General features: G+C 43.7%; 1 protein-coding gene across 2 annotated transcripts; it reads right to left on the bottom strand.

Moving 5' to 3' along the window:
• Positions 1-44,296: 44,296 nt before the first annotated feature.
• PRKCI (protein kinase C iota) lies at positions 44,297-141,361 on the bottom strand. Of its 2 annotated transcripts, XM_056565162.1 has the most exons (18): positions 141,259-141,361; positions 104,516-104,637; positions 98,695-98,784; positions 98,417-98,467; positions 96,203-96,288; positions 92,583-92,720; positions 92,344-92,395; positions 91,065-91,123; positions 83,966-84,142; positions 79,014-79,111; positions 77,912-77,998; positions 72,337-72,472; positions 57,429-57,516; positions 56,564-56,689; positions 55,690-55,769; positions 53,244-53,333; positions 51,561-51,676; positions 44,297-47,279 (listed from the first exon to the last, which is right to left on the bottom strand). In XM_056565162.1, exons 1-18 carry the CDS (start codon positions 141,336-141,338, stop codon positions 47,192-47,194), a joined length of 1,764 nt encoding a protein of 587 aa, XP_056421137.1. In that variant the 5' UTR covers positions 141,339-141,361; the 3' UTR covers positions 44,297-47,191. The 2 variants fall into 2 exon arrangements, with proteins under 2 accessions (XP_056421137.1, XP_056421138.1); XM_056565163.1 differs by lacking the exons at positions 104,516-104,637; positions 141,259-141,361 and adding an exon at positions 103,861-103,935 and having other exon boundaries at positions 44,298-47,279.
• Positions 141,362-144,179: the final 2,818 nt, after the last annotated feature.

The raw sequence follows: 144,179 nt of genomic DNA, 5'->3' as shown, positions 1-144,179 counted from the left end.
TTGATCTAGGTAGCTGGCACACAGTATTAGCCACATATTGTTTACTACTTAGGATTTGATTCACATTAATCATTGATTTTTTGGGATTTGATGGTATTTATAATGTGCACTGTGCACTTTACATGCTCATATTTTTTTGTAATGATTCAGCCTGACACATTAGCCTGGTATAATTCTATAATACTTAGGGAGTAACGGGCAGCTGACACTTATCTTTTCATATTTCATAGGGGATCCCTTTTTTGGGGCTATTATCCCTATCCATGGGGACAAGTGTTGAAGGACTCTATTGGATCCTCCACTGTTTTTGTATTTTTAAAAATGATTTTAAACGTTTGTGTATTATTACGTGTTCAATAAAATTTGGCTTATTTTATAAACCATATGGGTGTGGATAATTAAAGGGGTACTCCTCCCCTAGACATCTTATCCCTTGTCCAAAGGATAGGGGATAAGATGTCAGATCGCGGGGGTCCCACCGCTGAGGACCGCCGGGATCTCGGCTGCAGCACCCCGCTATCATTACTGCACAGAGTAAACTCGCTCTGTGCATAATGACGGGCGATACAGGGGGCGGAACATTGTGATGTCACTACCAGCCCCTTATGATGGCCGCCCCCGTAATGCAGGTCTATGGGAGGGGGCATGATGGCCGTCACACCCCCTCCCATAGACTTATTTGAGGGGGCAAGCAGTGACGTCACGAGGGGCGGAGCCGTGATGTCACAATGTTCCGTCCCCTCTATCGCCCGTCATTACACACAGAGCGAGTTTACTCTGTGCAATAATGAAAGCGGGGTGCTGCAGCAGAGATCCTGGGGGGTCCCCAGCGGCGGGACCCTGGCTATCTGACATCTTATCCTCTATCCTTTGGATTGGGGATAAGATGTCTAGGGGCAGAGTACCCCTTTAAAAGTTGCTAGCTTTTTCATGCTGGTGATCACGTGACCAAACTAGAATAATGAAATGCTTACATAAAGCTGTACTGGAATGAATGAGTGCTCCTTTAATGTAATGTTTTATAGTTGATACCTTTATTTTATGATTTGAATAATAATTTAGTTTACACAAACAATGTATTGGTATTTTTAATACGGTGAATATTCTAGCTTTGCCTCCATATTCCTAACCTCTGCCTGCTGCCTAGCCATAGATGATATGCTTCTCCGTACAATAATGCACCCTCATAACAATCAATATGAAGTCAACTGGAACCATACAAATCCTTTTAATCAATTGTTAATATAATTGTTCATTTGGCAAACCTGACAAGTCATGAAGTTCACTGTGACGCACAGCGATCCTAGCGGTTTAGAACTTCAGGTTATGATCAAGCGTGTATGAAATGATTGCGACTGCTGAGCTCATGGCTTGCTATGTCTGGCTTTGTTGAGTAATGTTAATACACATTAGATGACTTTCCTCAGATTATACTGGCAATAACATCATTTATCATACACTGCATATCCAGTAGAGTAATACGCTGTCTAGAGAGAATGTTTTATACATTTGCCAATTTCTAAGATATAATGATGAATAACGTCTCTCCAGGAAATAGCTATGACAGTAGATGTAAAGCAAGTGACTGAGGGCATTACCTGTAACACAGAACACCGTTGCGAGCTTGGGGACAGAATCTTTCCGATGCCTTAGATCCCCAAAGAATCCTTGGCCATCTGTTGTGCAAGTAACAGAGCATTTACATAGCTTGTTAGGATTCCCTGCACAAAAAACTACAGATAACAGGGCAACATAGTCTCATTATGTGCATGTCATTTTGGTGAAGCAGATTGGCCTTCCTTTGCATAATAAAATGATAGATAGGTTCCCAGTGACCCCTAAAATGTCCTGCACGACTCATAACGCATTTAATTAAAAATTACCAGACCCTGGAGCAATGATGCTATTAAACCTATGGAGGTGTGGCATAAAAATAGCTAATATGGTAATAATGGGGAGAGACACCGCAAATGTTATTTTATAATATACACTGCTCAAAAAAAATAAAGGGAACACTTAAACAACACAATGTAACTCCAAGTCAATCACACTTCTGTGAAATCAGACTGTCCACTCAGGAAGCAACACTGATTGACAATCAATTTCACATGCTGTTGTGCAAATGGAACAGACAATAGGTGGAAATTATAGGCAATTTGCAAGACACCCCCCAATAAAGGAGTGGTTCTGCAGGTGGTGACCACAGACCACTTTTCAGTTCCTATGCTTCCTGGCTGATGTTTTGGTCACTTTTAAATGCTGGTGGTGCTTTCACTCTGGTGGTAGCATGAGACGGAGTCTACAACCCACACAAGTGACTTAGGTTGTGCAGCTCATCCAGGATGGCACATCAATGTGAGCTGTGGCCAGGTTTGCTGTGTCTGTCAGCGTAGTGTCCAGAGCATGGAGGCACTACCAGGAGACAGGCCAGTACATCAGGAGATGTGGAGGAGGCCTTAGGAGGGCAACAACCCAGCAGCAGGACCGCTACCTCCGCTTTTGTGCAAGGAGGAGCACTGCCAGAGCCCTGCAAAATGACCTCCAGCAGGCCACAAATGTGCATGTGTCCACTCAAACGGTCAGAAACAGACTGCTTGAGGGTGGTATGAGGGTCCACAGGTAAGGGTTGTGCTTACAGCCCAACACCGTGCAGGACGTTTGGCATTTTGCCAGAGAACACCAAGATTGGCAAATTTACCACTGGCGCCCTGTGCTCTTCACAGATGACGGCAGGTTCACACTGAACACATGTTACAGACGTGACAGATTCTGGAGACGCCGTGGAGAATGTTCTGCTGCCTGCAACATCCTCCATCATGATCGGTTTGGCGGTGGGTCAGTAATGGTGTAGGGTGGCATTTCTTTAAGGGGCCGTACAGCCCTCCATGTGCTTGCCAGAGGTAGCCTTACTGCCATTAGGTACTGAAGTAAGACCCTTAGACCCCTTGTGAGACCATATGCTGGTGTGGTTGGCCCTGGGTTCCTCCTAATGCAAGACAATGCCAGACCTCATGTGGCTGGAGTGTGTCAGCAGTTCCTGCAAGAAGAAGGCATTGATGCTATGGACTGGCCCACCCGTTCCCCAGACCTGAATCCGATTGAGCACATTTGGGACATCATATATCGCTCCATCTACCAATGCCACGTTGCACCACAGACTGTCCAGGAGCATTCCCAGGCGTTGTAAGGCAGTCATACGGGCACGTGGAGGCCACACACACTATTGAGCTTGATTTTGACTTGTTTTAAGGACATTACATCAAAATTGGATCAGCCTGTAGTGTGGTTTTCCACTTAGATTTTGAGTGTGACTCCATATCCAGACCTCCATGGGTCGATAAATTTGATTACCATTGATAAATTTTTGTGTGATTTTGTTGTCAGCACATTCAACTATGTAAAGTATTTCATACGATTAGTTCATTCATTCAGATCTAGGATGTGTTATCTTAGTGTCCCCCTTATTTTTTTGAGCAGTGTATGTGTATGCATGAACTATTGTAAGAAGCATTCCACTTTTACATTGTCTGTTCCTGTCTAGATAGCTTAACAATGATGTGACTTTCATCACCAATTCCTGTATAACGCTTTATTATAGACATATCATGTAGTCATGCATGGGTTGTGCCAAAGCTGTTAACTATCTAAAGCTATGTTCCATCTGTGTCAAAGCCTATGTAAGGCACCTTCATTGCACATTCTGTCCTTAACACAGGAAGAATAGCGCTGCATGCATTGCTATTTTTCTTATCGAAACAACAGAAAATGCAACAGGACCCAAAATACCACATCATTGGGATTCATTTGTCTCTGTTGGTGTCCATTGTGTAAAATATAGGACACTGCGCAGTGAACACAAATGTGAACAATACCTTATAATTTATCATTCAGGAACCTGTTTATTGTGTGGTTTCTATTATTTGCCCTACTATTGGATATTCTGGTGTACATATGTAGTTAACAAACAAATTTTGAAAACATCGGTTCTCAGATGGCCATGTTTTAAACATTAAAACCTGGAAATTAATGGATAAAAGTAAAACTTGAGACAAGCTGTAAATTACACTCAGTACAAGTAATACAATGCATTTACATTGAAAAAAAATTTTCTTCACATTTTTTCAGGTTTCCTACCAAAGTTGGCTTAAAAAAAAAAAAAAAAAAAATCTACTAAGCAAATAGGTTCTTGGATAGGTTTTATGTTTGCAGGTGGGACCAAATTGGTGAACTGCGGGCACTTATTTATGATTTACTTTCCATCTTTTCTGCCACGCATGGACTTCTTCTACAGGTGTCAGATATGACATACGTCAGGATTCCTGATTCTTTTTATAAAACCAAATTGGTTTCCTGTAACAGAATAAGACTGGAGGAGCCTATTACATCTAGTGGTATTAAATCTACAGAAACATGGCCACTTCTGTAAATATGATGGACAGTTCTGCAGACACTAGACATTCATAGGAAAAAGATACATTATATCACTTTTTACTATTATTTCATAGATTTATCCTTTATCCAAGCTCAAAGGGTTCACATGGCTAGCTAGCAGACTTTGTGCATGCCACAACACTGAGCAGTCAGTGGGCAAGCAAGGGGTGATGCACTAAAGTGTAACTGTCGTCTACAAAAATTTTTTATATAATGTAGATAATACCATTATGTGTATATTTGTAATATACATTTGTTAAAAATTATGTATATATGTGTCCCTGCAGCTATTGCCTGTGTGTCTCTATGAAGAGTCCAAATACAGGAAGTTAGGGTGGACAAGCAGGGCTCTGTGCACTGAGGTCAAGCAGGGCTCTGTGCACTGAGGTCAAGCAGGGCTCTGTGCACTGAGGACAAGCAGGGCTCTGTACACTGAGGACAAGCAGGGCTCTGTACACTGAGGACAAGCAGGGCTCTGTACACAGAGGACAAGCAGGGCTCTGTACACTGAGGACAAGCAGGGCTCTGTGCACTGAGGACAGGCAGGGCTCTGTACACTGAGGACAGGCAGGGCTCCATACACTGAGGACAGGCAGGGCTCCGTATACTGAGGACAAGCAGGGCTCCGTACACTGAGGACAGGCAGGGCTCCATACATTGAGGACAAGCAGGGCTCTGTGCAGTGAGGACAAGCAGGGCTCTGTGCAAAGAGGACAAGTAGGGCTCTTTACACTAAGGACAAGCAGGGCTCTGTGCAAAGAGGACAAGTGGGGCTCTGTGCACTGAGGACAAGCAGGGCTCTGTACACTGAGGACAAGCAGGGCTCTGTACACTGAGGACAAGCAGGGCTCCGTACACTGAGGACAGGCAGGCCTCCGTACACTGAGGACAGACAGGGCTCCGTACACTGAGGACAAGCAGGGCTCCATACACTGAGGACAAGCAGGGCTCTGTGCAGTGAGGGCAAGCAGGGCTCTGTGCAAAGAGGACAAGTAGGGCTCTATACACTAAGGACAAGCAGGGCTCTGTGCAAAGAGGACAAGTAGGGCTCTGTGCAGTGAGGCTCTATGACATGCTATGGGCTCAGACATGAGGATGATTGACAAGCCATGAGCCTGCACAGAGCCCTGCTTGTCCACCCTCACTTCCTGTATTTGGACTCCTCACAGAGACACACATGTAATAGCTGCAGAGACAGCATTTTTTCACCCAAAAATATATACATTTTTTAACCAATGTATATTACTTTATTAAGTAAATATTATGTTATTATCTATATTATATAAAAAGTTTTTGTAGACGACAGGTACACTTTAAGTGCTTAAAAGCATGACAGACAGACAGCTCCTTAAGAAAAGCCACCAATCGCCAGCCAATTTTTAAGGTACCCATACAAATTAGATTCATGAAAAGTTAATGAAAACAGGCAATATTTACCTGAACAAGTGTTCCTGCCATTTATTATCTTTTTGTGGTACACTAAGTTACTTATAGTCTGGTTTAATGGTTAGACCTGGCACCTCATCCCCTTTTACAATTAATAGGATATCTGTAATGGTTTTTGACTAGATACTATTGAAGGTTGCCAAAAAAAAAAAAAAAAAAAAAAAAGATATGCCTGATAGTAGGTGAATGTGAGTCCCTGGCATGGAGGTTTACATATTGAGGAACCAAGGGTGGATGCCATTTTTCACCATCTTGGCTGCTCCCTTATGGGTAGTGAGAAAAAGATTAATGTGCCATGAAGATGTTGGCAGAGCATCATTATCTGTGGGGCAGTAGGTCTGAATCTTTGTTTTCCTTACACATGATATGCCCCTGATCAGAGGTTATTTTTCTAAGCTACAATTTTTATGCCATGCAGTTTTGTGCCTTACAAAATTATTTCAGAAAGAGATTTTCTTATAGCTGTTAGTGCATAGAAAGGGCTTAGGCTTATAAAGCTATACCTATGATCATCCCTTTACTATATAACGCTCACAGTAAAATATAAAACGTTAATTATTTTCTCTCCCCAGTGGTGTTTTCTGGCAGTTTTCAGAAATTTTCAATGGGCAGAGGTAAGGGGGGAAAAAATTCACTGCCAGTTTGGTGTCCTCCACTGCAGGTGCTGTGATAATATTGTATACATTTGCACATGACCCTGCAGCCAATCAATGGCCTTAGCAGCCACCAATACGCAGGAAGAGACCACTGTCATGTGCATAATGTCTACAGTATTATCAAAGCATCTACGGGGATACTGGAAGAGCATCACTACTGTCATGAGATTGAGGAGGATGATTGATCTTTTTCATTTACATTGGCAAATTATCATTATGATCATTCAGAAGATATCCAATGATGGTAATTGGCCTATGTATACAGTCGTAAGGCTGCTCTTAAATGTTCAGGTTTCCATCAAGTTTTGTTCACGTCTTTTGATACATTTTGAAACTAAAATCAGGAGTGCATTCAAGGAAAACAAGAGAAAGGTAGCGGGAGGCTACTGAAACATATTCTGCTTTTTCTGTACTACGGAAAAAACGACTACTTTTTGATTGGATACATTTGGTGGCTGCACTTATCTTTTAGCTATTGCTCTGGACCTGGTAACAGCAGCCTTATACCTGCCTGCACCCTCTGCTGAAAGACTACAATTCTGGATGTGCTGTTTTTATTGGAGTTTTCTCTTTCTATCTCTCTCATAAAATATCTATCTATCTATCTATCTATCTATCTATCTATCTACAAAAGTCCAAGGAATCACAGCACCAAACAGGCTCAGGATCTTGTGCAAAAGATGGAGTCTTATTTTGCCCATACAAAATTGCTATATCTATCTATCTATCTCATATCTATTTATCATCTCTATGATCTCCCATAGAAAATGCATGAACCACTCCATTCTGGAGATTGCAGGGGTCTCAGCAGTTGGACCTCCTGTGATCAGACAATTATCCCCTATCTGCAGGAGGACTATTCCATTAAAGTATATAGTATATAGATTTTGATAGTGCTGGCTTCAAACAACACACAAAAGGCACACAAGACAGTAAAACTGAATTATTGCAAAAGAAGTCTATTGCATGCACTATTTCTCCTGTTACTTTCTCCCATCACAAAATAACGTCCGTTATCAATAAGGGCTATGACGGGTTAAAACGGATAATGTCAAAATTTTGTAATGGCCGTATAACGGTCGATTTTAAGGGTTGTCATAACGGAACATTAAACGGATCTTTAAAAAGGAGGAATTTATAGTGTGAAAGGGGCCTTACACTACATAGTACTGCCAGGTAATGTCCTTCATGCTGATGGTGTGCTATAGATGCACAAATGGGGGCAGCATCCCCTCTTTTGTGTGTGTGTGCAGTTTATGGAAGGCATCAGAGCAGCTAGTCTCCACCCACTAGCAAAGAGATGATTGAAAATTAGTGTAGAAGAATGCATAGGGAAAACTGGGAAAAAAATGGCTGATACAATTTATATAATGGGCAGAAATAGTACTACTCCTCATATACATACCTGACATCTCAGTCTGAAAAGTCACCTGGAAGTTCTGCTATGCTTTACTGAGTAGCGATACACTTACTAGACTTTAGCTTGACTTCAAAATCATGTGGAAAGCACACAACTGCATACCCATGGTCCAATAGCTTTATTATAATCCATAAACCCTACATAGCAGGAAGAAAAGCAAAATAGACACTATAGAAGAGTGTTGTTTTTATAATACACATCCACTACGGTATAAAAGTAAAGATTTATTGAATGTAAATAATTAAAAAGATCATAATCATTATTGATCCATAAATAGTATTAGAGTTTACAATAGAGGTAAAATTAAAATTGTAATTTCTGTAGTACATTTGTATTATACCATTTGGCATTAAAATATTTAAAAACATTGCTCCACTGCTCCTCTCCCCGACGTTCTTTTGTTGCTCCTAGTTACAACACCCCCTAAGGGTCAAGTGTGCACTAACATTCTGCATCCCGATACAATGACTTTGTACCAGAGGCTGTTCGGAGATCTTCATCCCATTGTTCTTTACCTGAATATAAGGCTATGTTCACACAATGGAATGTCCGTGCTGAATTGAATTGATTTCAATGGGATTCTGCTATGCTGTTCACACAGCAGAATTTCCGGGCTGGAGACATCTGGCGCGGAAAGTCAAATTCCAGTGTTTGCAGAAAGAGACATGTCTATTCTTTCTGGGGACTCCACATGGAAATGCATTGCCATCTATGAGACAGCACATTTCCAAGCGGTCCTAGTGCTGGCATGGGTGCATATCTGCACAGAGATTTTCCCCTTGTCAACATAGCATTGAGGTTCCTAGGTTCTACACATACATAAATTTCATCCCTGACCTTGTCTGATCGTCTGCTTCTTGCCCTGACCCCCCCCCCCCCCCCCCCCCTCATGTAAAAAAAACTCTACCTGCACTGATTTCTGCCTGTTTAACCTTATAGATTGTCTGCTCCTTCGGTACAGTGTTAAAATTCGTCAGTTTTGCTTAAAGAGAACACTCTAAGTCTAGCAAACTTAGGGATCCATGTAGTCTATATCCCAAAATATGGGTTTAAGAATAATGCCAAAGGTTCGCTTAGTTTAGCCCAATACCAAATCCATAACAACCCAGTGGATTCATGCTTCAGGCAGGACTTTTGTAAGACACTAAGCCCATGTTCACACATCTGGAATTTTTGTGTGGAATTCCGCATTGAAATTACATCGTAGATTCTGAAGCTGCAGAGTCCCATTATATTCAATGGGATTCTGCTGTGCTGTGCACATGGTAGAATTTCCATGCCAGATATTTCTGGCAGGGGAATTCCGTTTTCTGTGTCCGCAGAAAGAATGAACCTGTTCATTCTTTCTGCGGACTCTGCATGGAATGCATAGCTGGCTATGAGACGGCACATTCCCGTTCTGTTTTACTATGCTGGTGCCCGCAGTCTCTGGAATGTCCACACGGAAAATCTCTGCAGACATTCCGGATGTGTGAACATAACCTAATCATTCTGAGAGACTGAGAAAGGGATAGATAGGTGAATGAGGAAGGCAATAAAATATGTATTAAGCAAAGAATCAGAAATACAAGAAAAATGTCACATTTGGGCAGGGAACAGTGAGGCCCTAACTCACCCACAGTCATTGTCCCTATCTATTGTCTATCTGCTCTAAGTGACAGATCGACAACCACAATAACAAACCCTCCCTGGGGCAGTGTTGTCAAAATAATAAAGTACAAAAACAGTAGTATAGGAAGTAGATGGAGGAAAAAAAAAACTTGTAGAATGGCGCTGCGGACCCCCAGGTAAGGATGCAAATGGACCAGGTAATGATACAAAGGTTTACAGCAGAACCGTTTATTCATACAGAAAAAAAAAAATGGGTTATGACGCATTTCGGGAGGTGCCCTCCCTTCCTTAGATCAGAATGCATGATAGTTGACAGATCTCTCTAAAAAAGGGTGCAAAAAAAAAAAAAAAAGGGGGCATGGCTAGTGACATCATAACATGCATCAACAGTAAGAGAGTTAGAAACAATAGGGTAAATCAAAAGATCATCTTAAAAAAAAGTATTCAGTGGAATGGTAAGCAGAATCAACGGTCCAAATCATTATATTTCCATGTCAGTTATAACTGGCTGAGCACAGGACCAGAAGCGCTCACCTGTCTGCAAACTACAGTAGCGAAGGCTTCGGAGGCGTCCCGGCACCCAATTGCCAGGGACGCGTTGCTACGTGCGGCGGTCATGTGACCATGCCGTAGCCAATCACAGAGCACCTAGAACGCTTAGTGCAGAGAGATCATTGTGGTTCTGACAGCCGCTGCAGTAAGAGCGCTGTGTGCCGCTGTACCACCATTGTATGGGTGCTATGTGTAGACATAAAGAGGGCTACTATATCACCACTGTGTAGGCTGGTAATTCAGACTGTGTACGGTATAGATATAAGGAAAGTAGAGTATAAATATCAATAAAAAAGGGATAAAAAGAGAGAAAAGGCCGATATAGAATAAAATAGAAGTAGAGGAGGTCCACAGGTATGCCACCACTTATAAAGGCAAAAATGCAAACATAAAAGGAAATAGAAGTAGTAAAGATCCACAGGTATGCCACCAAATATATATATGCTAATAAATACATAAATAAATTATACAGTAAAAGGGTCTATAATAATAAGCAAGCCATGCTAAAACAATTAAATAATAAATTAAATTAAGAATTAATCATAATAAATAAATAAATAAATGGATACAGAATAAATGTCAAGAGGGCTAATGGATCACAGGGAACACTTTATGAGTTTGTTTAGGCCCGATGGGACCAAAGTCTTTAATCTATAGATCCAATAGTTTTCATGTCTGCGAAGAGTATTAAAACGTTGAGGGTTATCTTTTGGTATACTTTTAATAGGGGTCACAGTAATGCAGTTAAAATCCTGGTTGTGATGTTGGGTCAGGGGCCTTGAGACGCTATGTAATAGAAAGCCATTTTCAGAGTTATTTCTATGTTTAGTGACTCTCTCTCGAAGGCACATGACTGTTCTACCCACATATTGGATCCAACAAGCACAGTCCAGAAGGTAGACTACATATTGCGTAGAGCAATTGAGGAAGGTATTAATTTGCAAGATTTCTCCCGTGCTTCTGGAGACAATGGATTTAGCACGATGGTTGATACTGGAGCAACATTTACAACCACATTTGGAGGCTCCAGCAACAGATAAAAATGTACCAGTGGAATGATTTTTGGTTTTAAGTCGTCTAGGAGCTATGATATTGCGGAGTGTTCTAGCCCTCCTAAAAAGTAATTCCGTGTCTAAAGGGAAGGGAGTCATGCAGAAAAGGGTCACTTAGAAGGATGAACCAATGCTTCTGTAAGATATCCTTGATGTGCTTGTATTCCCTGGTATATGTGGTGATAAAATTAGTAGTCCACCTTTGGTTAGTAATGTCAATGTTTTTCTTGGCTAAACACTCTTCCTGGGATAAAGTGCTAGCTCTCTTAAATTAAGCCTCCACAATGGTACTAGGATATTTTTTTGCCTCAAAACGCACTTTCAGAATATTACTCTGAGTTTTGAAGTCATGGTCAGAGGTACAATTACGCCTAATGCGCTTGAACTGTCTGTAAGGGACATTTGTCAGCCACTTCTTGTAATGTGAACTTTTAAAATCAAGATAGCTATTACTGTCGACTTTTTAAAAAAAAAAAAAGGTCTTAGTTTTCAATTTACCCAGGCCATTGTGGAAGACTATTACATCCAGGAACTCAGCATTATCCTCGTAAACATTCTGTGTAAAATGAAGACCCCATGTGTTATTATTAAGTAAAACCATAGACCCCTTCCAAATAATATATCATCAATAAAATGCTTATAGTATACACAGTTCTGAAACAGATGATGTGGATAGATGGTAATTTTCTCAAACAGGCCCACAAAGAGGTTAGCGAAATTCGGTGCTACCCGAGACCCCATTGCGGCGCCTGTATGCTGCTTGTAGATTTTATTCTGAAATTGGAAGTAATTATGGGTTAAAATAAAGCGCAGGCCTTCCAGAATGAATTTACACTGGACATCAGGTATCTCAGGATCATTGTTTAAAAAGTGAGCTACACCCTTGATACCTAGTTCATGATCAATAACATTATAAAGGGACGTAATGTCCATAGTTACTAAAAAAGTATTAATCCTTCCAATCCACATTTAAAATTGATGATATGAAATCAATGGTATCTTTGAGATATGAATCTAAATTAAAATCTTACTTGTGCAGTAGGAGGTCTAGGTACTGTGCTGGTGGGATCCAATATGTGGGTAGAACAGTTAGGTGCCTTCGAGAGAGAGTCACTAAACATAGAAATAACTCTGAAAATGGCTTTCTATTACATAGTGTCTCAAGACACCTGACCCAACATCACAACCAGGATTTTAACTGTCTTACTCTGACCACAATTGAAAGTATACCAAAAGATAACCCTCAACATTTTAATACTCTTCGCAGATGTGAAAACTATTGGATCTATAGATTACAGACTTTGGTCCCATCAGGCCTAAACGAACTCATAGAGTGTTCCTTGTGATCCATTAGCCCTCTTGACTTTAATTTACTTGTAATTATTCTGTATCCATTTATTTATTTATTATGATCATTAATTCTTCTTTTAATTAATTAATTAATTATTTAATGGTCTGCGCACGGCTTGCTATTATTAATATAGACACTTTTACTGTATACCGTATATACTGGAGTATAAGCCGAGTTTTTCAGCACGATTTTTCGTGCTGAAAACACCCCCCTCGGCTTATACTCGAGTGAACTCTCCACCCGCAGTGGTCTTCAACCTGCGGACCTCCAGAGGTTTCAAAACTACAACTCCCAGAAAGCCCGGGCAGCCATCGGCTGTCCGGGCTTGCTGGGAGTTGTAGTTTTGAAACCTCCGGAGGTCCGCAGGTTGAAGACCACTGCGGCCTTCGACATCATCCAGCCCCCTCTCACCCCCTTTAGTTCTGTACAGTACTCGCCTCCGCTTGGCGCTGGTCCGGTGCTGCAGGACTGTCCGGAGAGGAGGTCGTCCGGTGGGATAGTGGTTCCGGGCTGCTATCTTCACCGGGGAGGCCTCTTCTAAGCGCTTCGGGCCCGGCCCCAGTATAGTCACGTTGCCTTGACAACGACGCAGAGGTGCGTTCATTGCCAACGTACTTCTGCGTCATCGTCAAGGCAACGCCTCTATTCTGGGCCCGAAGCGCGGAGAAGAGGCGCCCCCCAGTGAAGATAGCAGCCCGGAACCACTATCCCACCGGACGACCTCCCCACCGGACAGTCCTGCAGCACCGGACCAGCACCGAGCGGAGGCGAGTACTGTACAGAACTAAAGGGGGTGAGAGGGGGCTGGATGATGTCGAAGGCCGATGGCTGCCTGGGCTTGCTGGGAGTTGTAGTTTTGAAGCCTCTGGAGGTCCGCAGGTTGAAGACCACTGAGGGCGGATGATGACAAGAGGATGATGAAGGGGGGGTGTGGGATGATGACAAGAGGATGATGAAGGGGGGGTGTGGGATGATGAAGGGGGGTGGGGATGATGACAAGGGGATGATGAAGGGGGGGTGTGGGATGATTACAAGGGGATGATGAAGGGGGGTGGGGATGATGACAAGGGGATGATGAAGGGGGGGGTGTGGGATGATGACAAGGGGATGATGATGATGTTAATGACGGGTCTGGATGATGACAGGGGGGGGGATGATGTATTTTCCACCCTAGGCTTATACTCGAGTCAATAACTTTTCCTGGGATTTTGGGTTGAAATTAGGGGTCTCGGCTTATACTCGGGTCGGCTTATACTCGAGTATATACAGTAATTTATTTATTTATGTTATTTATTTACTAGTATATATATATTTGGTGGCATACCTGTGGACCTTTACTACTTCTATTTCTTTTTATGTTGGCCTTTTTACCTCTATAAATGGTGGCATACCTGTGGACCTCCTCTACTTCTATTTTATTCTATGTTGGCCTTTTCTCTTTTTATCCCTTTTTAATTGATATTTATTCAACTTGATAAAATTGATATATATTTACACCACTTTCCTTATATCTATACCGTACACAGTCTGAAATATCAGCCTACACAGTGGTGATATAGTAGCCCTCTTTGTGTCTACACATAACGCCCATACAGTGGTGGTTCAGCGGCACACAGCGCACTTACTCCAGCGGCTGTGAGCGCCACAATGATCTCTCTGCACTAAGCGCACTGTTTACAACAGTAATTTCTAGGTGCTCTGTGATTGGCTACCGCGCGGTCATGTGACCGTCGCGCGTCCCTGGCAACAGGGTGCTGTAGTTTACAGACAGGCGAGCGCTTCCGGTCCTGCGCTCAGCCAGTTATTACTGACATGGAAATATAATGATTTGGACCATTGATTCTTCTTACCATTCCACTGAATACTTGTTTTTAAGATGATCTTTTGATTTGCCCTATGTTTGTATTAAAACTATTGTTTCTAACTCTCTTACTGTTGATGCATGTTATGATGTCACTAGCCACGCCCCCCCTTTTTTTGCAACCTTTTTTGCCTTTATTTATGTTGATCTGTCAACTTTTATGCATTTTGATCTGAGGAAGGGAGGGCACCTCCCGAAACGCGTCATCACCTGTTTTTTACTTTTCTATACGAATAAACTGTTGTGCTGAGAACCTTTGTACCATTACCTGGTCCATTTGCATCCTTACCTGGGAGAACGCAGCGCCATTCTACAAGGTTTTTTTTTCCTCCAGCTACTTCCTATCTTCATACCAGGATAGCAGTGTCACCTATTCCTGCAACCCAGAAGGCTGAGCAGCGAATCCGGATCCATAGTACCCCATTGTCACTGGGGCAAAAGGCGCATATTACATTTCTCTAAGGTGAGCGGTCATCTATATGGTTTCTGGGTCAGTCACTGGACCCGTCTGCTCCTGTTAGTAAGTGTAATACACGAGGCGCCGGTATAGGTCGTTCCTTTTTTTTTCCTGACAGAAAAACTGTAGGAAACGTGAAACAGCTTGAGGCACACAAACTAACAGAGATACACTATGACACATACACACGGTCAAATCAATGTCAGTCTAGCCGGGGTCGGTACCAAGAAATAGAGTACAGGAACGCAGAGCAAGAGAAGAGTCAAGAGAAAAGCCAAAGATCATTAAACAAGCAGCAGGTATCCAGTAAGCAGGGGGTGTCAGCTAAGGTATAACCTTTCACAGACAATGAACTGATCACTGCTCAAAGCTTATATAGGCAGGTTATCAGGGATACACCTTCCTGATTGGTAGCAGAGCTAAGAACCACACCCAGGCGACACAGGTGAGCCCCAAGCAGCTCCAGCCCAACAGGAGTCATTTAACTATTCGTGTTTGGCCAGAGACAGATGTTACAGAAAACATTTATCTCAGTGCCCTTAGCCTCTTATACCATCTTCCTCCCTTCCTAATTGTATTACAACCTATGACACCTTGATAACTTGTTCAGCCACAGGCTTCCTCCTGTAGGGAGCTGCATGTTAGTGACTGTAGTCACGTAACATTCTCTCAGGCAAGAAGCATTTAGTATTAATTGAGCTCTTTATCTGGAGCACAGCAGGCCGGCTCTTTTTTTCAGGGGCAAATCTGCCAGATGCTGTTTAGTTATACGAACATAGGGAGAAATGTGTCACTCAAAAATGATGAGGGGGAACAGAGCAGCCATGAGGACCGCCCCAATGACTACTTACCAGATTCCCTGCTGCTTGTAAATCTATGGACAACATGGAACAGCCTCCAATTGTGGGGGTTGCAAGTTAGGGACTGCACAAGGAGAAAAATGTGTGTTAGCATAGGGCATGCCTATAGGAAGCAATGGTCTATTCCATGTACTAATCATTATCTTTTTTGATAAATCCAAACACCAGAGGTGGCTGTAGACTTTGTGAGGCCTTAGACCAGTGTTTCCCAACCTTTTTCGGGTTGGGGCACACCTCGGAAATGTTTTTTTCTGCGGGGCACCCCTACTGTGGTTGTTGAGCAAAAAAAAAAAAAAAAAAGGAAAAAAATTGTAAAAGCCGCAATGCACTCTATATCTATTTATCAGTGGGAATGTAGTTTAAAGTGCTGCTTTATACAGCAACTCACAAATGACATCTTCTCTAATTTGCATCGTTGCCTTCTCTTCTCCATCTGGTCCGGGCCATCATCACAATTTCTTCCACACACAATTCTTCACCGTTAAACCTGCAAAACAAACCTATTAGGCTCCGCACTTTTTTTTACATGGGTGACAGAGGGGTGTAGAAGAATGTACATGGGTGACAGAGGGGTGTAGAGGAGTGTACAGAGGGGTGTAGAAAAGTGTACATGGGTGACAGATGGGTGTAGAGGAGTGTACATGGGTGACAGCGGTGTAGAGGAGTGTACATGGGTGACAGAGGGGTGTAGAAAAGTGTACATGGGTGACAGATGGGTGTACATGGGTAACAGAGGGGTATAGAGGAGTGTACATGGGTGACAGAGGGGTGTAGGGAGGTGTACAAAGGTGACAGATGGGTGTAGAAAAGTGAACATGGGTGACAGGGGCATAGGGGGTGACAGAGGGGTGACTAGGGGGTGGACATGGGAGACAAGGATGTGGTCAGAGGGGTGGACAATGGAGGGTGAACATGGGTGACAGGGATGGACAGGGGTGACAGAGGGTTGGATGGGGGGGGTGTACATGGATGACAGGAGGGTGGACATGGGTGACAGTGTAGACTACAGGGGTGACGGGGTGGGTGACGGGGATAATAGGAGGTTGGACATGTGTGAGAGGGGGGTGGACATGGGTGACGGGGGGTGGACATGGGTGACAGGGATGGACAGGGAGGTGGACAAGGTGGACATGGATGACAGGGGGGGGTGGACTTGAGTGACAGGGGGGGGTAGAGGGTGGACCTGGGTGACAGTGGTGGGGGGGTGGTTTGGACAGGGTTGAGAAGGGGTAACAGAGGGGTGGAAAGGGTATGGTACCTTAAGCAAGCCAGCCCGCACAGCTTGCAGTTCCATGGCAGGCACGGGAGTCCGGCGCAGATGCAGCTCGTTTCGCCCCAAGGCACCATTTTCGTCTCACTGCGCCGCAAGGGAGAGGGGGACGCAGTGTGCGCAGGCATCCCTTCCCCCCTGCGCTGTCAGTCATAAGCGCGCAGGCCATGGCGGGACATTTACAAAAACAAAATCACGGCAAAATCCTGCTGCACCACGGGCAGTGCCGAACGGCACCCACGTGTGCCGCGGCACTGCGGTTGGGAATCACTGCCTTAGACAAAACTTAAACATGAGGCCCACATCATTTTCTGAAGACCCATGGTAATCCAATCGGCTGTGAGATTGCTGTGCTGCTGTTGCCACAGCACAAATCTCAAGGAGCACATATAAGAACAGGGGCGTAACTAGTGTCCTATGGACCCCATGGCAAATCCTGTCCAGTACACAGAGACCACAATCACCAATATTACCAGTATAAAAGTAGGAATATTATCACCATACATATTACCATCATACTGTTACTGACCAAATCCTGTATACTGAGACCAATATTACCAATAATACCAGTATACAAGAAGGAATATTATCACCATACATATTATGATCATACTGTTAATGACCAAATCCTGTATCCTGAGACTAATATTACCAATAATTAGGGATGTACCAATACCATTTTTTTAAGACTGAGTACGAGTACCAATACTTTTTCTTAAAGGGGTTATCCAGGAAAAAACTATTTTTTATATATCAACTGGCTCCAGAAAGTTAAACAGATTTGTAAGTTACTTCTATTAAAAAAATCTTATTCCTTTCAGTACTTATGAGCTGATGAAGTTGAGTTGTTCTTTTCTGTCAAAGTGCTCTCTGTTGACACGTGTCTCGGGAACCGCCCAGTTTAGAAGCAAATCCCCATAGAAAACCTCTTCTACTTTGTGCAGTTCCCGAGACAAGCAGAGATGTCAGCAGAGAGCACTGTTGCCAGACAGAAAATAACAATTCAGCAGCTGATAATTATTGAAAGGATTAAGATTTTTTAATAGAAGTAATTTATAAATCTGTTTAACTTCTGGAGCCAGTTGATATTAAAAAAAAAAAAGTTTTTCCCTGGAATACCCCTTTAAGTACTTGCCGATACCAATTTCCGACACTTTTTTCAATGTCATGTGACTTTTTTTTTTTCCTTAAGGGTACGCTCACACGGGCGGATCCACAGCGTATTTTACGCTGCGGATCTGCCACTGAAGGACCGCTACGTGATACCTTTAGATGTGCCTGCTCTGAGCAGCAATACGCTGCTACGAGCAGATACACTGCAGGCACATTGCTTTAGTGTGTCTGCTCGTAGCGGCATATTGCCGTTCCAAGCAGGTACATGTAGCGGTCTTCAGCAGAAGATCCACAGCGTAAAATACGCTGTGGATCCACTTGTGTGAACGTACCTTTTTATTAAAAAATATATATATATTTTTTTCACTTTATTTAAACTTTTCTTTTTCAAAATGTGGAGAGATGAAATTATTTTTTATTGGGAAAGGGTTAATTCACATTTATTATTTTTAACAAATTTGTTTTCCACTTTTTTAGTACAATCTGTAGATTGCCATAGCATAGCAGTGATCAGTGTTATCGGCGCTCCTTTACTAATGCCTGCCATGGCTGGCAGTAGTAAAGGAGCGACGATTGGACGCACGGAGTAGGTTGAGGGACCTGCGGCTGTCCTCACAGCTGATCGGGACCGTGCGATTACACCGCGGTGATCCCGGCGTGACGCCCCCTGACGAAGCCACTTGGCGAAAACGCATTTGGGGTAGAAGGTAAGAGGCATTGCTCTCTAGGGTGCATGATCCCTTATTGGTGTATTATTCTGTGTTGTAATGTGTTTCTTGAGGTTTTCCCAGTGCTGAGCAATATTTATATGGTTATTACCCTGTTTTCATGCTCTTATTACAGTATTGGTGTCTATACCTCTGCAAATATCTGCTGCTATCTTGTGCACACCATAGGGCCCCTTACAAATTTTTAAGAAAGCATTATATATATTATCTTTTTAATGGATGCCTCTACCCTTTACTCTTCTGCCTGAGTTCTTCTTTGTTGTACCATTGTATATGTGTTCTTTCTAAATTCTTTTTTAAAATTATTGTTATTCAATAAAATTTGTATTGTTTTCTACATTATTGTTTTTTTGTCTGGTATGGTCTAATCTTTTGGTGTCGTTTGAGCCCCTGTAGCATAGTCAAATAAAAGAAAAATTCTGGAATACCCCTTTAAGTGCTATTATTGGTAAGTGGAAGTATCTAGGAGTAACAACAGCGCACACATGAAGTGGTAGAACATACAACCAACATAGCAGGGCTGGCAGTTTCTGATGTGTGTGTAGGGCTCGTCCACACTACATTCATTCAGCCAGGGAAATTCTGCTGGCTGATGACCACAATGTATGGCAGAAGACCATGCGGACATTGCCGTCTCTATAGACGGCAGTACAATATGGCGGAATGTCACCCAAAAAATGAACACATTCATTCTTTGAGTGGACATACTTTTCGCTAGCATAATTCCTCTGTGGTGATCCCGCAGTCCAAACAGAGAAGCAGGATCCCATTGAAAACAATGGGTCTCTGCTCCAAGCATAATTTCACAGTGGAATTTCACCGGCAGGATGTTCACAGTGTGGATGAACACCTAAAGTTCATTCACACAGCAGCATATCCATCTTAAAAATTCCGCTCGGAAATTCTAGGGCAGCAGCTTTCAGAATGGCATTCTACTCCACCATGCACACAGCATGATTTTCACAGTGGAAATTTCTGCTGTGAAATTTCAAATGCAGACTCCACAGAAAACATGTTGATTCTTTCAGCGCAATCCATTTGGCTATACATTGCTGTTAATGAAGATGGCACATATCTGAGTGGTCCTAATTCAATCTGTGTTTGCCACGCATGGTCCTGATTAAGTCTGCGCTTGCTGCACATGGTCCTGATTCAGTCAGCACCTGTTGAGCACATAATTTTCTAGGTGGATATTCTACTGCATGAATTTCCTATGTCCAGTTACATGGTACCTGTCATTAGTAATAAAAATTAATATTTTATAGAGTAGCCTATTTGATATGTTATAGAGTAGCCTATTTGAATTATTTTTCCAATATACTTAATATAATTTTGTAACTTTATGTGTTAAATTAGCCACTAAAAGTTTGGTCACCAGGGGTCCTCCTTCTGGTCCTGGCTGTAGTCCTGCTTAAAAATTGTCTCTGGCAGCAGCCTGGCAGAGATAAGGATCTGCAGGTGGGACCTCAGCTCTGCACAGTGTATAGGGTGCATAGAGTCATTTGAAGTAAGCTAGACTGTAAAGTCACGATGCCTTCAGTGCATAATGCTGAATATTGTGCTAAATATTTATGCTCCCTTTGCAAGCTGCTGGGCAGAGCTGAATACACAGTAGAGTTCAGTGCCCAGCACTGAGGGGGCGTGTGTGGTCTCAGCCAATCACAGCGCATCTCACACTGAACTGCTGAGCAGAGTGAGGGAGGAAGTCTTCCCCAGCAGTGCTTCAGATTATGTCAAATCTACTGGGGAACGCCCCTTTACAGTCTGTGGAGCTCACTGATACTGAGAAGAAGATACAGAACAATATTTAAAGTAGAAAACTAAACAATGATAAAAAAAATAATAAAGTCAGGTAGTGGTTTATCATGATGGGGGAGTGAATTGGTAGAATAAAAAAAATGATCAAGCTCATGACAGGCACTCTTTAACCCCTTAAGGACCTAGGGCGCACAGGTACACCCTGGCTCCCTGGGACTTAAGGACCATTCAGCAGGCATCCCGTGAAAATGCCTGGGGGGGGGGGGGGTCCTGAGCCACAAATCGCCGATCAATTCAGATTGAGGATTTGCGGCAATTTCGAGTCTCTGGTACCCGCTCGCCTTGAAAATAGGGATGATCCTGAAGGATAGGAGCGACGTGGCAGGGGTTCCACCTCCTCCTGTCCCCTGTGATTGGCCGGTCTGACTGGCGAATCGCAGGGCAGGTGCGGGGGGTGACAGTTCATTTCCCCTGCCCACCCCTGGAAGTCCGGGCAGATGCAGGGGAAGATGGTGGCAACGACTGCAGGGGCCAGCGTGGCGGGGGGACCGGTGGCAGTTACCTGATCACCGGAGGCAGGCAGCGGGGGACCAGTGCAGGCAAATGGATGCAGAGGTGGCGGTGTCAGATGCAGCAGTGAAGAGCACCGTAAAGTGATCTCCACTGCTGCTTCTAGGTGTTTAAAATCTAAAACTCCCAGCATGCCCAGACAGCCTTTGGCTGTCTGGGCATGCTGGGAGTTGTAGTTTTGCAACATCTGGAGGGCCGCAGTTTGGAGACCACTGTGCAGTGGTCTCCAAATGGTGCCCTTCTAGATGTTGCAAAACTACAACTCTCATCATTCCCAGACAGTCCAGGCATGCACGGAGTTGTTGTTCTGTAACATGTGGCCCTTCAGATGTTGCAGAACTACAGCTCCCAGCATGCCTGGACAGTCTTGGCATGCTGGGAGCTGTAGTTTTGCAACACTGGAGGGCTACAGTTTGGACACTACTATACAGTGGTGTCCAAACTGTAGCCCTTCAGATATTGCAAAACTACAATTCAAAGCATGCTGAGACTGTCCAGGGTACATTCACACGGGCGGGTTTACAGTTCCTCGCTGCAAGTTTGAGATGCAGCAAATATCCCGCTGCAACTCAAACTCCCAGCGGGAAACTCGCTGTAAACCCCCGTCCGTGTGAATGTACCCTAAAAACACTACACCAGAGTACACAACACAAAATAAAAAGTAAAACACTACATATACATATACCCCTACACAGTTTGTCACACAGTGATTTGCACAGGGGTGGCTGATCGTTACAGCGGTTCTGACATAAATGCAAAAAATAAAATAAAAAAAAAGACCCACATGTGACCCCATTTTGGAATGTAACAAGGTTATAGTGAGCCTTAACAACCCACAGGTGTTTGAATTTTTTTTTCCGTTAAAGTTGGACGTGAAAATTAAAAAAAAAAATGTTTTTCACTAAAATGTTGGTGTTATCCCAAATTTTTCATTTTCACAAGTAATAGGAGAAAAGCTTTGTAAAACGCACATGGCCCGCGACTTCTATTCCAAACCAATTCTCTCTCCAAAAGCTCAATAGCACTCCTTCTCTCCTGAGGATTGTAGTGCGCTCGCAGAGCACTTTACATCCACATATAGGGTATTTCCATACTCACAAGAAATGGGGTTGAAAATTTTTGGAGGATTTTTCTCCTATTAAACCTTGTGAAAATGAAAAATTTGGGGAAACACCAGCATTTTAGTGAAAAAAGTTTGCCATTTACACATCTGACTTTTAATGAAAAGTCATCAAACACCTGTGGGGTGTTCAGACTCACTGTACCCCTTGTTATATTGCTTGAGGGGTGTAGTTTCCAAAATAGTGTGCCATGTGGGGTGTTTTTTTTTTTTTTTTGCTGCTCTGGCATCATAGGGGATTCCTAAATGCAACATGCCCCCCAAAAACCATTTCAGAAAAATTTGCTTTCCAAAAGCCAAATGTGCCTCCTTTTCTTTTGAGCAATGTAGTGCGCCCGCAGCGCACTTGACCTCTACACATGGGGAAATCATAAGAAATTATGCAAGTATCGACGAAAGCAGGAGACGATACGGGCAATATAGGGTCTGACATATAGACAGAGGGGGATAGGATATTAGGAGCCGTACCAGGTATTATAGTAGGAGCTTAACCCCTTAACGACGCAGGACGTATATTTACGTCCTGCGCCGACTCCCGCGATATGAAGCGGGATCGCGCCGCGATCCCGCATCATATCGCGTCGGTCCCGGCGCTAATCAACGGCCGGGACCCGCGGCTAATACCACACATCGCCGATCGCGGCGATGTGCGGTATTAACCCTTTAGAAGCGGCGGTCAAAGCTGACCGCCGCTTCTAAAGTGAAAGTGAAAGTGACCCGGCTGCTCAGTCGGGCTGTTCGGGACCGCCGCGGTGAAATCGCGGCGTCCCGAACAGCTGACCGGACACCGGGAGGGCTCTTACCTGCCTCCCCGGTGTCCGATCGACGAATGACTGCTCCGTGCCTGAGATCCAGGCAGGAGCAGTCAAGCGCCGATAATGCTGATCACAGGCGTGTTAATGCACGCCAGTGATCAGCATAGGAGATCAGTGTGTGCAGTGTTATAGGTCCCTATGGGACCTATAACACTGCAAAAAAAATGTTAAAAAAAAGTGTTAATAAAGGTCATTTAACCCCTTCCCTAATAAAAGTTTGAATCACCCCCCTTTTCCCATAAAAAAAATAAAACAGTGTAAAAAAAATAAAAAATAAACATATGTGGTATCGCCGCGTGCGTAAATGTCCGAACTATAAAAATATATCATTAATTAAGCCGTACGGTCAATGGCGTACGCGCAAAAAAATTCCAAAGTCCAAAAAAGTGTATTTTGGTCACTTTTTATATCATTAAAAAATGAATAAAAAGTGATCAAAAAGTCCGATCAAAACAAAAATCATACCGATAAAAACTTCAGATCACGGCGCAAAAAATGAGTCCTCATACCACCCCATACGTGGAAAAATAAAAAAGTTATAGGGGTCAGAAGATGACATTTTTAAACGTATAAATTTTCCTGCATGTAGTTATGATTTTTTCCAGAAGTGCGACAAAATCAAACCTATATAAGTAGGGTATCATTTTAACCGTATGGACCTACAGAATAATCATAAGGTGTAATTTTTACCGAAATATGCACTGCGTAGAAACGAAAGCCCCCAAAAGTTACAAAATGGCGTTTTTTTTTCGATTTTGTCGCACAATGATTTTTTTTTCCGTTTCGCTGTGCATTTTTGGGTAAAATGACTAATGTCACTGCAAAGTAGAATTGGCGACGCAAAAAATAAGCCATAATATGGATTTTTAGGTGGAAAATTTAAAGGGTTATGATTTTTAAAAGGTAAGGAGGAAAAAACGAAAGTGCAAAAACGGAAAAACCCTGAGTCCTTAAGGGGTTAAAGAAAATAATAAAACCAATGATAATATTATTAAGAAAATAAAATGTGTATATATAAAAGAATAAAAAATGTAAATAATATAAATACAATAAAAATAAAGAGGGTGATGGGATATTGGGAGTCATACCAGGGATTTATAGTAAGAGCTCACAAAAATGATAATACCAATTATGATAATATGGATTAGTAAGAATATTAAAAAAAATTGAAAATAGAGTGATATATAGTATATATATATATATATATATATATATATATATATATATATATATAGTATAATTGTAATAAAAGTAATATAATTATAAATATTAATAATTAAAAGTAATGAGACAGGGCAGGGTATATGTTTGGTAAGATTGTTGGCTCCACAATTTCATTAAGACCACACGGGGAGACTGTACCTAGTTTATACATCCAGTATACTTCCCGTCAAAACAGTTTGAACAGGTCTCTGAGATGTGATCAATTGGGGTCACCCGGATGGGTTCCAGCTCCATAAGATGAATTATTGAACAGTGTCTAGAGAGACCATGCATTTGGAATTTATTCTTGATGTTCTGTCTGTGTTTGTTTGTCCTATAATGGAGGGGTTGGATTGTCCTACCTACATATATGATGCCTGACAGGTGAGTCTGTGTTTTACTTGAAATATCTCTTTGTTTGAGTATGACATGATTTTTTGAATGTTGTGTTTGATTTCCTTGCAGCATACACATCTGTTTTGTCCAAAATGCATGGACTCTCTAGACTTTTATAAACGTCCATGATTTTAGAATGGGATGTCCATCAAGCTTATGTACATGTATAAGTCAGGTGTCCAGATACTTTTGGCCACATAGTACATAATATTTACATTATGTTCCAAGTGTTGATGTGATGCAATATTTTAGATCTCATATTTGAATCCAGCACATCCTACTGTTCCACCAGTGGCTCTGTTTTAGCAACATTTCTGTCAAATGTGATACCATACATAAATCATCGTATTTATAGAAGGCTGGCACATAATTCTAGTAGCCAGTCACCTACAGGACAGAGGGTGCTGGTTTTGAATAAGGGTATCAATGAATAAACCACATCTTACAAAAAGAACTTATGTCAGATCATTGTGTGCCAGATTGCAAATCTTCCTAAAGACCTTCAGCTAGAGCTAGAGAAGAGCGGAATTGTACTGGTTGCAACCATTCGGAATTCCACATTTGCTAGACAAGCTAACCAAGAAATTGCTGAATACAAACTTAAAGGGGTATTCCGGGAATTTTTTTTATTTAACTATGCTACAGGGGCTGTAAAGTTAGTGTAGTTCATAATATAGTGTCTGTACCTGTGTGTGACGGTTTTCTCACAATTCTTATGTGATTTTCACCCCAATATTTATTTTTACCAGCATACAAAATGACTGCTGTCTCGGAATTTTTCCCAGCTTGCAATGTGGTCGAGACCTGACTCACTAGTCAGCTGTTGACAGGGAGCCTGTCTGCTTCAATGGGTGGAGGGATCAATCTGCAACTAATGCAACAGCTGTAGGCACCCTGATTGAAAACCACATGTCTACAGCTCATTTATGTTTCAATGGGTGGGGTAGCTGATGTGTGGGAAGGAGGAAAATGGAATCATGGGATTTGTAGGCAAACAAGAAAACTGAAAACAGGAAACACAAGTTCACAAAAAGCTAGCCACAGTATTATGGTAATCTCATGATATAGCCATTTAGCCCAAGACAAGCACAGATCCTTCCTAATCATGTCCATTACTGTCTGCCAGGTACGTACTAAAATCACCTTATGCTGGATAACCCCTTTAAAGGTAACTGTCAGTAAACTCCCCCCGCACTAACCAGAGGTACTGGCTGGTTGTGCAGGGGACGCTGATCAATATGCTGCCTACCATGCCCGGATCCGCCCTGCCGCTTGCCCATTATCTTCATTCATCTGGATATGCAAATGAGCTGCTAACTGGCACGGGCGGGGTTACAAGGCTCCTTCTGGCACTCTGACATCAGCGCCTCTCGTCCTCAGTGCCGCCCAGCTTATAAATATTAATGAATATTCCTAAGCCGGTAGGTACAGCAGACAAGCGGTGCTGACGTCAGTGCCAGAAGGAGCCTTGTAACCCCGCCCGTGCCAGTTAGCAGCTCATTTGCATATCCAGAAGAATGAAGAAAACTGGCGAATGGCGGGGCGGATCCGGGCATGATAGGCAGCAAATTGATCAGTGTCCCCCGCACTACCAGCCAGTACCTCTGGTTAGTGCGGGGGGGGAGTTTACTGAGAGTTTTCCTTTAAGAAGTTATGTAAGATGGCTAACCAGGGATTTCTCTCTTAAGGCATTTTTATTTAAAGTAAAAAGACTGTTTTCATAACAATGTTCCCATCTACTACAAGACATTTGGAAATGAATCAGTATTTACCAAAAGGAAAGCTCCAAATGAAGTATCAGAAGATCATGAGACATTGCGTAGTTTTCTACTACATTCATGAATGGTATTACGAATATATGCTAGTCTTTGTTTTATATGTGTAGGAAGCTGTCATTCTTTCAGCAAAACAGATTCTCAGACATATAAACATTTCAACCAAATTGTCAATTCCTCTGACGCCATGTTGATATGTAAAACAGTCTGTACAGCTTATCAATACATTTTACATTCACATTTATCAACAGAAATACACGAGACCTCATTATTGTCAGGCTATTCATTATAAATACTTTTTGGAAGGCATTTTTGTCATCATTGAAGACATTGTTACAAAAAAGAAAAATAACAACTTCTGTAGACTAAGCTCCATTTGTCTTGAATCAACCTTTCCATGCTATGAGATTTCCCATCCATTGTCACAGTGATACCAATTACTAAAGAAAACCTACTGCTGATGTGTTCTTCTCTCTACTAATGGGCATCACAGTGTGCAGTGACAAGGACATGTCTAAGCTCAGAAAACCAGGGTCAGAATGCCATGAAAACACCATATTTTATCCCCTTTGTCTTCACTGTTCTCAAACGTGAGATTGACATTGACCTGCTTTATTTTACCTTCTATCAAGAAACAAAACCCGAAAAATTGAAGGGGTGTAGCTGTACCAATACCATTTATACAATAGAGAATCTTTGTATTTATTATACTGCTAGCAATGCTGCAACCATAAAATTGTCACATACAGCCCTAGAAAATTGGTCTATTATACATGAATTCACATCAACATAAGGGTTTCTGTCTCCAAGAAGGTGCAATACTGAGGAATTGTTGAAGGATGGACTTCATGTATTTTGCACAGTGTTGTGTATGTTATTAAAGTCTACCTGTCATCAACAAAAACTTTTTATATAATGTAGGTAATACCATAATATGTATATTTGTAATATACATTGGTTACACAATGCAGAGCTGTAGCTAGCTCCTTTTGAGCCCAAGTCAAGCCCAGAATATTGCACCCCCCCCCCCCCCCCCAAAAAAAAAAACGAAAAAAAAAAAAACTGGATATAACTCAGGATCAGTACAGGATAAGTAATGTTATGTATGTACACAGTGACCTTACCAGCAGAATAGTGAGTACAGCCCTGGAGTATAATACAGGATATAACTCAGGATCAGTACAGGATAAGAAATGTAATGTATGTACACAGTGACCCCACCAGCAGAATAGTGAGTACAGCTCTGGAGTCTGGCCACTAGAGGGAGCATCTTCCTGTTTGAGCTTCCTGTGAGCGTTTGGTGTGCTCGACCTTGAGAGTGATCCACCTCTCTCCCAGGAGCGACCTTCCTTTCCCCAGAAGGAGGGTTCGTTTCCTGGTATGAGCGAGGAGCGGAGAACCCCAACACCTGCCCCCCGAAGTAGGTCCGCGGGGGGCAGGGGGAGCCAGCGACCAGTTGCAGAGGGACCAGCATCAGGAACTGCACCAGAGGTCTCTGGGTTAAGGCGCTCTGCCAGGAGATGCAGCGATGTATCTCCAGCACCTCCTGAGCCCATGGAGACGAAGAGTAGCCGCAAGGCTGCTCCAACAAAAGGTACTACAGGTACTATGGACTGTGATACTCCTCCTGGAGCAAAGCCAAATGCCCATGGAGGTGTGGAGGAGGATTGGGCAATGCCCAGGGCCCAGGAGCCTGGAACCACCTATGGATCCCGTGTTGCAGAGATACTTCAGGGATATAAAGAAGCAAGGAGCAGCTTGTATAGGCTCCAGGAGGAGGTACAGGAGGCAAAAGCCTTAATGGAAACTGCGTCAAAACACCAGAAGGCTGAGCTGTCAGCAAGGATTAAACAGCTTAAAACCAGCATCAGCAATCTAAAGAAAAGGAAAACTTTTATTTTGGAGAACAGCGGGCCATTTAAAGAAAAGCTTCAGAATGAAGATCGCTTTGCAGAAAAGGAGAGGGAGAAGCAAAGAAAGCTGAGGGGGCTTCAGCCACGGGTGGAGGAGGAAGGAGACGTTGCGGAGGCCGATAATGTTGAGCCAAATCCACCCGGGGGTCTGCAACATCTCACCCCATACAGTGGGCTCCCTGCAGGGCAAGTGGCAATGTCATCTGGCTGCGGCCCTGGCGGTTCGGGGGATGAGAGTAGCACCAGTCACCAGGGAGGGGCGCTGATGGCCCAGATCCAGCTCCTGGAGTCCCCAGGTCGCCTCCAGGACTTCACGTTTGGACATGAGTTACCAGAGGAGGCACCTGGGGGAAGGAAAAAGAAGAAGTCAAAGAAGACCAAGCTCCAGGAGCAGGTAACATTTGTATATACCCCCCTCCCTGAGCCCCCCGGACTGGCCGCAGGGTCAGCTCACTGTGTGAACCCCATTTCTCAGCCCAGCCTGAGTTCTGCTGTGGACTCAGTGCAGGAGAGTGGGGAGAGTATGGAGTCTAGTGTGGCGGTGAGCTCCATAGCTGTTTGCAGTAACAGTGGTGGAGCAGACAGTGTATCGGCTGTGAGGTCGGACAGTGATATTTGCCCAGCGATGGGCAGTAAAGGCTCTGGCACATTGGGTTGCTCCCTAACGGGAGGGGGGGGCGATTTTGTGCCAGAGTCGGCTGCGGGAGCTCCGGTGGCTCTGAGCGTTGGCACTGCTGTTCCTTTGGAGCAGCGGTGTCGTCGTGGAGGAGCTGCCGGGGCTAAGATGTCTTCGCCTCCCAGAAAGACTGGACTTAAACCCCTATTTTGTATTGGCGCCGCTGATCCAGATCAGCGGCGCCCAGGAGCAGGAAACTCCAGTACTGATGAGGCGGAGGGTACCAATAAAAACAGGGCTGGGGCCGCTAATAAGCAGGCTAGGCAGGCTTCCCGGTCCTTGTATAAGGGACCGGTGACCTGTCCTGTGGTGGTGGCTCCAGCTCTGGTACCCAGTGATGCTGATGGTACAAAATCTGCACCAGAACACACCGTGTCCAGCCAGTATGAGTGAGAAAGTTAATGTAAAAGTGAATGAAGGAGTGAATGTATCTGTTAATAATCTGTCTGGGGCTTTGAATGGTGGTTTGGGCTGTAGCACGGGTGGAGGTATGGGGGGCACATTAGCTAAAACATGTGACAATGGTTTGGGTATGGATTATGTGGAGGAGGGTGGTGAAGGGGCGCAGATTAGTGGTGGGGATGTAGGGCCTGGTCCAGTTGCACCCCCAGCGGTGGCAGCACCGGTACGCAGCTACGCAAATGTCACCGCTGGGGGGAGGGGGGCACCTTCCTCGTCCTCTGGCTCTGGGGAGAGCAGTTTGCAGCAGCGTCTCCTGGGGGCCTTAAGGAGAGGGGAGAGATCGATCAATGTAGAGGGTAGGGAGGTTGATCTATCCTTCTGGATAGAGAGACATGGTCTTTCAGCCTTCCGAGAGGAAAGAGGGGGGGATAATGTGTGGTCCCTCCCTACAGCCGGGCCAGGTGGTCTCCGTAGGAATGTGGTCCGGCTGAGATGGAGAGGCAGTGATACATGTCCTCCAAGATCTAAAGTTGTTGAGCTTCTGCTGAAGTTGGGCTTTAAGGCAGCTGACATCTACGCCTTAATACATCCTTATGGTACCCCTGAGTTTGATATCAGCTTTGTTCGGCCGGAGGGGCTTGAGCTCTTCTGGTCGAATTATGAGCTGATAAAGAACGAACCCGGCTGGCGAGACTTTGCCATTCAGGCGGTGTCTCGCCAAAATAATGTCAAGAAAGTGACCGTTTTAACCCGTAACGAATCACTCTCTTGTATTGACATCATGACGTGGCTAGGTCGGTATGGAGAGGTGGTGGAGGTCCCAAAAAAGAACAGGGATGAATATGGCATCTGGTCAGGGGCCTGGACGTTTATGGTCAAACTGAGGCGTTCAGGAAACACAGTTACCCATATACCATCTGCAACCTTCCTCGGAAGAGATCGTATCCAGATCTTCTACCAGGGTCAGCCGAAGCTCTGTCACAGATGTGGTGACCCCACACATTTTAGTGCCAATTGCACTGTGCAGAAGTGCACTCTGTGTGGGGAAATAGGTCATCTCGCTGCATCTTGTGCGGAGATTAGGTGTCACCTGTGTGGTGACTTAGGTCACCCATTCAGTCGCTGTCCTCGTTCCTTTGTCAACGCGGTTGTTGCCCCGGTGGGAGTAAGCCTTGAAGTGGATTCTGCTGGGGCGATGGCCGTCGGGGATGAAGGGGTGCAGGGGCCAGGGAAGAAAAGTAAGCAGAAGACGCCTGCCCAACTGAGGCGTCTCAAGAAGCGCCAAAGGGATAGGGAGATTCAGGACTCACAGGAGCATCAACCAACTGGGGTGACTCCTGATCCTGTCCCTGCGGCCAGTCTTACTGCTGAGGCCCTGGGGGATAGTGAACTGGATGAGGAGATTGGGAGGATCCACAAAGAGGGGGATGCCGTCTCCTCACTGTCCTCCCATGGTGAGAGCGCGGATGAGGACAGTGGGGGATGGGCAGAAACAAAGCGGGGTACTCGGAGGAATAAAAAAAGAGGAGATGTAATATCTTCTCCCACCCGCCAGATGCCAAAGGAAGGTACAACTGATCTCCCTCTGATTGGTCTCTCCAACCGGTTCCGAGCCCTCCGCGACATTTCCTCTTCGGAGGGGGAGGAGGCGGGGGGGGAGGTTCCGGATGTTGCGGTGGGGCTCACAGGAGACGCTGAGTCCTCTCTCCCTGGGGAATCTTTGTCTTCAGGGGGGGAGACTGGCCCAGAGTCAGGGGACGAGGAAAATGTATATAATGGGAAAATGGACACATCCATCTCACTAAAAAGGGGTAAACCATCATCTGATGAGGAGGGTGGTGGGGTGGATGGGAAGGATGGTGGGAAAAAGAAAGCTGTCTAACTCAATCACCCTCGATGGCGGCACCCTCTCCGTTGACTCTGGCATCCATTAATGTTGCCAGCATTAAGTCAGATACAGCTCGATTTGCGGCCTATGATTTTTTTGCCCATATTAATGCTGATATTTTATTTTTGCAGGAGACCAGGCTAACAGATATGTCATCTATCTACAAGGCTAAAAGAGAGTGGAGGAATGGGCCCTCCTACTGGTCTCTTGGGGCCGAGCCGTATAGCGGAGTGGCGGTCCTTTTTACTTCAGCGGTAGAATGCCGACGGGTTATCGAGTTAGAAATGGGGAGGTGCCTGATCTTAGATGTCCTCATGAAGGGACAAGAACTTCGCCTTATTAACATCTACGGCCCACAGTCTAAGTGGGACCGGAAGTGTCTCTTTATGAGGATCAAGCCCTATCTTTTTACAAGTCGGCAGGTGGTCTTTGGAGGGGACTTCAATGCTGTCACGAGGCCCCAAGATAGGGGAGGTTCCAGAGACAAGCTGACTTATGATAGCGTCGCCCTTAATAGCATAGCAAGTGAGGCTCGCCTGGTGGATGTCCACATCCGGTACACCCCAGGCCACGCGGGATTCACCTATCATAGGGGTAGTTGTAGGTCTAGGATAGACAGGTTTTATTTGAAGGAGGAAGCCGTCTCTTCAGCAGTATCTGTTGTTGAGGTGGAGTTCTCCGATCACTGTTTAATTTTGTTTTCTCTGAATGTCACAGAGACCCCCCGGATGGGCAGAGGCTATTGGAAGCTGAATTCGTCTCTCTTGGAAGAAGCGGAGATAAGACATTCCTTTGAGGATTTTCTTCAGAGCCAGGTACCATTGCTGGGCCTTTGTAGCAGTAAGTCAGAGTGGTGGGAGATCTTCAAGGAAAGGGTTGCGAGATTCTTCCGCCAGCTCTCGGGCCTCAGAAGCCTAAATAGGTACCGTTTGTACCAGGGCCTGAGGAAGAAACTTGAGAACCTTGTCTCGACTGGAGGTAGCCGAGAGGATATCTCCAGAGTGAAGTCCTTGCTGATGAAGTGCCAGTACGACAGACACGCATCTTTGGTTTTTGAGAGGGATTACGGGAAGTACCGCTCGCCCGACCCTTACAGAAACTGCAAGATGTCAGTGAATAGTAAAATAGTCTCAGGACTGATTGATAGTACGGGATCCTTGAAAAGGTCCAGATCAGGGATCCTGGAGGTCGTCAGATCCTTCTACTCGCACCTCTTGGGAAGGAAGGATCTAGATCGAGATAAGGTATCAGCTTTCTTGGCTGAAACCATCCCTGAACCAGGAGTAGACCCCTCTCTTGACGTTTTGACAGAGATGATCCGGGAAGAGGAAGTCAGGATGGCGATTGATGGGCTTGCCCTCAAGAAGTCACCCGGTCCGGATGGCTTAACATCTGAGTTCTACAAAACCTTTAAGGACACTTTGGTTCCCCTCTTGACTGCGGTTTTTAATGAGTGTCTATCCTCGGGCACTCTGCCAAAGACAATGAGGAGGTCAGCGCTGATCATCTTGTCAAAGGGTAAAGACCCGTCCCACATTGAGAATTGGCGTCCCATAGCTCTTCTCAATGCGGACAGAAAGATTCTGGCAAAAGTGCTGTTTAACCGGCTGGTGGAGTTTGCACCCCGGCTCCTTTCGGGGGCTCAGCATTGCTCTGTTCCGGGCCGCAGTACATTTAGTGCTGTGCTCGGTGTCCGGGAGGCTGTGGAGCAGGGTAGGGCTGGCCACTGGAAGGGGTACTTGCTGTCCTTGGATCAGGCAAAAGCGTTTGATCGGGTTAACCATGAGTACCTCTGGTCTGTTCTTCTGAGATATGGCCTGCCGGGGGGGTTTGTTGATTGGCTTAAGACCTTGTATGCAGGGGCAGAGAGTTTCCCGCTTGTGAATGGTTGGATTGGTCGCTCCTTTGAGGTTGGGTCTGGTGTCCGTCAGGGTTGTCCTTTAAGCCCTTTGCTGTACGTGTTTGCAATTGATCCTTTCCTTAGGAGGATTGATTGTGGACCGTTGGCGGGGGTGAGAATGGACCTGGCGGTGCCGGATTCGGCTCTGAGGGCGGTAGCATATGCTGATGATGTCACTGTGTTTGTCTCCTCACAAGAGGAGGTCAGATGGGTGATGTCAGAGGTGGACCGCTACTCGGAGGCATCCGGGTCCAAGATCAACCAGGATAAGTGTGAGAGTCTCTGGCTGGGAGGGGGAGATCCTAGTTTTGATCTCCCGGACGCCCTTCCAGAGCCCCAGGAATCTGCAAAAGTTCTCGGCATTGAATTTGGCCAAGGGGATTACCCCAAACAAAACTGGGACAGCAGGCTTAAGATCGCCGCTCAGAAGGTGGATCAGTGGAAGGGTTGGTCTTTGACCCTCCGGGAAAGGGTTAACCTGATCAAAACATTCCTGCTCCCTTTGTTGATATATCTGGGCAGTGTATGTATGTTGCCAGAACCTCTCTGGACCCGGGCCTACAGTGTGTTCTTCCAGATGTTATGGGGGAATAGACTGAACCTAGTGAAGAGGGAGGTTACTTACCGTACAAGGAGACTAGGGGGGTTGTGTATGGTCAACCCTGTGGTGTTCCTAGTGAATACCTTTCTTAAGACCAATATAGCAAACCTCTGGTCAGAGAGGGCTCCTCCGTGGGTATCCTCCTGTAGGGGATGGTTTCGGCCTTTCTTCCAGGAATGGGAGACAGGAGGGCAAGTGAAGGATCTTCGCACACCACACGGGCATCTCCCGGCTTACGCTACCCCGGTTCTGAAGGTTATTCGTCGGTGGGGTCTGGGGATGGGGGAGATTAGGACTCTGTCGAGGAAATTCCTTGACAAGAGGGTCCTGTCTTCTCATTTCCAGAGGCCATTGGCGCTCAAGGACTGCCCAAGTCGGGATCTGGAGGTGGGTTTAGAGCTTTTGAATTCTATCAGGATCCCCTTGAAGTTTTGGGACTTGACTTGGCGCTGCTTCCATGGGAAACTGTGTGTGAGGGACAATCTGAAGTGCAGGAGCTCTGATGACCGGGGATGTCCCCGCGAAGAGTGTGGAGGCATGCTGGAAAGCATGGAGCATTTTCTGCTTCATTGTCCCTTTAACACAGAGGTTTACACCAGGGTGGGCGCTTCCATTGGTTGGCCTCGGCTGGCCAGTCTCTCCTATGCGGAATGGGCCTATGGGGCATTCAGAAACCTTGGAGGCTGGGACCAGTGCACTTTATTCCTAGTCAGCTCAGTGGTCAGGTACTACACGTGGAACGCACGGTGTTTAGTGTCGACGCAGCGTAAAATCCTCCCTGTGGATGTGGTGGTTAGGAACATTCTCAGTGACCTGGTGAAGGTGCGTTCTCTGGAGTACGAGAGGCTGGGTGCTGGCAGGGCCTCTCGTCTATGGAGGGGCTCTGCCTTTAAAGTGCCTTAGCCTGTTGTCTCCCCCTGGTGGTGGGCTGATGCTGGCACATTAGTCTTTTTGTTTTGAGCAGTTGGTTTATGGTAATATAGGGCTTGCAGGCGCTGAACTTGAGCTTTAGGGGTTTGTTGTTTGGCTTATACTGTTATATGTATTTGTTATTGTATTTATTGTTGTAGTCTATTTGTATACTTATGTATTGTATATATTGTTAGTCTGTGTATATTTTATGTAATGTATATATTGTATATATTGTGTGATGCCACCTGGGGTTTGGGTTTAGTTTAGGTTGGGTGGTGGGTTAAAAAGGGGGGAGGGGGTTTGTATGGGACTTTTATATATACAGAAAATCCTGGACTGGTTCATGGACGTCTGGTAACATGTACTGGGGGCATGGGATGCGGGACCAGCTCAGGGCCCAAAAAAAAAAAAAAAAAAAAAAAAAAAAAAAAAAATGTGGTGTTATTTTGTTTGTGTTGGTTTTTATTATTTTGTATATATTATTATTGTTGTTGTTGTTATTCTTTTTGGTATATTACTGGTATTGGGTTTTTGGTATTGCAACTGGGCCAGGAAATTCACATTTAGTATTAGTGTATATAGTTTATTAGTATGGTATGGGTATTATGGGTATTATAGGAATCTGTCTTTTGTAAATATTGTATATATTTGTTTGTGTGCAGGAATGAGTGTGGGGTGGACCGGTGTTGTATTTTATGCTATGGTGATGGTTTTATGATCGTTATATTGATTATGTTCTGTCGGATATGATATGTTTATGTTTTGTAATTTTTTTATTGTTATGTTTGAAATTTTAATAAAAGATCTACAGAATATAACTCAGGATCAGTACAGGAAAAGTAATATAATGTATGTACACAGTGACCTCACCAGCAGAATAGTGAGTACAGCTCTGGAGTATAATACAGGATATAACTCAGGATCAGTAAAGGATAAGTAATGAAACGTGACCTTGCATTCCAATGGGTGGCACCCGTTGTGAAAAATCTGTCCATTGCAGTAAATGCAAGGTCACATTACATTACTTTCTGTGGAAGCAGCAGGTCACTCACCTAGTCTCCTAAGGAAAGAGAGTTAACGAATGTGATGCTCCCCAATTTCTCTTATATCCATGGCAGCTCTGGACTACAATGAAGTATAAGTTAGGATCAGTACATGATAAGTAATGCAATGCACCAGCAGAATAGCGAGTACAGCTCTGGAAGTATAATACAGAATGAGGATGTAGCAGGGAGGCATTAGAAGAATGCCCATACTACATTATAGAAAATAAAACTGTACTCATCTGTACGCACTTTATGGTGTAAAAATAAAATGAAAGCCTTTTTTCTATTTCTGGACCTCTGTGGCATTTTTGCTGTGACTACAAACCTTCTGTACTCACCTCCAGCTCTCCCGCTGTGCCCTGCTCCGGTCCCCAGGTGCAATCCTCTTCCTGAGCTGCAGCATGTTTTGGGCCCGGAATAACATCGTGGCCCAGTGTGTCATACTGCTGCTGAGCCAACCACTGACCAGAGTGACCGTAGCCTCAGCTAGCTAAGCAGCAGTATGACACACTGGGGCCTGATGTCACTCCGGGCCCATGCGTCACACTGCAGCTCAGGAAGAGGATTGCACCCGAGGAACAGAGCAGGGCACAGCGGGAGCACTGAAGAGGAGTACAGGTTATTTTTAATATACCTGTAGAATGGACATCCATCGAAAACGTCCTCTGAGCTGATCAGGTCCACCGTAGCAAAATTGCAGTGTCCTGATCAGTTCAGACAAGGAGCGAAGGGTCCCTACCTGCCTCCTGTTTATCCAATCAGCTCTTAAATGTAAATAAGCCCCTTCCCTAATAAAAGTTTTGATCACCCACTTTTTCCCATTTTTTAAATAGAACAATGTAAACAAAAATAAACAGATGTGGTGTCAAAGACAAAAATGGTAAAAACTAAAAATTACAGAACATGGCTCAAAACTAAACCCTCGTACATCCCTGTATATGGAAAAATAGAAAAGGACAATTTTGGGCATACTGATTTTCATACAAAAAGTTATAATTTTTCAAACACAGTAAAATAGAACTAAAACTATATAGATTGGGTATTGTAATCATATGGACCAATAGAATAAAGATAAGGTGTTCTATTTTTTTACTAAAAAGTGCACTGCGTAGAAAGGGAAGAACTCAAAACCTACAAATGACTTTTTTTTAAGTTCGCCCTTAAAAAAAAAAGGGGGGGGGGAGCACATCAGCGCCCCCTTTTACAGAGGCTGCAGCTGCTTGGGTGAAAAAATGCTGTCCCTTCAGCTATTGTCTGTGTGTCTCTGGGAGGAGTCCAAATACAGGAAGTGAGCGCGGGACAAGCAGGACTCTGTGCTGGCTCCTGGCTTGTCCATCATCCTGCTGTGTGAGCAAGGAGCGTGTCATAGAGCCTTAGTACACAGAGCCCTGCTTGTCCTCAGTGCACAGAGCCCGGCTTGTCCTCAGTGCACAGAGCCCGGCTTGTCCTCAGTGCACAGAGCCCTGATTGTCCTCAGTGCACAGAGCCCTGATTGTCCTCAGTGCACAGAGCCCTGATTGTCCTCAGTGCACAGAGCCCTGATTGTCCTCAGTGCACAGAGCCCTGATTGTCCTCAGTGCACAGAGCCCTGATTGTCCTCAGTGCACAGAGCCCTGATTGTCCTCAGTGCACAGAGCCCTGATTGTCCTCAGTGCACAGAGCCCTGATTGTCCTCAGTGCACAGAGCCCTGATTGTCCTCAGTGCACAGAGCCCTGATTGTCCTCAGTGCACAGAGCCCTGCTTGTCCTCAGTGCACAGAGCCCTGCTTGACCTGCACAGAGCCCTGCTTGTCCTCAGTGCACAGAGCCCTGCTTGTCCACAGTGCACAGAGCCCTGCTTGTCCTCAGTGCACAGAGCCCTGCTTGTCCTCAGTGCACAGAGCCCTGCTTGTCCTCAGTGCACAGAGCCCTGCTTGTCCTCAGTGCACAGAGCCCTGCTTGTCCTCAGTGCACAGAGCCCTGCTTGTCCTCAGTGCACAGAGCCCTGCTTGTCCTCAGTGCACAGAGCCCTGCTTGTCCTCAGTGCACAGAGCCCTGCTTGACCTGCAGAGCCCTGCTTGTCCTCAGTGCACAGAGCCCTGCTTGTCCTCAGTGCACACAGCCCTGCTTGTCCACAGTGCACAGAGCCCTGCTTGTCCTCAGTGCACAGAGCCCTGCTTGTCCTCAGTGCACAGAGCCCTGCTTGTCCTCAGTGCACAGAGAACTGCTTGTCCTCAGTGCACAGAGAACTGCTTGTCCTCAGTGCACAGAGAACTGCTTGTCCTCAGTGCACAGAGCCCTGCTTGTCCTCAGTGTACAGAGCCCTGCTAGTCCTCACTGCACAGAGTCCTGCTTGTCCTCAGTGCACAGAGTCCTGCTTGTCCTCACTGTACAGATCCTTGCTTGTCCACCCACACTTCCTGTTTGGTCTCCTCACAGGGACAAAAATATACAAAAATGTTAACCGATATAAATATACAATATAATATATACAATACCGATATAAGTATATAATATATACAAATATACATATAATGGTATTATCTACATTATATAAAAAGTTTTTGTTGACAACAGGTACACTTTAAATACAAAACATTAGCAAAGTATGTTATAGAGGCGCACTGCTGCAGTATGGGTGCAGCTGTGGCAGGTATCAGTGCATGGTAATGCATAACTTTTAATACTAAGAGAAAAGTTGAGAGAAACATAATATCTGGAATGGAACGTTTTTCTGCAATAATAGAGCAATTTATTAATGTGTATAAGCTCCATGTTTCTTCTCTTCAGTGTTCCCTAAACAAAATATTCCTCCCAGGAAAAAAAAGTGTATTGATAGAGCACAGTAATATGCAGAGGAACACTATACAACCAGCACAAGAATATTTCTGTTTGTTGTAAATGGGCCTAGATGACCTAGAGTGCCTTCAAGGACCAAGGTGTAGGAAGTCCATCTAAAAATCAATGTCGATGAATATTTACCTTTTTTTGCTCAATGCTTTGCTAACAGCTTGCTCTGCAGGAACAAACATTTCTCTTGCCACACAGCACCTCTATTACATTTGCCCTCTTATAATGAAGGCTTCAGTAAAATGAGTAAAACCATTTTGAGCTGACCACCCAAATCTATGCAAAAAGTGTTTTTTTATGGGGGTGGTCCATTCCAAGAAAAAAAAAAAAAAGTATGTGGGTTAAATTGTCTAATGAAGTCACACAAATGAATTCAAAATGATTAAAAAAAAATTAAAATCATGTCTTAAAATATTTTGAATTACCGTTGCCCAGCATAAGCCTGGCTCATAATCTTATTCCTGGCCCCAATCATGCTTCCCCAAATCCTTTCTTTTCCATAGCATTATTCCCATCTCATTCCTAGCTCACAGTATGACTCCCCTCTAATCCCTATCATTGTCCCCATCTCATTCCTTGTCCTTATCAGCCCCATGTCATACCTGGTCCCTCTCACTGCCCCCTATCTCATTCCTTGTTACATGGCTTTCCATCTGATCCCTTGTCCCCAGCATGGCTCCTCATCTCATTCCTGGTCCCCAGCATGGTTTCCATTTCAATTCCTTTTCTCTGGCTTGGCTCGTTGTCTCAGTCCTAGTCCAATGTGCAGCTAAAAATAAACAGAAAGCACTCCGTGGTATGATATGGTAGACAAAACGGTAAGAATCTCTTTAAGATTTAAGACAACTTTGGATATCAGCATGTGGGTGCAATGCACAGACCTCCTGCAGCCGTTCCTAGCCTCGGATAGACAACTGACAAAACCTCCGGTGGAAAGCAGGATCAAATCTGGCACTAGGAGTCTCTTGGGTAAGAACAACTTTAATGTCCAATAATGCAAAGCATCATGCCTGAAGAAATGGTTATTCTGCAAAACGAGTTGCCTTATGGGAAATTAAAGGGGTATTCAGCCCCTAGACATCTTATCCCCTATCTAAAGGATAGGGGATAAGATGTCTGATCGCAGGGGTCCTGCCACTGGGGACCCCTGCGTTCGCAGTAGCAGCACCCCGCCGTTGTCACAGAGGAAAATCTCTGTGCGTGATGACAGGGCGACACAGGGGCTGGAGCACCATGACGTCATGGCTCCGGTCCCTCGTGCTGTCACATCCCGCCCCCTCAATACAAGTCTATGGGAGTGGGCGTGATGGCAGTCACGTCCCCTCCCATAGACTTACATTAAGGGTGCTCCAGCCCCTGTATTGCCCCGTCATCACGCACAGAGATTTTCCTGTGCTGTTTTGACGGTGGGGTCCCCCGCGATCAGACAAAGGATAGGGGATAAGATGTCTAGGGGCAGAGTACCCCTTTAAATATGTTCTTTCCCAAGAGACTCCCAGCACCTGATTTGGTCCAGCCTACCACCGGAGGTTTTGTCTATTGTCTCTAGTCCAATGTGTTCTCTTTTCAAAGGGGTTCCGGATAAAAAAAGAAAAAAGAAAAAAATCCTCAAAAAAATGGTGCATCCATACAGTATAAAGGCAGCATAATCAGTCACAGGAAAAAAGGTCTAATTGTCTTCTTAAAGGGGTGGTCTTTTCAGGCTATCACTGTATTTTGTAGTGCAAAGAACATACATTCTGGCTTTGCCTGTTTCTTTCCAGCTATTTTTAAATATTGTGATCCTTATTCTAAACAGACAAACAGAAGAACAAACCAATTAGTAGAAATTAGAGCCACCAAGTGCAAGTCATATTTCTTATAACTGTGATAATGTCACTAAGGAAGATACCCCAAGAACATAGATTCCTTAGGGCAGAAAAGCATCCAGCCAAATTAATGTGCATCCATTTTAAGTGGGTTTTCCAACCTAAAGCTCTGTTCACAAATCAGTATTTTTTTAAATCTTTGTCAATTTTTCTTATACCATAACACTGGGGGGGGGGGGGGGGAGGGAAAAATGGATAACCGTCCCAATGAATTAGTGGAAATATGATATACACTCCTCAACAATATAATTGCAACTCCAAGAAGCACAATTGTAAGCTTAAGGTTATACAAATCGTAGAAGTAGTAAGTGTCTAAGATATGAAAATGATCAAGTGTTCAAGCACTTCACTCCTATCTGTGGCATGTGGGAGGGTCTTCAATGGTTTAAAGGCTAGATTGAAAGAAAGTTTTTTTTCAGCCACATGAAACCTCAGAAATTGTGTGATGCCTCCTGTTCTTAGTTGTATCAAGTAATCACCACTTGTTGCAAACTGAAAGGGAGAGAATCCTTAAATTGAGAGTCCCTGGTTTAATACTCCTGCAGATGGCTACACGTGTAGACAGACATGTCAGCACTGTTCAATATTGTGCATCCCAGTGTTTGGGAGGCAAATCGGAATGGCAGCACATGGGTGAAGCCTGGATGTAAGTGAAACTGGATGTCACATAACAAGCCTAGTGCATCAAACAGTAGCCACCCAAACCTTCAGAAGGATGACTGTATACACAGGGTCCACATTTCCAGCTACAGGTTGCATTGACCTCACTTTCAAAGGCTTTCAATTAGAGATGAGCGAACTTACAGTAAATTTGATTCGCCACAAACTTCTCGGCTCGGCAGGTGATGACTTATCCTGCATAAATGAGTTCAGCTTTCAGGTGCTCCGGTGGGCTGGAAAAGGTGGATACAGTCCTAGGAAAGAGTCTCCTAGGACTGTATCCACCTTTTCCAGCCCACGGGAGCACCTGAAAGCTGAACTCATTTATGCAGGATAAGTCATCAACTGCCGAGCCGAGAAGTTTGTGACAAATCGAATTTACTGTAAGTTCGCTCATCTCTACTTTCAATGTTCAGAGCACAGACAGCAATAGATACTAGAATGGAAATATGTCCTCTTCAGCATAGAGTCCCTCTTGTCTCAGATGCAATGATAGCAGGAGATTGGTCTAGAGACCATGTAGGCAGTGCCATTAAGAGGCCTACATTAAGTGGAACGTCATACTGGTCCTACTCCCAGGATTATGGTGTGTCATAATGTATAGTAGCTGAACCCCTCTAGTCTTCATTCCAGGTATCAACAGTTCAGCATTACATCAATTTGGTCACAGAACCAGTGGTATGGCCATTTATCTAATGTTTCGTAAAATCCATATGTCAACAACGCCAGGTTGCATTTTGCTTGTATTACTGTGAGCAGCACACTTGACTTTAATGTTCTACCATGGCCTGCATCTCCAGACTTGTCTGCCAGTGAGCACATCTGTGATGTCATGGGTCAGCAGTTGCAAAGGAGCAGCAGCAGATCTGTGTGCCCAAGTGCAGTGTGGCAGAATATTTCACAGACAATCATTAATAACCTTTCATGCCAAGGCATCAAAATGTGTGTAAATCTGTGCATTGAGCTCACACACTATACTATATAAATCAAGATGTTTTAGGGTAGGGTCACATGTAGCGCATCCGCAGTGTATTTGACACTGTGGATGTGCTATTGCCCGTCCCTAGAGTGTGCCTCCAGCTGTACCTGTGTGTCTTGCTCATAGCAGAAATTCGCTGCTACGAGCAGACACAAAGGGAGCTGAAAGTTGCGCGCGCAAATGCTCCGTGTACTCCAGACATCACGGACGCTCTCAGTCTAGCTCAGGGAGCAGGGGGAGCTGCCACCATATCTGGAGAACACTGCATATTCATGCGAGACTCACGGCTCCCTCTGTGTCTGCTCATAGTGGTAGATTGCTGCTGTGAGTATGACACACGGGCACAGCTGGAGGCACACTCTAGGAACGGGCAGTAGCGCATTCACAGCGACCAATAACCTGCAGATGTGCTACGTGACCCTACCCTTAAATATTTAGTTTGGCATATTAATATATCAATCCTGTCATTTAGATAATTACATGACGTTTCCTTCTTGATGTTGCAATTTCATTGTTGAGGTATGCACATTTAAACCTAGGACATTAGACCACATAGCGAAATAGTATTTCAAAGCCAGGCTAATCTAAATAAAGAGTTTTTCCATTTTACATTCTCAGGATAGGCCACTAATGTCTGACCGACAGGGTGCCTTATCTCTGCTAGACACAACATACTGAAGATAGGAAAATACATTTATATTTTAGTTCAAGTAAAATACAATTAAGAATAAAACTCACTATTACCCCTCCACGGACGAAGGGAGTACCGGAGTTAAGGACTGAGGGTGAACCTGTACGCCCTGGTCCCGTTAATGGGGTTTAAAACAAAATAAAATAAAAAAAAAACTACGTAAATTGGGTATCCTTCTAACCGTATGGACCTACAGAAAAAAGATAAGGTGTAATTTTTACCGAATAGTGAACTGCGTGGAAACGGAAGCCCCCAAAATTTACGAAATGGTGTTTTTCTTTTTCAATTTTACCCCCCAATGTTTTGGGTTTTGCGGTAGATTTTGTTATGAAATGATTGATGTCATTACAAAGTACAATTGGTGATGCAAAAAACAAGCCCTTGTGTTATGAGTTTTAGAAGAGAAGGAGGAAAAAACGAAAGTGCAAAAACAAAAATTGCCCGGGTCCTTAAGGGGTTAATTCGTTACTTTTTACCTACTACAGTAGAATCTCCCTTAGGGGATAAAACAGTTCCAATAGGGTACAAAACACTCCCAATAGGGGACAGCTTATGTGTTGGCCCTACCTTGTGCACAGGGCTGCCGTTAAGGGGCCCAGGCTCCCAGGCCCCTGCTGCACCCCCTGCAGAAGCCCGATGTTTATACAGCGGCCTCCTGCTTCTGTATGTGCGCCGGCCACATCATTTATCATGCTCCTTCCCTGATCCCCCTGTGCCAAATCATCCCTCCTTATTAGCCCCTGTGCCACATAATTTCCTCTTGAACCCCCCCCGTGCTATTTCATTACTCTTTATTACCCAATTCATCACCCCCTCTTTACCACCCCCTGTGCCATTTCATTCCCTCTTTATCCCCCTGTGCCACTTCATAAAGAGGGGTGATGAATTTACACAGAGGGTAGTAAAGGGGAAATAAAATGGCACAGGGGGATCAAGGAGAAATGATGTGGCACAGGGGGATCAAGAGGAAATGATGTGGCACAGAGGGTAAGAGGGGGACAATTTGGCACAAGGCACGGGATAAAAAAAAAAGGGAGATGAAATACAGGGGTTGATAAGGGGTGATTAAACAGTTCTGGGAGATTCTACTGTAATATTCCTTTTTATCATGTTTTATAGGTAATTACACTCTGGAGTGAGTTCAGTACAGTATTTGGTCATTTAGAAAGATTTTTGAGCCTAATGACGTCTCTCAATAGCGGACACTTTTTCATTCCCCCTGAGTGTCCGCTATTGGGAGATTCTACTGTATTCAAATTATATAATACCAGATTGTCTATCATTAGAACAAAGTCCTTACTATATAAAAGAATTTCCTTTGTTTTTCTTATCTATTAGTAGAATGTGTATTTGAAATGTTTTTGATATAAACAACAAAAGTAAAGCGTCATCTCAATAAGTATAGTAAACAGTTTGCTGTATTCAGTGCTGAAGGACACATCATTCAGGTTTGCATAATGGTTTACACCTTTTATACGGAGTTCTGATGAATACATAACTTCAGGCTTTATAGAAATGTTTTATTAAAAGAAAGCCAAACTTCAGTTACATGTCATTTGCTGCGTTTCATTACTACATGCAGACAATGCTACAGGGTACAGCTTTTTAAAACAGTGTAACAATGGACTGCACATCATGTAATAACATCTAAAAATATCACGATACAAGATCTTTATGTATAATATCCGCAGGAGTACTCTTCTCTCAATTCAAGTGGTTGGAAAAAAAAAAAAAAATTGGTTACCTAACCTGAAAATCAAAGAAAACAATTAACTGTTTTCGGGATTGTCCAATACTTACTGAGGTTCCATACAGTGAAGAGACACCTGCCTTTAGGGTGTTGGGCTCTCTTCGATCGGGAAGAATAGCCCTATGTGAAGTAGTCTGCAATGTACTTGTCTGGGTCATACTGACAATTATTTAGACTTGCTAAGGCAAAATAAAACCATGAACACTAGAGGGGGAAAAGTGGCACTTAAAGCACAAGTCCAAAGTAGTGAGCCCGCACAATCTCCAACGCAGGCCTGGTTGGGTGTTGCAGTTGCTGAGGCAACCATACCACTCTCTGTGCACAGAACTTTGCTGAACGTGGCATGTTGCCTTGGCAACTGTAACTCCAAGCGTGGCCTGTGTCTCCCCATGCTGGAGCCAAGGTCACACCAGATCACAACTTTGGACCTACACTTTAAAGAATTCCAAAAAATATTAACATTTCATTACTTGTACAAAAAATAATTTTTGTGGAATAGGTTAAAAAAAACAACAACAACAACATACAAACTATTGATTCCCCAAACACTCTGCCAAGAATCATTTATAAACCATGACAAAAGTGAGCAAAGACACGTAAAATATAAAAGAATAAAAAAAGACAAGTTCATCACAAACATCAGTCCATTAACATACAGGCATCTGTTGGTGATATCTGGCATGGAGTGAAAGGCTCATAAATATGCGGCATCTCATGAACAAAGGTTATGGGGTCTGTTCTGTAAGTGGCATATTGAAGAGTTTGGATGCGTCACAGTGTATTGTACAGATTAAATATAAAAAGAGCTTACATAAAAGGTTCTGTGGCCAGGTATTGCTCATGCCCGCCGAGAAAAAAATGAAGCATGTGTTAGCCTATGATCAGAGCTTCTTAAAAGGCTACACACATTCTGCAGAAAATTCTGATTTTATCACCTTTAGTACTGATAGGTATTATCTTATAAATTTGAAGAGATGGGGGCTGGGCTAGGTACTAATGCAGTGAATGCTAAACTATTTAGACTAAAACCAACTAATTCAATAAATGGTGAAATAATCCAATTTTTAGATGCAGTTACAAGGACTGCAATGCAGCATGCCCTCGTCCACAACAGAGGTAATATGTAGCATGGTTTTTCTAGCTGAAAGTTATATACATGGCTCCCCCGACCCTAACACATCACAATCAGGATCTTCAAGGCTGTGACCAAGTAAGCAAAATGTTAGGAATTTAGAAGGCTTGTCATGTACTAAGTATGTTTATTAATGTTGCATTAATGAAGTCGGCATGCCGCACTTGTCTAGGAACTGTGGCACTATTTAGGGAAACTCATTAACACTTCCGTTGAAAATCTGACAGATTAAAATTGAGAAAATACCATGTTTGATGGGAGTATTTCCCTCCCCCAAAGTAGTCAAAGACCAGAAATCCAACATGCTGTGCACTCTAATGATGCAGGCATTGACTGCTCTATCGGTAATACAGAGTGTAGCCAATGTGTGCAGGCCTCTGAACTAAACACAATATACTTGTACATTCATTGGAAGCCTGTTTCTCAAAAGCTGACACTAGCCTTGCATGAAAGGTTGTTAATCCACAAAATGGGTCGATGGATGCAATTGGTGTATACCATCTCTAAAAGCACACAACTATAAAATTTTAGCAACACAGGTTATAGGCTCCAAATGAGAAAACATAGCCATGGATATAATAAGATCACTTACAAAAGGAGTACATTTGGCACCAATATAGATTTACAATACATTTGCTTTCCCCACGGTGCTCCCTTTATCACTCACATGAGAGCTTTTTTTTACATTTTTTGTCTTCGTGTATATGACACACAACCCCCACAGTTCCTGGTCAGTGGTTTATACCACATATTACATATGAAGGGTACACAACACCTGCAGGTATAAGACTTGGAAAGCTGCTCCCGGTGACAACACTTTGAGAGGAAAAAAATAAATATATATATATATATATGTTTTTAATCTCGGTGCCTGACTACTATAGTGTTTTTTTTTTTTCCCCAATGGATTAAAAATACTAAAAAGTCCAAAGACAAATAATGATGACTGATTCAACACTCGCGTTTTCTCAGTTGTCAACACCCGATGTATGCGTACCCCATTTATTTAGCTAGAAACACGAATGGATTAATATCACTGAAGGACACATCAGTGCCGGCATGAAATGCACGGTGACTAGCCAAGGCTGTCAGCATCCAAACCTCAATCTCATTTGAGAGACAGCTTGGGCTTCATTCCAGTAAAGAAGGTGAATTGCTATTACATTCAGGTATAGAGAAATTTGCCACTGAAAGAAAACCATGCCAAGAACTTAAGAAACTTCAATATTACTATAAACAATAAGACATGTAAAGAGAGAAATGAAAGGGTGGAAATGTATACATCTCCTAGATAAAGTGTGTAAGAAATGTAACTTAACTTTTTATGTCCATATGTTAAATATATAGCAATATAACAACAGGGAGATATAGGTTCCTTGGTGTACAGTAGTGACCTCCATAATATCAGGCTCAGTGCCAGTCCAGTAATGTTCTCTGTGCAACAGAAAGAGGCCCAGGCACTGCAGTGGTAGCAGCCATGAACAGAACTGTAGTGTCCATCATACACATTCTTCTGCCGACATTAACAGCGGGTTGATGTATTCAAAACCCTCAAACTCTGACTGGTCAATCTTTCTCACCACATCCCTGCAAAAAAAAAGAGAATCTGAGTAATGAGCTGTAAATGCAGAGTGTAAAATACACTGCTATCACACCAGGCGGGGGGCGGCTGCTGAGATCAGAAAGGGAAGAGATACAAGCTTTATTTAGTGGTGGCAATTACTGGTGTAAAGGGTGTTCCCAGGGTCGAGTCTCAGCATTACCCTATTTATTATTAGACAGAAAGGCATGTGTTAAAAAATTGTCTTGTTTCATCAAACAAGAGAGAGAGAGAGAGAGAGAGAGAGAGAGTATATTTAAAATAACAACTACCACAAGAGGACATAGTTTTATATTAAAGGGGCAAAGTGTATGCAGTAATATCAGGAAGTATTACTTTACTGAGAGTAGTAGGGTGCATGGAAGGGGTAATCCGCCCCTGGACATCTTATCCCCTATCCAAATGATAGGGGATAAGATGTCAGATCGCGGGGGTCCCGCCACTGGGGACCCCCAGGATCTCGGCTGCAGCACCCCGCTGTCATTATTGCACAGAGAAATCTCCCTCTGTGCGTAATGATGGGCGATACAGGGGGCATCACGGCTCCGCACCATCTTGACATCACGGCCCACCCCCTCAATACAAGTCAATGGGAAGGGGCGTGGTGGCCCTCACGCCCCCTCCCATAGACTTACATGGGGTGGGCTGTGACGTCATGAGAGGGCGGAGCCATAACAACACGATGCTCCAGTCCCAGTATCGCCCATCATTACACACAGAGCGAGCTTGCTCTGTGCAGTAATGAAAGCGGGGTGCTGCAGCCGAGATCCCGGGGGTCCTCAGCGGCCAGACCCCCATGATCTGACATCTTATCCCCTATCCTTTGGATAGGGGATAAGATGTCCTGGGGCAGAGTACCACTTTAAGCCTGCATGGGATAGGCATAAGGCTATGCTTTAGACCAGGAATTATTGATAGGATTCAGAATATTGGGCAGACTAGATGGGCAGAATGGTTCTCATCTGCCGATCCTATGTTTCTATAGGACATGTATACATTTCCACCATCTGTGTATGTTACATACACTCATGTATACATAGATATTGAACAGCCATGGAAGGGCCACTTCCCCTTTTAGGATAGGAAAAAGGTTAGATGAGAATTATGCAAATACAAGGAATTCTGGAGGAAAACCAGTTATATTTTGCAAGAGCACTGCAACTTGGGAGTTAGTATGGTTGAAAATACGCATGTCCTTCAAGTTCAACCAAAAAGGAAAAGTGATGGATGGAGGGGTATGGCATGATTAAGGGGGATGTGATGCTATATTCTTATGTACAAGTTAATGTTGACATTAATTTACACCACGTTTTCATTCTCCAGCAGCCAAATCCAGCAGGAGAATTTCAAAACTGCCTGCAGCAATATCCATACCGTACTCTATTTAATTCAATGAGCCAGACAAAGTAAGCCAGTGACTCCAATCAGGTCATTTTTTGACCCAGCCGGAAAACTTAGCAGACCGTGGGTTGTCTGTCGGGCCAAAAAAAAAAAGGATTGGCTGCCAGAGACTGAAAATGTGGTGTGAATTAAGTCTCCTAAATATTTTTGCTATGACCAGTTCCTGAGGTAGACTGTTTCACAGATAGGTTTAGTCTCTATGGGAACAAGCCTTCTTTGCCATAAGAACTATGTGTTTTCACGGAATAAGGTCATGAAGATGTGATTCTCAAGTCAACATTATCTCACCTCCAAATTGGACATGTCACACCAAACTCCAAAAATGGGCCAGACAAAATTATTGGCACCCTTTCAAAATTGTGGATAAATAAGATTGTTTCAAGCATGTGATGCTCCTTTAAACTCACCTGCGGCAAGATAAAGGTGTGGGCAATAAAAAAAAAAAAATCACACCTGAAAGCAGATAAAAAGGAGAGAAGTTTACTTCGTCTTTGCATTGTGTGTCTGTGTGTGCCACACTAAGCATGGACAACAGAAAGAGGAGAAGAGAACTATCTGAGGACTTGAGAACCAAAATTGTAGAAAAATATCAACAATCTCAAGGTTACAAGTCCATCTCCAGAGATCTAATTTGCCTTTGTCGACAGTGCGCAACATTATCAAGAAGTTTGCAACCCATGGCACTGTAGCTAATCTCCCTGAGCATGGACAGAAGAGAAAAATTGATGTAAGGTGTCAACGCAGGATAGTCCGGATGGTGGATAAGCAGCCCCAAACAAGTTCCAAAGATATTCAAGCTGTCATGCAGGCTCAGGGAGCATCAGTGTCAGCGCGAACTATCCGTCAACATTTAAATGAAATGAAACGCTATGGCAGGAGACCCAGGAGGACCCCACTGATGACACAGACATAAAAAAGCAAGACTACATTTTGCCAAAATGAACTTGAGAAGCCAAAATCCTTCTGGGAAAACGTCTTGTTGGCAGACGAAACCAAGATAGAGCTTTTTGGTAAAGCACATCATTCTACTGTTTACCGAAAACGGAATGAGTCCTACAAAGAAAAGAACACAGTACCTACAGTGAAATATGGTGGAGGTTCAATGATGTTTTGGGGTTGTTTTGCTGCCTCTGGCACTGGGTGCCTTGAATGTGTGCAAGACATCATGAAATCTGAGGATTACCAATGGATTTTGGGTCGCCCTGTACAGCCCAGTGTCAGAAAGCTGGGTTTGCGTCAGAGATCTTGGGTTTCCCACAGGACAATGACCCCAAACATACATCAAAAAGCACCCAGAAATGGATGGCAACAAAGCACTGGAGAGTTCTGAAGTGGCCAGCAATGAGTCCAGATCTTAATCCCATTGAACACCTGTGGAGAGATCTTAAAATTGCTGTTGGGAAAAGACGCCCTTCCAATAAGAGAGACCTGGAGCAGTTTGCAAAGGAAGAGTGGTCCAACATTCCGTCTGAGAGGTGTAAGAAGCTTATTGATGGTTATAAGAAGCGACTGATATCAGTTATTTTTTCCAAAGGGTGTGCAACCAAATATTAAAGTTATGGGTGGCAATAATTTTGTCCAGCCCATTTTTGGAGTTTGGTGTGACATCATGTCCAATTTGCTTTTTTTCCTCCCTTTTTTGGTTTAGCTCCAATACACACAAAGGGAATAAACATGTGTATAGCAAAATATGTGTTACTGCAATCCTTTTCTGTGAGAAATACTTCATTTTCTACAAAAATTTCAGGGGTGCCAACATTTATGGCCATGACTGTATATCTATCTATATATATGTCTAACCAACAGACACACACACACACTATATATATATATATATATATATATATATATATAGATATAGACCGTGTGTATGGGGAGCTATATATATATATATCTTGATGTGCACTGCACACATTCACTTGTCTCATGAGCCAGGCTTTCATTTCAGCTCTTTACCATCAGGAAGGAAACACTTTAATGAAAAACACTAACTCCCACCTTCCCTGAAGGAACATATTATATTGCTGAACAGTTGAGTTCACAGTTAAAATATTGTTTTCTTGCACTACCTGGTGTACATTGGAAAAAGGATTTCAAATACTGAATGTACTGCAGAGGTTCAACCAGTAGGGTTCCTTAGAAGAATCCTTGGAGAATGTAAACCCCCTGTGACTCGGGGTATGCATGTCTTATTCCCAGTATCCCATTGAGTGATTTTGCATAAATCTTTGCTGCCTAAAATGAGTACTAGTATGCAATTCTGTAACACGTTCCACGGTGCAGTAAAAAGTGTAAGACCTTAAAGCGTTACGGTCATTAAAAAAAACTAATAACATGTTGATCAGACAAGTCATAAATTGTTGATCGCATCAGGTCTCACTGCTCTGACCCGCTGCATTCAAGAATTAATAGCCGACGAAGCAAACAGCATATTTTTTTCAAAAGGAATCGTCTCCACGCAACTACCTCTTTAATGGAACAGTTCTTTTGCTGGTAATTCAATTCAAATAGGTTTTCCCCATCACAGACTTTTATGGTATATCAACTGAGTGTTCTAAAAGTCTGACCTACAACTGCATCTATTAAATGACCAGAGGAAATATCATTCAGGTGCCCTACAAAAAGGCCCTGCCCCTGAACATTTAGAAGCAGAAAAAGAAGTGTATTACATGACTGCTCTAAGCTATGGTGAATAGCTGACATTGCTATAGAGACAGAATACAATAGATTGTTTTACCATATCCAGCAAGCAATAAATGATACATCTGATTTGCTTATCATCTCACATCTCTGCCCTATTGTTGTGTGCCCTTGTCCCTTTCACAAAAAGTTATTTATTTCAAGAAGAATGACTGATGTAAACTTACTCATCATCAGGCGTTAGTTGAACAGGCTCATTGGTAAACTGTGCATCAAAATTATCCAAACCAAATTCTCCACATATGTTTGGCTTAAAGGGAGGAACCACTTGTCTCTGCTCCATCTAAAATGGAAATAAAAGAAAGACATCATCTGTATGTACTGTAAGAGATAAACTGATATGAGGCAATGAGTGGGTCAAAGAGTTAAAGAGGTTTCTGGAGAAGAAAGAGGCTGTGTAATGAACACTTACCTGCCTCCGATCCCCCACTGCTCCCGTTCTGAAACAGCTGGTCCCAATGCTCAGGATTTCCTGTTCTCTGCCTCAAAATGCAGGAAATGCCCACTCAGCCAAACACTGACCGCAGAAAAGACCCACCTTAACCAGTGATGCCTGGGTGGGTAGACACATCCTATGTATCAGGACACTGAACAGGAAGCTTTGAGAAATGGGGCTGGCAGTTTTGGAACGGCAACAGCGAGGTTCAGAGACAGGTCACCTTTTTCAAATCTGTTGCAATGTTCTGGAGGTATATTAAATAAATAAATCTTAAAGGAGTACTCCGATGCAAATCATTTTATGGGCAAAGCATGCATTAAGTAAAGTTATATAACTAAGTAATATACTTGCGCTTTGCATATTGAATGGATCCCGGTGTTTTTCAGCTCTCTGCCGCCGACCGGAAGCTCTGTAGTTCTCCCGTGTTTGATGACGCTCGACCCTGTATTCTCAGCGCTCCGCTGCCATGTTAGCCCGGTGACTCACACTTCCCATGAGTCATTGCGGGCTCTGCCTGCCTCCCAGCCCAGAGTCGGCTACTCCCCCCTTGCTTATTTATTCATATATTCATGTTTGCTGAGCTGGCATAGGCTCAGCTCAGCAAATCTAGCGCAGCCGGCCAATCGGATGTGATGAGCGGGCATTCTGGGAGGTGTAGTTTTTTACACTGCGCTGGCCATGCACAGAACCAGGAAGTAACGGAAAATTCGGACAGGCATAGCGCAGTAATGGCTGGACGATTCTGCACGATATGAGGCTCTATGGACAGGTACGTGAATGGGTTACATTTTGATATTAGTTCATTTTTTAGGGGGCATCAGAGTTTTTCTTTAACGTGAAAATGATCTTGTTGGAGCACTGGGGCATTCCCAGAACCTTGGTGCATTGTTCTGCCAGCCCAGCTGGTCCGTATCATACAGCAACCTTTATAAAATCATCTTCTCTACAGCATGATGCTGAAGAAGCGGCACATGCACACTCGTGGTCCGGGGCTGTACATGATGACGTGGACACAGAAAATATCATCATGCTGGAGAGAAGAAGATGAATATTTTATGAATGGGATGAATTACAGGGACCAGCTGGGCTGGCAGAACAATGCACCAGGATTCTTGGAATGTCCAGTGATCCAACAAGATCACCTGCATATTAAAATGTATTTTATTTATTTATTTAATATATCTCGAGAACAGCGCAACAGATTGACCCGTGTTACAGTCAGCATCACTCTTACTATAACCCTATATTCAGGTTAGTGTGCGTAATTCTGCTGACAGATTCCTGTTAATATTTGGTCTAAAAAACTTTACATTTTAAACACTTTTATAAATATAAATATATAAAAAGGTAGAAATAATAACCTTTCCTAGAATAGAGAAATAAAGATTAGTTACTAAAAAAATGTATTTACCATATCCCAATCAACGGTGCGGAAGAACTGATGTCCCTGGATATCAGCAAATCCTGTCTGCGGATGACAGCCAAGACGATCCTTTGGTTCCTAAAGTGCATAGCAAAGACAATTACATATACACTGCTCAAAAAAATAAAGGGAACACTAAGATAACAAATCCTAGATCGGAATAATTGAACTAAACGTACAAAATACTTTCATCTTTACATAGTTGAATGTGCTGACAAAAAAAAAAAAAATTATCAAAGGAAATCAAATTTATCAACCCATGGAGGTCTGGATATGGAGTCACACTCAAAATCAAAGTGGAAAACCACACTACAGGCTGATCCAACTTTGATGTAATGTCCTTAAAACAAGTCAAAATGAGGCTCAGTAGTGTGTGTGGCCTCCACATGCCTGTATGACCTACCTACAACGCCTGGTAATTCTCCTGATGAGGCGGCGGATGGTCTCCTGAGTAATGTCCTCCCAGAACTGGACAAAAGCATCCGCCAACTCCTGGACAGTCTGTGGTGGATGGAGCGAGACATGATGTCCCAGATGTGCTCAATCTGACTCAGGTCTGGGGAACGGGTGGGCCAGGTCTGGGGAACAGGTGGGCCAGTCTATAGCATCAATGCCTTCCTCCAGCCACATGAGGATTGTCTTGCATTAGGAGGAACCCAGGGCCAACCGCACCAGCATATGGTCTCGCAAGGGGTCTGAGGATCTCATCTCGGTACCTAATGGCAGCAAGGCTACCTCTGGCAAGCATATGGAGAGCTGTGCGGCCACATAAAGAAATGCCACTCCACACCATTACTGACCCACTGCCAGACCGGTCATGCTGGAGGATATGTCAGGCAGCAGAACATTCTACATGTCATCTCCAGACTCTGTCAAGTCTGTCACATGTGCTCAGTGTGAACCTGCTTTCATCTGTGAAGAGCACAGGGTGCCAGTGGCGAATTTGCCAATCTTGGTGTTCTCTGACAAATGCCAAATGTCCTGCACAGTGTTGGGTTGTAAGCACAACCCCCACCTGTGGACGTCAGGCCCTCATACCACCCTCATGGAGTCTGTTTCTGACCATTTGAGCGGACACATGCACATTTGTGGCCTGCTGGAGGTCATATTGCAGGGCTCTGGCAGTGCTTCTCCTTGCACAAAGGCAGAGGTAGCGGTCCTGCTGCTGGGTTGTTGTCCTCCTACGGCCTCCACATCTCCTAATGTACTGGCCTGTCTCCTGGTAGCGCCTTCATGCTCTGGACACTACGCTGACAGACACAGCAAACCTTCTAGCCACAGCTCGCATTCATGTGCCCTCCTGGATGAGCTGCACTACCTAAGCCACTTGTGTGGGTTGTAGACTCCGTCTCATGCTACCACTAGAGTGAAAGCACCGCCAGCATTCAAAAGTGACCAAAACATCAGCCAGGAAGCATAGGAACTGAGAAGTTATCTGTGGTCACCACCTGCAGAACCACTCCTTTATTTGGGGTGTCTTGCTAATTGCCTATAATTTCCACCTGTTTGTTCCATTTGCACAACAGCATGTGAAATTGATTGTCAATCAGTGTTGCTTCCTGAGTAGACAGTGTGATTTCACAGAAGTGTGATTGACTTGGAGGTACATTGTGTTATTTAAAGGGTACCTCTTATCAAATAAACTTTTGATATATTTTAGGTTAATGAATGTTGAATAACTTTCCAATAGCATGTTAATGAAAAATATGCTTCTTTCTATCTTATTTTTCCCGATCAGTCCTGTCAGCAAGCATTTCTGACTCATGCTGGAGTCCTAAACACTCAGAGCTGCCAGCCTGCTTTGTTCACAGCCAAACAGGCTGTGAACAAAGCAGACTGGCAGCTCTGAGTGTTCTCCTTTGTGAACAAAGCAGACTGGCAGCTCGTAGTGTTTTTAGGACCCCAGCATGAGTCTGAAATGCTTGCTGCCAGGACTGGTAGGGAGACCCCTAGTGGTCATTTCTTCAAAGTGGAAAATTAAATAGAAAGAAGCATATTTTTTAATAACATGCAATTGTAAAGTTATTCTGCATACATTAATCTATAATATATCAAAAGTTTTTTTGATGAGAGGTACCCTTTAAGTGTTCCCTTAATTTTTTTGAGCAGTGTATATACAACAAATTATGTTTACTGTGTGTGCACAAATGTCTACACAAACTTTAGTGCAGTCTCTGATTCCATTGCAAACATTATTTAAGAAGTTCTTTGACCTGCTGGTTGCACACCACCAACTAACATTCTGACATGGAATTGTGTAGAACGGTGGTCTCCAACCTGTGGTTTTCCAGCTATATACCACAAGTATAAAATACGGTCACTCATCCACAGTGTGGATTGGCAAGTATTAGGTCACCCATGCATTACAGGACTGGGGACAGTATATGAAAAAAAAAAAATGCAACAGTAAGTAACTCTGAAGACACAAACTCACCTTATTCAGAAAGCTTTTTAAAACACTTGCTGCTTTTACAGACAAAGATCTGGGAATACGAATTTGTTTTTCAAGAATAACTAGAAAAACAAAAAAAAAGTGAAAAATGTCAAGTGACTAATAGTAAATCTATTTTCGCTAATAAGATATAGACAGTTTAATATTATAATACTTAATGTTTAGTATGTTCTAGAAAGCATTCATCAATGTCAGCTAATTTGAGAAGATGCTTGTACTAAAATGGAAGCAACTTTTTTTGAAACCTTTAACTGTCCTCTGTTCCTATTCCAGCCTTTATTGCCTTGCTTATAAATATGCTTGTGAAGCTGCACATACCATGCACTAGGGCTTCACAAGCATATTCTAGGCATATATATATATATATATATATTTACGCTCCGCTTCTGTATACTTACAAATTTCAGCTTTATAAGCACTTGGGGAAGTCAGGCCGACAGGGGAGTTGGAGCCCCGGGTCCCCTCTGCTCCGGGCCGCACCGCCTCTTTCTGCTTACGTTGTTGATTGCGTAGTTGATTGACAGGCAGGGCGTGCGTTCAGCAGAGCTACACAGGGCCACTGTGAGCAGGCTAGCCCTGCCTGTCAATCAACTATGCGACATTAGCAGAAAGAGGCGGTGTGGCCCGGAGCAAAGCGGAACCAGGGCTCCGCCTCCCCGACTGACGGCCTGATTTCCCCAAGGGCTTATAAAACTGAAATTTGTAACTATAAAGAAGCCAAGCGTAACTATAAATATATTCCTAGAATATGCTTGTGAAGCCCTAGTGCACAGTGTGTGCAGCTTCACAAACATACTCTTGGTGACAGTTGTGCTTTAAAGATTTATTAGCACATATGACAAAATAGTACACGTACCTTGGAAAAGGAAATCCTCTGTGTTTTGGTCTGGATTGTCAGAACTCCCTACAATATCAAACGGTGACCGACCTGCCATCATCTCAAACATCAACACACCTAGTGCCCACCAGTCCACACTGAAACCTTTGGAATATATAAATTAGAATAATAATTAAAAAACATTTTTTGTCAATATTTCATTAAAGTGAATCTGACACCATGTTAACCCACACTAAACCCAATATACTGGGTGAAAAGCTTTACAAACAGGGGACACATTTAAATCTGTTCAGTATATGCAGAGTTCTAGAGTTCTATATCTGCCCTGCCCCCTATCATTATTATGCTGCTAACGAATGCCGCGGGTGAGCCCACAAAGAGCAGAGGGCTCCCCTGCTGCATTTATTAGCATATTAATTAAGGGGGCGGCCTGACCGAGAATATGGGGGAGGCAGGGGAACTGGGTTAACCGGCTCCTTGCCTCCAATGCACACTGGAGCACAATGCAACTGAAGATTACAGAGCAAGAACTCTGCATATACTGAATTGATTGAAGTAAGTGACCCCTTAGTGTAAAGCTGTTCACCCGCACTATAACCCGGTATATTGGGTTTAGTGTGGGCGAACAGGCTGACAGATTCTCTTTATAGACTAACAATAATTCACATAATTTGAGGAGTAAAGTTTATATTGTTAATATCTGATGACCACAGACATTTCATTTAATATAATAGATGCCACAGCAAGCAGCCTATTATACATCCATACGCCTACTACTATAGTATTACTATAGTAAACTATTTTATGTACACAACAAAAAAGCCATTGTCACATTGTGGTCTTCACCATCTGCAAGAATGAGCAGTATAAATAGTTTTCTTACCGTAATCTTCTCCACGCAGGATTTCAGGGGCAATGTAATTTGGTGTACCACAGAATGTGCTAGTAGTGTCTCCTGGCCGTAAACCTTCCTATAAAACATAAAATAAGACAGATATCAAACAGATGTACAATCTATCTAGTTACACTTCAATTAACCCAAGAAGGAAGAGAAGTGTTACCAGACGGCAAGCGTCAGAAAAAATTGCTTCGTTTACAAACGTTTTTTAAGGGTCTATTCACACGAACAGTAACTTGCGCATCTTTGATGTGCTTGATTTCAAGCTGTAGATTTCAATATAAACACGTATCCACTTCTCAACATAATCAGACCACAGGTGTGCACGTAATGGGTGGCTTCCCTATGTCTATCTCAGGGCTCCGTCTCCTGAGTACAGTAAACCATATATATATAGAAACAGACATAGACTGGGAATTGCACTTAAAAAGTTCTTTATCTCCAAATTTATCCATGTACAAAACAGCAGAGAGATATACAGAACATAATCACCCGGTGCTCAATAGACTGCTCACAGGTTATTCCACTCGGTGTCTTCAGAACCTTCCATCCCAGACTTGCTGCTTGCTGGACGGTGTGTTCCTGGCCATGTGGACGCTAATTCTGAGGGGGGGTGAAAACGCCCCCTCAGAATTAGCGTCCACATGGCCAGGAACACACCGTCCAGCAAGCAGCAAGTCTGGGATGGAAGGTTCTGAAGACACTGAGTGGAATAACCTCTGAGCAGTCTATTGAGCACCGGGTGATTATGTTCTGTATATCTCTCTGCTGTTTTGTACATGGATAAATTTGGAGATAAAGAACTTTTTAAGTGCAATTCCCAGTCTATGTCTGTTTCTATATATATGATTTCAATATTCAAACTAAATGACTGAACATAGATTAACATCTGTTTTCTAGACAAAAATGATTGATGTCAGATCCACATTGATAGGACATAGCTAATTGTGGGGGCCAACTGGGTGTTGGCACAGAAGCGGCACCAAAAACAGTGTGCGGAAACCAGAAGTTTCAGCTCCGTACATTGTTTCTAGAGGTGGTGCTGGGTTACTGCAGCACACCTTCCATTCACTTCAATGGGAGCTGTGCTACAGTAACCCATCAACACCACTACAATCAATGTACTGAGCTCAGGCTTCCAGCTCCAGTACACTATTTACTTCCAGCACCACTGTTGTGCTAGTTTAGCCAAGGATGCCAAGTGACAACACCCAGCCGATCAACTATTCATGGCCTATCCTGTGAATAGGCCATAAATTTGTTCCCAGAAAACCCTGGGGAACTCTGGTGGAAGAAATTCAAATCAACTGGTGCCAGAAAGTTAAACAGATTGATAAATTACTTCTATTAAAAAGTTGTGTAGCCTCTCTCCCCTCCTTGATGTCCGTGCTATCCGGATTTGGGGACTGGTCCAACTATAAAATTAATGTGTCCAAATCAGAAGCGTTAAAATAGTCTCTCCCACAGCCCCTAGCCGATACCATACGCACTAATTTCCCTTATGCTTGGCCCTCCCCTGGTATTACCTATTTAGGGACTACAATCACGGCCGATCTCTCCAGTCTTTACCAATGTAATTTTGCACCCTTACTCACTCAATTCTCTGCTCACTTGGACGGGTGGCACGGTAAAACCCTTTCCTGGTTTGGTAGGGTTAATGCCGTCAAAATGACACTCCTGCCGAAGTTATTGTATTTGCTCCAGACCATACCGATCGCCCTCCCAGGTTCATTTTGGCGCACCTTGCAAGGCAGGTTCGGTGCCTTCGTTTGGGCGGCCGGGCGTTCGCGCCTTAGTCGGGCGGTACTGTTTCGCCCCAAGGAGGCGGGGGGAGTGGGCCTTCCTGATTGTCACCTTTATTATATGGCAGCTATGCATGCACGTCTACTGGACCTGCTGCACAACTCTGCCACCAAACTGTGGGTACGATTAGCACAGGACGTCTCTCCTACTGACTTCTCCGGGCTCCCATGGCTGTGGCCCCCTCCTCCCTCCACCTTGACTAGGTTGTCATTTACCTCTGTGCAGACACTTTCCGTGCTGGGTAGGTCTGGGTCCCGAGACTCCTTGATTGATCGGGCAGGCCCACTACTGCCCATTACTGGGAATCCCGCTTTTCCACCCGGGTTGTCCTCGGGCACGTTTCTGGGGGGCACTCTCCACTGAGGTTTCATCACGTGCTTTCCTCTTCGGAACTGCTACCCCTCTCTGCCCTGTGTCCAGGCCCAGTGTCTCAGAGTCGTGGCCCTTTTGACTATATCCAATTACGGCATTTCTATGCTTCTATTAAACGTTCCACTCACTTACATCGTGCTTTGACACCCTTTGAGACGCTCTGCCTCACACCACCGCTGCCACCTCACACTATAGGCTTCCTCTATCAAATGTTGTTAGCTGGCCACACGTCCTCCCTGCCCCCTTATTGCGCAGCGTGGGAAACGGAGCTCGGGAAATCCTTTCCCCCGCACAGTGGTCGAAGTGCTTTCACCTCACTCACAAATCAGTTGTTGCCAATAAGGGACAAGAGACCAATTATAAAATTCTGTCTCGCTGGTATAGGACCCCCATCCAGCTCCACCGATGGTACCCTGCGGTATCCTCCAAATGCTGGAGTTGTGGAACTGCACAGGGCACTATGCTGCACATCTGGTGGGATTGTCCCGCATTGAAGCAGTTTTGGTCCGATGTCTTGCGTACTGTTGGGGTGGCCACTGGGATTTCTGTTCCCAGCTCACCTGAGGCGGCCTTATTGTTTCAATTCCCTATGTCTTCTACTTCTTTTCGTAAATCCCTCCTAAGTTATATTCTCCAAGCAGCCAAAACGGTCATTCCCCGTAGGTGGCGTTCACCACTGCCCCCCGACTGTTTGCGAGTGGGTGATGGAAATCGCGAACACGCAACGCATGGAGGAGCTTATGGCATTGACTCCTGTGGAGAATGACCGCTATACTAAAACTTTGTTTGACTGGCTCACTTTTCAGGAATCCTCAGGATACCGGGCTTTTCTGGACACTGCAATACCCCCGCCCCCGGCCTCCTATTGTCCTACCGTCTCCTCTACCCCCCTTTTCTTGTCTCTTTCCTTCCCCCTTCTTTGTTCCCGGCGGTTTCTTCTGTTTCCGGCTCCGCCCCTACCCTCTCCCCTTCCCTTCTTCTTGCTTTCTCCTCTAGGGGCCTTTCCCTCCAGCTCCTACACTTTTCACTCCCCTCTGTAGACTATTTATTTGTTGTCTTTATTGTCATTTTCTTCTTGTTATCATCAGCCATTGTGTATGGGATCTAGTCGTGCACGATGTTTCATTTGCCTATATTGCCTTATTATAATGTTCTGCTGCTCATGTCAATAAAACGTTTTGAATTAAATAAAAAAAAAGTTGTGTAGCTCTTTCCAGTCTGACCACAGTGCTCTCTGCTGCCACCTCTGTCCATGTCAGGAACTGTCCAGAGCAGAAGAGGTTTGCAATGGGGATTTGCTTCTACTCTGAACAGTTTGACACAGATGTCAGCAGAGAGCACTGTGGTCAGACTGGAAAGAACTACACAACTTCCTCTGTAGTACACAGTAGCTGATAAGTACTGGAAGGATTAAGATTTTTTAATAGAAGTAATTTACAGATCTGTTTAACTTTCTGGCACCAGTTGATTTAAAAAATAATAATAATAATGTTTTCCACTGTGGTACCCCTTTGAGGAAAACTTTAAGGATACTAGGGGAGATTTATCAAAATCTATTCAGAGGAAAAGTTGCTGAGCTGCCCATAGAAACCAATCAGATTGCTTCTTCAATTTTTAAAAAGGCCTCTGAAAAATGTAAAAAAGCGATCTAATTGGTTGCTATGGGGAACTCAGCAACTTTTCCTCTAGACAGATTTTGATGAATCTCCCCTACTGACCATATAAATGTAGGTCCAGGTTACCCACAACTGGGCCATATTATCAAGCACAGTAAAAAAAAAAAAAAATCGGAATTATACATGAGGCTGGAATCATGCATAGTATTTTGGCCAGTCAGTATTTGTAGCAAAAAGAAAGGTTGGTACAGACAAGAGAAAAACTATCATAGAAAGATTTGCATCTTTTTCTGTGTTTTAAACCTATTCCTGGTTTTGGCTAAAAGTTCTGATCAATACACTACCAAAACTATTCTCAAGTTGTCACTGCCTCACGTGTAAAGGAGTTATCCAGGATTAGAAAAACAGAGCCACACCTGTCCTTTTGGTTTGTGTGGCATTACAGCTCAGTTTCATTAAAGTTAATAGAAACAACATGTAATACCACACACAACACAGCGACAGGTGTGGTGCTGTTTTTGATAGAAATTGGCTGTTTTTCTAATTCTGGATAACCCCTTTACCTAAGATATAGAAAAGTCAGCCCACCCTCTAACCGGGAAGGAGTCCAGGCCCACGGATATCCACAGTGCAGTGGAACAAACAGTCAAAATAAAGAAAGTAATCCAGCGCTCCGCAACTAGCAGATCAAATAGGAATGTTTATTGAAATCCATTAACCCCTTAAGGACGCAGCTCATTTTCACCTTAAGGACTGAGCCCTTTTTTGCAATTCTGACCACTGTCACTTTATGCATTAATAACTCTAAGATGCTTTTACCGAATATCCTGATTCTGAGATCGTTTTTTCGTGACATATTCTACTTTATTTTAGTGGTAAAATTTCGTTGTTACTTCTTGGTGAAAAATCCCAAAATGTCATGAAAATTTTGAAAATGTAGCATTTTTCTAACTTTGAAGCTCTCTGCTTGTAAGGAAAATGGATATTCCAAATTAATTTTATATTGATTCACAAATACAATTTGTCCACTTTATGTTGGCATCATAAAATGGACATATTTTTACTTTTTGAATAAAATTTGAGGGCTTCAAAGTATAGCAGCAATTTTCAAAATTTTCATGAAAATTGCAAAATCTGAAGGGACAGATGTTACAGAACTACAACTCCCAGCATGCCTGGGCAGTCTAGGCATGCTGAGAGTTGTAGTTTTGCAACATATGGAGGGCTACCGTTTGGGCACCACTGTAATAGTGGTCTCCAAACTGTGACCCTCCAGATGTTGCAAAACTACAACTCCAAGCGTGCCCAGACAGCCTTTGTCTGGGCATGCTGGGAGTTGCAGTTTGGCAACCACTAGAAGGGCAGCAGTAAATGTCGCTTTACTGCCACATTCCTTATCCCCCCCCCCACCACACCGTCGCTTCCCTACCTGCGCCGCTGATCTCCACTGCTGTCAACGATGATCGGCGGTCCCCACGGCATCTTCTCTTCAGGTACCAGCCGCCATCTTCTCGCCCCTTACTGCCCGACATCCAGGGGTGGGCAGAGCGGGGGGTTTCCATGGCAACCCCCGTCTTCCACTGCCATTGGTCAGCATTCATTGCTGACTAATGGCAGGGGATAGGAGGAGATTGCAGCACTGCAACCTCGCTCCTATCCCTCAGGATGATCGGGGCTGTCACTAACAGCTCAGATCATCCCTATTTTCTGGGCGATCGGGTCATCAGAGACCCGATCAGCCCGGAAATAGCAGAAAATCGCATGTCTGAATTGACATGCGATTTCCTGCGATCTTCGAAATGGGGGGGGGGGGGGGGGGCTCAGAACCCCCCCTCGGCGATGTGCCGGGATGCCTGCTGAATGATTTCAGCAGGCATCCCGGTCCGGTCCCCAACCGGCTGCGTCCTGAACAGGTTAAAGACATCATATAGATATCAACTGGACAAGTACCAAAGCAGCTTTGCTTGACTCGTTTCGTGGTAACCTAATTTATGAAGTAGGTTACCACGAAATTAGTCAAGCAAAGCTGCTTTGGTACATGTCCAGTTGATATATGATGTTTTTAATGGCGTTCAATAAACATCCCTATTTTATCCACTACTTAAAGGGGTACTCCGCTGCTCAGCGTTTGGAACAAAATGTTCTGAATGCTTCGATCTGGCACCAGGAGCTCGTGATGTCATAGCCCCGCCACTCATGACATCACGCCTCGCCCCCTCAACGCAAGTCTATGGGAGGGGGCATGACCTATAGACTTGCATTTAGGGGGCGTGGCATGATGTCATGATGGGGCGGGGCTATGATGTCACAAGCTCCCAGAGCTGACTCTAAGCATTCCCTCTATTTTGCGGAGCTATAACTTCACTCATCATTGAACAGCGTAACACAGGACGCTGCAGGAGCCAGAAGTAGCCCGGGCCCCGGGAACAGGTAATTAAACCGGGGTTGGGGGAGGCAATGGGGCAGGGGCGGTGGCGGTCTCTGGCCGTGGTGGTGCAGTGTGGGGCGGGCGGTGCATTATCGGATTATCGGCGCTGATTATTAGGAGCTGAAAGACGGGGCCGCCAGTCTGAGTGCAATTCAGTGAATTGAGCAGATGGATTTCATCAGCTCCTAACTCAGGTTCTACTGGAAGAAATTAAGTGATTGACCCCTCATTGGTCACCCAATCTATAACCCAGTGTTTTGGGTTTAGAGTGGGTGATCAGGCTGATGATTTTCTTTAAAGCTTCTACAGGACACGATAATCGGGTGCCCTCCGACATGGCTCAGCTGCTGCACCTTAACAAAATTGAAAGGGTACCTGTCTCTTTAAAAGGGAAAAAAAAAATCTCATAAGTTATGACATCTCATAAATTTTGATCGGTGGGGGTCCGGGTGCTGAGACCCTCACTGATCCCTAAAACAAACAGCATTAATAAGCTGATCGCTGTAGCAGTTTGTTTCAGATCGTCACTGCTCGGTACTGCTCTGTAAGTGGCAAAAGCAGTGTTTGTGGACCGACAGAAAGTCATCTACTTTCTATAGCCTGCCAATCCATACATTGAACCATTCACAGGACAGAGCATAGTGACAATCCAAAACAAACAGAAAAACAATGTAAAAGTTTTGATAGCATGACAAAGTTAGGGACATTAAACCATCTATTGTGTAAAACTGCTAAAAAGGGTCTTGAACATACCAAAGCAAATATAACTAGACACTATTATAGCCGGGTACTAAGGTTGGGGGCACACACAGTGCTTTTTTTTTTGTTGTGTTTAGAAATGAAGCCTAAAAAATTTATTTGAAAACCTGAGTTTTTAAGGCAGATTACCCATTTTTGCAATGATTTATTTTTTTTTTTAAATATCTCACCTGGAAAAATAAACTAGCAAAATCAAATAGCAAAACCACTGCAATTTGTGTGGAAAAGAACCATGCAATTATCGGAACACAAAAGAATGACTAAGAGCAAAAACATGCACCATGATATATACCAAATAGTGTGTGTATCACCCACCATCATTTCCAGACGGGTGGAGATATTTCAATAAAACTTGGTACACGTAACTTATATGTCAACCAAAATATAAAAAGATAAATTAACCCTAACCCATCCTCATTTACAAGGGTGTTTTTTTTTGTCTGAAGATCCATGCAAGTCTATGGGACTTCCAGTATATCTCATAATCACATTGCTCTTGAGCTGCAGAGTCCCCCATCAAAACAATACATACATCCCCGTAGGCCAGGTATGTGCAGAGCATTGCATCGGTCAGTGACCCAATGCCTCTGAGTCTGCAGTCACTGCTATTCACATCTCTACATACACTAGAGTGCAATGCTCTGCACATACCCCCTATGTGTACTACACACTAGGGATCGACCGATTATCGGTATGGCCGATATTATCGGCCGATAATCCCGATTTTGGGCATTATCGGTATCGGCAATTACCTTGCCGATAAGCCGATAATGCCCCACCCCCACCGCACCGTGACCGACCCCCCGACCCACCGCACCGCGTCGCACCCCCCACCGTAGTGCTGGGCGGTATACCGGTATGGATTTTTGCCCATACCGATATACCGGTCGGGCCCCTCCCCCACCCTCTGAGTCAATAAAAAAAATTAAACTTACCCGTAATGGGGGTGGTCCGGGCCATCCATCCTTCGTGTAGTGTCCGGCGGCATTCCGGGTGTAAGGCTGGGTCCACACTACGTTTTGTATCATACGGGAGCGCATACGGCAGGAGGGAGCTAAAACCTCGCGCTCCCGTATGTGACTGTATGCGCTCCCGTATGCCATTCACTTCAATGAGCCGACCGGAGTGAAACGTTCGGTCCGGTCGGCTCATTTTTGCGCCGTATGCGCTTTTACAACCGGACCTAAAACCGTGGTTGACCACAGTTTTAGGTCCGGTTGTAAAAGCGCATACGGCGCAAAAATGAGCCGACCGGACCGAACGTTTCACTCCGGTCGGCTCATTGAAATGAATGACATACGGGAGCGCATACGGTAACATACGGGAGCGCAAGCTTTTAGCTCCCCCCTGCCGTATGCGCTCCCGTATGGGACAAAACATAGTGTGGACCCAGCCTAAGGTGAACTGGTCCGGGCTGTCCTTCTCCGGGGTCCTCTTCTCCACTCCGGGCAGGCTCCGGCCTAGTACGCTGCATAGACGCCGCTACGCCGTGACGTTAGGTGCGTCATTGCGCAGCGGCGTCTATGCTGCGTTACTAGGCCGGAGCCTGCCCCTAGTGGAGAAGAGGACCCCGGAGAAGAAGGACAGCCCGGACCGGTTCACCCTCCACCCGGAATGCCGCCGGACACTACAGGAAGGATGGATGGCCCGGACCACCCTGACAGGCAGGGGGAGAGAAGCGGGTGGCGGCGGTGGCCTATGGCACCGCAAAAGCCACTGCAGTGCATTGATTTAAAGCGCCCGCTTTAAATCAATGATCTGCAGCGGTGTTGCGGGGGGATAAATAGCCGATAACTTATACCGGAATATCGGTATAAGTTATCGGCTATCGGCCCTAACCTCCACCGATTATCGGTATCGGCCCTAAAAAAACGATATCGGTCGATCCCTACTACACACACTGCTATACATGGGGAGTATGTGCAAAGCATTGCACCCTAGTGTCTGTACATTCCTGTGTTAGCGGGAGCGGGCGGGATTAGGCAAGCATTTCATCAGGAGCAGGTGGGAGTGGACAAACATTTTACTGGAGCGGGCAGGATTGTTCAAGAAAAGGGAGCGAGATTGAAAAGCCAGTCCCACGCATGCTGGGGACTTTTGAACATCCTGCAGACTGTCCGGTAGGCAGGTGCAGAGAATAGTTAGTGCGGTAGATGGGATATGAGGGTGGCATATAGGGATAAAAGCATCATTGTTGCTTTTCCTCTCCCATGAGGTTTGGATAGAAAGACTGGCCGGATACTCAGCTTCATATATAGATCTCAAATAGTGGTGCAAGCCTGTTAAACTTTATACTGAGGGAATTAGGTTCTGTTGAATGCATCCAAAAAATTAAGTTGCAAATATGCCAGGTAACAATTACTTTAAAAAATCTGTGTGCACCATATAAATAAAGAAATATTATTATTGTGAATTACAGGATCTCCAGAATAACATCTTGGACTCAGTTACGACCAGTGCCACTTGATGGATATACTCCATTTTTTTTCTGTTCATGTAGCAACCTCCTGTCAGCTATCAGTCTATCCCTTCATTGAATAATCATTCAGTGCTGTGGTTTTGGGACATAAAACAATAAAAGATAGTGTGGCGTCGCAATAGATGCCTAGACACAAAAATGTATACGTATTCATCTCAATTTTATTTGTATTGATCCAGAAAGTTGACAGTAAGATGAGCAAAACAGTAACACGCTGTTACACTAACCAATTATGTTCCACTAGGGAAAATATTCTGGGCTGATGAAATGCAATCACTTCTGCTCCTAGATCAATAATCTTTTAACTTACTCAAGTGTACAGATCTAAAATGGAACAATCCCAAGATGTTATCATACAGATTCCACCCTGCTAACACAATACTGTAGAATTAAAAAGGGACTGCTAGACACCAAGATTAGGAATTATTTGTATTCCCTGATAACTGAAGTAGTGACACTTAAAGGGGATGTCCTATTAACACAATCCTGTCTGTATTCCCTTTGTAGCAATCATGCGAATGGCAGGTTATTGCAGAGCAAATGAGCAGCTGACAACAATGTCTCAGAAGCGTCTCTCACGTAAAAGGAGGCTGTCTATAATGAGAACACTCAGTAATACAGTCCATTCGATAATGTCACATATGCGTCCAGCAAAGAACTACAATGTAGAGTAGAACTCGACAAGACCAAAAGCAAGAGACAAATTTCTCTAAAATATTCTTCAGAAGAGAGTCTAGTTATTTACTATAGTGAGCAACATAAAAAATATATATATATAAATATATATATTAAAAAAATCTGTCCCCTGTCACTGCTGATCAGATGCTCACCAGTCTCTGCATTTTCTAGTTCTATCTTGACACAGGTAACACTCAACTCACTGGTGACCCACATCAGTCAGTATTTGGCTAGTGGGCATTCAAGCCATTTTCTGTTTGTCAGACTGAAAAAGGAAGTGAACATCAGTGGGAACCCAGAATGCATCAGAATCTCAGGGGGTTGACAGACCGGCCCTTTAATCCTGACTGCCCCAAATCAGCAGTAAACTGAGACATGGCTACTACTGCTACATCAGGCATGTCATGCATATACCAAACACACATTTAAAGGGGTACTCTGCAGGAAAACAAATGTTTTTAAATCAATTGGCATCAGAAAGCTAAACAGATTTGTAAATTACTTCTATTAAAATGTTTTAATCCTTCCAGTACTTATCAGCTGCTATATACCACAGAGGAAGTTGTATAGTTCTTTTCTATCTGACCACAATGCTCTCTACTGACACCTCTGTCCATGTTAGGAACTGTCCAGAGTAAAAGCAAATCCCCATAGCAAACCTCTCCTGCTCTGGACAGTTCCTGGCATGGACAGTGGTGTCAGCAGAGAGCACTGTGGTCAGACTGGAAAGAACAACTCAACTTGCTCTGTGGTATACAGCAGCTGATAAGTACTGGAAGGATTAAGATTTTTTTCAAATAAATGTAATTTACAAATCTGTTTAACTTTCTGGCACCAGTTGATTTAAAAAATATATATATTTTGTTCACTGGAGTAGCTCTTTAAATTTAATAAGTTACAATAGAAAAAGTAGCAGGAAATTATTGCACAGAAAAAAGAATGAATAGAAGTTATGTCCTTGGTCTGATCCTACACACATTGTGACCATCATCAGCTTTACAAATCTTCACGCTTTATTATTTCTATTTTTTAAGCAGCAGGACAATACAAAATAATAAAAAAAAACTATATCCTAATTGTTTGTAGACGTCTTCTATGCTTCATGATTCCAGACTACAAACAAACTCGCCTGTCACTGCTATGTGCATGTTATCAACCTGCTCCTGAGAAAAAGCAAGGAACCTCTGATCACAGTAGGTCAGTATTACCCACAGGCTTCAGAAAACTTCAAAAAGGTACATTTTCACAGCAATGTCAGTGTGAGCGAAGGAGGGTCGGGGCACAGGCTAGAGCACTTCGAGAAGGGGAGTGATGCCCACTGAGCTCTGAACCTGCAGCTCCACAAGCATGCATGTGCATACAAACATCTATAAAAATCACCATGACAAAGATGCACATATACAATCATGGCCGTAAATGTTGGCACCCCTGACATTTTTCAAGAAAATGAAGTATTTCTCACAAAAAAGGATTGCAGTAACACATGTTTTGCTATACACATGTTTATTCCCTTTGTGTGTATTGGAACTAAACCAAAAAACGAGGGAAAAAAAACCCAAATTGGACATAATGTCACACCAAACTCCAAAAATGAGCTGGACAAAATTATTGGCACCCTTTCAAAATTGTGGAAAAATAAGATTGTTTCAAACATGTGATGTTCCTTTATACTCGGCTGGGGCAAGTAACAGGTGTGGGCAATATAAAAATCACAGCTGAAAGCAGATAAAAGGAGAGAAGTTCACTTAGTCTTTGCATTGTGTGTCTGACACTAAGCATGGACAACAGAAAGAGGAGAAGAGAACTATCTGAGGACTTGAGAACCAAAATTGTGGAAAAATATCTCAAGGTTACAAGTCAATCTCCAGAGATCTAGATTTGCCTTTGTCCACAGTGTGCAACATTATCAAGAAGTTTGAAACCTATGGCACTGTAGCTAATCTCCCTGGGAGTGGATGGAAGAGAAAAATTGATGAAAGGTGTCAACACAGGATAGTCCGGATGGTGGATAAGCAGCCCCAAACAAGTTCCAAAAGATATTCAAGCTGTCCTGCAGGCTCAGGGAGCATCGGTGTCAGCGCAAACTGTCGACATTTAAATGAAATAAAACGCTATGGCAGGAGACCCAGGAGGACCCCACTGATGACACAGACATAAAAAAGCAGGACTACATTTTGCCAAAATGAACTTGAGTAAGCCAAAATCCTTCTGGGAAAACGTCTTGTGGACAGAGGAGACCAAGATAGAGCTTTTTTTGGTAAAGCCCATCATTCTACTGTTTACCGTAAACGGAATGAGGCCTACAAAGAAAAGAACACTGTACCTACAGTGAAATATGGTGGAGGTTCGATTATGTTTTGGGGTTGTTTTGCTGCCTCTGGCACTGGGTGCCTTGAATGTGTGCAAGGCATCATGAAATCTGAGGATTACCAACAGATTTTGGGTCCCTCTGTATAGCCCAGTGTCAAAAAGCTGGGTTTGCGTCCAAGATCTTGGGTCTTCCAGCAAGACAATGGGGGAGATTTATCAAAACCTGTCCAGAGAAAAAGTTGGCCAGTTGCCCATAGCAACCAATCAGATTGCTTCTTTCATTTTTCAGGGGCCTTGTTAAAAATGAAAGAAGCGAGGCTGATTGGTTGCTATGAGCAACTTTTCCTCTGAACAGGTTTTGATAAATCTCCCCGAATGACCCCAAACATACGTCAAAAAGCACCCAGAAATGGATGGCAACAAAGCGCTGGAGAGTTCTGAAGTGGCCAGCCATGAGTCCAGATGTAAATCCCATTGAACACCTGTGCAGAGATCTTAAAATTGCTGCTGGGAAAAGGCGCCCTTCCAAGAAGAGAGACCTGGAGCAGTTTGCAAAGGAAGAGTGGTCCAACATTCCGGCTGGGAGGTGTAAGAAGCTTATTGATGGTTATAGGAAGTGCCTGATTTCAGGTATTTTTTCCAAAGGGTGTACAACCAAATATTAAGTTAAGGGTGCCAATAATTTTGTCAAGCCCATTTTTGGAGTTTGGTTTGACATTATGTACAATTTGCTTTTTTTCCTCCCTTTTTTGGTTTAGTTCCAATGCACACAAAGGGAATAAACATGTGTATAGCAAAACATGTGTTACTGCAATCCTTTTCTGTGAGAAATACTTCATTTTCTAGAAAAATATCAAGGATGCCAACATTTACGGCCATGACTGTATATTGTATATAGATAATAAAAAGAGTTCAAATCGGAGTAGCAGATCAAGCAGTTATAACATTGTGTAAGTCCTCTTTGTGCTGCCAATAAAGCGCTGACCCATTGAGCCATGGACTCCTAAGACCTCTAAAAATGCCCCATGCTATCTGAAACCAAGACATTAGCCTGGAAATTGTAAGGTGGGAACTCCCACAGATTGGACCTGTTTTTCTCACATCCCACAGATGCTTAATAGTATTGAGATTGTGAGAATTTGCAGGCCAAGTTAACACCTTAAACCTCATGTTACGTTCTTTAAAGCATTTGTGAATAATTTTTTTTACAGTATTGCAAACCATATTTCCATGCTGAAAGAGGCCACTGCCAATAGGAAATACCATGAAGAGATACACTTGATCAAAGTAACATCCACATGAATGTCAGCACTTAAAGTAAAGTAAAGAATGTAACCCAGAGCATCCCAATGCCTCCACTAGTTTGCCTTCTTACCATAGCAATCTCTTCCTTAACCAGGCTATTATTATTTATTTATATAGCGCCTACAGATTCCGCAGCACTACATTATCTACATAATGTAAAAGAAAATGTAATACAGAATTCAGGCCACCTTCTTCGATTGCTCCATGGTGTTCTTTGGATGGTAACTATTGTAGACACTTTGGGGGAGATTTATCAAAACCTGTGTAGAGGAAGAATGGTGCAGTTGCCCATAGCAACCAATCAGATCACTTCTTTCATTTTTAAAGAGACCTGTGAAAAATGCAAGCAGCGATCTGATTGGTTGCTATGGGCAACTGCACAACTCTTCCTCTACACAGGTTTTGATAAATCTCCCCCTTTCTGTTGTGGACAAGGGTCAGCATGGATGCTTTTGACCAGTCTGAAGATACACAGTCCATAGTTTTCTATTATAGCAAACTAGACAGGCTATGTCGCTATACACAACAATTGGGGAGATTTATCAAAACCTGTGCAGAGGAAAAGTTGTCCAGTTGCCCATAGCAACCAATCAGATCACTTCTTTCATTTTTCACAGGCCTTCATGAAAATGAAAGAAGCGATCTGATTGGTTGCTATGGGCAACTGGGCAAGTTCTCCTCTGCACAGGTTTTGATAAATCTCCCCAAATGAGCCTTGGGCACCCACGACCCCTTCACCAGTCAGGGTTATATCAGGGAAGCATGCTACAAATGCAGTTGTTCAACAAAGAATGTAAACATACAGAACATAGCCGTGTATGATATTTTATATACAATACACTGGCTTTAAGATACACAAGGCAATGTGAACCATGAAACGACTTTGGCTTGACATTGCTTTGTTTATCATCGGACAATATTCCAATTCTTTTAAGACTATACATTTAAAGACCTGGGTGACCAAAGCAATATGGTTCAGTTTATCATTAAAACCCTCAACCCAGATATTTGCCCTACAGAGAAAACCCCTACTTCCCATGTATTACTTACAATATTAGATAGCTGATATAGTGCTTTGTTTGCTCGAAGTGATTGTGGACAGAATTCGCTTCAGTGGACAAATACCATAAACCATTTTCTCACCTTGCACATGCCATAGTCAGTAAGTTTTATGTGCCCTTCAGAATCCAATAAGACGTTGTCCAGCTTTAAATCTCTATAAATAATTCCTCGCTCGTGGAGGTAGTTTAATGCCAGACTGATTTCTGCAGAGTAAAACCTAGAGGGAGGAAAACACAAGTCTATTACCACAAGGAAATACATGAACAAAAAACAGTTGGGTAGATTGTAACATGCAATGTAGTGTAGGGGCTGCAATTCAATTGCAAAATATGTTTAACCATCCACTACACCTCACCCCCTCCAAAAATTCATAAGTATATGTAGAATTGGACTGATTCTGCTTGTAAGCCATGAAGATATTAATTTCTATTTGCTACACAGCACGTTGCCCGGAAAACCTTTTGCATCACTGCAGGGCAGTCTAATAACTTAACCTCTTCCCGACCCATAGCATACATGTACGTCATGGGTCTGGTGGGCGGACATGAAGGGGGCCCGGGTCCGCGTTATGATTGGGAGATGTCCACTGCTATCAGCAGTGGATCACCGCATTTAAACACTGCATTTAAACATTAAATGCCACTATTCCCTGGTGTCTAGTGCCCCCCCCCCCAACCTGGAATGTCAGATTTACCATATTTTGAACTCCGAAAAAAATATTGCCCTACAAAATTGTGCAATTCCATCTTTTTTTTCAATTTTGCTCTGCATAAAAAAAAAATTCTGGATTTGTAATACATTGTATGATAAAAAAAAAAAGTGTATCAGTGGAAAGTCCAACTCACCACGCAGAAAATAAGCCCTAATACAACTTTGTCAGTCGAAAAATAAAAAATAAAGTTATGGGTCTTAGAAGGAGGTAAAAAATGTGGGCCAGAAATCAAAATTTGGATTTTGTATGAAGGGTAAGGTTACTCCGCTGGAGAATTTTTTTTTTATTTTTTAAATCAACTGGTGCTAGACAGTTAAACAGATCTGTAAATTACTTCTATTTAAAAATCTTAACCCTTCCAGTACTTATCAGTTGCTCTATGCTCCACAGGAACTTATTTTCTTTCTGTCTGACCACAGTGCTCTCTGCTGACACCTCTGTCCATGTCAGGAACTGTCCAGAGCAGAAGCAAATCCCCATAGCAAACTTCTCCTGCTCTGGACAGTTCCTGACATGGACAGAGGTGTCAGCAGAGAGCACTTTGGTCAGACAGAAAGGAAATTAAAAAAGAAAAGAACTTCCTGTGGAGCATACAGCAGGAGATTTTTTTTTCGTAGCCTTCATTGGGGGACACAGAGACCACCTTGGGTATATGCTCTTGCCACTAGGAGGTTCTGTCACTAGGGAAAAAAAAGTCGGCTTCTCCCTGGCAGGATATACCCGCCCACTGGAAATGAGGTGATCAGTTCTGTCAACCAAGAGACAAGTCCAAAGGACCCTAGAAGGGAATATCGGAGAAACACCCAAGAACCGGAAAAGGCTATCCAGACAAGAATGAAGACACGGGTGGGTGCTGTGTCCCCCAATGAAGGCTACGAAAAAGAGATTTTACAGTGAGTACAAAAAAAATCTCATTTTCTCGGTCGCTCTTCATTGGGGGACACAGAGACTATGGAACATACCAAAGCAGTCCCTGGGGTGGGAAGAACAACACCGGAGGAAGGGAGTCAGTCCGGAGACTGAACCCCAGCCGTCCGTAAGACTCACGGATGAGACCCTGGGCTAAAAAGGCAACCAAGGCCTGGAACTGAGCATCCGGCAGTTCCCAATGTCCATGGAGATGGACTAGGACGCCGAGGAAGGGACTGTCCTTAGAAGAGACTCTAAAACAACAGGAAACAGAGAGAGACAAGAAGGGGCGATGCAGAGACTCGATGGCCCAAACCAACCTGGAAGGAGGTAGGAAACTAACTCCAAGGAGCACAGATCCAGACAGAGGGAGAGCCCGGTTGGGAACAAAAAAGGAAAAAGGGAACGACAAAAGAACCCCATTCACAGAGGACCAACCGAAACCAGAAAACCTGGCGAGAAAACGCCAGGGAGAGCCGAAGGCGAGTCAGTCAAGATGAAGACCAGAAACTTCTGGAAAAGAGAGATTGGAAGAGTCTCTGGTGAGACTCAGAAGATTCGACCCAAAAAGCTGTAGATGCCAAAAACCACTGTCCAAGGGGCACAGCGTGATCATCCGGGGAGAAGAGGGGACTCTGAGAGGACACTACACAGGCTGAACAGCGGGAAGAGCCACCGCCATGCTGCAGACGAAAAATGGCCCGACTGGAACAACCCAGTAGACAGGCTTGTCGTCCAACCCCGAAGGAGGAAACAAAGTAAGGAGGAACCCGGAAACTCGGAACGGCGACATGGAACTAAAGACTCTCGAGTCACTGGGAGGTGCCCCACCTGTATGGGGAGCAAACCCAACAGCCGTGAAACGCTCCAAGAGACATACTGCTGTGTCGGGACAAGAAGAAGAGAGGCACAGAAAGACCACCGCCACAAAGGGATCGCGGAGAAACCTGGGCAGGGGAAATGCATGTGCCTGAGTCCGCAATCATCACGAAGGCTGAAGAACCGACCCACAAAATAAGGTACACCACAGAAGTCTAGGAAAAGCCCAAAACAAGGATTAATTGGTTCTGGACCCAGCGGTCGGAGCGAACCAGAGCACTCCCAGCAATGTCTCGTCAGGACGGGAACGGAGGGAAAAGCAAAAGGAAACCCAGCTGGGACTCCCAGGCTCTGGACACAAGAAGGTTACTCCAAAAGATCGGAGTGGCAGTGTAGTACCACCGACACTGACAAAGGGAAGGATGTGCACACCTTTCTCCGCCAAGGAAGGAAGAGAGCAATGGCAGACTGGCTGTCGCTGAGCTATACACTATTGCATAAACCCCTCCTACAGAGGAAAATGCCCTAGCTGCATGAGCAGCAGTAGACAACCAGAAACAGGAGGAGAGCCGGGCTGCAATAGTGAGTAGTAAGCACACAAGAAGAGACGGCGAAAAGCACTTCCGATCATTCCCTGCAAAAAAACAAAGGCCCAGCATGTAGGGGGAAGTGTGAGATGGCTCCAACTTGGCAGATGAAAGTGCTCAGTGAAATAGTCCCCCTAGTGGAGGGGAAAAACAAGGAGAGGTGGAGACGAAACTCAGGCACTGACCGTGCCAAGCTTCATGATCCCAGTACCCTCTGTGGAAGGGAATTTCCCAAGAGCGTCATGTACTGTAGGAGCAAGGAAATGCTGCCCTACAGTAACAGATCAAAGCACTGGGTGGATGTAGCCCCCAGGGACCCTGCAAAAACACACCGAGGCACGGAGGAGCCATGTTGTGTCCCCAGAGGTATTTGAATCCTGGACACTGGAGCTGGGAGATACAAAGACATAACTATGAATGCAAGTAAGAAGTACACGTAGCAACCGACAGCAATGGGAGGAAACACCCCATTGGGGCAAACCCTTGGACCCTGCAAAAAAAGGGGGGGGGGGGGGGCTTTAGATGGTATGGCCTCGGAGCCATCCTGGCCGATTAATGAGGCAACAGAGCAGGCGCCTGAGCCACCCTGTAAAGGAACCCAGGAAGATACCTGGAGGCATTGGGGGGGGGGCTGCAGAACAGGCAGTCGACCCAGCAGGCCCCATGCCCGAACAGAGGTGCTCAACCGCCACAGACCAGTGGAAACAATTACACAGGAAGGCCTGAGGTACACCCCACCGAAAAGGAGGGAAGGAAGGCTCTACATGAGCAGGGTGTCCAGAGCATATGTACGGACACTGACATGGGTACCTCATAATAGTAGAGGGGTAACCAACACTGCCACCACGAAGGGAACCACAGACATCCAAATGTCCGGAAGCATGGAAACTATTCTCAGCAACCAATGGTGTGCCACAACCATGCCCTGAGAAGACTAACGTTATGCTGTTAGAAGGTGAACAGAGAGTGCTGCTGCGAGGAGCAGGAAATGCCCACACCTAATCTCTTAATGGCGCTACACACCGACAAAACAGGTCAGATTTCCAATAGTAAATCAGGACCAATGTGTTTCCAAGTCAGTGCTTAAAACACAATCTGTTGCCAATTTTTGTGCTGTGTGAACCCGGTCTCATCTTTTGGAGACATGGGACGGAACTGTATCATGATTATCACATACCGACGAAACCACAGACAGTGTCCACAAGGTTTTTCAGCAGCCGCCTCTCTTCCTGGATAACCCCTTTAATGAAAACTAAGCTTGTGCTCTAACAGCCGAGATAAGAGAAAGTTTATACACAAATTATTTTTTTTACTTCCAATGCAGTAACATGATTGCTCTATAATATTCTTTTAGCTTTAGGCTAGGTTTCCACACAGGTTTTCTTCTGGCGTTTTTCTGAAAACTGCCACTACAGTTATTGAGAAGTATATGTCCTTCCTTTATATTTCCAATTCCTTCTGGCTTTGGCTCAAAAACTAGGAGTAGGATGATGGTAGATAGAAGCCTTCATTAGACCCCAAAGCTGCCTAGGAAAATTATAATCAACCCCAATTACTCCGCTCTCTGTAAACCACTTAGATCAGTCACCATTCACTGGAGTATCTAGGGGTTAAATGGCCAGGACTGGAAGTTTCTCTTATCTCGGCTGTTGGAGCACAAGCTTAGTTTTCATTAAAGGGGTTATCCAGGAAGAGATGCGGCTGCTGCAAAACCTTGTGGACACTGTCTGTGGTTTCGTCGGCATGTGATAATCATGATACAGTACCGTCCCATGTCTCCAAAGGATGAGACCGGGTTCACACAGCACAAAAATTGGCAACAGATTTTGTTTTAAGCACTGACTTGGAAACACATTAGTCCTGATTTACTATTGGAAACCCGACCTGTTTTGTCGGGTTGTGCGCCAGAATTTGGCGCACTGTCCCACAAATTGTGTCTGTGCCAGAATTTGCGCCAATTTTTTTTAGAATCAGACCTCCCTATTTTACTCAGAAAACCTGAAAAAGGGGCACGGCCACCGGGGAAAGGGGACGTGTCCCTGACATTTAAAAAAAATAAAAAATACCAACATAGTTACTAAGATTATATATATATATATATATATATATATATATATATATATCTCAACTGGCTGCAGAAAGTTAAACAGATTTGTAAATTACTTCTATTAAAAAATCTTAATCCTTTCAGTATTTATGAGCTTCTGAAGTTAAGGTTGTTCTTTTCTGTTTAAGTGCTCTCTGATGACACGTGTCTCGGGAACCGCCCAGTTTAGAAGCAAATTCCCATAGCAAACTGGGCGGTTCCCGAGACACGTGTCATCAGAGAGCACTTACACAGAAAAGAACAACCTTAACTTCAGAAGCTCATAAGTATTGAAAGGATTAAGATGTTTTAATAGAAGAAATTTACAAATCTGTTTAACTTTCTGCAGCCAGTTGAGATATATATATATATATATATATATATATATATATATATATATAAATAAAAAAAGTTTTTTCCTGGATAACCCCTTTTAAGTATTTTAAGTGTACACTTTGACTTAAAATGCTAAGTTAACTAAGCTATACTTCTTCCCTTCTTTACATTGGCAAAATATATAGAAGGCATCTATAAAAGGCAAACCTTGCATGTTCTTCTGGAAGCTTCCTTTGACGCTGCATGTGAAACATTAAATCTCCTCCATTTACATATTCAATAACAAAGAACAGTCTGAAATAGAGGAAAACAAGGATATCTATAAATATGATACAAGACCACTGTCTAAACAATATATGGTGACTGGTAAGCAAATACCATTATTTTATTATATAACCCAGTCATTTTGCACACAGGAAACATATCCATTCTTTAATAGGGGGTTGTCTCAGGAGGACAATAGAAGCCAGTGTAATAATCACCACACAAACTGTTCCGAACGCTGGAGGCGGTGCCGGGAGCTCCCGGTGCCAGCTCCAGCGTTCGGAACAGTTTGTTCCAAACACTGAGCAGTGGAGTACCCCTTTAAGCAGGCATGGACCTCACCAAAGAAATTGAGTATGTCTGTTCTCTAATATAAGCTTTTTGGCCAGGATGTGAAAACCCATATAAAAATGAGGCCTTAAGAGGCTTTTACGAGGGGTAGTTATTGGTCAAACAGGGCACTGCCGATCAGCTGATATAAAAGCAAATGCTTGTTAGTCAACTGGACCCTGTGTTTTATGCAGGTCTCAAAATCATGGTTAGTTGACAACGTATGTCTCAATGTAAACGGGGTGTGCTGCTGACAATGAACAAGTGGATGATCGCATGAATAATCCAGCAATTGTTGAGCGGCTGTTCACTGCCAATTATTGTAACATCTAAAAGGGTCCTTTCCATGATTGCCCACTGACGGCCTGATTGGCACTTGTATCAGGAAGCTATCTGCCCATGTAAAGGCTCCTTATTTTTGCAAAATGGAGAGGATATACATGATACTATTGTAGCATGCCTTGATAAACTATAATCTACAAACCAGCATATTTCAGGTTAACTACCAATAACATAAAAGCCACAGAGCAGTTTATAAGCTACCATACTACATAGCTTATATGTGCAGTCAGAAAACGTGATCACAGTGCAAATCAGCCCTAAGCCATATATCAACACAACAGTATAAAAGAGACAAACAGCAGACTATATTTATTCAGTACTTATTCTCTGCAGTGGAAAAAACCTGGGGTCAGGATAAAGCATTAAATATTACCTGCTTTCTGTCTGGAAACAGGAGTGTAGTCCGACAAGGAAAGGGTGGTTTGAGGCTTGTTCAAACACATGCTTCTCTGTCTGAACCCAGTCAATATCCTGGACACAAAAAGAGAACAATGATAAAATATGACATAAAAATGCTGCTTTTAATGTTAGGACAAAATCAAAAACAATCAAACGTTGTGAAGAGGCAAAATCCGTCTTCTTGCAGGAATCAAACCTTTATCTGATTTAGTTGATTATATTAAAGGGGTATTCCAGGATTTTTTTTTATTTGACTATGCTACAGGGGCGGTAAAGTTAGTGTAGTTCATAATATAGTGTCTGTACCTATGTGTGACGGTTTTCTCACAATTCTTATGTGATTTTCACCCCAATATTTAACAGCATACAAAATTACTGTTGTCTCAGATTTTTCCCAGATTGCAATGCGGCTGAGACCTGACTCACTAGTCAGCTGATGACAGGGAGCCTATCTGCTTCAACGGGTGAAGGGATCGCTTAGTGGGAGAGAGATAAATCTGCAACTAATGCAACAGCTGTAGGCACCCTGATTGAAAACCACAGGTCTTTTGAATGGATGCAGCTCATTTATGTTTCAATGGGTAGGGTGGCTGATGTGTGGGAGGGAGGAAAATGGAATTATGGGATTTGTAGGCAAAGAAGAAAACTAGAAAAAGGAAATACCAGTTCACACAAAGCTAGCCACAGTGTTATGGTAATCTCACAACATAGCCATTTAGCCCCAAGACAAGCACAGATCCTTCCTAAGCATGTCCATTACTGCCTGCTAGGTACATACTAAAATCACCTTATGGTGGATAACCCCTTTAATGTTTACAAGTTGACAGGTACCAGTCACTAATGGTTGAATAAACAAGGTAGAGGGGAGGTTGATTTGCCTTGACTACACAACCCTGTTTCACTCTGTGCACTAACAATGTAATTTAAAGGTGTCATCACACTATAAGAAAAGTGAAAACATTCAGCTATACATCGTGTTCCATACCTTTTAGCAGGCACCATATATGTGAGCATGTATCACACCTCTTTAAAAGAGGTTACAAAATGTAATCTTCAAGAGGGAACTGACAAAACTTTATGACATTTTCCCTTTTGTTTAAATATGGTTTGTGGCGGAGATCTCTAGTTAAATTTGTTATTGTAGAGAAGTCTTACTTAGGCAGTCAAAATAGCTCTCATGTATCCTGTACACATGTAAGCTTAGCATCTTTAGCATAAGCAAACCAGAATAAGCTATGAATGGTTTAATACACATGACAACACATAAAATAAAATAAAAACTAAAGACAAAAGAAGTTTTTTGTTTTTTTTATCCCAACCATTAGCCATTGTTAGAACGGGCTGTGTGCAGGAGTCTCGCGCTGGTCTCCTTTGTAACTGTACTTAGCATTGGACCCAGAGACATAGAAATTTGTAAGGCTCCTGCGTACAGCCCCTTTAACATTTGCTAGGACCATGGGAAATAGAGACTCAGAAAAGGTATTTACAAAACATTTATGCCTTTTACTACTAATTAATATCAAATTTTTTTTATATTTGAACGGGCGATACAGGGGCCAGAGTATCATGACGTCACAGCCCGCCCCGTTAATGCAAGTCTATGGGAGGGGGCAAGACGGCCACAACGCCCCCTCCCATAGACTTGCATTGACTTCCTTTGGATAGGGGAAAAGATGTCTAGGGGCGGAGTACCGCTTTAAGGGGGTCATTTATGAACTGTGAGACTTTAGAGATTTTTTGCATGTGCGGCGCACTAGTGTGCACCAGAACGGCATTTTTCAAGATGCCTGCACCTTTTAATAAATGTCAGCTGTTGTTTACATGCGACTTGGAGCTAACTTGGTGTGCACTTGCCAGTTAGCTCTGCATGGCTGCCTGCATCCTGTCTGGAGTGACCACTGCACAAAAATGTTTAGGCACTGATTTACCAAGTGCATCTTTTGCAGTAGTCGCACATCATAAGTCAACGCGTAAACTCTGCACCTAGGAAACTATGCACAAACCAGGCCCTGGGGCTTTCTTCCTTCTGAGGTAGTCACTGTGGCCCTGGGCTGTTTTCACACCTACTGCATGATTGACAGCCTGGGCATTGTCGACCTCAGCGCTCTACTCACCGAAGTCTCACAAGCCCAGAAGAAGCTTTATTTAGAGGGTTAGCGCTGCTTCTGGGCATGTGTGAGTTTACAGTACAGAGTGGTGATGTCGGCGGTGCCCGGGCTGTCAATCATGACTGAGTAGGTATGAATACAGCCCTGGGCCACAGTGACTGCCTCGGGAAGAAGAAAGCTCCAGGGTGTGGTTTGGGCATAGTTTCCTAGGCACAAAGATTACACACTGATTAAGGATTATGAGTAGAAGTGATTACAGCTCGGAAGGCACTGACTACCTCAGGAAGAACAACGCCCCTGGGACTACTTGTTCCTAATGTACATACAGCGCGGGATAACTTTCAAACTTATATTCCCTGGGATTCCCAGTTGCCAACAGTTATATAGGGTAAATCGAAGATTGCCACCTTCTAAATACTTGCTTGGCTGACTTCTCCAAAGGCAGTGCATTCTCTGTGGCAGGAGCTTATGTCCCACCAGAACAAAGGGTCACATCTGCCTGATTCTTCTTTTGGGAAAACTCTAAAATAATTAAATATTGAATCTCGCTGAAATTGGAGTGTATGCTTGGTATTTATCTCGTTTATATGGCCACCATAACATCAGCTATAGAGTACTATACATGTAAACCTGGTTCATAGAATTGACAACAATGTAATCCTCTCCTTTCAAAATGTCAGTGCATAGTTTATTACAAAGGAGGAATGCTCGTTTCACTAAATATTAAGGGGGATCTGACAGCTGGATCACACACACTAACCTGAATACACAGGCTTAAAACAATGAATAACTTAACTTACTCAGATTGGTCCAGCCATTCCATAGTTATCAATAGCCCTGCTCATATACGTTCTTGTCACCTGCATCTCAAAAACATTTCCAGAATCCGCCCGTTACTCACTACTGAAACTGCTAAAACTCTCATTATTGCTTTGATTCACTCCCGCCTCGACTACTGTAACTCTTTACTAATAGGCCTTCCTTTCTCCAAACTCTCTCCTCTCCAGTCCATCCTTAATGCCGCAGCCAGACTCATCTTCCTCTCCAGCCGATACACCGACGCCTCCTCCCTGTGCCAGTCACTACACTGGTTACCAATTCAGTCCAGAATACAGTACAAAATCCTCAGTCTCACACACAAAGCTCTCCACAATGCTGCACCTCCCTACATCTCCTCTCTCATCTCCGTCTACCATCCTACACGTTCTCTACGATCTGCTAATGATCTCACACTAACATCTTCTATAATCCGAACTTCTCACTCCCGTCTCCAAGACTTCACTCGTGCTGCACCGGTTCTCTGGAATGCTATCCCTCAGTCCCTCAGACTCAACAACAACATCCATAGTTTCAAATGTGGCCTAAAAACACATCTCTTCAGACAGGCCTATAACAGTCTCTAATTGGCCTCAACAAATCCCCACACCTCTTGTTTGAATAGTTATTGTGTAATATTATGTCTGATACTCGTCTTTGTTTGTACCCCATAATTGTAAGTGCTGCGGAATCTGTAGGCGCTATATAACTAAATAAAATAAATAAATATGCAAATGATACTTTCTGCACAATGGAGGTGGGGACTGGCATTCCTAGCATTTCTTCCTCCATGCTCTGTGCTCAGAGATCTCCCCCACCCTCTTGTCTGAGCTCTGCATCCAAAGGAGGGGGGTCACATGCGGGAAGACTCCACATCATAAAGATGTGAGAGTGAAACCTGCATAAACATTTAGGAGAGGGGAGGAGATCTGAGGACAGGGCACGGAGTTAGAAATGCTTGGAATGCCAGCTCTCTCCTCCATTGCGCAGAAAGAAACAATTAGCATATCAGCAGTGCTATGTATATCTCTGCAATAGCTGAACCGATGTGTGTACGTTATACATCATTTTAATCAGGTTTACCCCTCTATAAACCTGTGTACAGTGACCCCCCCGACCTACAATGGCCCCGACATACGATAATTTCAACATGCGATGGCCGCTCAGAGGCCATCGCATGTTGAAGGCAGCATCAACATACGATGCTTTTGTATGTCGGGGCCATCGCATAAACGGCTATCCGGCAGTGCAGACTGCTTCAGCTGCCACCGGATAGTCGTTTACGGTGCCCCGTGTGGTCCGCTGACGATCACTTACCTGTCCTCGGGGCTCCGGCGCGTCCTCTTCGGGATTCCCTGCATCGCCGGTGCTCTCGATAGTCGTCATCACGTCGCTGCACACGCTGTCCCTTCATCCAATAGGAGCGGCGTGCGTAACAACGTGATGGCGGCGACAGAGAGCGCGGATGCCGGGGAAGCAGAGGCCTTGCCGGAGCGTCGGGGTCACCCCAGGGACGAGGCGACAGCGATGGAAGGCGACATCCAGGGCAGCGGTGATGGTCCGGAGCGGCAGGGACAGGTGAGTACAACTTCCTATACCAGTGGTCTTCAACCTGTGGACCTGCAGATGTTGCAAAACTACAACTTCCAGCATGCCCGGACAGACAACGGCTGTCCGGGCATGCTGGGTGTTGTAGTTTTGCAACATCTGGAGGTCCACAGGTTGTAGACCACTGTCCTATACTTTACATTGCACGGATCCTTCAACATACGATGGTTTCAACAAACGATGGTCCATTTGGAACGGATTACCATCGTATGTTGAGGGACCACTGTATTTAAGTTAAAGCAAGTGATCCAGCTGTCAGATTAAGCACAGAAAACTGGAAAAATATAGATGAGCAGATAAGGAAAATAAACTACTGATGACATAAACCAAAACCTAAGGAGTGGAGAAACATGAAGAGACTTTATAGGATATCTGTGCACGTTATAATACCTACCTCATCATCATTAACCAATTCTTTTTTGACCACTTTCATTGCATAGATACGCTCTGTCTTCTTTAACCGCACTAGCAGGACCTTTGCATAGCTTCCTCTTCCAATGACTCTAAGCAGGTCAAAATCTTGTAATCCTAGGCTGGAGGGGGGCTTATCACTGTCCCTGCTGTTTCGAGCCTGTTACAAAAAAAAAAAGTTCAAAAGGATCTGATTAAAGCGCCCATTTCATGTTCCAGCATCATTTTGTTGCTATTCAGACGGTTATAGAAAAAGAGGATAACTGAGGAACAGCAGCTTTCATGGAAGGACAAATGCAACTAAGCATATAGAATCTACCATTGTAAGAATAGAAGAAAAAGGAATCCAAAAAGAAGAAACATGACCAAAGTACACTTGCTCAATCAGCAGCATTCAATATAGCACTATCAAAGCCAGGCTTCTTCACAGCATGGGTGCATCCTAGAAAAGTGGGTTACAGCTGAATTTCTTATTCCTAAAACGTATCTATGGCCTAAAAGAAGGTAAAGACTGCTTACATGGTTAGCAGTATATCCCTACATAAATCTGGGCCCACTACAAACACATTTCCATCATATATGACAGCGCCATGACTTTAAAAAGACAGACATGATGCACTTTCAGTATATGCTTGTAGCTCTCGAAGGTAACAAGATTGTCACCTTGTCTGAGAATGAAAACAAAAACTCCACATACAATGCTACAAAAACTGTCTAGATCTGCGAGACCAATCAGAAATGGCATTTCACGGTTAAAAAACCTTTTAAATGAAGTGCACGCACTGACCAGGTGTTTAATAGCGCCTCCCTACAGTACAGTGAGGTACTACATGTTCTGTATTACTCTTTAGCTGTGCCAGGGTTATCTGCTCCTTTGAACACCAGGTGAAGACGGCTCCATTTTACTTTTTTGGGACACTGCCTCTGCACTGGTTTTGATAAATCTCCCCCACAAAGTTGCCCATAGCAACCAATCAGCTTGCTTCTTTCATTTTTCACAGGCCTTGTTAAGAATGTAACAAGTAAACTGATTGGTTGCTATGGGCAACTGGGCAACTTTGCCTCTGCACAGGTTTTGATAAATCTCCCCCTGTGTGTTCTGTACAGGACCCTGAAGAACCTCCTGTCCTCTACATAGAGACAGCTTCCAGAAGATCTTTCTTACTTTTATATGTAAGGACTTGCTTTATCTGTATTAGTTATCTATTTTTTATCTTTAATCCTCACTTTTTCTTCTTTTTGGATGACATTTGTGAGGTTTCAGAACCAATGAACAGGTTTCTATAGAGTTATGGTCTCAACATACAATGGCCAACAATGCTGCTTCAGTATTTAGCACGGCCTTTGTTCACTTCCCTGGATGACATGTTCTCCTGATGACATCTTGAATAAAATGCAGCAAGTCACTGGCCTATTACAGCTGAGGACAGTGATAGGCTACAGGGTCCCACAATATTATTATAAGGGGAAAAAAGCAGAGGCAGCAGGGGGCATTATCACTGGACTAGCAAGGTGAATATATTCAGATTATCAAAACCTGTGTAAGGGTGGGTTCACACCACGTTTTTGCAATCCAGTTCCTGTGTCACGTTTTTTTTGAAGGAAACGTATCGCTAAAAACCGCACTAAACCGCATGCAACCGTATATGCCGGATTCCGGTTAAAAAACGCATTATAATAAAAAACGTATATACGGTTGCATACGGTTTTACACTAAAAACACTCCCAGATAGAAGATTCTAGAAGCTGGTGGTACTTTCGGAACCAACTGCGCATGTGCAGATTTGTAAACCGTATTGTGAAGACCGGATGTAACCGTAAGTGTATCCGGTTGAATACGGTTCTCATAGACCACCATTATATAAAAAACGGATACGGTTTAAATACGGTTTTTCAAACGGACTTTAAACCGTAGTAGACTACGGTTTGAAGTACGGGAAATTAAACGCTTTTAACCGTAACGGATACAAAACGTATGCAACCGCATGATACGGTTAACATACAGTTTGCAATACAAAGTCAATGAGTACAGTTTGCAATACGGTTCCATACGGTTTTGACACTCAAACCGTATACAGGAACTATATTGCAAAAACGTGGTGTGAACCCACCCATAAGGAAGAGTGGTGCAGTCACTTATAGCAAACAATTCAGATTGCTTCTTTCATTTTTAAAAAGGCCAATGGAAAATAATAGAAGCAACCTTATTGGTTGGTGTGGGCAACTGTATCACTTTTGCTTTACACAGGGTTTGATACATTTTCCCAATTGTGTTTTATTTTAGAACCCTAGAAAGCTTTTTTTTTTCTTCTATTTTTTTATCTTTAACAACTCATTCAACATACAATAATTTACATCCACATATACTTTGAATTAAAAACTGTTTACAGAAAACAGTTTCCCAGATTGGAAGATCATTTTAATATTAAATCTCTTTAATATTTAAAGGGATTATCCAGCCACCAAAAAAGTTTATATTTGGCTGGGGGTGGCATTTAAAACAATACTCACCTACCTGGGTGCCCTGCTCACCCCACTACTCCAAAGATGGTATCCTCTCGGCCCACTCTGCCAATCATTGGCCTTAGAAAAAGAAAGTAGTGGGACCAGCAGGGTACCAGATAATGCCACACCAGAAGCTGCAATAGACAGGGATATGTATGCCTTTTTATTATTATTTTCATGCTGCACCAAGCCATGTATTAACTTTTTTTGCAAACCCAGATAACTTCTTTAACCCTTGAAGGACCAAGCCCATTTTCACCTTAAGGACCAGACCAATTTTATTTCAGCATTTTTGTTTTTTCCTCCTCGCCTTCTAAAATCCGTAACTCTTTCATATTTCCATCTACAGACCCATATAAGGGCTTGTTTTTTGCGTGACCAATTGTACTTTGTAATGAAACCTCCGATTTTACCATAAAATCTACGACGAACCCAAAAAAAATATTTTTTTAGGGAGGAAATTTAAATGACAACCACAATTTTGCACATTTTGGAGGGTTTCGTTTTCACACTGTAAAATTTACGGTAAAAATGACATGTGTTCTTTATTCTGTGGGTCAATACGATTAAAATGATACCCATGGCTCGATACTTTTATGTTTTTGTATCGCTTAAAAAAAATCTAAAACTTTTTGTACAAAATCAGTAATCTAAAATCGCCCTATTTTGACCACCTATAACTTTTTCATTTTTCCGTATACAGGGCGGTATGAGGGCTCATTTTTTTGCGCCATCATCTGAACTTTTTATCAATACCACATTTGCATATATAAAACTTTTATATCATTTTTTTTGTTTTTTTTTATAAAATGTGTCAAAAAAGCAGCATTTTTGGACTTTTTTTAAAATATTTTTTACTTTTACGCCGTTCACCCTACGGGATCATTAACATTATATTTTGATAGTTTGGACATTTACACACGCGGCGATACCAAATAAATATGTTTATTAAAAAAATTACGCTTTTTGGGGGTAAAATGGGAAAAACTGACAATTTTTATTTTTATTGGGGGAGGGGATTTTTCACTTTTTTTAACTTTTTAATTTTACATTTTTCAACTTTAATTTTTACAATTTTTATGTCCCCATAGGGGACTAATCTATAGCAATCCTTTGATTGCTAATATTGTTCAGTACTATGCATAGGACAGAGCACTGATCAGTATTATCCGTCATCTCCTACTCTGGTCTGCTCGATCTCAGACCAGAGCAGGAGACGCCGGGAGATGACCGGAGCCAGGTGAGGGGACCTCTGGCCGCCATGCTGGATGATCGGATCGCCGCGACAGCGCTGCGGGCGATCCGATCATGCATTCAAAGTACCGCACTGCCGCAGATGCCGTGATCTGTACAGATCATGGCATCTGTGGGGTTAATGGCGGACATCCGCGCGATCGCGGATGTCGGCCATTACCGACTGGTCCCCGTGTATGACGAGAGCACCGCTCCGATGCTTGCGGCCATACACAGGACGTAAATGTACGTCCTGGTGCGGGAAGTCGCGCCAAACCAGGACGTACATTTACGTCCGTGGTCGTTAAGGGGTACTCCGCTGGAAAACATTTTTTTTTTGTTTATTTAAATCAACTGGTGCCAGAAAGTTAAACAGATTTGTAAAATACTTCCATTAAAAAATTGTAATCCTTCCAGTACTTATCACCTGTTATATGCTCCTTTCTGTCTGACCACAGTGCTCAATGCTGACACCACTGTCTATTTTAGGAACTGTCAAGAGCAGGAGAGATTTGCTATGGGGATTTGCTCCTAATCTGGACAGTTCCTAAAATAGACAGAGGTGTTAGCAGAGAGCACTGTGGTCAGACAGAAAGGAAATTCAAAAAGAAAAGAACTTCCTGTGGAGCATATAGCGGCTGATAAGTACTGGAAGGATTAAGATTTTTTAATAGAAGTAATTTACAAATCTGTTTAACTTTCTGTCACCAGTTGATTTAAAAATAAATGTTTTCCAGTGGAGTACCCCTTTAAGTAGCAGAAAACAAAGACTTTTTTCTTCTTGGATATAGATGTGCAAATTACTGGCGCAATCACTTTTGAAAGTAGCATTTTACCTCAGACCAACCTAAATAAACCTTTATTAAACAAGTAAAAAAAAAATGTATGGCCTTATATTTTGAGATTGTATAGCTTTGGTGATAATGTACTGTATTTGTAAGTCCTTTTTTTACATCAATGCCAAGAAATATGAAGAGTTTATAAAAAGCCAATGAATAGAAAGAGGAGTTGCCAAAGACAGCAAATCATGGACACTGCTTTATCGCCAACCTGTTTTAGACAAAATAACTGTTTTTCAATTGGAGGTAAAAAGACAACCTTATTTTCCAGTGCTTAAAAAAAATAAAATAAAAATCTCCACCTTTGTTTTTACAGCATTATAGTATTGGGCTAATGTAGGAAATGATTGCAGGAATCAATGTACAGACATGACCTCCTGCTCACTACTCATCCTGGTCTTGTCCTGAGCACCATATACAGATACTTTAGACCAGTGGTTCTTAACCTTGTTGGAGGTACTGAACCCCACCAGTTTCATATGCGCATTCACCGAACCCCTCTTAATTGGAAAAATAAAATGTGATTTTTTTCAAATTCAAAACATAGGAGGTATATATTTAAGTATATATTTATACATTGGTGCACAAAATGAACAAAACCATTAAGAACAAAACCATCAAAACATGATTTTCACACAAAAGCATAATATTTACTGCAAATCAGTGTGACTTCTGCTGTTGTCTTTCAGAGACCAGTTCAGAAATGCGCGGCTTTACCTTGGCAAGTGCCACTCTCATGTCATTTTCGCAACAATGGCAGTGTTCTCCCACATTAGGCTGGCAGTATGTTCCCCCACATTAGGCAGGCTGTGTTCCCCCCCACATTAGGCTGGCAGTATGTTCCCCCACATTAGGCAGGCTGTGTTCCCCCCCACATTAGGCAGGCAGTGTTCCCCCCCACATTAGGCAGGCAGTCTTCCCCCCACATTAGGCAGGCAGTCTTCCCCCCCACATTAGGCAGGCAGTCTTCCCCCCCACATTAGGCAGGCAGTCTTCCCCCCCACATTAGGCAGGCAGTCTTCCCCCCACATTAGGCAGGCAGTCTTCCCCCCACATTAGGCAGGCAGTCTTCCCCCACATTAGGCAGGCAGTCTTCCCCCACATTAGGCAGGCAGTCTTCCCCCACATTAGGCAGGCAGTCTTCCCCCACATTAGGCAGGCAGTCTTCCCCCACATTAGGCAGGCAGTCTTCCCCCACATTAGGCAGGCAGTCTTCCCCCACATTAGGCAGGCAGTCTTCCCCCACATTAGGCAGGCAGTCTTCCCCCACATTAGGCAGGCAGTCTTCCCCCACATTAGGCAGGCAGTCTTCCCCCACATTAGGCAGGCAGTCTTCCCCCACATTAGGCAGGCAGTCTTCCCCCACATTAGGCAGGCAGTCTTCCCCCACATTAGGCAGGCAGTCTTCCCCCACATTAGGCAGGCAGTCTTCCCCCACATTAGGCAGGCAGTCTTCCCCCACATTAGGCAGACAGAGTTCCCCCACATTAGGCAGACAGAGTTCCCCCACATTAGGCAGACAGAGTTCCCCCACATTAGGCAGACAGAGTTCCCCCACATTATGTAGGCCAGTCATCTTCAACCGGCGGACCTCCAGATGTTGCAAAACTACAACTCCCAGAATGCCCGGACAGCCGTTGGCTGGGAGTTGTAGTTTTGCAACATCTGGAGGTCCACAGGTTGAAGACCACTGATGTAGGCAGTGTTCCCCCACAGACATCCAGCCTCCAGCCATATACAGTGTATGCCTGTGTACTGCCCACTTCAGTGCTCCGACCACCGCTCCGGCTATAGCAGTAGGTCTGGGGACCGGTGGACGGAGCACCGAAGATGACATGCTGCTGGTCACTTACCAAGCTGGCCAGCACTCGTCTCCCTCCTTCTCTATCCTACGGACCTCGGCGCCTTCATTTCCATGGGCGCACGCACGGGACGTCAGTGACGTCCCGGCGTGCGCTATGTCCCTGCTTGGTTTGCCTGTCCTGTTGTGACCTCCCCCACGAACCCCTGGGACTGACTCACCGAACCCCTGGGGTTCGATCGAACCCAGGTTAAGAACCACTGCTTTAGACTCACCAAAATGAAAGTCTGGATACCTTATTGAAAAATAAAAACAATAGAAATTGAAAAGGCTTTCAGTGACAAAGATATGAGGCTGACCAAGAGAACAATATTACCCAGTTCGAAGAAATACATCCACTTTAAAGTGCCCTGGATAATAACAGCAGTAGATATTTGACAGTAGGTATTACAGGTCACTGTCTTCTTGTACAAGCAATGTATTTTTCTTATTGCAGTGCAGTAGTGAACATGCAATTACAGGTATAGAACAAGCTATTATGGTCCACTTCTCTTGTTTTCATCTTGAGGGATGTGATAGTCCCACAACTGACCAAACAATGTCTGTCTGCATGTGTTACAGAACATAAAAATACAGTAAAAAGTAGAAAAGCAATCCAAGTCAGCTATAGATCACACAATAAGAAGCCTTTAAAATGCACTCACCTCTTTCTCTTCACCATCCTGGTCTATGCTATTCTGACTCCTATGCCTGTAAGTGGATTCTGCAACAATAAATACATTAATTATAAGTCTTAATTGCTACTCTTCATTTTAGCAGTGTTCTTGAAGTGCATGAAACATATGTGAAGTGTATGGTAATATTAGTATACTGAGTGACAGGATTATTTTCCTATGGGGCTTTGGTAAGCCTGGCTAGGTAAATACACTGAGAAGAATGTGCGACATCGCAGCTGGCATAGCAATTTCCACTTACCCAACATCTGTCATATAAAGTAAGTATTGTATGCATATTTGCCCTTTTCTATCAAGCTTATACAAGCCATTATGGATATGTTTTGTTATATTTTGGACTGAAGTACCATAGAGTTTAAATTTCAGTTCTCTAGTTTTAGGACATGACAAGATAAGCTAAGATATATCTCAGGACTAAAACAGCAGATGTGAGCTGAATGCATTTCCCTGTCTGTAGGTGACGTGTCATACTGTTTTTGATAAGTACATGATACCATACATTATTCTAACAATAATGCCTCTACGACAAAAAAAAAAAAAAACTGTGTCTAGGGGTATTCCATTTTTATTTTTCCTTCAACCTTTAATCCCATCTTGACAAGTTATATATAAGTGTGTAATATGCATATATAACCTCGGTGCACTGCTTTTTTCAGTTTTCCTGCATGGGACTGTGGCCACGCGGCCAGAGACATTACGTTAGAAGTTACAGGGTTACCGGGGGAGCACCGCTATGCTGCAGGGGGAAGTGGATTTCCCCAGAGACCATGTGACCTCTGACAATTGTAAATCCTACTAAACTTGCTCACTCACTGCAGTGTAACTGCGCTTCTTGAAGACCATATGACATTACAACGTATTGTTTACAGGCACATGGAACTTTGGGAAAGATGGCAGGGATGTACAAGTCTTCAGAGAGCACACGCTCTGCCCACCCACTGCACTGTAGCCCAGTTCCCCCCCAAGGACCATGTATGTGACTTGTGACGTTTTGTCTTTGGCTGCAGGGAGGTCATAGAGAACAGTAAAAACAAATGACTTTCACTACAGCACTACCATGTGTGGGTCCCATGCCATGAAAACTGGAAAATGCTCATTGGTTATATACGTTCATATTACATTCTAGTATAACTTGGCATCATGGGCTCAAAGCTTGAAGAAAAAAAAACAAAAAAAATATCGAATTTCCTTTAATGTACCAAACAAGTACGAGTGGGCATTTTCTTTAATAGAGTGCTCTGTTACATACCACCCTCAACTTGTGGATTCATGCCTGGGGTTTCCATAGGTATAATAGGCTCCTATAATAAAAAAAAAGAAATAATGATTATATATATATATATATATATATATATATATATATATATAAATTAAACTTTATTATAGATATGCACATTATACATTATTTTTTACATGCTGTAAATAAGTTCACCTAAGTTTAGAAGAAAACACAGATCATCACTTTACAGGAAAAGCACTGGTACTTACCGCTATTGTGTGTCGTCCACATTCAATGCTAACAAGCTTGTGGCATTTCTTATGGACTAGTAGCTTACAGTTGATACATTTGTAACCTTGTCGTCCTAGCCCCCATATTCGGTCAGTACAGATGGCACAGTGTGCTCTCTGGAAACAGATAAACACATATATGAAACAGATTGATAGCAAATTGTAGGTTTATCTTTTCTATATACTGCATAAAAAACTGACACTGGCATCCCCAACATTAGCAGGCAATGGCGACACAAACCCTACAAACTATAGCTTGTTTGTATACTGTGAGAATGTCAATTGATGTCAAATAAAGGAGACAAAACAGGAGCAGATGAACAATGTAAGCACTGAGGAGCAATGTAAGCACTGAGGAGCAATGTAAGCACTGAGGAGCAATGTAAGCACTGAGGAGCAATGTAAGCACTGAGGAGCAATGTAAGCACTGAGGAGCAATGTAAGCACTGAGGAGCAATGTAAGCACTGAGGAGCAATGTAAGCACTGAGGAGCAATGTAAGCACTGAGGAGCAATGTAAGCACTGAGGAGCAATGTAAGCACTGAGGAGCAATGTAAGCACTAAGGAGCAATGTAAGCACTAAGGAGCAATGTAAGCACTAAGGAGCAATGTAAGCACTAAGGAGCAATGTAAGCACTAAGGAGCATTGTAAGCACTAAGGAGCATTGTAAGCACTGAGGAGCAATGTAAGCACTGAGGAGCAATGTAAGCACTGAGGAGCAATGTAAGCACTAAGGAGCAATGTAAGCACTAAGGAGCAATGTAAGCACTAAGGAGCAATGTAAGCACTAAGGAGCAATGTAAGCACTAAGGAGCAATGTAAGTTCTAAGGAGCAATGTAAGCACTGTTGATGCACAGGCCATGAAATAGACGAGGCATCTGACTAATGATACATTATATGCGGGGGAAAGCAGCCTATCAATAGCTTTAGCTACATATGCATAACACAAGAAACTGACCAAATGATAAATCATCCCCCCCCCCCCCCCCCCCCCACCCCAGTGTGTTCAATAATGGATAGATTCATAAGATTTGACAGATTCTGACACATGCAAAAATAAAACAATTAGATAAATAACTACACAGGTGCAACCATCAAATGATAAAATAAACATGTTTTGAAGACATTAGAGATTTATCAAGCCGTCTTACAATAAGATTCCCCATAGCAACCAATCACAGCTTAGCTTTCATTTTACCAGAGCAGTATGGAAAATGAAAGCTGAGCAGTGACTGATTGCTATGGCAACAAAGAGAATCTTACTGTAATACAGCTTGATAAATCTCCCCCAGAGGTCATTTTATAGGGGGGATGTATGTAGCACTTACATATGTCTGCAGGAATTGGAACTTTTTTTTTTTTTGTCTCTGGTGTATCTATAATAGGTTCTCTATGTAAGTCTATGGCGGTCGTCAAACAATAACAGTTTGGACAATTCAGCACACAGTGATTCAATTATTTTATTTTATACTAGCTTAATACCCGGCGTTGCCCGGTTGTTCCTTCCTAATCCTTGTTGGGGAGGTAAATAAACAAAGGAGGAAGCTTTTGACTTCATATCCCCGTCCTCATATATTGTGGTCATATCCAAACCCCATATCCCAGCCTCCTATCCCGACATCATATCTCAACCTCATATCCCGTCCTCCTGTCTCGACCTCCTATCCCGGCCCTCCTATCTCGACCCGTAATATATGTACCAGGTATTAAAATATCTTCAGCCGTACAGAAGTTATGTGGAAACATACATTTCCCATTGATTTGCATGGGATTTTAATCAAAAACCCTGACACTCACAAATGGGGGTAGTTAAGGGTTAAATTAACTATCCTATATTTTAAGTGGACATATAAGTAACATGTGACCAAGTATTATTGAAATATCTCCAGCCGTTTGGAAGTTATGCAGTAACATATTTCCCATTGACATGTATGGGACTTTAAACATAAACCCCGCCCCTGGCAAATGGAGGTGAGTAAGGGTTAAATCACCTATCCTATGTTTGTTGTTGACATATAAGTAACATGTGTGCCAAGTTTCATTTTAATATCTTTAGCCGTTTGGAAGTTTTTGTGGAACATACACACATACATAAATAAATACATACATACACACACGTTGAGAGAGATATATATATATATATATATATATATATATATATATATATATATATATATATATATATATAGAGAGAGAGAGAGAGAGAGAGAGAGAGAGAGAGAGAGAGAGAGAGAGAGAGAGAGAGAGAGAGAGAGAGAGAGAGAGAGAGAGAGAGAGAGAGAGAGAGAGAGAGAGAGAGAGAGAGAGAGAGAGAGAGAGAGAGAGAGAGAGAGAGAGAGAGAGAGAGAGAGAGAGAGAGAGAGAGAGAGAGAGAGAGAGAGGAGAGAGAGAGAGAGAGAGAGAGAGATAGATTTTGGAGAATGAAAAAAGGGTGATTTGAATTTTTATTATGGATGAAGAAGTTAATTTATATTTTTCAAAAACAATTGAAATAAATTTTTTACATTTTTTCATTTTTACGCCTAGCAATCGCATCGAGGGAAGGCTTTTCCAACCATTACATCACCAATAACACTCATAAATGCCATTTACATGCAACTAAAAGTGGCATCCAGCTAGTCAATAGCTGCCAGCACAGATTGCTCCATGCCAGCTATTAGAAGTGGCCCTCTGCTACTAGAAGCAGCCAGGGGTCGCCAGGTATCGAGCAGGCTCGCTTTCCAAGCCCTCTCCTTACCCATTAACAGCCCTATGATGTACAAATATATCAGGGGTCATTAAGGGGTTAGTGATTTTTTTTTTTTTTAAGCTATTAACAAATGTTTAGGGATTTTTCCATTATTAAATAAAGTATTCGCAAGCACTGCACTAATAAGCTTGATACAGACGCTTACTGACTCTTGTATGCCATTGTTCGGCTCCTTTCACACAATAAAATGCATCCATTTTAAAGATCTGCTTAATGTTCCATTATGAAAAACTCTTAAAATCGGCCATTAAACAGCTGTTACAAAATCCCATACGGCTGTTACAAAATCCCATTATAGTCTATGGGATTTTTACATTATCCGTTTTAACCCGTCATAGCCCGTTATTTATAACGGACATTATTTTGTGACTGAGAAAGAACAGAAGAAATGGTGCATGCACTATTTCTCCCATTACTTTCTCCAGTCACAAAATAATGTCCGTTATAAATAACGGGCTATGACGGGTTTAAAACGGATAATGTAAAAATCCCATAGACTATAATGGGATTTTGTAACAGCCGTATGGGATTTTGTAACGGCTGTTTAATGGCCGATTTAAAAGTTTTTTTTTAACAGAACATTAAAACGGATCTTTAAAACGGATAATTCTATAGTGTGAAAGGGGCCTTATCTGCGACTCTAAAAGAGAGATTATAAGTGCTATGTAACCTGGCACAAGCTTTAATTCCAAGCAGGCAGTTATGCATATGTGACTTTTTACAGACACCCATAAAACCATTTTCAAAATTTGTCGCACATAAATACCCCATACAGTGTTCTCCAGTGCCATAAGACCCTAAATACAAAAGAGACAGTAAATTTCCCCCCAGTCCTTAAAAATACTAACTCTGTTAAATCTCTTGGCTTGGAATGTATGTCCATTTGCACAATATAGTTTTCGCCACCGTCTTGCTCCACGTCGATAGATGGACTCTGAAAAAGGTTTTTAATATATTAGGTACACAAAATTTGCTTTGCATACTGCATGAACCGTAATAAAAGCAGTGTGATACCAAGTTTTTTTCATACCCTGTTAAAAAAAAAGGGACATACCACGGTGCAGTCCATTCACTTGGCTTATAATCCACAGTCATGTTTCTAGCCTCTTAAAAGTGTTGTGCATAGACTCAAGGGGGCTCTACCTACAAAAAAATGGCCCCAGAGAGCAAGCTCTCGTCCTTCAGGAGGAGAGATACTCTGCATACTGAGCAGCTATGAAACATTTGAATTGTTTGGTGGTTCACTTAGGAAGAATCTGCCTTTTCTAAAACAAATGAATAATAAATCAAGAAGCATGTGTGGTTGGTCTCATATGAAACCAAAATCAAAGTAAGACCTCAAACCAATATGTGAGATGAGATGACTTACTACCTTTACATGGTTTCATGTCATCATGCCATAGGGACAAGGTCAACCATGTTGCCCCAGGCTAAGTGAGTAACATTTTGAATACTATTAGCATGGCTGGATACCTGGTCTTTGCAGGCTAGAAATCATTAACAGCCTTCCCCAGATTCTTCTAAGAGAGTTTCCCTTTTTATCAGAGCTGTAGACAATAGGTTAACTCATGACTTACTTTAGTGAACACATGTAGACTTTTAGTAAATACATGTATTCCCCAAGAAATAACAATTCTTGAAATATGAATAATGTGAGACAGAAATTTGTCAAGAAGCATCAAGAAAAAGCTGCAGTAGACAAGATGGATAAAAACATGTAATGGAGATGAAATGTATATTCTCCCTTGCCAAAATGCTGTATATAGTTTTCTGTCATTTGAACTGGACCATAGCCAAACCTGAAAGACTGCTCAGTGTCATCTTTATGTCTTGATGCCACATTGCAGGTTATGTGGATGATGGGTCACGGTATGCAGTTCATGACTCATGGTACCACCTGAGGAAGTGCTGACATTAGTATGTGACTTGGAAGGGTCTACGCTGGAAAGAGGATGCACATAGTGACGTCAATGCACCATGATGAGAGATCCTGGGCCTGTACACCTAAAAAGGACTTTTCTATAAGAAGACCTGATGATTGAAGGCTGCGGTAGCTGTAGTGGCCTAGAGGCTGGAAATAGTTTCCCCGGTGGAAGCAGTGGTTGGCTGGAAACTAGAAGATGTGACACAGTCTTGTGGAAAGCTATTCAAGAAGGTTGCCAGTTGAGTATGTGTGAGTTTTTGAAAGCAGAACTATTTAGCTACTTCCCCTAGTGGGGCCTGAGCAAGATGTCAAAGAGAAGACTGAGAGCAAACTGGCACAGAAAAGTCTGGCTATGAAGGGGTGACTTACAGTGTTTTGAGCTGGCTGCCAAAGTAGTGTTATACCGTGTATTGTCAGCTTGACAGTGCTTAGCTCTAGGGAGGCTGCTGGGTTAGAGGATTAAAAAGTCAGCTTGGTGGGGGGAACCATTTTGATAGACTCAGAATAGACCTGGGTAGTGGTCTAATTGTCCCAGTAGAAAAAAAAAGGCTATTGGATGGTGTGTCATCAGAGGTAGATTAGAGGTGGTGGTCTGGAGAATGGAATCCTTGAGTAAAGGTCTAAGAGAGGGGAATGAAATGTACAGATGGCATGAAGTGTTAACCTGTGTGAAGTAACACAGGCCTGGGGGAGGCTCCTGTGAAGAGAACAGGGACCTTAAAAAGATTCCATGTTAAATATTGTTATACGCATGTTAAATGTTGTAGTCCTAGAACATTCAAGCATCAGTGTCACATGTCACAGTGTGAATATAACCATTAAGGCCGTACCATTGTGTGAACAAATGAGGAGAAAACATAAGAGGTTTAAAGTTGGTCTGTGACTGCACCCACGCTAAAACTCAATACATTAAAAACCTCAAGATTCAGCTGTTTTCCCCATGCCACAATTAAATGCCTGTCTCATCTCCTAATAAATAAAAGTAAAAAAAAAAAAATATCTGAAAAATAATATATATAAAAAAAATTAGATTTTCCAGCAATTCAGAGCATAGAAATCCAGGCTTTTGTGTTCATTATTATTGATGGGCTTATTATTCCATCTTTCAAATGCATGAAATCACATAAAAACTACTTACTGTCCTCACCGGTGCAGGGCATTCCAGGCCTGTCAGGTACACAGGGGAAGACTGTAAAGAGACAATGCCAAACCTAGGTTACAGTTCCTTGTACATCCTATCCTTCTTATTGAAGAACATGTTTCTTTCTTCATCACTAGTTAATTTGTGCCCCAATTAAAGGGCTTTTTATTTAGCACCAAGTGTGCGCTCTATAATGAACTTTCAATAATCCTCCACAGAAGAATAGCTGTGTACTGTATTGATCAATGTGACTCCATATATTGTATTTTTCTCACCGTGAATTAGCAGCTCAGAATCTTTATTTAGTTCATACAACCGGAAAGCTTCTTCTAGCTCAAGCTGCGAGGACACAGTGCAGGGATCTCCTGATATAAGAAGAAGGTAATCATAAATTAAGAAAAACAAGGAATAAGTAAAGCATTATAGTAACCATAATTGTGGTTTCACATAGTTTTTGGAAAAATACAACTGCAGTTTTTGATGTAATTTTTTTTGAGCTAACAATATAAGAATCTTTTTTATTTCTTCTTCCCTTGGGATCCTATTCTGGATTTGGTAAAAAAAAAAAAAAAAAACTATGAAAAATGGCATTTGTCCACCCTAAAAATGCATTGTAAAACCACTGTAACAGATTGGCAAAAATCATGTTGGTCTTTCACTGTATGGGCAAAATACCAGAGGAATGACACAAAAGATACTGCAGCATAGTTCTTCTATGAGAAAATGTTTAATATAATGTACATGTCAGAATAGCTGAAAGGTCCTCTTAAAGAAGAAATCAATGTGCTGTACTAAAAATGACATCACTGAGCACAAACATCTTGTAATCCAGTATCTTTTCAATGGAGTATTACAAAGGCTATAGGTGCCTTCGACTGGGATTGCAAATAAATATTTTCATACCACAAACTGTAATGCCATATCCAATTGGAAATGTAGTTAAAAAAAATGGTTACACATCATTGTAATATCAGTCAGGAATACGTACGACAATGTGCAGATAGGCACAGGATCCACAAAAGAGCAAATCCATGCTTTAGGGGATTGAGCGTCTGATAACTGACATACATGTGCTAATGTGTGTGCCAGCTTCAACACTATGAGTCCTATTAAAAGTCAGCATGTAACGTTAACCCTGTTAATGATGGCAAGAATCTCATGTGCTTACAATACAACCCCCAGTAGTTATCAAATAGTCCTTCACTAGAGTGGTGTATAGTGAATGTCTCAGGTAGTGTGGTGGTAAAGGGTGGGGGAAAATATGACACGTCTGCTTTAAAACCCTTGATTGCAGATTCCGAAGCCAGGGGCAAATCTGCACAATGTAGGTGAGTACAGTGAAAATTAACATGACACATTCTTTGTGTTTATTTTTATTTTTTTTATTTTCTAACTGTATTCTAGCGGTAAAAAGAAATAAAACAAACAGCAAGTTACTCATTCAGCTTGAGGTTACAAATGGCTGAGAAAGACAAGATGTGTAAGAAGACAACATCATGACTTAATCGCTAAAAATAAAGTTCTCACTGAAGAGAAGAATGGAGACTCTTTTCACCCACCAACCCTTGATTAAGCCTTGCAATATTTTAAAGAGTCAGTGCCCTCTGTGAGCTACAGTCTAAGGCATCCCTCTAGCCAAACAGTCACCTGTTCTGCGCAAATGTGGGGTAGGAACCACAAAGCTGCTGTCTACAAATAGGCGACTCTTCCTTTTGGAGGTGACATGTTTGGCTAGCATGCTTTTGGAGGAGAGTGAGTTCGCAAACAGATCCCAAAGAACCTGACAGGACTCACTAGATTTAGAACAGTCCATCAGTTTTTGTTTAAGTTTTCTATATAATCACTGTCCGATTTCCTTGCCAGCTCCCATGGAAACAAAAGAGTAGGCACCCTGAAACCCCAAATGTCTTATCCTTCTTTCTTCCATCATCTGCTGTTGAGGGACAGTTAGGTGACAGATCACCTGCTGATCTTGCCAAAATGAGTAGGTCTAGATGACTTCTTTAATGTGCATGGAATGCTTAGACTAAGTTCACATATGTGTTGGAGCTCCCATCACAAATTTCAATGCAAATGTCTGGCAAAAGTGAGCAGCATGCAGCACTATTTTGTCCTGTAAAACTCCAGACTCCAACATCAATGGGGGTCATCTGTCTTTGTAGCCCTACATGCAGCCAATTCGGCACTGTCATTTTTTCCATGGTTTTGCTCCTATGAGAGAGCATAACAACAGAAAAGGTTAACATTGTCGTGAAGCCTTAAAAGGATTAGATGTCTGATCACAGGGGACCTGCCGCTAAAATAATCTCCCCCCCCCCCTTAACTTGTCCAGGCAACACCCCGGGGTTCTGAACATTTTTGTTCAGAACACTAGTTTCTGGGGGCCGTGGTCGTGACACCATGCCCCCTCCCCATTCATGTTGATGGGGGGGGGGGGGGGGGGCGTGCAAGCGACAACAGCCATCATGCCCCCACCCACACCCCGGATAAGGGATAATATGTCCAGGGGCGGAATACCCTTTCAGGGCTGTATAAGATGTCCTTAGCCGTCCTGTAAACTAACCTGTTCTCATATATTGGTGCTTGTTCACAGAGTCTATCAGATGGCTTGAGAGGTTGGAGGGCTGCACATGCAATTTCTAATTTGGCCCTTCACTTGTCTGTACACCCCCCTATTACCCAAGGAGATGTGCGGCTGTAGTTTTTTAGCTGGTCAAAACTACCTGATCAGCTGTCGAACAAGCGTATGCTCATTCGTTGGCTGATCGCTGGCCCACAAGTAGATGCCAGCCGGTTTGGCTAATATCACCCAATGCAAGAGAGCCTTAACTGTACCTGTTTAATGTGCACTGTGTCTTAGCTGAGGAAGTACAATAAACCTATCATTAATCCACTGCCTGCTAGTGAGATTACTGTAGGCTATATAATGAGATGCTTCTCCAATACAGTGCAGTCCATATAGCCACTATAGGTCACCATCTGAAAACTGCAATATTTGGTAGTTTATTTTTTTTCACATATAATGCAGTAAAAACTATTAGAAATCTACTTTTTTCACAAAACATAACACTACATAATAATAGCATGTACAAATTTTTAGCTTATTATTTGTATTTTCTTGCTTTTAACATTTATTATGAGAGATGCTAAATTTTCAGATGGGTTTAACCCCTTAAGGACCAAGCCCATTTTCACCTTAAGGACCAGGCCAATTTTATTTTTGCATTTTCATTTTTTCCTCCTCGCCTTCTAGAATCCATAACTCTTTTATATTTCCATCTACAGACCCATGTAAGGGCTTGTTTTTTGCGTGTCCAATTGTACTTTGTAATGAAACCTCTAATTTTACCATAAAATGTACGGAAATTTAAATGAAAACCACAATTTTGCACATTATGCACATTTTACGGTAAAAATTACATGTGTTCTTTATTCTGTGGGTCAATACGATTAAAATGATACCCATGGCTAGATACTTTTACATTTTTGTACCTCTTAAAAAAAATCTAAAACTTTTTGTACAAAATCAGTAATCTAAAATCGCCCTAATTTGACCACATATAACTTGTTAATTTTTCCGTATATAGGGCGGTATGAGGGCTAATATTTTGCGCCGCCATCTGTACTTTTTATCGATGCCACATTTGCATATATAAAACTTTTATATTTTTTTTCTAAAAAAAAAAATTTTATAAAATGTGACAAAAAAAGCTGCATTTTTGGATTTTTTTTTTACGTTTACGCAGCTCACCGTACGGGATCATTAACATTAGATTTTCATAGTTTGGACATTTACGCACGCGGTGATACCAAATATGTTTAAAAAAATAAAAATGTACGCTTTTTGGGGGTAAAATGGGAAAAACTGACAATTTTCATTTTTATTGGGGGAGGGGATTTTTCACTTTTTTTTCCATTTTTTTTTAACACTTTTTCTGTCCCCATAGGGGACTATCTATAGCAATCATTAGATTGCTAATACTGTTCAGCGCTATGCATAGGACATAGCACTGATCAGTATTATCGGCTATCTCCTGCTCGATCTCAGACCAGAGCAGGAGACGCCGGGAGATGGACGGAGGCAGGTGAGGGGACCTCCGCCCGCTATTACAGATGATCGGATCGCCGCGGGTGATCCGATCATCTATTTTATCATGCGCATTGCAGCAGATGCCGTGATCTGTACAGATCACGGCATCTGAGGGGTTAATGGCAGACATCCACGCGATCGTGGATGTCGGCCATTACCGGCGGGTCCCCGGCTGCTGATAGTAGCCAGAACCTGCCGTGTCTGACGCGAGCACCGCTTCGATGCTTGTGGTCATACACAGGACGTAAATGTACATCCTGGGGCGCAAAGTACCGCCAAGCCAGGACGTACATTTACGTCCGTGGTCGTTAAGGAGTTAAAAGAAATCTGTCATCAGTGTCATCTGTACTATCCTGTCGGTACAGACAGGTAGTGCAGGTGACATTGATGATAACCATACTTACCTGTCCCCACTGTGTGCTCCTGTTCTCCTATCTTCTGTTGTTCTCCCACTATCTTCTGTTCCGGGGTAAACTTTGAGCATGGGGAGAGCATCCTGATATCAGTGCTGCTGATCCTCTGCTGGGTCCCACTGCTAGCAAACAGCAGCTGTGATGCCGGGAAGTTTAGCTCATGCTCCAAGTCAGTCCAAGAATGGAAAATACGGAGGGAGAATGGGATCACAGGGCAGGGACAGGTAAGTATGGTTGTCAGTACCGACAGGTTAGTGCAGGTGACACTGATGACGGATTCCTTTAAACTTCAACAGCATTCACAGCCTCTTTTCCAACACAAGTATATGATATAATAAACTCTAGAGTACACGAAGGCTAAATATACTTATAAACATGATGGAACCACTCAAAGCTATTAATATATAATCCGTTACAATGAGAACATGGACAAAGCAGCTCTGTGGCTCATGTCATGCAAGACAGACTGCTGTGCAATGCATGCGATTCACCATAAGGATTCTACACATGTCCCTATCTCATATATATGCACACCATAAATTGTGCGCTGCTGACAGGGTACGGTACACAGCTGCAGGGAGTTCCATTGCTGCAAATTATGATTTGTATAAATCATATCAGGGCCACAGGCAAACACCTAGCAAGAACTGCGAGGAGATAAAACTACATCCATTAGCAGTGTAGAAGTAATGGATGATACGAAAAATATAAAAAAGATTCACACATTCTCATTACTACAGGATATAACCCAGAGACAAGGAGATAATCTAAGCATTCGCCAACTCGCTACTGCAAAAGCAGCCAATGTTGGAAATGTGGATGTGAGCTATGAATATCATGCATGGATAATACTTGAAATAGAATATAAGAAAGCAAATATAAACTAGAGAAAAAGTAGAAGTGCCTGGTAGACTTCATCAAGGAGCTACATCTCTTACAGGCGTTTGCAGTCAATCAATGCGATGCATGTTCTATACCAGTGTTGTTCAACCAGTGTGCCTCCAGCTGTTGCAAAACTACAACTGTCGGCATGCCCGGACAGCCAACGGCTGTCCGGGCATGCCGGCAGTTGTAGTTTTGCAACAGCTGGAGGCATATTGGTTGGAAAAGACTGTTCTATATTGTAAATATGCACCACATCGCAAGGTACATACTTAAAGGGGTTATCCAGGAAAATAATTTTTTTTATATATATCAACTGGCTCCAGAAAGTTAAACAGATTTGTAAATTATTCTATTAAAAAAATCTTAATCCTTTCAGTACTTATGAGCTGCTGAAGTTGAGTTGTTCTTTTCTGTCTTAGTGCTCTCTGGTGATACGTGTCTTGGGAACTGCCCAGTTTGGAAGCAAATCCCCATAGCAAACCTCTTCTACTCTGTGCAGTTCCCGAGACAAGCAGAGATGTCAGACAGAAAACAACAACTCAACTTCAGCAGCTGATAATTATTGAAAGGATTAAGATTTTTTAATAGAAGTCATTTACAAATCTGTTTAACTTTCTGGAGCCAGTTGATATAAAAAAAATGTTTTTTCCTGGGATATCACTTGAAGTGTATGTATCGAAGTAGTTAGGGGGTGTTTGCAATGATTACCTTCTTCGTCTATCCACTTCATTGTGAAGAGTTGCTCATTGTCAAAGGCACACATATCCTTCACCTCGGTGCAGAGCCCATCAAAGGTGATGCTTGGGTCAAAGTGGGTGATCATGATATCTCTGTAAAAGGAAACAAAAAAAATTATATTTAAATATCAAACATCCCTTTTTTCACATTTTCAATAAACAAAAGTTTCAAAACTACTAACAAAAAACAAACAAACTACAATCAAAAAAAGAGGAGGACGGGCTAGCAAAGCATTGAAAGGTGTTACTGTGTGGGGCACCATGGGACACTGGTGGGGAACCTTGGCACTTCAGTTAGAATAAAGAATGTTTTTATATGGAAATTTAAACAGGGGGAACTGTTTTAGTCTCACTATACTAACAGCTTTATACCCATGTCAGCAACTACTCAGATAGTAAAAAAAGAAGACAGACCTGAATAGTAGTACACTTGACTATCATTGTTCTTGATAGAGCAACAGTATGTGGCGAAACGTTTTGGGGTATGTTTTGGGTAACTATGTTAGGGTGCGTTCACACTGAGTAATTCAAGAGTAATTCCTCTTGAATTCTCCGCTCCAAATTAATGCACATCTCCTCTGCCCATTGACTTTAATGTTATTTCTGCTGTGCTGTCCACACTGCGGAAATTCTGCTAGCAGAATTCCAACGCTGAATTCCGTTCCGCTTCAAGCGGAATCCACTAGCAGAAATGAATAGAAGTCAATGGTAAAAAAAAATTTCGCCCGACATTGTTTTCGCGTGGAATTTGCGCGGAAATGGCTGAAAAACCCTTAACTTCTTTCTCCCCCATTTTTCCGCATGCAATTCTGTGCAAATTCCGCGCAAATTATTTTTTCCGCCCGTAAATTTTCCGCTGTGAATTCCTCTTGATTTACTCCGTGTGAACGCACCCTTAGGTTTTAATGCCACCTGCATATCCTAGTGTGTAGATAAGAGGTGTGAGGACTGTAAGGTGTGTGTGGGGTGGGGTGGGGGGTGGGGGGGGAGTTAGCGGATAAGCAGGCACTGCCGCCTAACTGCAGTGGGTTGTAGCAAAGAGCAGAGCGTGTCCTCTTAGGGTGTAATTAAAGAAGAATTTTACTCGAGTAATACCTCTTGAATTCTCCGCTTAGAAACAATTAAAATCTGCTTTGCCATTGACTTCAATGTATTTTACTCTGCACTGTTCACACTGTGTAAAATTCATTCACGGAATTCGGTTCTGCTAGAAGAAAGAACATGTTTATTCTTCTTGTGGAATACGCGAGCAGAAGTCCATTGAAGTCAATGGTAAAAATTTGAAATCGTTTCTGTGTGGAATTTGCGCGGAAATTCCGCACGAAAAAATTTATGAATAAAAGGGAAATTCCAATAGGTGGTTGTAGTCCAGCAAAAAAAAAAAAAAAAGTTTCCTCCTATATTCCGCACAAATTTCGCACGAAGAAAAAAAACGTAAATTTCACTGCCGAATTTTTACGCGAGGATTCCTCTCCTATTCCTCAGTGTGAATGCACCCTTCCACCGCCTCCCCCCCCCACCCCCACAAGCTCTCACGTCATTGAAGGGGGCAGGACAGAATAATGATGAGGCAGGGGAGCTGGGTGATCCTGCTCCCTGCCTCCATTGCACTTCAGTGATTAAGTGGGTTGGAAATCTAGGGTTCTAGTGATCATTTACTGATCAATTGTACATACGGATTGTTAGAAAAACCCTCCACCGATGGGTCCAGTTGTTATTATAAGACCTGGATAGTAGTACACTTGATTCAGTTCCTCATGGCATGCATAAAAAAAGAAACTCAGGGCCTGACAAAGTAGGTATAAATAAACTGAAGCTGACCACATACATAAGATTAGTTGTCCAGCTGCATTTGTGACCGACATCACAAGGTTACAATATAGTTATGTCAGATGCTAATAGAAGCTCAAAATACATACAAAAAAAAAATCTAATTAAAAGACAAACTTTATATGGTTTTGTAGCCAATAATGGAGGCAAGCAAAGCAAATGCAACATCTTCCATCTGCAGTCTCCGTCTATAATATTCTATGGTATTGTTTTTAAGCCATTTAAACAAAACTTCTACTACGCTGCTGCTACTATCCTGCAAGTAAATGAATACACCCAAGTGAAACACAACATTCTTGCCATTTCGGGAACCTCTTATTTTTTGTTTGCCTTCTAGAATGTCTAGCTGACTTACTCTTAATAAATACCACTGGACATATGTATGAGAGATTATCAAAAGGCTGCTAGGAACAAGGAGAACTCCAGGCGCTTACAATGATACTCCACACAACAGAAACGTAATACATATTTATTATAAGGCCTGTATACGTTTAAGTCTATCTGCGACGCTGTAGGAGGTTTTCTAATCCCCTGATACACAGCAGTAAATTAAAAAAATTGGGTGGTTGTGGGATTACACATATCTTATGGTTTTAATATGGTTGTTGTGATGCAGATGATGAAAAACCATGACAAGCTTGTAACCCAACCAGAAGAATTATTATACCTATTTATTTACATGGTGAGGACACTAGTGGATGAGTTTTTAGGTTAGGGTAGGTTCACACAAGACTGAAATGCTGCAGATTTGCCCAATTAATTTACACAGGGAAATCACATTCTGCAACAAATCTGCAGCATTTCAGTCCTGTGTAAAAGTGAGGGGGTAGTGTTTCTTCTTCAGGTAACCACAAAACTGGCATTTGAAGTCTTATAATGCTCCATGAAAAAACGTAGCTCTCCTTCAGAAGGAAAAAGGCTGGCTTCTCTCTGCCACCTACTGGAGGTGGTAAACATACCCTTAAAAGGGGCATTCCACTGGCCAGCATTTGGAACTCTATGTTCCGAACGCTGTTTTTGCGCTCCGGGGGTCAGTCACGCCCCTTGTGGCGTCACAGCCACGCCCCCTCAATACAAATCTATGGGAGGGGGTGTGACAACGTCACGCGCCCTCTCATAGACTTGCATTGAGGGGGTGTGGCTGGGACATCACGAGGGGGCATGACCGACCCACGCAGCGCGAAAACAGTGTTTGGAACAGAGTTCCGAATGCTGCCCAGTGGAATACCCCTTTAACCCCTTATATCCCCACTATGTATGGGTATGTCCTTGCAGCAGGTATGTTCCCGTGACCGGATTTACCCACACAACCTACCTATATCAGCAGTAACATATCCCGCTGCAACTACAGAGATTGAGATTGTGCAGTCTCAGCAGTTTTAACCTCATTAGATGCCGTGGTAAGTTCTGACCATGGCATCCATAGGATTGACAGGGGGAGGGGGCTGAGTTTTTTTGGATAACTACCACTGCAGTTTTTGAGCTAAAGCCAACAGTGTGTTTAAAAGAAACAGCAAATATAAAAGGAAGGACTTATACTTCTGCTCCCTGCTGGATCCACTTCTGGCTTTGGCTCAAAAACTGCAGTGGTAGTTGTGCAAAAGCTGCAATGTGGAAATCCAGCCTCATAGAGCTTTCTTTTCCTTTAAAGGGGTACTTCGCTGGAAAACATTTTTTATTTTTTGTAAAGTTAAATAGATTTGTACATTACTTCTATTAAAATTTTTTACTCTTCCAGTACTTATTAGCAGCTGTATGCTTCTTTTTTTGTCTTGTCCACAGTGCTCTCTGCTGACACCTGATGCCCGTATCAGGAACTGTCCAGAGCAGGAGAAAATCCCCATAGCAAACCTATGCTGCTATGGACAGTTCCTGACATGGACAGAGGTCAGCAGAGAGCACTGTGGACAAGACAAAAAAGAAATTCAAAAAGAATAGAATTTCCTCTGTAGCATACAGCTGCTCATAAGTACTGAAAGGATTAAGATTTTTAAACCGAAGTCATTTACAAATCTGTTTTAACTTTCTGGCACCAGTTCATTTAATAAAAAAATCTCACCGCATTACCCCTATAATGCTGTTTTTTTTTTTAACACTCACTAGATATAGGAATCAGTGTGAATAGCATGGTACGGATTATGGTGCATTTCTGTAGTTTACTGGGGAATCAAACCAGACAAAAACTGGATTTAGAAACATAAAATGTGCTGTAAAATAGATTTTAATCATACACATCTAATCCCAATGGGAGCTCATTGTATTCTATCTTTCCTACATACATTACGGCCAGTTTTATAAGAAGATAATTATCTTACATTTTATAGTGTGAGGAGAGGAAACTGAATACCTGGAGGACAACCATGTAAAAACGTGGCGAGCATATAAATGTTACCCCCGGCTGGAGTCAGAGCCAAGATGCAATTCAACAGTGATAACCACCGAGCAACGTGCTGCACCTTTATTTGATTTTTATGTAAAACAAAATATATATATATATATATATATATAGGCTTTTGGGCCTAGAAACAAAATTCTCTATAAGCAATTCTAGTAATAAAGCTTGTGACAGTAAAGAGATTGCAGGCAGTAATTACAGGCCAGCTAGTGACCCATGGGAATTTGGTAGGCACACTTATCTACATCTGCCGTCAGCCCCCAAGCAGTTAATTGCATCTATAGAGCAGTATCATTCATTAGCAGAGATGTGCAGCTACTGCAGCCATTACACTACAGGCAATAAATTATCGTTTTAAGCACACATTAGCACTGTCCACACTACACTACAGTAGTCAACTCACATTGCAGTCAGTCCTGATTTTATCAAACAAAAACTGCCCAACTCTTATTATGGATACTAATACATCACAACATTATGGCTCCTTTTTCTCTGTGGCACCAGTAACATTAACTTGGGCTAGATCAGGAAAAGGTTTTTCCAAGAAGGATGCTGCCAGCTTAAGGTTATGTTTACATGAGGCAGTTAGGTAATGGAAAATGTCTTTCGCCTGTTATCGGACTGCTTTGTGTCTCTCCTCCCCTCATCCGGAGCTAGATTCACAGCTTAGACTGCTGACTGCTGGTCTATAATGTCCAAGATGCTGCTGTTTCTAAGGTTGTGCTATAGAGACATAGGGGAGCGAGGAGAGTAAACCACTGCCAGACATCTGTGTCAACGTATCTCCCTGAGAACATAGACTGAAAAGTTGTGAGGCCCCCATACACATTAAATGGTTGGACGGTCCCAGCTGAAATCAGTAGGCTCAGTCAACATGTAAAATGTGCATGGCCAACTTTAATGTAAATCATCCTGTGCAGTATAGATGTGGCTGATGTGATTAAAACTATTATGGCCAACAGCTAGGTCACCCAAATCTCTATGCAAACCCCTGGAATAAGTCGCTGCCAGCCAAATCCAGCAGTGCTCATCTTACAGGAATACATCATTTTGTACATTAAAATCTACCACTATCAGACAGCAGACACTAAATAATAGAAGGGCTGTCTTCCATACAAGTCAGAGTGTCACCAAAATTAATAAAATGTGTATAGACAGCTTTATTCTACTATTTGGATGTATTTTTTTTTTTATGCCCATTAACTATGGCCAAAACTACTTTTAAAGAATATATGCTTACAGATATAAATGCATACGTTCATCAGAAATAGAAACTTCTTGTTTAGCAATATGCCATCCTTTACCTTTCTAAAAGGGGTTAATGTGCATCCTGCGCAACTTAGGGGTAAGGTAAATGATAACAGAACCATATGGCAATGCACATCCAATTACAGCAACTCCCCAGGAAGGCAGCGGTGGTGCAGCGCCAGCACAGCATGCTATGACAAGTCTGTTCATTTCCCCCCCAGCTCCTTTGTGTTCTTCTCTTTCCCCGTTCTCTACATGTATCCGCCTTTCTAAGCCAAATTAATTAGACATCATTCTGTCTTTCCAATAAAGAAGAGCAGCCATCGGTGATCTCCCTTGGCAGAGACATTTCTGCCACCCGCATACCCACCAAGGATTCCTGTACATGTATGTTACGACGTGTGTTGTGCTGGAAAATCATTTACACAGAGATGCTGTCAACAGAATACAGTAAAGTAAGCTACTGAGCAATGTATGGGCTCAATAAGAAGGTAAACCGCCATAGCAATCATTATTTTACAAACAGCATGGTCATGAGTACAGGAATGGTGGCAAGGTACTGCATAATTTCAACCCAAAATGTTCAAGCAAAAAAAAATAATTACTGAAACAGAAGCGCCTGCTGCAACAACAGGTTATAATTTGATTACTACAGGAGGCCACAGTGCCAGGAAAGCCACTGTACAGCCTGGGTAGAGAGGAACGAAGACATACATTGCTACCACCTCCACCCAAAAGTGACCAAAAAAATCCAAAAGCAACTTGGAGCAACTTATTTATCACAATGCAAACACAGCACTGTACACTGTGATTGTGTAGCAGCCATACTGTAACCCTAGCCAAAATCTTACAAAAAATAAACTTTAAAGGGGTACTCCACCCCTAGACATCTTATCCCCTATCCAAAGGATCGGGGATAAGATTGTCTGATGGCATTCTACCATGCAGCACCCACCTGCAACGGCTTCCGGAACCGCTGGAGGCCCTCAGGCTAATACCATCCCGACCACAAGAACAGCTGTCACGCCCCCTCCCATAGACTTGCATTGAAAGGGCAGGTGTGACATCACACGGGGCGGGATGGTATTAGCCTGAGGGACTCCAGCGGTTCCGGAAGCCGTTACAGGTGGGTGCCGCATGGTAGAATGCGGGGGTCCCCAGCGGCGGGACCCCCACCATCAGACATCTTATCCCCTATCATTAGGAGATCCAACAAAAAACTTTTTTTTATATATCACTCAGTACCTAATCCTGACCATAAACATCTAATTTTTATGTGTCTAATACCTTTATTTATTTTTCTATTACACTTTTAATTTAGCTCACTAATCTGAATTCCTCTCAAAGGGAGGGGGCATGGCCTCACTGTGCAGGTCTCCGCCCCCTCCCTCAGTATGCTGTCTGCTCACATCTCCCCTAGCATTAGCAAAACTACAACTCCCAGCTTGTCCTCACTGACAGTAGCGGGACACAAGCTGACAGTGGGAAGAAAGTGTGTCCATGACATAGGTGATGACTCATGGACACAGCAGGACTAGTATGTGTCTAAGCAGGCAGGGGGGGGGCAGTTGTTTGGTTTGCCTTTTCAATATGAAATACTGAACATTTTCTAATGAAAGCAATTGCAAAACCTATTGGTATACATGCTTTACAACATATCAAAAGTTTTTGTATCTGACAGTGCCCATTTAATACAAAAATATTAATACCCAATAACTGCACAATGAGTGCCAAGATATGTGGAACCCATAATCCATAGTTGATCGATATTACTGATCTATTCTTCTGCATTACTGCAGTAAGTTATGTGGAAAAGTAACACACAATAGGCTAATTTATAAGGGTGTTACTAGGAGAGATGGCTTCTTTCATTAGATAGAAGACTAGATTTCAATTATAAATGGACTCAATTCACTACAATAAGCAGGTAAAATGACTGATGTGTAATGTGTATATGTTGTACACATTACAATTGTTCACACACAGATACAATAACCAGAGACAACTAGGTGTGATAAATATAAAATGAGAGTAGTTGTGGATGCAAATCACTGCAGTAAACAGATGAAATGACTGATGAAGTTTCTCCTCACCCTTCGACTATCAATTTACTTCTTTACCTCTCCAGTCCTTTCTTATCCCCTCCCTTTTCCTCTATACACTTCATCCACTGTTTGTTTTTTGCACAAATATGAAAACTTGTTCTAAATAAATGTATTTTTCCTGGATGTGGAACTGTCTCCAGTCCTGTGTCTGTCTCTTTCCCACACAGAATATAAAATAAATGCCCAGCCTCTCCTTCCAGACTGTGCAGTTCCCATTATTTCCCCGCCTTCTTCCCATAGCATATCCCATCTTTTGAATACAGGTGGTCACCCGAACACCCCCCCCCCCCCCCCCTTCCAAAAAAAGAAGGTCTGTTGGCTGGGGTAAGAGGAGCCTAAAAGCAGTGGGGTCAATCACAACGATCACATGACCATGACACTGTCAAGAGAACATAGCAAAAATGTCCAGCACCACTAACCCTGATAATGGAGACAGTCCGTACAATGCAGACAGGGCACACGTAGAGCTAGGCGGTATGACCAAAAATGTGTATCACGGTATTTTTGTAACTTGTGGCGGTTCCACTGTATATAACAGTATATCTCCCCCCCCCCCCAAATCATGTGACCCGCGAGCGCTGTTCTGCCTCTCCCCCCAATGAATTATCAGCCCAGCGCTGCGCTGTCCCCATCGGGGAACTAATCACATGTCACCCGCAAGCGCTGCCTTCCATGTCCTCCTGTTTGTTGCGGGCTGCCGGCACTGGAACTCTGTACTGTACGCTGTATCCCTATGCCCGGGCTGCAAAAGATAAACAAAATAAACTTTAACTCACCTCCCGTTGGTCCGGTACCAGCCTCACCTGCTTCCTGGGGACGGGAACGTCTGAGAGCCGTCAGCCTATCACCGGCCGCAGCGATGTTCCGCCTCGGCCAGTGATAGGTTGAGCCGGCTTCTTACATGACAGTGCGCTCAACCTATCACCGGCCGCGGCAGATCATCACTGCGGCCGGTGATAGGCTGACGGCTCTCAGACGTTCCCGTCCCCAGGAAGCAGATGAGGCCGGTACCGGACCAACGGGAGGTGAGTTAAAGTTTATTTTGTTTATCTTTTGCAGCCCGGGCATAGGGATACAGCGTACAGTACAGAGTTCCAGCACCGGCAACAAACAGGAGGACCAGGAGAGCAGCGCTTGCGTGTGACATGTCATTAGTTTCCCGATGGGGACAGCGTAGCGCTGGGCTGATAATTTATTTGGGGGGGGGGGGGATTCATATCGTGCAGGACAAAAATTTCGCTAGTCGGTATGAACCGGTATACTGCCTAGCACTAGGCACACAGTAACTGTGTTTAACCGAAGCAGCAGAATCGGAGGTGCACTTATCAAAAAACTAATAGCAGAAAATGTGACAACACCAATATGCAGAGATACAGGAACAGATCACGCACTCACCAGAAAATCAGCAGAAGTATTCAAGCTTTATTCTGCTTGTTAGAGTGACAAAACACAGGTACACAGGGAGCTCGTGATGGAACAGGCAGGGGGCGGCAACTAGTTTCACGCACACAGGTGCTTCTTGAAGAAGCGCCTGTGTGCGTGAAACTAGTTGCCGCCCCCTGTCTGTTCCATCCCGAGCTCCCTGTGTACCTGTGTTTTGTCACGCTAACAAGCCGAATAAAGCCTTAATACTTCTGCTGATTTTCTGGTGAGTGCGTTATCCATTCCTGTATCTCTGCATATTGACCATGACACTGGTATGATGCTACTATCCTGGTTTAGCGACCTGTCTTGCATTAAAGTAATGTGATATGTGGTAGCGTCACACCAGTGTTACAGCCATAGCAGAGGACTAACGGCACCAACAGGACAACACAAAAAACACATCCAGGGGGCAGGTGGTATCAGACAATTAAATAAAAAACATTCATAAAAAAGTTCATGTAACATTGTGCTAGAATGGTGTCTACTTAAAATACTAATTGTGGCCAAACAAAGACCAATAAGAAAATGTGTTCCCATGCAGTTTTTGAAGAATTGGGGCGCTTTTCTGGCAGAGCAATACTACTCAGTTTACTGGTACCTCTCACAAAGGTTCCCAAACAAGTGGCATAACTGTAAATAACCAGATTAGTATGGAAAAGATCAATGCTGCAATGTGCCAAGTGTATACATGTAACACGTGTTGTGACTCTACCCCGATGTCATGGGAAAGAAGGAATCGGGCATTTCAAAGGTTAACATGCTTGACGATTTGCTATAATAACCCTTGGAAGAGGAGCATATTCTAGTCTTCCTAAGGCAAACAGTGTATAGGAGAGTCATAAGGAATAGTAGTCAGCGGTGGAAGTGTTCTGTAGACTGATATCGAAGGAGCATGGGCGCCAAATGGATCCTTATGTCCAACAGCACAGAAACAAGGATTTCATGGATTCTGGGATTAACCACAGACCATACATTGTTATTGGTTCAAATAAAAACAAAAGCACCACAAATGTGCAACTATATGTACTTCATATCAATGTAAATTTTTTAGACTGGGTTCCACATGTTCCGCAATCTTGAGTCACCTCAGATGGGAATGATCCATTGCATCCAGCATCCCATTCTAGTCCCCATAGACGGTCAGGGCATGATGCTGGACCTACAGACTGCACCATGCTCTTCCTAGTGTGTACCATGCTGTATGGTAACTGTGCCGCATATCTGGACATATGGGAACCTAGTATTATTAGTCACTGCATGATTGAAATGTAACAGGAAATAAAATAGTCCAGTATCAAGTCTGTATTACTAATCAGAAAGACAAACACATACTTAGGATTACACAATATCCTGAGATCATCGGCTAAACGTGAGTCACAGGGGCCTGATCTGAAAAGGATCACACTTTCAGGTGTACAACACAAAAAGACCAGTTTGGGAAGGGCTCCAAAATTTAAACCAATTCAACAACGGGATTATCCATTCAGATCATTTGGTTTGGTAACCCTAACAATGACATCTTCATAATAAGACAAAAAAACTGAAGTCACTTGCATATTAGGTAGTTTTATTTTGAACCATCAGACCTCTCCAATCACTAGTTATAGGCAGTATGCACATCATCTGAATGATGGGTTCCATTATAATCTATGGAGCCAGTCTGCTGTAATCAGTCGGATGGTGTGCTGAACCAGGACAGAGTGAAGCACGGCATCATGTGCTTCACCCGGCTATAAGAATTATCTCGCTGATTTCCATCAGACCTGATTGTTTCTTCTTTGACCCTAATTCCAGGAGGTACAGCTGTCCAGTGCATGACAACTTATCCTCTATCTTCAGGGACCCCCCTCGATCCCCCATACAGGGCTCTGCTAATGAAAAATACGTTTTGCACCCAGCACTGACACTGGTCGAAACACGCCCAACTCCATTCATTTCTATGGGAGAGGCAGAGACACATGTCTCCCATAGAAATGAATGGAGGAGGTGTGTTTCTCCCTATGTCAGTGCTGGGTGGGAAAGTCACCTTAGCAGAGTAGAGCCGGGGCCCCGTACGGGAGATTGCAGGGGTCCCCTGACCACCCCTCCTCCTACAACCCCCCCCCCCCCCGTGATCAGACACATTCCCTTTTTGTGTGGATAAGGGATAAGTTGTCTTGCACTGGATTTCTTCTTTAAAAGGGTACTCAAGCTGAAGAATTTATATAGTAAAGTAAGGGTTTTATATAGCCAGGCGTCAACCCAGTAAAGCCAAGGACCTACACAGAATCCTGCTTGTCCCGCCCACACTTCCTGTATTTGGTCTCCTCACAGAGACGTACAGGCAATAGCTGCAGGGACAGCATATTTTTTTACCCAAAAATAAAAAATTTTTTTAACCAATGTATATTACAAATACACATATAAAGGTATTATCTACATTAAATAAAAAGTTTTTGTTAATGACAGGTACTCTAATTTTTTTCAGGCGGTCTGGGCATATATATATATATATATATATATATATATATATATATATATATATAATGTACAAACAAAAAAGTTGCAACAGCACTCTAGGTCAAAAAATGGAGGCTCTCAGCGCACTTTTTGAACAAATTTTGATCAAAAAGTGCGCTGAGAGCCTCCATTTTTTGACCTAGAGTGCTGTTGCAACTTTCTTGTTTGTACATTTTGTATTTGCCACAGCAGCGGGCACCTGTGTATTAGGTTGTTGTGCTGGCTATTTTTCCTTTTGTTTTTACTTTGTAATTTGGGGGGGGGGTGGCACCCTCTTTAGCCGTGCACCCCACCCCTCTCAGACTGGAGGTGGTTTAGTCAATGGCTGATCCAACATGTCACACAGTCAGTCAGAGGCTATATGCACAGCAGAGGTGAGTTATCATGTTAGGGTCCCATCCGATATGAGGCCACCTCCGCGTGGTGGATGGGGGGACACATTTTGATAAAAAAAGTGTGCTGAGAGCCTCCATTTTTGACCTAGAGTGCTGTTGCAACTTTCTTGTTTGTACATTTTGTATTTGCCACAGCAGCGGGCACCTGTGTATTAGGTTGTTGTGCTGGCTATTTTTCCTTATATATATATATTTACAAAAAAAAATGACATTATCCCTTTAATATTACACAGAATCTTCAGTGGAAATGAATCCCTGCATTTAAGGTCCCATTGACTCATGGTCTTTTCAAGGTGGACTGTGTTGAAAGAATTAACATGCTCATGATATCCTGACCCTGAGGAAACATGAAATTTGATGGCGTTCATTCAAATAAATGGCAGACCACAACACAGATTTGTCCTAGGTTAACCCATTATGTACTTTAAAAAAAATTCTGGTGAAGCTGAAACTTGGATGTCTACCATGGAGTAGCTGGTGGATCCATACACATATCGCCCCTGTGTGAATAGATGGAAGTAGGCTAAGTTTACATTGCCGTTGTGCTCCCTCCTGTTAAAGGGGTATTCCGGGCAAAAACTTTTTATTCCCTATCCAAAAGAATAGGGGATAAGATGTCTGATCGCGGGGGGCCCGCCACTGGGACTCACCATGATCACCATGCAGCACCCGCATTCCATGCGGGAGCTGCGTCTCCAGTTTCTGGGTTTCCGGGACTGGGGACGTGACGTCACACCACGCCCATTCCATTCATGTCTATGGTAGGGGGGCGTGACGGCAGGGAGATCCCAGTGGCGGGCCCCCCGCGATCAGACATCTTTTCCCCTATCCTTTGGATAGGGGATAAAATGTTTTTTCCCGGAATACCCCTTAAAGGGCATGTTTGGCCCCAAAAATTGGTTGGAGCACAATGGACTAGGGATCGACAGATTATCGGTTTGGCTGATAATCGCGATTTTGGACATTAACGGTATCGGCAATTACCTTGCCGATATGCCGATAATGCCTGCCCCCCCCCCCCGGCCGCTGCCCCATTGCCTCCCCCCATCCTCTGCCCACATACCGCTGCCACTGCCCCATCGTCTCCCCCCACATCCTCTGCCCACATACCGCCGCCACCCCATCGCCCCCCCATCCTCTGCCCACATACTGCCACCGCCCCATCGTCTCCCCCCATCCCCGATGTTATAATTACTTGTTCCCGGGGTCCGCGATCCTTCTGGCTCCTGCACTGTTGCTGTGCGCTGCACAATGACGAGTGACGTCCCCAACGCGACGTCCCCACCGTCAGTGCGCACAGTGACAGCGCAGGACGCCGAAGGAGCCAGAAGGATGGGAACAGGTAATTATAACACCGGGGATGGGGGAGGCGATGGGGGGGGGGGGGCGGTGGCGGTATGTGGGCAGAGGATGGGGGGGGGCGGCGGCGGCGGAATGTGGGTAGAGGATTGGGGGGGGGGCGGCGGCAATGTGGCAACTGTGGTGGCTAGACTCATGACCCCAGGAGGGCAGGGTTAGAGAAGCGGGCGGCGGAAGTCTCTGGCACCGCAAAAGCCGCTGCAGTTCATTGATTTAAAGCGCCCGCTTTAAATCATTGATCTGCAACGGCTTCTGCCCCGCCGGAAGGGTTGAAATAGCTGATAATTTATACCGGAATATCGGTATAAATTATCGGCTATCAGCCTGAAAGGTGACAGATTATCGTATCGGCCCTAAAAAAAAAAAATCGCTATCTGTCGATCCCTACAATGGACTTTACCGGTTCCTGACGGATCTAATTTATTTCAACGGGGTCCGTTGGGGGATCTGCTAATTTACAGGATTTTAGCAGGGGGGAAAAATAGTGCATGCACAATATTTTTCTCTGCTAAACTCCTGTCATTCTGATGGACTTTCCAATGGGCTTCATATAACAGAGCCGGACAGCAATGAGAATGAGCCCTAATCTGTGGCTTTTATGTGTAGAATCTGCAGAAAAAATAAACCTAGTATAATTTTAAAATCTGCACAACTTTTCTTATTCCACTCCAGATTGTTTCATTAATATCTGAATAGGGGGAGACATTTTTTTTTTACCGTAGTTGCAAAAACCAAGCCTAGAATCCTGAACTTGTGAACATAGCCTAAGCTTTAAAAATAGATAAATACATTTGAGAGGAAAAGGGCATTCCAATGGTAGAAAAGCACTTTATTTACTTTAATATCACATTATTTCACCTTGTGAAGACTTGTACTAAGGAATGTGGAGATTACAGACAAACCCAACACTGACAAACAAGTTTCATTACAGAAAAGACTCCCACAAAAAGACATTTAGAACTCCAGTAATATAAGAAAAACACTCAGGGCAGAGCACAGCAAAATGTTAGCAATGTAAACCTGGGTCAGTAAAGAAAAACAAAAGCAATACAATAAGAATGAAAACAACACTCCTACAATACATCACACCATCTGCTAGACAAGACATTGTTGCACAATAGCAGTGTTTCCCAACCAAGGTGCCTCCAGCTGGTGAAAACTACAACTTCCAGCATGCCCGGACAAGGCCCAATTACACCATGCAGATGGGCCGAGCAGACATGTACAGAGGTCCCTCAACATACAATGGTAATCTGTTCCAAATGGACCATCGTTTGTTGAAACCATCGCATGTTGAGGGATGCGTGCAATCTTAAGTATAGGACAGTGGTCTACAACCTGCGGACCTCCAGATGTTGCAAAACTACAACACCCAGCATGCCCGGACAGCCGTTGGCTGTCCAGGCATGCTGAGAGTTGTAGTTTTGCAACATCTGGAGGTCCGCAGGTTGTAGACCACTGGTATTGGAGGTTATACTCGCCTGTCCCCGCCGCTCCGGACCGTCACCGCTGCCCTGGATGTCGCCCTCCATCGCTGTCGCCGCGTCCCCAGGGTGTCCCCGATGCCCCGGCATCCTCGCTGTCATCACATCGCTCCTATTGGATGACGGGACGGCGAACGCAGCCACGGGATGACGACGATGGAGAGCGCCGACGATGCAGGGGATCCCGAAGAGAACGCGCCAGAGCCCCGAGGACAGGTAAGTGATTGTCAGCGGACCACACGGGGCACCGTAAACGGCTATCCGGTGGCAGTTGAAGCAGTCTACGCTGCTGGATAGCCATTTATGCGATGGCCCCGACATACAAAAGCATTGTATGTTGATGCTGCCTTCAACATGCGATGGCCTCTGAGAGGCCATCGTACGTTGAAATGATCGTATGTTGGGGCCATCGTAGGTCGGGGGGTCACTGTATATAGAATGTATCTGAAAAGTCTTCAGACACTTTTTTCGCATATTGTTAGATTGCGGCACTGCGATAAAAGAAAAAAAATAATATTACGTTTCTGCACACAATAGCCCATAAAGTATTCAGACCATTTACTCAGTACTTAGTAGAAGCCCTTTTGGCAGGGATTTCAGTCTACTTGGATATGATGCTACAAGGTTTGCACACCTGGATTTGGGGATTTTCTGCAATTCTTCTCTGCAGATCCTCTCAAGCTCTATCAGACTGGATGGGAACCATCAGTATAAGCCATTTAAAGTCCTTTCAAAGATGTTCAATGGTGTGAGGGCTCTGGCTGGGCCACTCAAGGACATTCACAGTGTTGTCCCTAAGCCTCTCCTGTGTTGTCTTGGCCGTGTGCTTAGGGTTATTTTCTGGTTGGAAGATGAACCTTTGGCCTAGTCTGAGGTTCAGAACACTCTGAATCAGATTGGATTTCCATTAAAAAATCTCTATACTTTGCTCCGTTTCGGTTTCCCTCAACCCTGACATGTCTCCCTGCCAGCCACAAACACCCCCACAGCATAAAGCTGCCACAACTATAGCTCACTGTAGGAATTGGGTAATGGGCAGGTGAGATCAGTGCCTGGTTTCCTTCAGACATGACGCTTAGAATTGTGGCCAAAAAGTTCTTAATTACATTAGACCATGGAATCTTGTTGCTCACAGTCTTAAAGTACTATAGGTTGGTTTTTGAGGGGAGGCTTCTTTCTGCCCACTCTGCCATAGAGCCCGGATTGGTGGAGTGCTGCAGTGATTGTTGACCTTTTGGAAGTTTCTCCTATTTGCATATTTATCATAACCTGTCCAGATGAAAAGTTGCTGAGTTGCCATAGCAACCAGATACCATCTTTCATTTTCTACAGGCCTCTTTAACCTTCTTAGCGGTATTCCCGAACGTGACTCGGGGTTAATTTTCCCTGCCAGGAGCGGTAACCCCGAGTCACGCTCGGGGTAGAATTGCAGAGTTGCCGGTGGGGCTGCATGATATATTGCAAAAGCGATTTTTGCTTTCTGCGATATAGCGATACAGCCCCCGGGAAAACATGCGATTATCTGCTCAGGTCGGCTCTCGTGGCGGGGGGCTGGCCGGAGCAAGTAAATACTAAAAGTAAGTGTTTCCCTACCAGGGGGCTTCTAGCTGTTGCAAAACTACAACTCTCAGCATGCCCGAACAGCCAAAGGCTGTCCGGGCATGCTGGGAGTAGTAGTTTCACAACAGCTGGAGGCACCCTGATAGAAAAACACAAAAAAACCTTCTGCTCACCTTGTCCCTGCAGATGCCGTTCCCCTCCGTGCGGTCCGCGGTGCCCTCTCTTCATTATTCACCTTGTAGGACCTTTCCCTTTTCAGCCAATCACCGGCCGCAGTGGTGTCACATGTCAAGCCAGTGATTTGCTGAAGGGGAAAGGACTTGTTCTGCAGCAAATACACTAGGTTTAAAATCTGCCTGGCAGACGTAGTGTGTGTTACTGCAGGGCAAGAAAAGGTGACAAGGGGGGACAGGGGGAAATGTGACAAAGGGGGGGGGGGGGGATAAGGGGGGGAATGTGATGAGGGGGGGGGGGGATGTGATGAGGGGGGGGAATGTGATGAGGGGGGGAATGTCATGAGGGGGGGGGGAATGTGATGAGGGGGGGGGGAATGTGATGAGGGGGGGGGAATGTGATGAGGGGGGGGAATGTGATGAGGGGGGGGGGAATGTGATGAGGGGGGGGAATGTGATGAGGGGGGGGAATGTGATGAGGGGGGGAATGTGATGGGGGGGGGGAATGTGATGAGGGGGGGGGGAATGTGATGAGGGGGGGGTATGTGATGAGGGGGGGGTATGTGATGGGGGGGGAATGTGATGGGGGGGGAATGTGATGAGGGGGGGGGAATGTGATGAGGGGGGGGGAATGTGATGAGGGGGGGGGAATGTGATGAGGGGGGGGGTGTGATGAGGGGGGGGGAATGTGATGAGGGGGGGGGGGGAATGTGATGAGGGGGGGGGGGAATGTGATGAGGGGGGGGAATGTGATGAGGGGGGGGGAATGTGATGGGGGGGAATGTGATGAGGGGGGAATGTGATGAGGGGGGGTGGAATGTGATGAGGGGGGGGGTGGAATGTGATAAGGGGGAGGGAATGTGATAAGGGGGGGGGGAATGTGGTGGGGGGGGATATGTGAAATGGGCGGGGGGGAGATGTGAAATTTCAATGCAAAAAATTGTACCACTTTTGGTAAAAATTTCTAGACATAATCATACCGCCAGGGAGGTTAAAAATGAAGGAAGCAATCTGATTGGTTGCTATGGGAAACTCAGCAACTTTTCCTCTGGACAGGTTTTGATATATCTCCCCCATGATCTTTGGAGCTTAGCCAGAGTGACCATTGGTTTCTTGGTCAGTTCTCTTACCAAGGGCCTTCTCCCCGATAACTGAGTTTGTTGGGTTTGCCAGCAATAGGAAGACTCCTGGTTGTTCCAAACTTCTTCCATTTAAGAATTATGAAAATTATACGTTGTGCTATTAGTAATTTTTCTTTAGATCTGTGGCTCAACACAATCCTGTCTCTGAGCTTTACAGGGTGCATACGTCACAAATGTTGCCAATAAGATAACCTCTTAAAAACGCAGAGCGTACCTGTACACCCTGTGCCCGCTCCCCTGCTATGAGGTGAGCTCACGAGCTGACCCCGCGTCATAGCCGGGTGGTCCCGGCGGCTATCAACAGACAGGACTCATGTCGAATGCCGGACATACCCTTAGATGCAGCAATCAAAGTTGATCGCCGCGTCTAAACTGAAAGTAAAACCGTTCCTGGCAGCTCAGTCGGGCTGTTCGGGACCTCCGAAGTTATATCGCAGCGTCCCAAACAGCTGAGAGGATAGCGGGAGGGCACTAACCTGCCTCCTCGCCGTCTGATCGGTGATCTGCTCCTCCATGCCTGAGCTGCAGAGCACCATTAACACTGATCAATGCTATACTATGGTATAGCATTGAACAGTGTATGCAATCAGATGATTGCATGTAAGAGTCTGTGGGACAAAAAAAAATGGTGTAAAAATAAAAATAAAAAACCCTTTCCTAAAAGTTTGAATCACCCCCCTTTTCCCCATTTAAAAAAAAAAAAAATATGTAAACAAAAACAAACATATGTGGTATCGCCGTGTGTATAAATGTCCGAACTATAAAAATATAACTTTAAACCACACAGTCAATAGTGTGTATCTTAAAGGAGTACTCCGGAGCGCTGGTACTTAAAAAAAAAAAAGTTTACATCATCTGATAGCTCTTTCAAAGACCTTTCCAATGATACCTCATTTGTCAAATTTGGCCCAGCCATTCTCTTGTAATTGCCACCTGTAGCAGTAAGCAGCCATGTCATAAAGACTACATTTCCCATGACTCCCTGCGCCAGCTTCCTGTTAGCTGCTGCTCTCTCCCCCTCCTCTCCCCCCCCCCCCCCCCCCACAGGAAATTATAATAAATTATAATAAAGTAATGCCCACAGCTCCTTCCCTCCTTCCATGTGCCCACTAGCGCAGTGTTTCCCAACCAGGGTGCCTGCAGCTGTTGAAAAACTACACCTCCCAGCATGCTGGGAGTTGTAGTTTTGCAACAGCTGGAGGGTCCACAGCTGGGAGACCACTGTCTTACACATGTATCCATGTTACAGCAGGGCTATAGAGTTTGGGGTGACCCCACAAAGCTGCTTCACTACAGACTCCCTAAAGTTAAAGGGGGCTCCCCCATTACAACACACACCATATTTATAATGCATTCCTGCAAACAGTGCCCATGCTGCCCCCCAGTTCTGCAAAGTAACTCACTGCTCCTTGCACTGGGCACCCCAACCCCAGAGAGTAGTGCCCCCCAGGGTCCAGGCTGTGCCCCCTCCTCACCTGGCACACCTGCCCCTTCTCCCCTGCAGGGGGCTCCTCTCTCTCCCACTTACACACAACTAGTGAAAGTTTTGCCGGTGGCCGAGCATGCTGCCAGTGCCGGTCTGTAGTGTCACTCACCCCGGAGACTGAGGGATGATGCCTGCTGTCACCGCCGCCTCCACTTGTGGCTCCTCTGCCGTCCTCCTCCTCCCAGACCCAGAGTCCGCGCAGCTGTAATGCCGGAGAACACACAGGCGCGCCCCCGAGACCAGAGGCTTCCGGGCCGGGCGGATCATATACAGGGGGTGCTGGAGCGGTGCACAGTATATAGAAGTACATTCTATGTAGCGCAGGCGCAGCACTACGCAAATAGTGTAGGGCTAACGTAGGCAGCAATAGGAGCCTAGCATTAGCCCTACGCTATTTGCGCAGTACTGCGCATGCGCAGAATAAATTAACTTTGGGGGAGTAGCCGACTCTGGGCTGGAAGGCCGGCACAGCCCGCAGTGACTCATGGGAGCGATGAGTCACCGGGCGAAGATGGCGGCGGATCAAGAAGAAATACCGGTCGAGCGTCATCAGAAGACCCAGCTTCCGGATGGAGAGAAAAGCGAGAAGAAGACCGGGAAGAAGACCATATGGAAAACGTGAGTATATTAGAATGTTATATAACTTTGCCTCATGCTACAATTCCCCTATAAAAGGTTAGCTCCGGAGTACTCCTTTAAAGTATTCGTATTTTTGGTCATTTTGTATACCCTAAAGATAATTTTTATACAAAAATTAGCCCTCACACATCTCCGTATACGGAAAATTAAAAAAGTTGTAAGGGTCAGAAGATGACAATATAAAAAACATACTAATTTTGGTGCATGTAGTTAAATTTTTGTAAGTAGTATAATAAAATAAAACCTATATAAAATTGGGCATCGTTGTAACCTTATATACCTACACAATTAAGATAAGGTGTCATTTTTACCAAAAAATGCACTGCATAGAAACAGAAGCCACTAAAATTACAAAATGGCATATTTTTTTCAATTTTGTCCCACAAATAATTTTTTATTGGTTTCGCCATAGATTTTGTGGTAGTAAAATTGGTAGCGCATAAACAAGCCCTCATATAGGTCTGTAGGGTAGAAAACAACGCGTTATGATTTTTAGAAGGTGAGGAGGAAAAAACTAAAGTGCAAAAATGGAAAAACATGTTAAAGGACAACTGTAGTGCAAGACTTTTATATATTCCTGTGCCCGGGCCTCAAAAATAAACATTAACTCACCTTCCTACGTTCCTCTGTTGGTCCGGTACACGGTCCATCGGTGCTAACCTCATTCAACTTCCTGGGGAGCCGTCGGCGTATCACCGGTCGCAGTGATGTTCCGCCCCAGTCTGTGATAGGCTGAGAGCACTGTCATGTAAGGAACTCTGGATGGCTTCTTACATGACAGTGCTCTCAGTCTATCACTGTCCGGGGCGGGACATTGTTGTTAAAGTTTATTTTGTTTATTTTTGAGGCCCGGGCACAGAAATATATAAAAGTCTAGCACTACAGTTGTCCTTTAAGTTGATACACTCCTAAAGAATTGCACAGTCAACTACACAATTCTATATAGAAAAAAAATAAAATAAATCACTGATTTATATGATTAGTCCGAGGGAGGTCAAACTTACACTTTTTTTTGGTCTCCATCAGGTAAATGGTGTATATGCCAAAAGTTTTCCCAAAACATACATAGCACTGTAAGCACACCCTAACACGAGTTTTGCCACAGATTTGAGACTATAGAAACAGTGGAAAATATCCGTTTTGTGTGGACATAGGTTATTTTCTCACAAAAAGAAAAGTGTGCAGTGCATTTGAACGCCATGCATAGATAGTGATACAATTATAGCTAAAGGAATAAATCCACATGACGAGTAGAGATGAGCGAACTTACAGTAAATTCGATTCGTCACGAACTTCTCGGCTCTGCAGTTGATGACTTATCCTGCATAAATTAGTTCAGCTTTCAGGTGCTCCGGTGGGCTGGAAAAGGTGGATACAGTCCTAGGAAAGAGTCTACTAGGACTGTATCCACCTTTTCCAGCCCATGGGAGCACCTGAAAGCTGAACTAATTTATGCAGGAAAAGTCATCAACTGCCGAGCCGAGAAGTTCGTGACGAATCGAATTTACTGTAAGTTTGCTCATCTATAATGACAAGTAAAGGCCATTATGTAGCCACATGACTAGTCCAACAATGAGACCAGAAGACAACGAGAGGGGGTGGGTAAGTGCACCTAAAATGCATTCTATAGAACACAAGAACACCTGTGGGATCGCCATTGATCAGATCCTATAAAGCTATTCAGATCAATAGGAGTCTGCTCTATATGGATTGGGCCCCCAGTTGTGGCAGTCGCCATGATGGATTCCACATGTGGGAATGGCAGGACTGCTGTTCCATCCTGTAGGTACAAAGCACTGAACACTGCTGATCTACAGAGCTGATCCTTCTGAACTTCACTCTCACTTAGAAATAGACTTGAATGAGATAAATGTTTATTACAGGATCAAGACCAAAGCTGAATTTTATTCAGTGTTAAGATTTCTTGTTAATTAGCTAAGTAAAAGTCATCAGTCTGTGGTTAGCTGAGGATTACAGCTTCCTCATTTACACACATAGCACACAATATATAGGACCATGAAACATGACACCTACATGACAGCACCGAAACGTGAGAAAGTTCTATCTCTCCACCCACGTTGTATGACTATCCCGAAACTCACAGGCCAAGGATCCAGAAGTAATGCAACAAACCTGTGGCAGACCACCAGGTCACATACCTGAGCAGCCGCCACATGATTGTAGGCGTTCTGATCAACGTCCGTATTCAGAGCCACACTGGAATCTGTATTAATGCAAATGTGACAAGGTGCAACAAAGAACAGCTGAACAATGCTGAAATGGAATAACATCCAGCAATCTTATCACTAGAAGTAACTGGGGCCACGACACCCAAAGCAGGGTAAAGAAAGCACCCATATTTGTAGTGTACCAGACATATATCAGCAGTATATAACTGATTATATTAAGACAAACAGATAAAGTTACAAAGCATCAAGAAAATAACAGGTGATTAAAGGGGTACTCCCGTAATCAACTGGTGCCAGAAAGTTAAATAGATTTGTAAATTATTTATATTAAAAAATCTTAATCCTTCCAGTACTTATTAGCTGCTGAATACTACAGAGGAAATGGTTTTCTTTTAGAAACCCAGAGCTCTCTGCTGACATGAGCACAGTACTCTCTGCTGACATCTCTGTCCATTTTAGGAACTGTCCACAGCAGCATATGTTTGCTATGGGGATTTTCTCCTACTCTGGACAGTTCTTAAAATGGACAAAGATGTCAGCAGAGAGCACTGTTCTCATGATTTCAGCAGAGAGCTCTGAGGAAGAGGAAGAAGACCTTACCACTGTTAATTATGTATGCGGTGGTGCCGGGTGGTCGGACAGGACAGGCATGCACCCACATCTCCAGAAAAAAAAATGTAGAAAAGTGTTTTCCAGACGGTGTGCCTCCAGCTGTTGCAAAACTACAACTTCCAGCAAGCCTGGACAGCCATTGGCTGGGAGTTCCTGGGAGTTGTTGTTTTGCAACAGCTGGAGGCACACAGTCTGGAAAACACTTCCTAACAAAAGTGGGCTGATTCCTATCTAATGCGGGGGAACTGCCGCCTATCTAATGCGGGGGAACTGCCGCCTATCTAATGCGGGGGAACTGCCGCCTATCTAATGCGGGGGAACTGCCGCCTATCTAATGCGGGGGAACTGCCGCCTATCTAATGCGGGGGAACTGCCGCCTATCTAATGCGGGGGAACTGCCGCCTATCTAATGCGGGGGAACTGCCGCCTATCTAATGCGGGGGAACTGCCGCCTATCTAATGCGGGGGAACTGCCGCCTATCTAATGCGGGGGAACTGCCGCCTATCTAATGCGGGGGGAGGGGGGGGGAGACTGCCGCCTATCTAATGGGGGGGGGGGGGACGGACTGCCGCCTATCTAATGGGGGGGGGGGGGACGGACTGCCGCCTATCTAATGGGGGGGGGGGACTGCCGCCTATCTAATGGGGGGGGGGGGACTGCCGCCTATCTAATGGGGGGGGGGGGGACTGCCGCCTATCTAATGGGGGGGACTGCCGCATGCTGCCTATCTAATGGGGGGGGGGGGAGGACTGCCGCCTATCTAATGGGGGGGGACTGCCGCCTATCTAATATGGGAAAACTCCCGCCTATCTAATGTGGGGGAAATGCCGCCTATCTAATGTGGGTGGTGTTGCCACCTATCAAATGTGGGAGGAGCTGCTGCCTACCTGGGGGACTTTCTACTACGTCCCTGCCCAGCTAATATGGGGACTAATTGCCAAGCTAATACGGGGGCTACTTACTATCTACATAGGTTATATAGGGGTTTTCATACAGTTGACGGCTATTTGGGAATTTACCTACAGGGTCAACTCTCTCCGGAGGGGCCCTACCTACTCAGGTCACCTATTATTACAGTTTGGGGAATTATAGGTCTTGGAAAAATGAGGAGCCTGAAATGTTTTTTTCCGACAGGTTCTGCAGAGAGGAGTCGTAGCCGGAAGAAATCAAGACGGAAGAAAAAGTAAAGTGACCGGTCCCAGTCAGAGAAGATGTCACCTGATGTAACTGTATGTAATCTCGTTTATGGTCTATTGTGGTAATGATGGGGGTTGTTGTCAGTCACCTGATATAACTGTATGTAATCTCGTTTATGGTCTATTGTGGTAATGATGGGGGTTGTTGTCAGTCACCTGATATAACTATGTAATCTCGTTTATGGTCTATTGTGGTAATGATGGGGGTTGTTGTCAGTCACCTGATATAACTGTATGTAATCTCGTTTATGGTCTATTGTGGTAATGATGGGGGTTGTTGTCAGTCACCTGATATAACTGTATGTAATCTCATATAGTCTGTAGTGGTAATGATGAGGGTTGTTGTCAGTCAGTATAGAACGTCCTCCTAAATTGAGATGACAGACTGACAACTTTATCGCTGTTTACCTCCAATATTTTGCACCAAAAGAACGGAGCAAGTCATTAATACATTTTACAACACCACTTTTCTTGACACTATTCAAAAGAGTCTACTTGGGCATCAAAAATGGCAGTTCTGGGTCACGAATGATATCACAGTTATGATGTACTCCTCTTAGAAAAGCTCCCGAAAAGGGGAAAAAAAGGGACTACTCAGAAGTCTTTATGAGTCTCCATTATTCCATTCTTCACTTTTTTTGCAGAATACAGATGGTCACTCTTTTGTTCTTTGTTGGGCTAATGTACACCTATAGACTATGTAAGTGTAATGAATATTAGTATAATATGATAGCCAGAATTTTCTTTTCCCAACAGAAAGTAACGAGCGCAAGAAAAATGTACCCAATGTGCAGTGTTAAAACGTACTATTCACAATTATTACAGTTATCTTCTTTCAGATTCCTGTGCCTTTAAGTAAAAAGTAGAGATTATAAAGCTGCAGGTACAGCCAGTGTGTTTTACGGTTCACTGCAGATCAGGCAGTCATGCAATACGTGTTTGTCTTCATTAAAGTGATATGGTCATTGGATTAAACCTTTGACACGTTGTGCAGACATGTTAAAGTTAGGAAGGCATAAGGCCCAAGTCCTCAGACCCACTGCCATCAAGAGTTATAATCTACAATAAAAATATATATAACTAAACAGCGCTTTTCAAGGTAGTAGATGCCCTTTTTACTTATTCGCTGCTGTGAGAAAAATATATGGTTCCTTATTTACCATATGAAAGTTTGGCATTTGTATAATGTATTCAAATGGCAAAAATAGGGACTTTGAGAAGTTTCGTATATAATACAACTTACTATGAAGATGTGATGTTCTGCGCTTGTGTTCAGAGTTTAAATCTTGAGAATCTCACCCAATAAGACTCTGTACCGATATGCTCCTTTTCATACTGTCCTCCAGATGATGTAATATATAGCGATGTTCTTGGAGGTAATGCTCGATAGTCTGAGTTTGGGGAGGTTTCTCCCTGATGAAGGAAGCCATATTTGCCTTTGAAACACGTTGGAAGCCTTTCTGACCCTTTAGGTTCACAGTAGTGACGTCACTCGAACCAAACACACAGACTTCAGTGGGAAAGGTTTAGGTCAAGACGACGGGGCTGTCTCCTAAATCTCCCCAAACTCGGAATATCAAGCATTATCTGCAAGGACATCGCTATATCCACATTATCCGGAAGACAGTATCGGTAGAGAGCCTTATTGGGGGAGATTCTCAAGAATGAAACTCTGAACACTAGCAAAGAATATCACATCTTCATGGTAAGTTGTATTACATACATAACTTCTCAAAGTCCCTATTTTTGCGCTTTGAATACACTATTTATACAAGAGTTATAATCTAGTGACATGTGCAACAGCACTCTTCACTTCCCTGGCCAACCGGCAGATCCGACCTTTTCACTCCAAAGACGTATGCAATAAAAGGGTCGGATTTGATTGACAGCCTGATGGCGAGGAGCCTCCTACTGCACAGTTCACCAAGCTGTAACTTGCGATTGCAACAGGTCTCAGGAGTGAGACCTAGTGGGATCCAAGACAAACTGTTGAAGTAATGCACAAAAAGTGAATGCAGGCGAAAGTGAGGAACCTCAGCTCATGAGCTCATAAGAACATGATCGGGCACAACATAGACCCCCATGAGATTCACAAGATGTGGTGTACAGACCCACACAAAATTCCCAAGATCTGGTAGATAGACCCACACAGGACTTACAAGTAGCTGTGCATAGTCCCACATAAGATTCATGCTTAGTGTGTGTGTATATTTTACTTATAAGCACAATTTTTTTAGCCCGAGTTTTAAATTATATATAAAATAAAAATTCATCAAATCAAATTTACCAAACTGTGTGAAAGTAAAACTGGACTGATTTGTCCACAGCAAACAGTCTCTGCTTTAATTTTACTAGAGTTAAAGGGAATCTGTCACCAGCATCACTTGCACTAACCTGCTGGTACAGGCCAAGAGTGCCGCTGACACCGATAACACCAGTCTTTAGCTTTTTATTTTCTGTGCCCCCCGTTCCGGACGTATAGCGGAAAATGTAGATGACAAGTTTGGTGCACTTATGGCGTTCCAAAGCCCAGAGGTGCATTTCCCTGCCAGCCTGCTTCTTTCTTTGTAATGCCCGCTTCATAAATATTCATGTCACCTTCCTGTACCTGCTCAGAGATCTCTCTTGCATGCATGTGAGGCCGGTGACGCTCCAGGAAGGAAGTAAATGAGATCTTTTGCACCAAACAACTCATTTACATAAATACATTTTCCTCCATATCTCTGGAATGGGCACTGGAAAGAAAAAAGGTAAAGACTGTGTAATCACCATCACGCTGGTGACATATTACCTTTAGGATAGGGTCACACGCAGAATATACTCCACAGGAAATCCACCAGGCAGTGGTGAATACACAGCAAGAGCAAACACACAGGGCTTTGGAGGGAGAATAAGGTTTGTAAGTGGGCCCTCATGTCAGAGTCAAGCCAGCGCGCTGGGTCAGCCTTTAAAGAGGAACTCCAGTGGAAAGAAAGTTTTTTCAAATCAACTGGTGCAAGAAAGTTAAACAGGTTTGTAGATCACTTTTATTTAAAAATCTTAACCCTTCTAGTACTTATCAGCTTCTATATACTACAGAGAAATTTGTGAAGTTCTTTCCAGCCTGACAACAGTGCTCTCTACTGACACCTCTGTCCGTGTCAGGAACTGTCCAGTAGGAGAAGTTTTCTATGGGGATATGATTCTAATCTGGACAGTTCTTACACGGACGGAGGTGTCAGCCGAGAGCACTGTTGTCAGACTGGAAAGAAATTCACACATTTCTGTTTTATACAGCAGCTAATAAGTACTGGAAGGATTAAGATTTTTTAATAGAAGTAATTTACAAATCTGTTTAACTTTTAGGCACCAGTTGATTTGAAAACATTTGTTTTCTACTTCTTTCCACCGGAGTTCTCCTTTAAACCTTACTGCGCACAGAGTGAAGTGGCGAAGGCCTGTGTGTCTACACGTAGCAAACTACACAGCGTATTTCCAGCTGACTGGTGGCTTCCTGCAGCATGAAATATGCAGCATATATACTACGTGTGACCCTAGCCTTGAAGATAAATCATACTAAAAAACATATCCCCTATCCGTAGCATAGGGGACAAGTTTTAGATAGTGGGGGGGTCTGACCACTGGGGCCCCCTGCAATCTCCAGTATGGAGACCCCGGCTCTCCAGGGAGCGGCACGTCACAATCCCCACCTGAAGCAGGGGCCGCCATGCCCCCTCCATATATTTCTATGGGAAAGCCATTCGGCTATCTTCGGGTTCTCCCATAGAGATATATGGAGGGGGCGTGGCGACGCTGCTGGGAATAGCCGGGGCTCTGTACAGGAGATTGCGAGTGACCCAAACGGACGGACGACTTGGAGAATGGGCGGAGCTTTGTGACATCACCACTGCTGTTTGCTAGCAGCGGGACCCAGCAGAGAACCAGAAGCGGTGACATCACAAAGCTCCGCCCATGCTCCAAGTCGGCCCTGGAACGGAAGATACAGAAGATAGTGGGAGAACTGGAGCATGGAACAGGATCAGGTAAGTATGGTTGTCATCAGGGTCACCTGTCTGTACTTACACTGATGACGGATTCCTTTAAACTACGCCTCTTTTCCAACACAAGTATATGATAAACTCTAGAGTACACGAAGGCTAAATATAGTTATAAATTTTATGGAACCACTCAAAGCTATTAATATATATAATCGATTACAATGAGAACATGGAGTGTGTATATGTGTGTGTGTGTGTGTGTGTGTGTGTGTGGGGGGGGGGGGTGTAAATGTGTATATTTTTGAGGCAAAAAATCCCTAACTAGTCCTTGTCCTGCCCACACTTCCTGTATTTGGTCTCTGCACAGAGACACACACAGCTATTGCCTATATACATTTTTTTAACCAAGGTACATTACAAGTATACAATGGTATCATCTACATTCCATAAAAACTTTTTGCAAATGATAGGTACAGGAGGTGGGAGTCTGATGGACAGAACTCCTAATGTCAAGGCCACCACTTCCCTGCACAGCAAACACCTCCAGCCACCTGTTCTGCAAGAGACTTTAAAACCTTCATTTTTATGCATGGGTCCCAGTAATATGCCATAACATTGTAAAATAGGAAACCCCTTTAAGGAGTATTCACACGTACAGTATGAATATTAAAGCTGCAGATTTTAATGTAAACTAAACTGAACACAGCTTGAAATCTGCAGCTTAAAATCCTGTGCATCAAATATGTGCAGAATATTGTACGTGAGAATACACCCTTAAGATGTTCCATCAGACAGAGCTGGAGTTCAGACACTACTTCTCACTTCAGCCTTGCTGCCTGCACACAGTCTTAAAGGGGTACTCCCCGCTGCCCAGCATTTGGAACAAACTGTTTTGAACTCTGGAGTCGGGAGCTCGTTACGTCATAGCCCCGCCCCCTCATGACATCATGCCCTCCCCCTCAATGCAAGTCTATGGGAGGGGGCGTGACGGCCGTCTTATCGGCAAGGTAATTGCCGATACCTATAATGCCCAAAATCGTGATCATCGGCCGATAATATCGGCCATACCGACAATCGGTCAATCCCTAGTTCACACTGAGCAATTTTTGCAATTTCACAGGCACTGAAATTGTTCTGCGCTAAGAATGAACATGCGCATTCTTTGATCAGAATTCCGCAAGCACTGCATGGCAGTCAATGGTGATGGTGCAGTGCCACGCGGTCCTACAGCTGAAGAACTTCAGTGGGGGCTGACAGGCTAAATCTCCGCTCACTGAATTCCGCAATCAGAGATTCAGGTTGTATTACTCAGTGTAAACGCACCCTAAGTCGGCATCCCAGCAGGATGCCAACAGATACCTGTGACATAAAGGCAAAACGCAATAAGAACCCAGTCTAACTTTGTAAGTTGAGGGGTCACTGTACTGTGGCATCAACATACAATAGTCTTTTCTGGACCATTGTAAGTTGAAACCAGACTCAACATACAATGTTACGGACAGTCCAGATCTGTGAAACGTGTCAATGGCCGGAAGAACTGACCAATCAGAATGGGCAATTTACTTGTAAAACCCCTGTATTACTGAAGTGTATGCACTGACTTGTGTCTGGTAGCGCCCCCTACAGTACAGGAGGTACTCTTTACCTGTACCAGGGTTACCTGTTCCTTTGGACACCAGGTGCGGGCGGCTCCATGTTACTTTTTTTTAGGACATTGCCTGTACTGTACAGGACCTCGAAGAAGCGCCTGTCCTCTACATAGACCAGTGTTTCCCAAGCAGGGTGCCCCCAGCTGTTGCAAAACTACAACTCCCAGCATGCCCGGACAGCCTTTGGCTGTCCGGGCATGCTGGGAGTTGTAGTTTTGCAACAGCTGGAGGCTCCCTGCTTGGGAAACACTGACATAAACAGTGATTTACAGCTCCCAGCAGATTTTTCTTACTCTTATATATAAGGATTTGCTTTATCTATATTAGTTATCTACTTATTTTTCTTTAATTATCAGTTTTTCCTATTTTTGGATGACATTTTGGTGCCTTTAGATTCCATAGAGTTCTGGTCTCAACATACAATGGTTTCAGCATACAACGGTCTTCCCAGCACCAATTAATATTGTAACTTGAGTGACCACGGTATAGTGTAAGTCCTTTATGTATTATTTACTTCCTGTTGCTTATATAACACTAAAGTATTCAGCAGGGCAGTACAAAGATCGCCCCCATTCACATAAGTGGAAGCACATTATTAATATTATAAAACAGTCCTTTTTATATAGTCCTCACAGACTTTTAAATCATCTATTCAGGGGTTTCTGGATTATGCTTTGGTATTGTTCCAGAATGTTTTTTTAATCTCTAGCCAGGACAGTAAAAAAGGGATATTTATTAGGAAGGCCCAATAATAAGCAAATGCACATACGACATCTGCAACAATTCTACAGTATATTTACAGTATCGGTGACACTCATTTTCTGACAGACAACATTCCAAAAATTCATAAGACTCACTGAAGGGGAACAAAGTGCAAAAAAAACAATTACTAGAAGCTGAAAGTCCACATAATTGTCATCATGGGCATGCCTATGAGAATGGTGCAAACTGATAGACAATCTAGGATTCTCCCCAGCTTTAAAGGGGTATTCCAAGCAAAAACTTTTTTATATATATATCAACTGGCTCTGGAAAGTTAAACAGATTTGTAAATTACTTCTATTAAAAAATCTTAATCCTTCCAATAGTTATTAGCTTCTGAAGTTGAGTTGTTGTTTTCTGTCTAACTGCTTTCTGATGACTCACATCCTGGGAGCTGTGCAGTTCCTATGGGGATATTCTCCCATCATGCACAGCTCCCGGGATGTGACATCATTGAGCAGTTAGACAGAAAACTTCAGAAGCTAATAACTATTGGAAGGATTAAGATTTTTTAATAGAAGTAATTTACAAATCTGTTTAACTTTCCGGAGCCAGTTGATATATAAAAAAAAGAGTTTTTGCCTGGAATACCCCTTTAAATGGCCACTGTCATTTGGAAAAACTTAGTGACATGTCAAAGTTTGCATCAGCGAGGATCTGAGTGTTTAGACCTCCCCCAATCCACCAAGGGGAAGTCTCTCCTGGCTCTGTGTCACTTGATCAAGACACATTTGCAATGTAAGTCTATGAGCGTCTCGATCACGTGACAGAAAGGCAGGTAAAGGAGAGTGCGGCAGAGCAGACTTCTCCTGGCTCAGTCTCCTAATCGCTGGAGGACTGAACACTCAGACCCCCACAGATCATGCCAAGCTATGCCAAAAATGTTTCCACATAACAGGTACTCTTTAACCCCTTAACGACATAGGACATAAATGTATGTCCTGGTGCCTGGTACTTAACCCCTTAAGGACCGGGGTTTTTTCCTTTTTTGCATTTTCGTTTTTTTCCTCCTTGCCTTTAAAAAAATCATAACTCTTTCAATTTTGCACCTAAAAATCCATATGATGGCTTATTTTTTGCGCCACCAATTCTACTTTGTAATGACGTCAGTCATTTTGGCCAAAAATCTACGGTGAAACGGAAAAAAAAAACCATTGTGAGACAAAATTGAAAAAAGAAAAACGCCGTTTTGTAAATTTTGGGGGCTTCCGTTTCTACGTGGTACATTTTTCGGTAAAAATGACACCTTATCTTTATTCTGTAGGTCCATACGATTAAAATGATAGCCTACTTATATAGGTTTGATTTTGTCGTACTTCTGGAAAATATCATAACTACATGCAGGAAAATGAATACGTTTAAAATTGTCATCTTCTGACCCCTATAACTTTTTTATTTTTCTGTGTATGGGGCGGTATGAGGGCTCATTTTTTGCGCCGTGATCTGAAGTTTTTAACGGTACCATTTTTCCATTGATAGGACTTACTGATCTCTTTTTATTCATTTTTTCATGATCTAAAAAGCGACCAAAAATTCACTATTTGGAATTTTTTGGCGCGTACGCCATTGATCGTGCGGTTTAATTAACGATATATTTTTATAATTCGGACATTTCCGCACGCGGTGATACCATATATGTTTATTTTTATTTACACTGTTTTTATTTTTTATGGGAAAAGGGAGGTGATTCTAACTTTTAATAGGGGAGGGGTTAAATGATATTTATTCACTTTTTTTTTGCAGTGTTATAGCTCCCATAGGGACCTATAACACTGCACACACTGATATTTTACATTGAACAATGGTTTCTTATAGGAAACCAGTGATCGATGATTCTGCCGCTTGACTGCTCATGCCTGGATCTCAGGCACTGAGCAGTCATTCGGCGATCGGACAGCGAGGAGGCAGGTAGGGGCCCTCCCCCTGTCCTGTAAGCTGTTCGGGATGCACCGATTTTACCACGGCTATCCTGAACAGCCCACTGAGCTAACTGGCATGGTTTCACTTTCACTTTAGACGCGGCGTTCAACTTTGAACGCCGCGTCTAAAGGGTTAATAGCGCGCAGCACCGCGATCAATGCCGCGCGCTATTAGCCACGGGTCCCGGCCGGGCCCGACCCGCTATGGCCCCGCGTTATAGATCGGGAGCGGACACATGACGTTCCAGTACGTCATGTGTCCTTAAGGGGTTAACGCACAAGGACATACATTTACGTCCTGTACATGACAGCGGGCACCAGAGTGGTGCTCGTGTCATGCGCAGCAGGTCCCGGCTGCAATTAGCAGCCAGGGACCCGCCGGTAATGGTGCCCATCAGTGATCGCGCTGATGTGTGCCATTAACCCCTCAGATGCTGTGATCAATACAGATCACGGCATCTGTGGCAGTGCGGTCACTAAAATGGATGATTGGATCACCCGCGGCGCTGCCGCAGGGATTTAATCATCCATAATGGCGGACAGAGGTCCCCTCACCTGCCTACGTCCGTCTCCTGGGGTTTTCTGCTCTGGCCTGAGATCACCAAGGGTTATGGATAGGGGACAAGATGTCTAGGGGCGGAGTACCCCTTAAAGGGTACCTCTCATCAAATAAGCTTTTGATATATTTTAGATGAATGAATGTTGAATAACTTTCCAATAGCATGTTAATGCAAAATATGCTTCTTTCTATTGTATTTTTCCCGATCAGTCCTGTCAGCAAGCATTTCTGACTCATGCTGGAGTCCTAAACACTCAGAGCAACCAGCCTGCTTTGTTCACAGCCAAACCGGCTGTGAACAAAGCAGGCTGGCAGCTCGTAGTGTTTAGGACTCCAGCATGAGTCTGAAATGCTTGCTGCCAGGACTGGTAGGGAGACCCCTAGTGGTCATTTCTTCAAAGTGGAAAATTAAATAGAAAGAAACATATTTTTTAATAACATGCAATTGTAAAGTTATTCTGCATACATTAATCTATAATATATCAAAAGTTTTTTTGATGAGAGGTACCCTTTAAACATATCAATATGTCCAATCTGATTATCATACAGTCTATACTATATTATATCCTATGGTATTTATCACAAAACCTTATTTGATTACAGCCCATTCACACTATGGAATTTTATGCCTGGAAATTCTACAGTGTGCACGACGCAGCAGAATCTCACTGAAGACAATGGGAGGCTGCTGCACCAGAATTTTCAAGGAGAAATTTTAGCTTGGAAATTCCGTAGTCTGAATGGGCCCTAATAGTTCACAATACCCATAGGACCACTGATTTTTCACATAAAGTAGGGCAACTTAATCATAACTCTCTGCCTGGAGAGCTCAGAAACAGGGTTGCATGGAACCCCAGATCTGGAGCAGATGTCAACTGGTTAAAGGGAACCAATCATAAGATGTTACCCTGTATAATGCTTGGCAAAGCGTTATATAGGATAAAATTGTTGTCCTCACCATCCCTGGGGGACGCTCCTGCCCCCAGGGATGGTGAAGATATGAAGTTATAAACTAGTCACCGCCACGGGCGTAAGTAGTCCCCTGGGCGGGGAGCTCTTCTCACCTATTCCCGTTCTTCGGACGGCAGCGACGCCCCCTCCGCTTGATTGATAGGCGCGTCATTGTTCCACTCACTGAACAGACGGAGCAGAGTGATGACGCTGCCCATCAATCAAGCAGAGGGGGCGTCGCTGCCGTCCGAAGAACGGGAATAGGTGAGAAGAGCTCCCCGCCCAGGTGACTACTTACGGCGGCGGCGGTGACTAGTTTATAACTTCTTATCTTCACCATCCCTGGGGGCAGGAGCGTCCCCCGGGAATGGTGAAAATAAAGATTTTACCCTATAGAACGCTTTGCCAAGCATTATATAGGGTAAAATCTGATGATTGGTTCCCTTTAAATCAACATTTCACTGTCTGGTGATTTGCTTTGTTTTATTAACTAAAGTGCTCAGACTGCCTAATAAAAACAAAAAACCTTTAAAAAGGGGTACTCCAGTGGAAAACTATTTTTTTCAACTCAACTGGTGCCAAAAAGTTAAAGAGATTTGTAAATTACTTCTATGAAAAAATGTTAACCCTACCAGTACTTATCAGCTGTTCCACGGGATATTCTTTTCTGTCTGACCACAGTGCTCTCTGCTGACACCTCTGTCCATGTCAGGAACTGTCCAGAGCAAAAGAGGTTTGCTATGGGGATTTGGTTCTACTCTGGACAGTTCCTGACATGGACAGAGGTGTCAGCTGAGAGCACTGTGGTCAGACAGAAAAGAAATTCAAGAAGAAAAGAACTTCCTCTGTAGAATACAAGGAACTGTTGATCCTTAATGCTAAATAACTTTTACATTATACGTTGTAATATTGGCGAATCAGACTCTGCTTTCAAGGACACTTGCAGATGGGAAATCTGAGATGTGGAATGTCGCCTTTTTTGACAATACACTTGCACTACAAGTTCTGACATTGTCAGACCATCCCATTCTTTAAACCTGGATTTACAGTGATCCTCTTCCAACTTCCTTCTAACCTGAAGGAGGCGGGAGGCGAGTACACTGCACATATTCTAGTCTGGGTAAATATTTTACCACTAATATTTGGAGAAGTTATTTAATTCATTTATGTATATATGCGAGTTATTGTTGGGAAACAGATGGCTGTTTATATGGTGCCCAGTGAGAGCAGCAAAGGAAGAACAGGAGGCCTAAATGACATTTTTGTTAAAGTGCCCTTGTTGATAGTTTGATGTGGCAGAGGACCACTTTAGGCACAGGAGCTAAGGTGGCATCCACTATAGCTCTGGCCCAAAGGGTAGTTTTTAATCACCATCTTAGTACCTATTGCTTTGCCATGTAATCCAAGCTTCCAGTGGCAATTGGCATCGAAAGTGAAAACCATATTAGCACTTTAGAAGTCACTTTACATCCTGCTGATGGATGATGGGGGTGCTACTGCTGGGGGGGGGGGCAGCAGCACCCTCATCATCCATCAGCAACAAACCCCCCCCCCCCCCCCAGCAGTAACACCACCATCAACAGCACCGTTAGTGAACATGCCGGGGGCGGCTAGCTGCTTTAACATGCGGCTAAAGGGCTAGCTGCTTTGGGCCCCCAGATATGACAGGGCCCAGGGCAGCTGCCCCTTTTTTCCCCACGTTAAAGACGGCCCTGACTAAGTCTCATTTATGTGTTCACCTCTGTGTTACTCAGACACTAGAAATGTATAATCTAGTAACTGCTTCATTTATACAATGGACTTCTCGTCACTGGAAAAGGCAGGGAAAATCATGTGAGTGAAACTACAAGTCTCAGTGAGCACTTTGACAAAACTTTTTCCAGTACCATGGGAACCAAAACGATCCGAGCACCAGTGGGGCTAGAATTACTTCCCAGGCACCAGTAGATGAGCAGTTCATTCCTTTGCACCAGTGGAGCAGCCACTACTTACGTGGCACCAGTGCAGCCGACATCAACATGGAGTATCAGCAGGGCTATCATCAAGACCCAACACCAGCGGAGCTGGAATCAACATGGGGTATCAGCAGGGCTATCATCAACACCAGTGGAGCTGGCATCATCATCACCCAACACCAGCGGAGCTGGCATCAACATGGGGTATCAGCAGGGCTATCATCAACACCAGTGGAGCTGGCATCAACATGGGGTATCAGCAGGGCTATCATCAACACCAGTGGAGCTGGCATCAACATGGGGTATCAGCAGGGCTATCATCAACACGGGGTATCAGCAGGGCTATCATCAACACCAGTGGAGCTGGCATCAACATGGGGTATCAGCAGGGCTATCATCAACACCAGTGGAGCTGGCATCATCATCACCCAACACCAGTGGAGCTGGCATTACTTCCTGGACACCAGCAGAGCTGGCATCAACACAAGGCATCAGCAGGACTATCGCCAACATTGGCCCCTAGTTGAGCTGGCATTACTTCCTGGACACCAGCAGAGCTGGCATCAACATAGGGTATCAGCAGAGCTATCATCAACACTGAGCACCAGTGGAGCTGTCATTATTTCTTAGAAATCAGAAGAGCTGGCATCCACATGGCATATCAGCATGTCTATCATCAACACCAGGCACTAGTGGAGTTGGCATTACTTTCTTGACAACAGCAGAGCAACAGAAAGCATCAGCATGGCCATAATCAACACTGGGCTCCAGTAGAGCTGGCATTACTTCCTGGACACCATCAAAGCTGGCATCAACATGGGGCATCATCAACACTGACACCAGTGGAGCTGATATTACTTCCAGAGCAACAGAGTTGTTGACACTTCTTTTCACGCACCAGGGGAGCCACCTTTACCTCCCTGGCACCAGTATAGCTGGCATCAACATGGGGCACCAATTGGGGCAGCATACCATGTCACTAGCGCACTAGAACCAACATGACCTAATGCAACAAGTGGCAGCATGACCCAATACATCTGAATGCCACAAGTCTGTCCAGGATAGAGTAAAATCTGGGTATAAGGGTAGCTACCACTACAGATGCCAGCTCGCCCTGGTGATAGATGAGGGGCATCAGAGGAACAATCCCGGTGTATGTTAGGAATCCCCCATGAGCCAGTAGACCACCCTATGCACTACTCACCCTTTGAAATACGCCTTGACCCGGACCTGGTGGGAGTTATCAGCGGGCTGGGACATGGTGCTGTCCCTCAGTGTCGGCATGTCCTCCAGTAGGAAACCTGGCAGTGCCCCTCACTGACCGCCCGGCACTGCGCACTCCCCGAGGCCTCCCACCTTGCTGCTTCTCCCTGTCCCGAATCCCAGCACAGCCTGGAAGACCGTACCAACTCACACACATCCGGGGGAGGGGACAGCCCTGCCCTGTACGCAGCCTCACTGTCGGGATAGGTAGAGGGAGTGAGTAAGTGCAGCGCGATACATGACCCTGTGCACACACTACAATGTGCCCGCAGTTCACGGGAGAACCAGCACTGTGTGGTCAGCGGTACCGCACCTCCCAATGTGTGTGTGTGCACGCTGCCTGCAGTGCGGAGCGGATGTTACGTACTACATGACTGTACCTGGGAGGATTTCATGGTTGAGCTGCAGGTCACTGTGAGGACTCGTGCACATGTTCCGCCAGAAGTTGTTGCGTTATATGTAATGCGGAATTCATTATAATTCACTGTGCAGCGTTACTAAATCGCGTCATGTGGGAGACGTGTCTTTATTATTAGTGTTGAGCGTGAATTTTTGAAATGCAAATTTTTATCGTGAATATTGACACGTCGCGATTTTGCGAATATTTAGAATATAGCGATATATATTTGTAACATTCGGGATTTTTTTTTGCGAACATGTGAATATCCAAATATTCGCGAATATCCAAATATTCCCAAATATCAGCACTTGCAGTCAGAGAACACTTATCCCTCCCTTCTTTTAGGTGAAAGATATAATTGCGTATGCGCACTATGTGAATTCTTATTATGAATTTTCACATGGGAAAAAAATATAGCGAATATGCAAATTTCGCAATATCACAAATTCGAATATGGCCACTGCCGCTCATCACTAATTTTTAGTTTGACAACAGATAAAATCTCTACATATAACCTCAACTCCTTTTATGGTAACATATTTATCTGTGCAACAAAAGTCGCACCAGTTGCAGTTACCACACCTATAGTCTCCGGGGCGTGGACTGACGGAACCAATATCACAGTACAGTGACCCCCCCGACCTACGATGGCCCCGACATACGATCATTTCAACATACGAGGTCCTATCAGAGGCCATTGCATGTTGAAGGCAGCATCAACATACGATGCTTTTGTATGTCGGGGCCATCACATAAACGGCTATCCGGCAGTGCAGACTGCTTCAGCTGCCGCCGGATTGCCATTTACGGTGCCTCGCAAACTCTGGTGATGGTCTCCTACCTGTCCTTGGGGCTCCGAACCATCCTCTTCGGGATTCCCTGCATCGTCGGCGCTCTCCATCGTCGTCATCACGTCGCTGCGCACGCCATCCCGTCATCCAATAGGAGCGGCGTGCGTAGCGACGTGATGGCGGCGACGGAGAGCGAGGATGCCTGGGGAAGCAGAGGCCTTGCCGGAGCGTCGGGGACACCCCGAGACGTGGCGACAGCGATGGAAGGCGACATCCAGGGCAGTGGTGATGAGCGGTGACGGTCTGGAGCGGCAGGGACAGATGAGTATAGCCTTCAATACCAGTGGTCTTCAACCTGCAGACCTCCAGATGTTGCAAAACTACAACACCCAGCATGCCCGGACAGCCGTCGGTCCGCAGGTTGTAGACCACTGTCCTATACTTTACATTACACGGATCCCTCAACATACGATGGTTTCAACAAACGATGGTCCATTTGGAACGGTTTACCATCGTATGTTGAGGGACCACTGTATATTGATTGGTTGCTTCATCTCCTACTCACTGACATTTCAGCTCTACTAATGATTTTCTCCAGATACTCGAGAGACTCCTATTGTCTGAGAATTTCATACTGGTGTCAATAGTCATCGAAAGTCTCTACTCTACTATCCCCCAAGGTAGAAGTGTAGAGGTGATTAGAGAGCCCCTTGGGTGTTCTGGAAAAAGTGTAGACTATATCAATTTCTTTGTGTTTCCCTGATTTTTCTTTCAAATTTGGGAGTGAATGGTACACCCAGACAGGCGGGGTGGCCATGGTGACCCCAGTGGCCTGTACTCTGGCTAATCTGTATTTGGCAGGCTTCGGGAAAAAAAAGTACATCCTCTCAGATAGAAACAGGTATATCGGTTCCATGGCTGTTGCAGATTTGTGGATGACATCGTGTGGACTTCGTGTCCGCCCTGAACAATGAAAATGATATGAACTTAAAATTTACATGGAAGGTGGGAGGTACGGAACTAGAATTCTTAGACGTGTCAGTGAGTTTGGTAGGAGAACTGGTTACTAAGGGTTACCGCAAGCCAACGGCATGCAACTCCCTCCTGCACTACGGGAGTTATAATCCCGAACATGTGAAGAAGGCCGTCCCTTATGGGCAGTTCTTAAGAATTAGAAGAATCAACAGTTGGGATGGGGACTTCAGGGTGCAGGCGGGGGAATTGCATGCACGTCTATTGCACAGAGGATACCCAAAGGCTGTATTAGATGAGGCCCTGAAAAAAGTGAGCAGCTGTCAATGGGAATCACTTTTGAGAGGCAAAAAGTTGGGTAATAAATCAAGCAGATAAAGATGAATACCAACAATGCTTTTCCTTTACTTACAGCCCATTAGCTAAAAAAAAAAAAGCCATAAATAACTGTTTTTTGCGCAGAAAATAGACCTTTGGTCACCTTCCAAAAATGTAGGAATTTGAAAGATGTCATCGTCAGCAGTGCTCTCAAAGACACCTCCTCTAATGCAAATTGGCTCCATAAGGATATACCAAAAGGTACCTATAGGTGTGGTAACTGCAAGTGGTGCGAGGTTGTTGCACAGATAAATATGTTACCATAGGAGGAGTTGAGGTTATATGTAGAGATTTTTTCTGTTGTTGAACTAAAAATGTAGT

This window comes from Hyla sarda, chromosome 3, assembly GCF_029499605.1.
Source record: "Hyla sarda isolate aHylSar1 chromosome 3, aHylSar1.hap1, whole genome shotgun sequence".
NCBI classification, from domain to species: domain Eukaryota; kingdom Metazoa; phylum Chordata; class Amphibia; order Anura; family Hylidae; genus Hyla; species Hyla sarda.
This window is presented reverse-complemented; position numbering and strand designations above follow the sequence as displayed.

What these genes read in the sequence shown, in the direction of transcription:
- PRKCI (XM_056565162.1), bottom strand. Translation starts at nt 141,338, where the DNA reads ATGCCGACACTGAGGGACAGCACCATGTCCCAGCCCGCTGATAACTCC. An exon ending in TGTTTCCAGACAGAAAGCAG is followed by an intron (nt 77,999 to 79,013) that starts GTAATATTTAAT and finishes CCTCTATTTCAG; the next exon opens with ACTGTTCTTTGTTATTGAAT. An exon ending in CCTGCGTGGAGAAGATTACG is followed by an intron (nt 56,690 to 57,428) that starts GTAAGAAAACTA and finishes TATATTCCAAAG; the next exon opens with GTTTCAGTGTGGACTGGTGG.